We start from the raw sequence: 144179 nt of genomic DNA on the forward strand, positions 1-144179 counted from the left end.
CTGATGTGGTAATAAATATTATTATCCAAATGTGCAGATGAGCAAATTGCAGTGTAGAGTAAGCCACATACCCGAAGACATGCTACTAGTTAGTGGCAGAGCTAGCATTTGAATTCCATCAGTCTAACTTTTATGCTCCCTTCCTCCTTCTCTCTTTCATCCTTTTTTTTTTTTTCTTTTTTTATTGTGAGCACACTTAACATCCACTATCTTTGAATGCTGCATAAGACACCTCTATGACAAGGATAAACACAGACCCATGGGGGAGTGGCTGGTAGGAGGTCATTGGTGAAAGCAGGTGGGAATGGAGGCAGTACTTTGCAGTAATTTAGTGACTCAGTAGATGGCAAGGAAGTGGAGGCAGCAGGTGTTGGATGGAAGAGACAGGGTCATTATGGATAGTGACATCAAGATAATGTAGAATTTTTTTTTTTTTTTAAAAAGAGAGACTCAATTGGTTTAAAGCCTGAGAGGAAGGTGCCAGAAGAAAAGGACACAATGAAGACAAAAGTGTGAGTTGAATAAAATATAGAGCAAGGTCAAGGAGCAAGTTTGTAGGGTTGGAGTTATGAAATAGCCTGGGAAAGGAATACCCCATTTCATAGACAAATAACTGAAGATCAGAGAAGTAAATGGTGAACCCCAGGTTATAGAACCAATTAAACAGTAGCTCAGGGACCAGAGTCCGGGTTTTCTGATTGTCAAGACAGGTGCTTTCCACTAGTCCACCCAGCAACTCTTGCTGAATCATCCTCTACTGGTTACTTATCCCCAAGCCAAAGGAAGTTATTGTAGTTAATAAATAAGTACAGTGTAGCCAAAAACCAGTGTAAACACACAGCTCTATAAAAACACTAATGACACCTTGTCCTTCCAGTTTCCTTCACAACACCCTCCCCCCATAGCTCATTCACACTGAGTACTGACTTTTCTTGAGTATAAGCTTCCTTCAAGATACTGAAGGTTCCCAGTATTTATGCTAAGCAGGGACTCAGGTGGAGAGAACTAAGGTCACCCTCAGGGAATTTCTTGCTGAATTAGGTTCCACTAAGCCTTGAAATCAAAACGCTTCTGCTAGGTAAATGGGGTGCAGATGGGAAATCAAACCAGTGTGTGACTGGGCATGATTTAGAGCAACTGTTATTGATGTGACAGATCCTAGCAGGCAACCTCATGAGAGCCTGCATTTTCATTGCAATGCAAGCAGATAAAATGAATAATTACATTTTTGACTTTTGAATTTCCTGCACCTTGCCAGTGTTTATTTTAGCCATAATCTGGGTCATGTATATTCTAAGGAGGCTTTTGATTTAAGAACCTAGATTTTTTAAGAGGCATGCAATATTCAATGTATCTCTATGCATAAGATTTTATGTAGATATTTTGATGATGCAAAATTTCTGCATTATATGAAATATAAGTTTTTTTTAACTTTGGGGGAATAACAATGGTTTCTTTCTAACATACATTATCTTGGTCAAACATTGAAATTCTTGATTAATGTTTAACTACAAGTATACTCATTTCAAGTAAAGGATCAGTTTCAGGGTTCAGGCTGAAGTGTCTTGATGACAAGAATTCAGGTTCCAAGGAGAAGCCCATAAGGCTAAGGGTATTGGATATAACGGAAAGTGGAAGCTATACCTGACTTCCAGAGAATGTGGACTGGATATAAGATCTTAATCTTCTCTTATCTTACTACAGAAATCTGGATGGAGAAGCAGTATTTACCTCAAAGAGAAGTGGACCTAGAAGCTTATTTCACTAGGAATCACACCATTTTTCAAGGTACTCGATTCAAAAGAGCCATTTTCCAAGGGCAATACTGTAGAAATTTTGGCTGTTGTGAAGACAGAGATGATGGCTGTGTCACTGAGTTCTATGAGGCGAATGCGTTGTGCTACTGCGATAAATTCTGTGACAGAGAAAATTCTGATTGCTGTCCTGACTACAAGTCCTTTTGCCATGAAGAGAAAGAATGGCCTCCTCACACACAGCCTTGGTATCCAGAAGGTAGGCTTTGGGAATGTGTTTCGACATTATCCTCGTTCATAACAACAAGATCTGACAAACTTTCTCTCTTTTTTTTCCTTCTTTCAATTAAATAAAAATGATTATTGCAATTGAGAAAATACATTTATTTGGATTGTTAAAGTGCTTTGGTTTGGATGTGGGGTTCCTGTGTAATACAAGCACCTTCAGGAAAGTTCTGATCTGACAGTCCTGAGTGCTGATCGGAATCCTGACCAGTGAGTTTTGAACACTCACTCAACTTATATAAGGATTACTTAAAACTCTTCTCTCTCTCTCCTTTGTATTGACATCAGGTTTCTCAGGACTTTTTGTCTGTAACCTCTTAGATAGTCTCAAGAAAGTCACAAGATTTACTATCTTGTGATAGTAAGTAGAAAGTCACAAATCTACTATCCGTAGATTTTAGTTGTTATTTCAAGGGGCTAATGGATGCACAAGCATTAGAAACTGTGGTATTAGTAATGCTATTAAAACTAGGACAAAATAAAATAAAGTCAGTCACCCACTCTGCCTAAGTCATACCAAATATATTCTTCATGTGTATTTTTGTTTTGCTTCATTTGTTTTTCCAGTCTGGGACTTTTAAAATTATTAAAAAGAAAGGAGGAATTCATATAGAGTAGTTGAAAAAGTCTAAGGTTAAATGGATAAATACAACATAAGGAGGATGATGGTATTCATTATATTTATCTAATTGGAGGAGAATGACTATGGATTTTGAGCATTTGATACAATCAAGCTCTACAACAAAAACAAAACAAAATTCTATAACTACTCTTAGATGAGGCTTTATTTTTCTGTCTCTCATTGTATGAAATCTCCTCAGCAGAACTTCAGGGTTAATCAGACTTCTCCGTCACACTACTGTAAATGGGTGATGGTGACTAGAAATCCCAGTTAGAAGACATTTTAGGGTAAACTAGGGGCTTGGAATCCTTATTTCAAAACCCAGATGTCATTTAAAAAGTCAGAGCAAGCCTCTGTTTAAAAAAAAAAAAAACCCAGATGCCGTAGATTTCATTCTTAATAATGCCATCTTGCTTGTAAAATTGAGGAGATGTCTCTTTATGTGTTTACATATGTATTATTTTAAATTTTCCACATAATGATAATTTATCCTTAGTCTTTACATTTTACCTATAAACAGCGTTCCCTTCTTCCCTCCCTCCATCCTTCTCTCCCCTTCTTTTATCCTTCCTTTTTTTCTCTTTTGTGTGTGTGTGTGTGTGTGTGTGTGTGTGTGTGTGAGAGAGAGAGAGAGAGAGAGAGAGAGACAAACAGTCTTGCTCTGTCATCCCGACTGGAGTGCAGTGGCAGGATCATGTCTTACTGTAGCCTCGAACTCCTGAGCTCAAACAATCCTCCTCCCTCAGCCTCCTGAGTAGCTAGGACTACAGATGTGTGCCACTACATCCAGCTAATTTCTTTTCTTTTTTTTTGTAAAGATGGGCTCTTGCTATGTTTCCTAGGCTCGTCTTAAAACTCCTGGCCTCAAGCTATCCTCCCACCTTGACCTCCCAAAGTGCTAGGATTATAGGAATGAACCACTGTGCCCAGACTTTCCTTCCTTTCTTCCTTCCTCTCTCAGTTCCTCCTTCCTTTCCCTTTCCTTTCCTTTCCTCTTTTCTTTTCGTTCGTTCTTCTTTCTTTCTCTTTCCCTCCCTCCCTCCCTCCCTCCCTCCCTCCCTTTCTTTCTTTTTCTTTCTTTCTTTCTTTCTTTCTTTCTTTCTTTCTTTCTTTCTTTCTTTCTTTCTTTCTTTCTTTCTTTCTTTCTTTCTTTCTTTCCTTTCCTTTCCTTTCTTTTTTTCTCTCTCTTTCTCTTTCTTTCCTTTCTCCCCCTCTCCTTCTTCCTCTCCCTTTCCTTTCCTTTCCTTTCCTTTCCTTTCCTTTCCTTTCCTTTCCTTTCCTTTCCTTTCCTTTCCTTTCTTTCCTTTCCTTTAATTTTTATGAGCCATTCCCATCTTTCTCCAATGGTAACCTTCTTTAAAAAAAAGTTTGTGTACCCTTTTACAGCAGGTAGTCTTGTTTTGTGTGCTTGAATTATTAATTTTATAGACCATATTATGCTACAGACCTCATGCTTTTTCTTGATTTTCTCAGACAGCAGCATGTTTTAAGACTCTCTCCATGTCTGCACAGACTACTAGGACTAGTTTGTGGCTTCTGACTGATGCTTAATTTTCTGTGATGTCCCTTCATCTCATCTAACTCCCTGTTCCCTCCATGGTGGGTGGAGACCTAAGTTGTCGACAGCTCTTTGCTATCATAAAGAAGTCCATGATGGACAGCCTCATGCATGCCTTCTTATTGATTTGCATGATACAACAAGACTTGAATTGCTGGGTCCCAGGTATGCAGGTAATCTGCCAGATGGCTCTCAGAAGTAGCTGCATTAGTTTATGGTCCCCTAGTACTATATGGGGACACACCTCTAACAATTAATATTATGCAGAGAAGTAACCTTTAGTTATGTAATCAGTAACACATGATTTCTCATTGTCATTTTAATTTGCATTTCTCTAATTTCTAGTAGGTTTGAGCTTCTCTTCATATGCTCATTAATGTTTGTCTTTCTTCTATGACTTACTTTTTCCTATCCACAGCCTTGTAATACAACTTAATATCCGGTACAGCAAGTCAGCTTATTCACCACCCCGTTTTTTGAAAATGGCTTAGGTCACATAGACATTAATCTTCCATAAACAGTTTTTGAATAAGTTTTTCTAGTTCCTCAAAAACCTTCAGCTAGAATTTTGAATAGAATTGCATAAAATTTATAGACGTATCTGAAGATAGTTGAACTCTGTAATGTGATGACATCTCATCAAAGAGTGTAGGATATTTCTCCACTTACTCTGATTTTTAAAAATATCCTCAAATAGATTTAACACTTTACTCTATAGTGGTCTTATAATACTCTTTGTTTATTCCTGGATATTTTAAGATTTATTTTGTATTGCTTTTTTTTTTTTTTTTTTTTTTTTTTTGACAGGGTCTTGCTCTGTCACCCAGGCTGCAGTACAGTGGTGCCATCATGGCTCAATGCAGCCCTGACCTTCCCTGGGCTCAAGTGATTCTCCTGCTTTAGACTTCCAAGTAGCTGGGACTACAAGTGCCTACCACCTTGCCTGGCTATTTTTTTTTTTTTTACATTTTTAATAGAGATGGGGTTTCTCCATGTTTCCCAGGCTGTTTCAGACTCCAGAGCTCAAACATTGTATTGCATATTTTAAAAATATATTTTATAGTTGGTTGACTGTTGTGATGAATAAATGCTATTTATTCATGAGAGCTCATATCCTATGTGGCAATTTTTCTGAATTCAGTTATTAGAAACAAAAATGTATTTATTTATCGCAGTAAAGATGTCTACACCAAAACTCCAAAGTAAACATCATACATAATGGAGAAATGTAGGTATGTTCCCTTTAAGACTAGTAATAAAACATGGATTTCTACCTTTTTTGCTACATTTAACAGGGAGATATTTGTTATGCTTTAACAGAAAAAAGGAAGTAAAACAATCTGAAGAGAAAAAGTAAAACTTTTATTATTTGTAGATAATGTGGTAATCTATATAGAAAAAATAAAACCAACAGAAAATAGCATTAATATGAGTTAGAAATATTTAAAAACCAGAATTTTTTATTAAAAAATCCAGATGTTTAGCTACTCTTGAAAAATTGAGAAATCTGACAATTCTGCATCCAGGGTCTCGCACGAGGTTGTCATTGGTTAGAGAGATGAGTGGTGGATGCCACTTTTGGTAACATGTATTTTCTATTTCCCCACATACCTTACCCCTTGCTGTTTTCTCTCTGACTCACTTCTCTCATTTCTGCCAGGGGTCAATATGTCTGTAGTTTCTGTAAGTGGAACTTACCTCAGTTTTGCTCAATATACAACTTACACAACTGTACATGGACCCTTGGGCCATTACTATTGCAGGTATTTTGGGATTGAAAGAAGGTAATTTATTTGAAAATGGAAGGTATATTTTTATTGAAAAATAGAAAATACATGTATAAAAATAGAAAATACACTTTTAAAATGCTAATTTTAACTTCTCTATTTCGTCATGTTGGTATGATCCTTAAAATAATAGGTGAAGTTAATATATATTAGTAACATGATGAGAAAACATAAGGCATCATAAGGAGCCCTGTGCCCAGGATTAGTTAGGGATCATATTCCTGTTATTCAAATGTAGTTTCTAATAGTGACAAGATTGGGCAGTCAAGGGAAATTCACCCCTCATAGAACCTGCACTCACTACATATTTAATTAACAGACCCTTCCGTAACATACCCTGAGTAGCATGTTTTTTCTTGTCTTACTGAACATACTCTTCCTCCTCCTTACAAAGTAAGATTTATTGAATACTTACTATGGAGCCAACAACTGTTCTAAGCACCTTTCAGGTATTAACTCATTCATCATTTAATTCTACATTGTTTAATAGAATATTACTTTACTTTAATTATACAGCAACTTTTTGAGAGTAAACATGGTGATTTACTTATCACATACTAATTATGGTGCCATGAAGTGGGAGGCCTAGTAAATATTGGTTGAATTTGGATTAATTGGTATTTAGAGGATTTTAATTTTATTTCAAATTTTGTATTTGTTGAATTAAATAATTTCCTCATATGATTTAAAATAAAATATTTTCACAAGTATACTCTTTCATACATAAAGTAGTTTTAAAAGATTTAGAAAGTATCAAAGTATTATTGTTTATGGTTTAAATGTGCAATTTCTATATTATTTTGGATGTTGGAATATTAACAGGAGTAATTGATAGTATTTAAAACTTTTTATATATCCAAGATTGCAGTAAGCATTGAGGGTCATAAGAAAAGAGTATTATAAAGTCCCAGGCCTTGAGAAACTTAGGATCTACATGGGTAAGGAGACTTAGGTATATGAAACAATTACGAAGCATTGTGTGACTTGTATGCCACATGTAGACAAGAATATCACCCAGGAAAGTTGAGTATATTAAAATGGTTAACGTTTATGTGATAAAAACTGTGTACCATATAAGAATATGTCAGATTGGTGGCAACCCTAACTAAAGTACATATTTTTAACGCATAAGATATTTTGCCTGGATTCACTTTGTCATTAGTGATGAGGCTGCATGCAGCCTTCTGCTTCATCATTGCTGGAAAATGGCCCTTGTAGTCATGAGCTAGTTTGGCTCTTCATGCTCCAAAAGTAATATTTGAGTACCAATAAAAAATTGGAAAATAGAGTTATAGTTTCCACATTTTAAGAAGACATTCTAAAGCATAGACGAGCACCTCTGTTTTATCTCTTTGGCCAGAATATAGTCACATGCCATGCCAACCATCAAAGAGAGGTTTTGCTTAGCTGTGTGGTAACGTGTCTAACTATGAATGGGGTTCTGTTACAAAAAAAAAAAAAAAAAGGAGAGAATGATATTGGGAATAACCAACAATCTCTGACAAAAATTAAGAATGCAGAATCACCTAAAAACACAGCGACTATTTGGATGTCTGCCTTTCGATTGGTTATTATATCAATCTAAATTTTTTCAAGTCTCAGTTTAAAAGTATGAGTTGTAATGCTTTTAATGTGCTGAAATGTACTTGAGCTTTTTTATTTGAGACACACAGCTCATACAAAAAGTAGTTGCTACTTCTTCAATATCCATTTTTGCTTGAGAGGTAGAATTTTGCTAAGATTTTAATTTAGGGTCATAGTTAATGTAGAACTTATGTTCCGGGTATAGTTTTTACTCTATTCACTATGAAAGGAAGTAATTAATCATTTTATTTTGCAGCAAAAAGTTCATATTAGACTACAAGTGTTCTAATACAGATAATTTTTTTCTTTTATCTTGCTTTTGAAAGTAGCTACTTGAAAAGAAAATAGTACTACACAATATTGAAAAAATGTGCAAAATTAGTTAAGATAAAAATACAATGTATATTATTTATACTATTGTTTGCATGTATAAAACAACTTTCCTCTGAGATTCTGTGATCACTCACTGACCTATTAGATATTATTTTTCAGAGATTTAGTTACATGGGTATTGTTCAGTTCTTCTTATTGTGCCTGTTTTAAGAGCTCTTTAAATGTACATTATCTTCAGGATTAAAAACATAAATATATCCATTTTGTACAAATTGGAAGTAAAACATACCGGTAAATATCTTCTTCCTGTGTTTTCTTTGCCATATCTGATGGTAACTTCCAGTAAATGATTTCAAATGTCAGGCTGGGTGTGGCGGCTCACACCTGTAATCCCAGCACTTTGGAGGTCAAGGTGGGAGGATCTCTTGAGGTCAAGAGTTTAAGATCAGCCTGGCAGTACAATAAGACCTCATCTCTACCAACAAAAGAAAAAAAAAATTAGCCAGTCATGGTGGCATGCACTGTAGTCCCAGGTACATGGGAGGCTGAGGCGGGAGGATCCCTTAAGCCCAGGAGTTTGAGGCTGCTGTGAGCTATCATCCCACCAATGCACTCTAGCCTGGATGACAGAATAAGACCCTGTCAAAGTAAAAAAAAAAAAAAAAAAAAAAAAAAAAAGTAAAAAAATTCAAATGTCAGATGTGGAGAACCAATGATAGAGTTGAAAACAGAGCTCGAGTGGATTTTCCAGACATAACCTTTTGGTGTAGCGGATTTTAAGAAGAAAGTCTAGAAGACCATCTGTTGTGAACAGACCTAAGCTAATTTGATTATGCACAATATGTTCACGTTGGTAAAAAAATGTATGTGAGTCACTGACATGTTTGAATTTGGTGAAGTTTATTTACTTCTTCACAACCTCCTTAACTATATTACAATGAAGATAAATCACAGTCCATACTTTACCGCGTATACTGACAGTTACAAAAATATGACACAGACCAATTCATACAACCTCTATAAACTTCAGGAAGTCTTCAGTTCCGGTCCTTTTAGGTGTTCCCACATCTACGCTGCATGAAAACTTTATTAGAGGCACACGTGATAACATTACAGAGGTAGGATTCTGTTACCTGTACAGTGGCTATCAGAGAATGACAATTCTTCCTTTCTACTTGGCTGGACACAGTACACAGGACAAATATCAGTCTTAGAGCACCAAGTCTAAGAGTACAGGTGCTTTTGAGTTTAAGAGATACATATAAACTATGGGATACAAGGGTGGGATGTGACTTTGAAATATTTTAGGTTAGCCTCATAATTAAAAAAAAATAGAATTTAACCAATGGGAATTAATTATTTATCACAATTATGCTGATAAACAAGTCATGAATTTTAATAATAAAACCCATTTCTGACATTTATTATACTAATACTCTAGGGTTGATCAAAATATGGGTAATGGAAGAACTTGTAGCAGTTGCTCCAGTCTGGTCTTTCAGAATGAAAGCCACTGAAGGGGGATGGATTCCTGATTAGAGCAAGCAACTGCCTTTCCGACAGTTTAGACCAGCACAGATATTTATAATACACTGTGGTGAACTATTTTAAAATAAATTATAGACAACCTATCATTATCTTTTCACAATTCAAGAAGTGAAGTTTAGACCGGCACAGATACTTATAATACACTATGATGAACTATTTTAAAATAAATTATAGACAACATATTATTACCTTTTTGCAGTTCAAGAAGTGAAGTTGGCCAGGTGCGGTGGCTCACGCCTGTAATCCCAGCACTTTGGGAGGCTGAGGCAGGTGGATCACAAGGTCAGGAGATTGAGACCACGGTGAAACTCCGTCTCTACTAAAAATACAAAAAATTAGCTGGGCGCAGTGGTGGATGCCTGTAGTCCTAGCTACTCAGGAGGCTGAGGCAGAAGAATGGCGTGAACCCGGGAGGTGGAGCTTGCAGTGAACAGAAATTGCGCCACTGCACTCCAGCCTGGGCGACAGAACAAGATTCTGTCTCAAAAGAAAAAAAAAAAAAAAAAAAAGAAGTGAAGTTTAGACCAGCACAGATACTTATAATACACTATGATGAACTATTTTAAAATAAATTATAGACAATGTATTATCATCTTTTCTCAGTTCAATCAAGAAGATAAACTATTTCATTCTCCAAATATATGATTTGCCTAATATTGCTTTAAATGCTGTTAAAGTTGCAAAAACTGCCTTAATTTCAACAGTCATTAGTTTTGGCTTTGTTTTATTTTGTTCCGTTGGTCAAGATGCTGTGTGTGTAACCAATTAATTAACTCACTCTGAGGAGCTCTAGACATATTTTACTGAGAAAGTATAGCTACCAGACAGGAATTCTTTCATATCACCACAATCATAGTTTTCAACCTACAGTAATCTGGGTTACTGCTTACCTTGAATTGATTCTCCCTTTTGAGTTCTGAATCCCATCTTTTGTCTTTTCAATACCTCCATCTCTACCATTCTCTCTCGCTTTCTTGCTCTCTCTTTCTCCTCAAGCATCATTTTTTTTGTTTTCTTTTCTCCTGGTGATATGGTTTGGCTGTGTCACCACCCAAATCTCATCTTGGATTGTAGCTCCCATAATTCTCACCTGCCTTGGAAGGGACCCAGTGAGAGGTAATTGAATAATGGGGGCAGATTTTTCACATGATGTTCTTATGGTAGTGAATAAGTCTCATGAGATCTTATGGTTTTATAAATAGGAGTTGCCCTGTACAAGCTTTCTCTTGCCTGCCACTGTATAAAATGTCCCTTTGCTTTTCCTTCATCTGTTGCAATGATTGTGAGGCCTCCCCAGCCACGTGGTACCATGAGTCCATTAAACCTCTTTCCTTTACAAATTACTCAGTCTCAGGTATGTCTTTATTAGCAGTGTGAGAACAGGCTAATACATGTGGATTAACCATTAATTTCCAAAATGTGTTTTTGCCTTTCCCAACTTTAAAAAAGCTCTCCCTTAACTTCATGTCTTTAACCAGCTACCATCTCATTCCCTTCTTTCCTTTTATGACAAAATATCTGAAAGAAAAATTTACTTTCTTATTCTAAGTCTCTCATCAACCCATTCCTACAGGATGTCAACTCACTGCTACTTCACTGAAATTTCTCTTGGCAGGGTTATTGGCAGTTCCTACATTACTAAATGCAATATTCAGATGTCTGTTTTCTTGTTCTTGGCCTCTCGATAGTACTGTATGCAGCTGACCACCTAGAGCGTACGAAACACTTTCTTAACCCTGTTTTTCATGACACCACCCTCTCCTCAATTCTATTCTCCCTCACAGGTCACTCCTTCCCAGTTTCCTTTTCTGAATGTCTGTCAGATGCAGTGTTTTGAGCTCAGTCCTGGACCACTTTTTCTTCCCTACATACACTCTCTCCAAAAGACCCTTATGTAGTCTTGGGTTTGAAAAAGTAGATATGGATGTTTGTGTCTCCCAAATTCATGCTCCAGCCTTGGCTTAACTCTGGTCTTTTATAAACTGCTGTCTACTTGATATCTCTGTTAGGATGTCTAGCCTAGGTTTTATCTAAATCTAAAATATATACAGTAGCAGTCTTGATTTCTTGACACAAGCCTGTTTCTTATTTTAGTGGTAGCTGTACCGCTTCTTTATTACTCAAGCCAAAGTCCTAATGAGATATCTTTGATTCCTCTTTTCCCTCATTCACCAAACTCAATCCATGAGTGATTCCCTTTGAGTTACCTCCAAATTATATCCACCTACTTCTCTCTATCCTCACTACTATTATGCTAATCCTTCATCCCTCTGGGAACCTCCACCCCAGTCAGCTCAACAGGAGTGATAAGTGCAGAGATTAGGGTGGAGACATTTTGGATAAGGCCTTACAGGTTACAGTAAGAAGTTTGGTCTTATTCTCAATTTGATGGGAAATGACTTGAAGATTTTAAGTAGGAAATGACATGATGTATATTTTTTGAAGATCTCTGTAAATGCTGTATGGGAAATGAGGGATCCATTGGAGTTGGGAAGGATTGTAGCAAAGGAGTGAGTGGACTGCTTCTGGGTATTGTATATAGGCTCATGCTTTACTATGTCAGCACCTTGACGGGGTCCGAAGTAACCGATTATGCCTTTTGTTAAAGAGATTAATTCTCATGCAAGATTAAAGTGAATACAGTGTCTCATAGTTATCTCTTACATGACATTAAGGAAAGATGACCAAGAAATGGAGTTTTTGTTAACATTAAATTTAGTGTTGAATTTTGTTAACATTAAATTTAGTGATTTGGGGTGGCTTGGTGATGGCGTTCTCCTGACTTCAAAATTATTAGCTGAGTGTAAGTCAGAGAAGGGACAGTCTTTTTTCCTTAAGGATGCTTGAGACCTCTGTTCCATTCATCCATGGAATTCATATGTTGAACACTCAAGATTCATAGGGTATGATTATAAATCAGCTTTGTTTTTATTCTACACGCTCAGTTTTTATGAATGGTCAGGGAAGTACTTCTCTTGGCTTTGAATGAAAACTTTGATTGTTGCATGGATTTTCTGTTGTTTCTGGGTGATAAACAATTTTAGGATCTCTTTAAATTAGAAACATACTGTGGATTCAGTTATGAAAGGAGTCTAATCTTATGTAGCAATTAAAACCATGCATTTGATGTAAAGTTCAATCTTCCCACATCTTGGGTTTGCTGTATTAGGAAAACTGTGGTCAGGAGACAGGTGGTTTCCTTTTCTTACCCCCATGATTGTAAAGTATCAAAATTCCACATGAAAGGGATGCATAGATGCAAATACATAAATAATTAGATTCATTAAGTAGAATATTGGACTGCAAAACATCCAGGGGAGGGGCAGTTGTGAAATATTTTCTGTTAAAATATTAGCTTTGTAACGTTGTGGCTAGAAGTTAACAAGGTCCCTTGGAAATCTTTCTAAACCTATAGTTTGCCCTATGCTTTCATGAATAAAAGGTTAAAATTCATTTTGTTTAATTAGAGGCCATTGGCATAAAATTTCAATTACATGTTTCTATCGAAAACAATTTCACCAGACAATGTTGAGTCTCTTTTGCAAATTTAGTGTTAATTTTGAATTTAAGCAGATTATATATTCAAAAGGAATTTAAATTTTTAAGCAGAGTACTATTTTTACAATATGTTACTAATGGTTTTTATATGATAATGATTCACCAGTCATCTCTTTTGAGTAGTTCATATAATCTCATAAAGCAGTTAACAACCAGTTTCAGTTAATAGTTAAGAAACACTTGGATTTGGAAGGCAAATGGCTACAATCTTACTGATTTCATGAATTTTTTCTCTTATTCAGGTCCTAAAGAAAAAAAATAGAATTTGTCTTTGTAAGGTAAATTCAATGAAGTGACCTGGTATTTTGAGCAAGTATGGGCTACTTGCTCCAGTCATATCCAATTAATTATAAGCACTTATGAGACTTAATTAGTTGTTTTTTTAAATGAGAAATGCCATAAATCAATTCAAATAGTATTATATTGCTGACTTACTTAAAAGCATTAATTATTTTTTAAGCATAGTGATTAATTCCTTGGTAATCTTGTTTTCATGCTTTGCAAATCCTCCCTGTTGGAACATAATATGCAGTTTAAAGATAAAAGCGTTGAAACAAGCCCAGAAGATTTCGATATACAAACCTTAACACAAACCAGACACGGATTTCTATCAGCTTTTTTGGCACCAAGCATGTCTGCATATTTGAAAAGCTAACTACAATTTTTGATTACATTTTATGTTAATGCACTTTATTACTTAGTTTAGGATTTTCATTTCTTTACATGTTACTTTGACAGGTTGCTTCAAAGATGGTCAACATTATGAAGAGGGATCAGTAATTAAAGAAAACTGCAACTCCTGGTAATAAATTTAAGTGGCACAGAACTGAGTTCTACTGTGTGTGTATGTTTTCTTCAAATAAAAGAAATATTTGTGAAACAAAGCATATATTTATGTATGTATAGACAGAATCATATGTCATAAGACATCATATACCTGTAACTTTGTATAAGCATATTTAATTTTAAGGGATTTTGAAAATTTAATCATGAATATCTTTTAATGTTTGAGGTTGATGTCCTTGACAATGAGTCTTCATCATACAACAGGTCTGCATTAAATGTACCTCTTAATTATAATATTCTGATACCCTACTGACAAATTGTGTTTTTTGAGCACAATAACTATATAAAAACAGGCTGCTTTAAAAGGACTAGCCTGCAAAAAGTTTCCAAATACAAGTACATGGAATCTACCGTCCAATTTGGCTTATGTTCTCAAACTTCAGTGGATGTGTGATCATATCATTTGTTAATTGCCTGGAGTAGAGGATTACAGCATATTGAATGGTAGCTAACGTATGTTTTACAATTTATTTTTGCCAAGAATCAAATAACCATATGGCTAACATTAATCAAGACATTATGTTTTATGCCTTAACAATGTATAACCCTTTTTACTAATTGAAATATACTTCATAAAGACCAAGCCACTTTTGTAATCATCATATCTTTACAGCACATGCTCAGGACAGCAATGGAAATGTTCCCAGCATGTATGCCTTGTTCGTCCAGAATTAATTGAACAGGTCAATAAAGGAGACTATGGGTGAGAGAAATCTTGCTTTATATGCTTCTTGACACTGCCATTTACTATGCAGGTTTCAATGTATTGCTTGGTTTCTATAAATGGTCATTCATTATTTAAAAAGAAAGAGGGGGAGAGAAATAGAAAGGGAGATAGAAAGCATATAAAACTGGAATGCAAAGGTAAACATTAAGTAATTAAAATGATCAAATAAGAAATCTGGGGCATAGTTAAGAAAGAGCAGTGTCATGGTGTAGGTAAGGGAAGTGGAGTAAAGCTACTTTGGATAAGTATTTAGGCAAAATCAGAAGGTCAGCAAAATTCATTTATTCATACTAACCATCTCTTCCTCTGCTACTGCCCTCACCAAGTCAATCAAATGCTTAGCTATCATGGGTAGAATCTGACCTTACAAGGATGATATTCAAATAACAAGCCAATCTAAATAATTTCACTGAAATGATGGATATCTAGCCGATGTCACTTACAGTTGAATCAAAAGACAGATTGAGCTACTTTACTTTAATAGTACACTAAAGATAGGGATGATTGACACTGAAACATTGGAAATAACTGATGCTCTCATATAGATTGAAAAATTAGATGGCTTCTCCATTTACACAGAGGAAATTAAGATGTAGGCACTGGCCTGGCAAGGTGGCTTATGCCTGTAATCCCAGCACTTTGGGAGGCCGAGGCGGGTGGCTAGATCACTTGAGGCCAGGAGTTCAAGACCAGCCTGGACAACATAGTGAAACCCCATTTCTACTGAAAACACAGAAAAAATTAGCTGGGCATGGTAATGCATGCCAGTAATCCCAGTTACTCAGGAGGCTGAAGCATGAGAATCACTGAAGCCTGGGAGGCAGAGATTGCAGTGAGCCGAGAATGCGCCACTGCGCTCCAGCATGGGCATCGGGGGTGAAACCCTGTCAAAAAGAAAAAGAAAAAGATACAGGCACCAACACTGACTTTTATTATAGAATTAAAAGGAAGAGGAACAGGCCAGCTGGTATCTGCTTCAGGATTTCTCCACTGCCATTGATCAAATCTCGATATATCCTTGATAACATCTTCCACATTTCTGGAAAAGACTTCACATAAAAAGATCTATTATTGAGCAATTAGAAAAGTGAAATAATCTGGAGATGTATTTTTATAAAATGGAAGTATAATCTCCTTCCACATATAACATGTTGTTTCCCAGCATAATGGGGATACTAAATTTCAACGTATTCAAAGTTTTTTCTTGGAAGATACAAAACATATAGAAAGTAACATTTGTTGATATTAATATCCTTAAACCATTCTCAGTTCCTCTCTGTGTGTGTGAGTGTGTGTGTTTGTGTTAAATCAATATTTTAGAAGATAACTTGATGACATTTTAAGTATTTCTAGGGAAGACCAATTATAATTTTCTGTGGCAAATCATATTTAAATTATTCAAAGAACATGAGAGTATGTGCCATCTTGAAAAATTGAATCAGATTCCTAAAAGTGTTCAAATGCTAAATCTAATTAACATACACTTCCAAGAAACCAAAACAGAGGAGCCTAGCTTTCCACTATTAAAAGTACATGAGAAACCACAGTCTAAACCAATGTGGTACACTTAATAAAACACACTTAGGAGTACAGAGGTTGTTGGGAATGCTATTAGGTTGGTGCAAAAGTGTATGGTGGTTTTGGCCAAAACTACCGTTACTTTTGCACCAACCTAATATCTTCCTTGGAAGGAAGAACGTTCTTTCCATGATTTATTTATTTTGAGCATGCCCTAGGGCTACTTAAGAGGCATGGGCTTTGCATTTTAGTAGCAAATATTAGACATCACATAACTTTCAAAGAGTAGAAAATGAAGTATAATTGGAGCAAAAGGAAACATACAAAAACCAAAGGAAAAAAAGTTAAGTAAAAGGAACAAGGTATAAAGACAAGAAATAAAACTAAAATTATTTACCAGGGCAAAAAAGGGGGGAAGTCTTTAAATTTAAAAGAAAGTTCTAATTCTCAGCTATTCTCTTTTCATGATGCTCAAATTGTTTTTACATGTAAAAATATAATCATATTATATCATTCAGTATTTATTAAGTGCTTTTAAAAATAGCCTACACCAAATATGCAATCCTGGCTTTAAAATATTTCTTTCCCACATCTTGACAGTATTTTAGATCCAAGTCTTTATTTATTCTATGTAATGTACTTCAGTGCTTATTTATTCTCTGTATTATTTTTTAATGTAATCGGTTGATATTAATAAAACATATGTTCTACTGGTGGCATGGCTGAGGATACACATAAATAATTTCGGCCTGGGAAGTGGCTTATGCCTGTAATCCCAGCACTTTGGGAGGCCGAGGCGAGCAGATCACTTGATGTCAGGAGTTTGAGATCAGCCTGGCCAACATGGTGAAACCCCATCTCTACCATAAATACAAAAATTAGCCGGGTGTGATGGCATGGGCCTGTAGTCCCAGCTACTCGTTAGGTGGAGGCACTAGAATTGCTTGAACCCAGGCGGTGAAGGTTGCAGTGAGCTGAGATCATGCCATTGCACTACAGCCTGGGAAACAGAGTGAGATTCTGTCTCAAACAAAACAAAACAAAACAAAAAAATAATTTCTATGTTAAGGGAATTTACCATCTAGTTGAGGAGCCAACACTGCCATACCTTTATAAAGGATTTCTAATAATAGGGGAGAATATAAGTGCTACATTAGTGGCACAAGTAATAATCAGCAAGTTAGTGGAATAAAGGGAGATATGTAAGTGTTTCAATTACCTGCTGCTGTGTAACAAACCACTTCAAGATTCAACATTTTAAAACCATAAACTTTTCATCTTTTCACATCAGCAATTTGGAATGGGTTCAACTGAGGCTCTTTTGCTGCTCTCTTCTGGAATTACTCCTGTGTCAATAGAGCCTCAACTGAGGTTGAATTGTCTGTGATGGCCTTACACTATATCTTGTGGTTGGTGCTGGTTGTTGATTGGGCCACGTTTCTCCAGCAGGCTAGCTTTGGCTTCTTCTCATAATTACTATTCTGATGGGGCCTATGTGGAAGCTGCCCCAGTCCTCCCTTGAAGCTTATGCTTGAAAGTTTCACGATCTCAATTCTACTGCTTTCTAATGGGTAAGGCAAGTTACTAGGCCAGTCTACGTTCAAAGGCTAGAGAAATAGATTCTTTCTTATGAACTCAAAATTTGATTTACTGGATAAGTTGGCTCTCATTTTTCACTGTTTTCTCAAAACCCGCTCACCCCAAACTGCAGTGATTAACTTCTACCTATTCTTAATTACTGGCATCTTGCTCTATCTGGTCAACTTGAAAATTTGAAGTTAGTTTGATTTTTCCTTCCTTTTATTCTCAGTCAGTAGGTATTGCTAACTCCCGCACTAAAAGTTTCTCTTAGATATTTACTTCTTCCATTCTAGACTATATTCTAATGCATTTCTTTATTAAGCCTAGTTTGAAATTATCTGACTTGTCTCTGTTTCCAGAAATTCTCAATGGAACCCCATTGCTTGTGAAACATGTATTGCCCTTAGCATAAATAATATGTTGGCCCAAAAGCTTTTTTACTACCTTATCTTTTGTACCATTTTCAGCCCCTGTGTCCCTATCCTCTCTCCTAGTTTAAGCATTTAACTTATCTGTCATTCCCTACACATGCCACCCAACTTCAAACTTGCATGCTTTGCTCAAGAGTTACCTTTACTTTAAACAAATGCTCTCTTCTTTCATATGTGGTCACCAAACTCATTCTTATGCTTCCAGATAGAGAACTAAATTTGCTTTATGTAAAAATTTTGCCAACTCCTTTAGTTATGTTTGAATCTTTTGATCATCTTTTGATCTACTGCTGATAGATGACACACGCTGAAGTCATTTCTATCTTTGTATTTTTTCTTAAGGTATGAGCTTCTTAAATGTAGAAAAGTTTATTCATATCTATGTTCTCAGTGTTTATTAGAGACTATGACACATCAATTAAGAAAGTTCAATAAATGCTAAATTGGATTAAAATGAAAATTATGAGTCTAAGTCAAGAAGGATGTTATAGATTAGTCATACCTTTCACACTTTTGAGCATATCTCACAGCACATACATCTTACTTTGTGATCTAGTACACACACCCATGCACAAGCATCAACACACACACACACACACAGACACACACACAGAGTTTATTACCCTTAGTATTTGTAATAAACTCTATTTCCTATTATTTCTCCTATCTTTTATTTTATTTTCTTAAACTATCACCCTACTAACCCAATTGAGTGCTCAATTAAATAACCTATGAACATCTCTGACCTGATGTTGGAAAACTACTAACATACGGCAACGAAAACATACTTTACTGATGTCACAATTTTGCCCAATTTTGCCCTGTTAGCCTTTTGAATTATACTACAACATCTTTTATATTCAGAGGTTCTCTTATTGAGATTCCTTGGGTAATGAAGATTGCACTTTAAATTGTTGCTAAGTTTCTAAGGATTTTATGAACTAACAGATCTTATACGAAAGACAAACATTAACTTGTGAAGTATATTATTAAAAATTAAGTTGTGCTTTCAATGATTCATAGGAGCCTATCACATTATAAACGATTTTGGTGATAAACATAGCAGGACAGGGTTTAAATTTGACATAAGTACAGAAAATATATTGACCTCAAGTGGTAGATAATTCAGAATAAGCAATGATTAAATTACTTGCATCTTTCTAATTTTTTATCTACTATCATCTAGTAAAAAAATTTTGTTTGTCTTCAAATTTCAATATTGAATTTTGAAGAGAAAATTTCTTTTCTAATTAAGAGCACAAAATACGTCTCTATGAAAATACGCACTTTTGTTACCTAATTTCACATCAACTGATTTTTTAGTATTATTAATAACTAAGATGATTGAGCACTTAACACAAATGAACTCATTTAATACATAATAGAATATTTCAATATCTAAAAATTAGCACTGATGTCATTTTTTAAAATTATAACTATTTTGTCCTTCAGTATTCATGCATACATTTTTACTTTGTCCATTTCTTTTCAAATACAAATTTTAAAGAAAATGTATTAACCTATTTAATGTATCAGTACATTTCTGTATATTTAAGCTTCTTTCTAAGCTGTATTTAATGGCATTTAAAGGAAACTACATATATTGGCCTCATTAACACTTAATCTCTTTGTGGTATGTAAACATTTCATATTCTTAGCATTAACCTACATTAATATAGTCTTATGTTCCTCATATGAATCATTAAAATACTTGAAATGTACCTTATTTAGGAAGAGTATCTCATACCTTTGATTATTAAAATAATCAATAATGCATCATTTATATAAACAATAGCCTGCGATAATTCTTATATTGTGAGATTTGTTGCTGTTGAATTTTGGAAATATAAAGGAACATGTATTTGTAAAAATGATGTCATATAACCTGTGTATATTTTTCTTCTTCATTTGTAAGGCAGATGGACAGCACAGAACTACAGCCAATTTTGGGGAATGACTTTAGAAGATGGTTTCAAATTTCGCCTTGGCACTTTGCCACCTAGTCCCATGCTCCTGAGCATGAATGAAATGACAGTAAGTGTTCCTTCTGATTCATGTATGTGCACGTATTTGTAAAAGTGTGTTCATGTGTGCATTAAAAGCAATTACAAATCACTAAAATAATGAGTTTTGAGCTTTCAGAGTCATAATTTTGTCACAAAAATAAAAAATCCTTTCCCCAAATGGTTGTTAAACCCCTCAAAAGTTTCATGTGGGCTTTGCAAGTTTACTGTTACCAATTAGACATAGTCTCCTTTAGGAATGATTGAATGGCCTGGCAAGATGGTGGAATAAGAACAGCTGGTTGGCAGCTCCCAGCGAGACCAACGCAGAAGGTGGGTGATTTCTGCATTACCAACTGAGGTATCTGGTTCATCTCATTGGGATTGGTTAGACAGTGGGTGCAGCCCACGGAGGGCAAGCAGAAGCAGGATAGGGTGTCACCTCACCCAGGAAGAGCAAGGAGTCTGGGAACTCCCTCTCCCAGTCAAGGGAAGCCATGATGGACTGTGCTGTGAGGGATGGTGCATTCTGGCCCAGATACTATCCTTTTCCCATAGTCTTTGCAGTCCACAGACCAGGAGATTTCCTCAAGTGCCTACGCTACCAGGACCCTGGGTTTCAAGCACAAAACTGGTGTCCATTTGGGCAGACACTGAGCTAGCTGCAGGAGTTGGTTTTTTTGTTTTTTGTTTTTTGTTTTTTGTTTTTTTAATACCCCAGTAGAGCCTGGAATGCCAGTGAGACAGAACCATTCACTGTCCTGGAAAGGGGGCTGATGCCAGGGAACTGAGTGGTCTTGCTCAGCATATCCCATCCCCACAGAACCCAGCAAGCTAAGATTCACCAGCTTGAAATTCTCACTGCCAGCACAGCAGTCTGAAGTTGACCTGGGACACCGGAGCTTGGTGGGATAAGGGGTGTCGGCCATTACTGAGGCTTGAGTAGGCGGTTTTCCCCTTACAGTGTAAACAAAGCCACTTGGAAGTTCAGACAGGGTGGAGCTCACCACTGCACAGCAAAACCACTGTAGCCAGACTGTCTCTCTACATTCCTCCTCTCTGGGCAGGGCATCTTTGAAAGAAAGGCAGCAGCTCCAGTCAGTGGCTTATAGACAAAATTCCCATCTCCCTGAGACAGAGAACCTAGGGGAAGGGGCAGCCGTGGGAGCAGTTTCAGCAGACTTAAATATTCCTGCCTGCCAGATCTGAAGAGAGCAGTGGATATCCTAGCATGGTGCTCGAGCTCTTTTAAGGGACACACTGCCTCCTCAAGTGGGTTCCTGACTGGGAGACACCTCTCAGTGGGGGGTCAACAGACACCTCATACAGGAGAGTTCTGACTGGCATCTAGTGGGTGCTGCTCTGGGATGAAGCTTCCAGAGGAACTCTGTTAAGGGACGGACTTTCTCCCAGTGCCTCTTGACTGGTAGACATCTCCTAGCAGGGGTCAACAGACACCTCATACAGGAGAGCTCTGGCTGGCATCTGGTGGGTGCTGCTCTGGGACGAAGTTTCCAGAGGAAGGAACAGGCAGCAATCTTTGCTGTTCTGAAGCCCCGCTGGTGATACCCAGGCAAACAGGGTCTGGAGTAGACCTCCAGCAAACTCCAGCAGATCTGCAGAAGAGTAGCCTGACTGGTAGAAAGAAAACTAACAAACAGAAAACAATAGCATCAACATCAAAAAAAGGATGCCCATGCAAAAACCCCATCCAAAGGTCACCAACATCAAAGGCCAAAAGTAGATAAATCCACAAAGGTGAGGAAAAACCAGCACAAAAAAGTTGAAAATTCCAAAAGCCAGTATGCCTCTTCTCCTCCAAAGGATCACAACTCCTTGCAAGCAAGAGAACAAAATTGGAGGGAGAATGAGTTTGACTAATTGCTAGAAGTAGGCTTCAGAAGGTGGATAATAACAAACTCCTCCAAGCTAAGGGAGCATGTTCTAACTGAACGTAAGGAAGCTAAGAACCTTGATAAAAGATTACAGGAACTACTAACCAGAATAACAAGTTGAGAAAAGAACATAAATGACCTGATGGGGCTGAAAAATACAACACGAGAACTTCAGGAAGCATACACAAGTATCAATAGCTGATTCAATCAAGCAGAAGAAAGGATATCAGAGATTGAAGATCAACTTAATGAAATAAAGTATGATGACAAGATTAGAGAAAAACAAATGAAAAGGAACAAACAAAGCCTCCAAGAAATATGGGACTATGTGAGAAGACCAAACCTACATTTGATTGGTGTACCTGAAAGGCATGGGGCAAATAGAACCAAATTGGAAAAAACACTTCAGGATATTAGCCAGGAAAACTTCCCCAATCTACCAAGACAGGCCAACATTCAAATTCAGGAAATACAGAGAATACCACAAGATACTCCTCAAGAAGAGCAACCCCAAGGCACATAATTGTTAGATTCACCAAGGTTAAAATGAAGGAAAAAAGTGTTAAGGACAGACAGAGAGAAAGATCAAGTTACCCACAAAGGGAAGCCCATCAGATTAACAGCAGATCTCTCTGCAGAAACCCTAAAAGCTAGAAGAGAGTGGGGGCCAATATTCAACATTCTTAAAGAAAAGAATTTTCAGCTCAGTATTTCATATCCCGCCAAATTAACCTTCATAAGCAAAGGAGAAATAAAATCCTTTACAGACAAACAAATGCTCAGGGATTTAGTCACCACCAGGCTTGCCTTACAAGAGCTCCTGAAGAAAGCACTAAATATAGAAAGGAAAAACTGATACCAGCCACTGGAAAAACATACCAAAATTTAAAGACCATTGACACTATGAAGAAACTGCATCAATTAATGGGCAAAATAACCAACTAGCATCATAATGTCAGGATCAAATTCACACATAACAATATTAACTTTAAATGTAAATGGGTTAAATGCCCCAATTAAAAGACACAGACTGGCAAATTGAATAAAGTCAAGACCCATTGGTGTGCTGTATTCAGGAGACCCATCTCACATGCAAAGACACACATAGGCTCAAAATAAAGGGATGGAGGAATATTTACCAAGTAAATGGAAAGATAAAAAAAACCCAAAGGTTGCAATCCTGATCTCTGATAAAGCAGAATTTAAACAAAGAAAGATCAAAAAGACCAGGAAGGGCATTACATAATGATAAGGAGATCAAGGCAACAAGAAGAACTAACTAACATGAATATATATGCACCCAATACAGGAGCACCCAGATTCATGAATCGAGTTCTTAAAGACCTACAAAGAGACTTAGACTGTCACATAATAATAGTTGAAGATTTTAACACCTCACAGCCAATATTAAACAAACCAATGAGACAGAAAATTAACGAGGAGATTCAGGACTTGAACTCAGTTCTGGACCAGGCGGACTTAATAGACATCTACAGAATTTTTCACCCAAAATCAACAGAATATACATTCTTCTTGGCACCACATAGCATTTATTCTAAAATTGAACATGTAATTGGAAGTAAAACACTCCTCGGCATATGCAAAAGAACAGAAATCATAACAAACTGTCTATCAGATTAGAATTCAGGGATAAGAAACTCACTCAAAACTGCACAACTACATGTAAACTGAACAACCGATTCCTGAATGACTACTGGGTGAATAACAAAATTAAGGCAGAAATAAGTTCTTTGAAATGAATGAGAACAAAGACACAACGTACCAGAATCTCTGGGACACAGCTAAATCAGTGTCTAGAGGGAAATTTATAGCACTTAATGCCCACTGGAGAAAATGAGAAAGATGTAAAACTGACACCCTAATGTCACAATTAGAATTAGAGAAGCAAGAGCAAACAAATTCAAAAGCTAGCAGAAACAAGAAATAACTAAGATCAGAGCGGAACTGAAGGAGATAGAGACAGGAACCCTTCAAAAACATCGGTGAATCCAGGAGCTGGTTTTTTGAAAAGATTAACAAAATAGATAGACCACTAGCCAGACTAATAAAGAAGAAAAGAGAGAAGAACCAAATAGACACAATAAAAAATGGTGAAGGGATAACACCAATGATACCACAGAAATACAAACTACCATCAGAGAATACTATAATACCTCTATGCAAATAAACTAAAAAATCTAGAAGAAATGATGAATTCCTGGACACAGGCACCCTCCCAAGACTAAACCAGGAAGAAGTTGAATCCCTGAAAAGATCAATAACGAGTTCTGAAATTGAGGCAGTAATTAATGATTTACCAACCAAAAAAAGTCTAGGACCGGACAAATTCACAGCCAAATTCTTCCAGAGGTACAAAGAGGAGCTGGTACCATTTCTTCTGAAACTATTCCAAACAATAGAAAAAGAGTGACTCCTCCCTAACTCATTTTATGAGGCCAGCGTCATCCTGATACCAAAACCTGGCAGAGACACAACAAAAAACGAAAATTTCAGACCAATATCCCTGATGAACATTGATGTGAAAATCCTCAATAAAATACTGCCAAACCGAATCCAGCAGCACATTAAAAAGCGTATCCACCATGATGAAGTTGGCTTCATCCCTGAGATGCAAGTCTGGTTCAACATATCCAAACATCACATAAACAGAACCAATGACAAAAACCACATGATTATCTCAATAGATGCAGAAAAGACTTTTGATAAAACTCAACACCCCTTCATGCTAAAAACACTCAATAAACTAGGTATTGATGAAACATATCTCAAAACAATAAGAACTATTTATGACAAACCCACAGCCAATATCATACTGAATGGGCAAAAGCTGGAAGCATTCCCTTTGAAAACTGGCCCAAGACAAGGATGCCCTCTCTCACCATTACTATTCAACATACTATTGGAAGTTCTGGCCAGGACAATCAGGAAAGATAACAAAATAAAGTGTATTCATACAGGAAGAGAGGAAGTCAAATTGTCTGTTTGCAGATGACATGATTGTATGTTTAGAAAACCACATCGTTTCAGCCCAAAATCTCTTTAAGCTGATAAGCAACTTCAGCAAAATCTCAGGATACAAAATCAATGTGAAAAAATCACAGGCATTCCTATTCACCAATAACAGACAAACAGAGAGCCAAATCATCAGTGAACTCTCATTCACAATTGCTACAAAGAGAATAAGATATCTAGGAATACAACCTACAATGGATGTGAAGGATGTCTTCAAGGAGAACTACAAACCACTGCTCAAGGAAATAAGAGAAGAGACAAACAAATGCAAAAACATTCCTTGCTCATGGGTAGAAAGAATCAATATTGTGAAAATGACCATACTGCCCAACGTAATTTATAGATTCCATGCTATTCCCATCAAGCTACCATGGACTTTCTTCACAGAATTAGGAAATACTACTTTAAATCTTATATGGAATGAAAAGAGAGCCCATATAGCCAAGGCAATCCTAAGCAAAAAGAACAAAGATGGAGGCATCATGCTACCTGAGTTCAAACTATACTACAAGGCTACTGTAACTAAAATAGCATGGTACTTGTACCAAAACAGATATATAGACCAATGGAACAGAACAGAGGCCTCAGAAATAACACCACACATTTACAGCCATCTGATCTTTGACAAACCTGACAAAAACAAGCAATAGGGAAAGGATTCCCTATTTAATAAACGGTGCTGGGAAAACTGGCTAGCAACGGGCAGAAAACTGAAACTAGACCCCTTACTTATACAAAAATTAACTCAAGATGAGTTAAAGACTTGAACATAAGACCTAAAACCATAAAAACCCTAGAAGAAAACCTAGGCAATATCATTAAGGAAATAGGCATGGGCAAAGACTTCATAACTAAAACACCAAAAGCAATGGCAACAAAAGCCAAAATAGATAAATGGGATCTAATTAAACTAAAGAGCTTCTGCACAGCAAAAGAAACTATCATAAGACTGAACAGGCAACCTACAGAATGGGAGAAAATTTTTGCAATCTCTTCATCTGACAAAGGGCTAATACCCAGAATCTATAAGGAACTTAAACAAATTTTCAGGAAAAAAACAAACAACCCCATCAAAAAGTGAGAAAAGGATGTGAACAGAAACTTCTCAAAAGAAGACATTTATGCGGCCAAAAAACATATGAAGAAAAGCTCATGATCACTGGTCATTAGAGAAATGCAAATCAAAACCACAGTGAGATACCATCTCATGCCAGTTAATGGCAATCATTAAAAAGTCAGGAAACAGCAGATGCTGGAGCAGATGTGGAGAAATAGGAATGCTTTTTTATTGTTAGTGGGAGTGTAAATTAGCTCAACCATTGTGGGAGGCAGTGGGGCAGTTCCTCAAGGATCTAGAACTAGAAATACCATTTGACCCAGCAATCTTGTTACTGGGTATATACCCAAAGGATTACAAATCATTCTACTATAAAGACACATGCACACATATATTTATTGTAGCACTATTCACAATAGCAAAGACTTGGAACCAACCCAAATGCCCATCAATAATGGACTGGGTAAAGAACAGGTGGTATATATACACTGTTGAATACTATGCAGCCATAAAAAAAGATGAGTTCATGTCTTTTGCAGGGACATGGATGAAGCTGGGAACCATTATTCTCAGCAAACTAACCCAGCAACAGAAAACTAAACACTGCATGTTCTCACTCATAAGTGGGAGTTGAACAATGAGAACATATGGGCACAGGGAGGGGAATATCATGCACTGGAGCCTGTCAGTGGATTGGGGGCTAGGGGAGGGATAGCATTAGGAGAAATATCTAATGTAGATGATGGGTTGATGGGTGCAGCAAACCACCATGGCACATGTATAACTATGTAACAAACCTGCACATTCTACACATGTATCCCAGAACTTGAAGTATAATAATAAAATAAAATTGATAATCCAGAAAAAGAAGAATTGAATATTCATTTACGTTGCTAATGACTTCACACAAATACGAATTTCAGATTATTGGTTATTCAGTGTGCCAATGCTTCAGCAGGTCATTGTTCCAATTTTTCTTTTTTACCTAAACACAGTTATTTTGTCCTGTCTATAGGAATATCCATTATCATATTGGAATAAAATAAATGTTGGTATCTTTAGACATATATGCTTTGATGATTAGTAAAGGTTGATCCTCAAAAATCCTCAAGATTTCTGTTAAAAGAATATCTTCCAATTTTGCCTGATGACCTGGCAAACTTCCTTGTAAAATTACCTCAAGTTTTCTAACATTCTTATGCCTTGAACTATCTTATTGGGTTTTCCCTTTCATTTTTAAGAGGTGTTATCATCTGCTAATAGGTATCTTGTACAAAAAGTTACTACCTCTCTTGTTTTTACCAATCTCTTACTCACAAATCTGCAGTGTTACCACCCAATGTGTGGTGTTCTCCAGGCACATACACTTTCCAGTTGAGATGCTGATTGTATTTAAGGCCTGTTATGAATGCCCAGGGTAGAGTGGTGCTTCCAGGCTGCTGGAGTGTAGCCTCTCCACCCTCCAATGAAGACATCCAGTCTCAGCTGCCTGGAAGCTCTCAGCAGCTTTAGCAAGCAAGATTGTTGTTTGCTGTTGGATGAGTTGTAAATGCACAGGTTTCTCTTCAAATGTTTAATGTACTTTGCTTTTGAGTGTTGTAATCACCTGAGTTATTGTTACAATTCAGATTCCAGTAGCAGGGCCCTCTAAATTATAACTAGTATCAGAGAACATCATAACAGGTGTTTATTAAGAAGTTGTGTGTTAAAGCACTTACAGTTTCATACATGATCTCATTTAATTTCCCCAGCAGAATGATGTAGTGGATACTATCATTACTCACATTTTAAAGACAGGCAAATTGAGGTCGAGAAGTTAAGTCACGTCAAGATTGAGAGACGTTAAGAGCCACCACAGAATTATTTACAGTGCATAGACAGGACATCTAAAAAATCCGTTCCCCTAAAAGTTATTAGAGTTCCTGAATTGGCCAACACTAAATGGAACTACTAACTCTACTTACTCCAGTTAGTAGAGTTCCAATATAGCTTTGGCCAATTCAGGTTCAAAGTAGTAAAAAGACTTTTAATCTCTTAACCAAAGCTAACTTCTGAAATATTCAGCTTTGATATACTTCTGGGTCTCCCCTACAATCATAAGACTTAAATCTTTAGAGATGTGGCTCTGATTTATGATTTTGAGTGACCTAACTCTATGATGAACTGAAAAAGAGGTTTTTTTCTGTTTTATTTCTCATTTTTGTTCCTACCCAGTGAGAAAAAATAATAGGCAGCATTATTTAAGAAAAGAGGACAGACCTTTATAAGGTTTGCTCTTTCACTTGCTTTTATTGAGGGCCACGGTGGGCTACACACTCATTTATGTGTCTCTATATATTTCCTGAAAAGTATTTCTAACATATCCTTTATAAACTAATTTCTGCAGCTTGGAATATTATATGTTCTAGAGAAAATGAGTTACATTTCTTTCCCAAGTTTCCACTCACCATAGCAAAGAAAAGGAAATTTAATTCAAAATCATTTATTGGCTCCTGGGATTTGTTTGCATAAAAGTCACAGTGGTGATGTTTAAATTAAAACTCTTAATGATGAGTTGGGAAAAATTTAAATTACCTAGTGCTTTGAATTACAGCATAAGTTACAATGCCTGGAATTGTCGAGTAATTCCAGGAAAGCAATAAGAAAAATTCAGCGGAACCAGTAAGAGTTCTATTACACTTACGATGTAAGTCAAGGAAATGCATCTTATTTCTAGGGCATAGTAGTTAGGACTACATTTCTGAGTGTTAGAGATGTTTTAATATGAAGCCAGGTAGAATAGAATCAGAAATAATAGCAAGTGTTTCTAGAAAGAACATGAAGTAAGTATGAACTGAGTTGAACTGGAAGCTTTGGAAAGCTATAGCTACCAGTTAGTTTTATAACTAGTTCTTATTCTGTTGACTACATAGAAAAACCCAATATATGATATCAAACTACCTCTAATTACCGTGACAATGAATTTCTTTTTGTGGGAATTCTCGATTACTGGTGCATCCCCCTCACCCCCCCATACACTTTTCCCTAACTTTAAAAAAATCATTTTCAATGTATGATAGACTATACATACAGCTAGGGTGGGCAGTAGCCAACAGTGGTATGATTTCAAGCATACTGAAAATTTCCATGCACCTCCGTCCATAAACATCTCCTTGGCCATATTGCTTGGGTAAGAGTTTAGATTAGGGAAATTATTTTCCCTGGATGGGAAAAATAAACCATGAGTCATCCTGAATTCCTGGGAAAGCTCTTTCCTTCCCTGGCTGGTTTCCAGGCTTCATTCCTTAGCTTAAGTCATTATTCTCGTAACGTGTCTACTGGCTCCTTCACTTATTACCTCAGTCTCCTTCTGCACAAAATGGCAATGGTTGTAGTATCTAGCTCACAGGGCTGCATAAGTCCCATGAAATACTGGATGCGAAATGCTTCACACAGTACTTAGATATAGTAAAGTATTAAATAAATGTTATTATGTAGTATATAAAGATGTTCTTTCTCCCTTGTATTGACCTTGGGAGAATAGCAGTGTTCTGAGACAAGTTAATGTTGTAAGGACTAAGTTAGTAACACCTTCATTATTTGGAGCATTTTCTTTTATAAAGAAAGGTGTAGGCCTGGATTTATTGGCTCTGATAGAGTTTATATATTTCTGGTGAACTGAGAGTTCTATGATGCACTTATATCAAATCAAATCAACTCTGTACCTGATTGTTTTTCCAGACATAATGTTCAAGTGCTTGTGAATTGCGGGGTGGAGATAGCACCAAGAAGCTTCACTGTGTTCTATCCTATTATAAATATTAAAAATGTTGTGAAAAAGTACTATTTTCACATAGAAATACGAAAATTAAGACTTCATTTGTATGCTTGGCTCCATTAAAATTTTTTTCTTTAACAATTTTGAAATTATTTTTATTTACTTTCCAAGGAGACTAATTAGGTTACTAAAGCTATTACAGGTGAGTATTATGTGTAAGGTGGAACTATTTGGAAACAACTAAAATACTAAGAAGGCTAGTATGGCACTTAAAACCTGTTGGTGTACTATATTATATAATATCAAATTGCTGTAAGTAAAATATTCTAAAATTGTTTGAGTCAACCTCAGAGCTAACCAGAACAGCATCCTTTCTCAGTCATCCAATATATATGAATATGTTGGCATTAACTAACAAAGAAAAGAATTTTATACTTTCTATAGTTTGTTGGAAGTTAAAATAAAATAATACTTTTTTTATAATAAAAAGTCTTTTAAAGCCAATGATTTTTGAGGTGAGAAATGGAAAATTTTTTTAATCATCTGGATACTTTATTATTCTCTAGATAACACATAACAGTTGATAGCCTGGATTTTTTTCTCTAGTCATTAGTAATAATATAAGGATTTTTTTTTTTCCTTTCAGAAATATATTTCAATGACGGCCAAGTACTGTGGCATAAGAAATATCTTTGAAAATCTTAAAGTAATTTTCCAAGTTTAGTTTTTATTGTTCATGAGATTTGAATATATATATATTTGAATATATATGTGTGCATATATATATATATATATAATTTTTTTTTTTTGAGACAGAGTCTTGCTCTGCCCACTCTGGAGTGCAGTGCTGCTATCTCTGGTCCCTGCAACCTCTGCCTCCTGATTTCTGAGGCAATTCTCCCTGCCTCAGCCTTCTGAGTAGCTGGGATTACAGGCACCTGTCACCAAACCCAGCTAATCTTTGTATTTTTAGTAGAGACAGGATTTATGTCATGTTGGCCAGGCTGGTCTTGAACTCCTGCCCTCAGGTGATCCACCCTCTTCAGCTTCCCAAATGTTGGGATTACAGATGTGAGTCACTGTGCCCGGCTGGGATTTGAAATTTTTGATTTGACTAGGAATAACCCTGTCTGAACAAACATCTCCTACTTGATTGCAATACCATATGTCATATATAAACAGAAGCCTCTGTAGAAACCAAAACGTTGAGCATAAAAGGGAAAAACACAGTTATATAGTTATATACTTTATATAATATTGAGCAATAATGATCATTTTCTCCATAAAATTGATGTTTAGCTCCCACACACATGAATGTAAGGCAAATGGCATCAGCCTTCTGGAATACAGGCAGGGCTGATGGTGCAGTAGAAGAGAGGAAGAGGGGCAGGACCAGATGCTACGGTGGAGTCTGTGTTTGTACATGTTTCCTTCAGCTCATCTCAGAATTCTTTCACCCACGTAGGGAAAAGCTGAGGACACAGTAGGATGATAGTTGTTCTTGCTGTCACTGAATTAAGAATTTTAAAATTCAAACAGCGTCAAACTTGTGTTTCTTTCTTCTTACTACTTCTGTCCCTCTCAGAATGGAACCTCACACCCTTTGGTAAACTTCAGAAAATATACACCTGGCCTCACTCCTTATTCACCCGCACTTGTAGCAGAATGAATGTCTTATCGCTCAAATCAATTTTCACGTTTTCAATTTGATATTTCTGCACTAGTCACAGTCTGATGAATAACACTGTGGTAAAATTGAACATGGCTTGAACAGTACAGTGGAACCTAATTGATCACTGGAGGACAAATCTTCAAAAATAAATGTAAAAATGTATTATTTTCTTCTCTATGAATAGATATTTTAGGCTGTTAAAAAGTAGATTCCTAAAATCATTTTGTGTGTTCATAGTACAGGCACCTATTCTCTGGCCTCTCCATGTCTGGCTCTGTCTTGTCCTAAAGTATGTTCCATAAAACACTAGTTCGGCCGGGCGCAGTGGCTCACGCCTTTGGGAGGCCTAGGTGAGCGGATCGCAAGGTCGGGAGATTGAGACGATCCCAATTAACACGGTGAAACCCCGTCTCTACTAAAAGAAAAATTAGCAGGGCATGGTGGTGCGCACCTGTAGTCCCAGCTACTCGGGAGGCTGAGGCAGGAGAACCATTTGAACCCGGGAGGTGGAGGTTGCAGTGAGCCTAGATCCTGCCACTGCACTCCTGGGCGACAGAGCAAGACTGTCTCAAACAAACAAAAAAAGATTAGTTCATTGATCTGCTTCACAATAAAAATGATATGAAGTAAATAAAATAAAATATTTTGCATTGTACCAAATCCTGAACATTTAACATCATGAACATTATTACCATGTTTTAGAGCTCATATACATTTAGCAGTTTGTAAAAAATAATGCAGTGAAGATAAAAATCTAATTTTCAAAACCGGTGTTTCTCAGAACGATTTTATTCACTCCTTTTGTAATTACCTATTAAAATACCTCAGAACTAGTGTTTTAACGAACTCATTTAAGGAAATATCACAGTTCATCCATTTTCAGATGCATATTTTTTCACTCGTTAACACATCTGAAATTGAGATGCTTTCTTACATTTGAAGATGCCTTAGGTTCAATGAAATACGACGTTGCCCTAAAAACTTTAATGGCAATTATGCATGCTGTTTTAGTTATGATTAGGCTCAACTGAGAGTGACAAAAATTCAAAATGACAGTTGCTTAAAGGAGATAGAAACTGAATTCTCACCAGTAAATCTGGAAGTGGGTAGCCCTGTGCTGGAATTGTACTCTGTGGTGTTGGATACCCACACTTCATTCTTCTTGTTGCTCCATTGCCCAGCACTTTTATTTCCAAGGTCACGTAATGGTTCAACAGGACTGTTCTATGTCCATCTGTAATACCTACATTTCTGCCAGCAGAAAAATACAAAAGATCAAGACAAAGGAGCAAAAGTCAAGCGCCAGCTGTCTCTTAAGGAAAGATCTCAGAAGCTACCAAATGATGCTTCTCCTTACAGTCCACAGGGTAGAACTTAGTGATAGCAGCCTGGGTAGGGGGGTTGAGGGGGGTGCAGGGTGGGGTTGGGAAATAGGCAATTACTGTACATATTGATCTTTATAAGAAGTAGATTATTAAAATATTACTCTAATATATGTATAATATATAATAAAAAACTAGAGACTTATCAAAGAATATCTCTTTTAAAGGTAAGGCATAAAGACAAATATTGTTGAAGATGAGAAATTCATTTAGTCATTAGCAACTAGAAAATTAGCCCTTTCATCCCCAGTATCAAATAGTTCCGAAATTTCTTGGTATTCATGGCCACTGACCTTAGATTGTAAAGGTCATAACAGAATTTCATTCTCTGTTGCTTCATTTGGTTATCAGGTCACTGTGAGCATCCAAGTTTAAATGGGTGGGGGGAAATACAAATAGAGGGGCTGATGCATGCAGAGGATATTGTGTAGATATAGACTCAATTGTAAGAATGTTTAGAATTTATTCTGAGGTTCCTGAGAGAATTGATCAGTTTATCTCAAGCTACGCTATGATTACATTTCCACCACTCTTTTAGAGATTTTAATTTAATTAAATGCAAATGTTATACAATTCTCCAGTGTTTACTGCTGTATTTAATTCTCATATTTGCCCACAATGTCTTTAATTTCTCATTTTTAAATGGAAATACTGAAGCAGGGAGACTGTTCACATTGAATATCAAATTTGGCTAATACTGATTTGGAAATACAGTTAGATCCTGATTAAAATAGTTTTCAACATTACAATTAAAAGAATTAAGCATATCTATATGAAATCATGTAAGTCTTTCTCAAAAATGAATTTCTACCTACTTAAGCCAGTGTCATTTTGGAATTTCTGTCAGTATCAGCTGATCTTCTTGATTCTTTTGCTTTACTAAGCAAAATAAATTAAAAACAAATGTATCATTCATTAAAGCCAAACTTCTATTACCAATTCCTTACAGCTGTTATTCTGTGATGCTTACCTTTATTTACAAACTCTAAACAATTTACTTGACAGAGAAATACAGTAATTATGAAATAATGAAATAGAAAATTTTCTGTGGTTTTATAGTATCAGATTAGCTGATATCATGAGGCAAATAAAAAAAATACATACCTGCTGGGCCTCAAATCCTAGGAGCTCATTTTTAGTAAAAGCAGTAATAAATAAATGGTAAAAGTCTTGAAAATCCAACAGGTGATCTTCATAAATTGATCTGGCTTAGTGGATTGGTAAATAAGTTTTTAATAAAAATGTTATTTTGCTTGTTGTTTCACTATTGTCTTATTGAGAAGGATTCACCATTTATATTTTTTCATTTTTAAAGAATAAATCATAAAAGCAACAAATGCATGCTGGTATTATAATTTAACTTAATGTGCCTATGGAGGAAAACATGCTTTTACCTGATAGATATGTATTTCATTACTATTATTAAAAATTTATTGAGTATCTCCCATATGCAAAGAACTCTGGTAGGCTTTCAAATGTGGAGGTCAATTTCTAAATAACCGAACCCTGCTGAATTATGTTTAAAGTAATAGTTACATGTTTATTGTATCAGTAGAAGAAAAGGAAAATATCCTAGCTTTGTCATTAAATTGAAATTTTAAAGTGATAAAATAACAATTGACACTCCACCTATTTTTCTGAAAACATGAGGCAACTTAGTATTATAAATACTTAAAGGCACACTGACAAACAAATAATACAAAATTGGAGGGTATGAGTTTTAAGATATGTATATTTCTGCCCCAGCTAGGAAGGCACCTTTCAAAAGTGAGTCTGTATCTCTCAAATTATCTACCCAGAGCAATAAATGTATTCTGCCCCAACCCTAAGATTCTGCAATGCAGTCCATCTGATGACATCGAAACCCCCAAATCACTTAGCTGTCTATGATACCATACTTGAAGTTATCATGCAAGCACTTCACAATGATCTGCTTGGTGTTTTTTGGCACTTTGTTCCATCATCTAAACAGCAGTAATGGACCTCAGGATATAATAATTTTCTTATCAGGTGGTAATAGTTTTTGAAGTAAAAACTGAACTCCCCTAGTAAAATACAAATTTATAAATTATTTTGGATGAAAACATTTTCAAGCAGATGTGTAAATTCTAAACGCTCCTTGTTTTAGTCCTGGAAGCTATTATGTACTTATCAGAAGTAATTTTTTTTTTTTTTAATGCAAGATACCAACCAGATCAGTAATATGACTGGTTCAAGGCACAATCATAAAACTTTTAAATTGGTAAAGATTTTTAACATTTTACTTCTGCTGCAAATTAGCCATTTATTTCTGATAAAGCAGGGAAACAATAGAAATGATGCAAGTTAAGAATTTTGAAGCCTGAGTGTAGTCCTAGGAGCATTTCTCGTTTAACTAAGGGACTCAACATGCCTTTTAACTGTTAAAAGTTAGTTTTCTCATTCATAAAAAAGAGTTAATAATGTTTGTCCATGAGTATATCACACAGGAATATTGAGAAGACAAAATAAAATAATGAGTATTAAAACATTAAAACACTTTCAAAACTTTAAAGAACTCTCAGAAATGATTGGTGTGTGCGTGTGAACATATATAAACAACTGATGAAAAATTAATAAACAAATCGTTATTTGATTTAAGCCCGATTATTTTTGAAAGTGAAAGTCATCTCTTTAGAAAGTTTGGGATATAACAGGTTATTGGGCTCTAGATTTTTTTTAATGAAATGAACAGAACAAGTTTCATACAATTTAATTGGCTTCTTGGAAAGATGGCAGCCAAAACTGACTTTGCCAGGGCTTTAACCTGGACTCTTAAGACATCATACTTTTGCACAGTTGCTTTTACACACTTCCAGAAGTCCTTTTTTTCTTTCTTATTTATTTATTTATTTTTTTTTTTGAGATGGAGTCTCGCACTGTTGCCCAGGCTGGAGTGCAGTGGCGATATCTCGGCTCAGTGCAACCTCCTGCAACCTCTGCCTCCCAGGTTCAAGCAATTCTCCCGCCTCAGCCTCTTGACTAGCTGGGATTACAGGTGCCCGCCACTATGCCCAGCTAATTTTTTGTATTTTTAGTAGAGACAGGTTTTCACTATGTTGGTCAGGCTAGTCTCGAACTCCTGACCTTGTGATCCACCCGCTTCGGCCTCCCAAAGTGCCGGGATTACATGCGTGAGCCACCGTGCCCGGCCCTGAAGTCCTTTTTAGTCTTCAAGTATTTTATAAATATCAACCAATTCATCGCAGTTTTGTTTCCTAATAGCTGGTGTAAAATTGATGTGTTCCTTGGGGGACATACAATATATAATTATCATAAATAATTATGATAAATGCACCTTTTCAAAATTAATTTCATCTCAGAATCACATACACTCTTTAAAATAGAGACAGAGAAGTAAATGTTCTTTATGAGGACAAATTTGAATAACACCATGTGGTCTTCCTATGGATGAGCAAAACGCTGATTCAAGGTGATAGAAATATTGGCTGATATTACTGCACTGAGTAGTAACCCAGAAAAACCATTCTATGTGTTTTTCTCATGACTTTGTATTAGGTTATGAGTCCCCATATTGCATTGTTATTTTTAACCATATAGTGAAATATAAATCCCACGTAGCAATAGTTCATCTGGAAACTTGAATGTATAAAATAATTTAAAAAATAATTACAACTTTATAAAAGGGCATGACATTTTCCTATTGAGACATATTTGAGAAAATCTCATAAATGTACCTCTTCTTCCTCTTTAGGCTCCTTTACCTGCAACAACTGACCTTCCAGAGTTTTTTGTTGCTTCTTATAAATGGCCTGGATGGACTCATGGCCCATTGGATCAAAAAAATTGTGCTGCATCCTGGGCATTTTCCACTGCAAGTAATAAAGTCATTTAAATTCCTTTCTTATAAACTACTCCTTTTGGCTCTAGAGACTGAGAGAATAATTAAACGATTTTAACAATTAGAATATTTAAATATTAGCATATGATCAAATAAAATCTCACTGTGACTGAAGAATATAACCTAAAGATTATATAAAAAACCCATTTTTAGTCTAAAAGTTGTTTTTTATTTTTAGGGTGCAATTTTAAATAGAGAGTGAATCACAAGAGTGACAAAATAAAGTTGCTAAAATGTGTTTGTCTATTCGGAGTTAAGGCCAGATAATAAAAAAAGGATTAAGGTTCTTCTTTATTCATATATTATTTATAATTCTAATATACATGTAGACACACCCACATAATCCTCATATTCTTTACTCTTTATACGATTTGCAAACACAGTTGTTAATCTAATTCGATGTAAAGTAAGACTTTAAACCTAAATAATAATGGATCAAATGGATTTTTATTTCATTTTAAATAAATATAAGCAAATACATAGGTTCTGACTCAAAAGTAATGTAACTGATCTTTTAATAAGAATAGCATCCAAATTAAGTCTACTGTTACTCAAAAAGTATAAGCAATGACTCTTTTATAGTTACTTTCATATAAATTCACAAATCCAATAAATTAGTTACAGGCTAACCCTCAAATTACGTCTCCAAAATTATCCTCAAAGGAATGTTGAATGTATTTTAGCAATTAAATGAAACCTAACATGATGATGATTGGCTGTCATTCAATTATCTTCACAAAACCATGCTCTAGGGTTTGCAGTTAATTTCAACAGTGTTCAAAGACAGTTTAAAGCCATTGAAGGATTGTGAACAAGTACATAGGCTCTTCGAGAAGCCAACTATGAAAGGCAGCATAGCCTGGGACAGAGAAATGCTGACGTCTGTGTCTAAGTATCATTGCTCCAGGATATCAATCAGACAACTCCAGAAATGCCTTTGTTAGAATCATAATGGTAGCCAAGCTCACCCCAAGTGGCTACATTTGCTAATTCATTGCTGTCCACACTCCCTCTCTGGCTATCTTATGCTGTACTTGATGTGTCAGGGACCCACATGGAGACCTTTCTGCGCTAAAATTTGTTTGTCTATTGATTGCTAAGGCCAGATAATAAAAAGAAGATTAAGGTTCTTTCAAATGGGTGGAGAAAGGTTTAATGTAATAAACCGTTTGCCATTTTGTGTTCATGTGGTTAATGTGTTACACCTAGTGGGTGATCTATAAGAATTTTGCTTAAAATTTACATTATGCCAGTATTTCTGAAGATGTGTAAGGAAAAACATTCATGGTGAAATACTGAAAGCAACTCGCTAGAGTGGAGGATATATTTTGGTGTTCCCAGGTCTCAACCCCACAGATAGCCTCTGCACTGCGCCAAGTCAGGATTGTTCCCCTACCTAATACACGGAACACCAGAGACAGGTTTCCTTTTGTGATTCCAAAGGACATAGTTTTGTGTCCTGTGAATTTAGTATGATAAATTAGGGCAAATTTTTTTTTTTGTTAAATAAAGAAAAAAAATGAACTAAATTATTGTAAAGATCCAAGAAATTGTGTCGAGAAGTATTAGTTACTAAAAAAGATTCTCTCTCAGAGAAACTAAAAGCTATAAAATGGAATAAATAAGACTGTTAAAAATAGGCACTATATTTTTAAAAGTTGTTTTATCCAATCAAATTCAAGCTATTTTTCAGAAGCCGAAGAGATACAGGTGTTTGGAGCAGTGGGAGTGGTATGTTTCACATACATTTGAAGACGGAATAAAATAAGCAAGGGAAAGAATAGAGTGTGTCTCAGAGGTACCGTCCAGTGAGAGTTTTTAAGAAGAGAGTGGAAAACAATTGGTTGAACTGAGTCATTCTTAAATCTTCTGACCTTTTCTAAATATTTCAAGTGAATTTTGGCTAAACCATCATTGAGATTCAGAAATGTCGGTATAAAAGCAACATATTGAATAACATGATGATTTAAAACACTTATCTTTTATTTGAAATCTACAGATTCGTGAGGCTGGAAGAGATTTTAAAGGTCACCTTTTTCAAGCCTCTAGTATTATAATGGAGGCCCAAATAGGTAAAGTGGCTTATCTGAAGCCAAAAGATGAGAAATATCAGAAATAATCCTAGAGACCAGGCTTCTTACTTCTGGATTACTGTTTTCTCTACACTATAAAAGTATTTTCTGAATGAAAACACAGTTATACCATTTTTAAAAATTTCAATTTCATTCTAAACCCCTGTGCTGAATGTCAAAGCATTAAAGAATTTCTCCTTTCTTTAATGAAATAGGGAATTATTTTCTTGAGACTATCAGAAGTCGTATAATGCCATTTGCTCCTATGAAATATATCCTACTATTTGCAATAGTAGATTGGAATTTAGTAGGGAGTTGGAGGTTATAGATTTAACACATATTGAGCATCTAAAGAATGCCAGCAATTGCCCTACAGCATTGTAATATGCCGTAGTTACATTAAAACCATGTGTATACAAAGATAGATATGTAAATGAATTAAATGAATTATTTTAGAAAAATTTTTAATTAGCACCTTGAGGGATTTCAGGACACTGACAATTTTGATGAGAAAAAAAGCTAAAACTTTCACTAAGAAAAGTGAACGAATAGAAGAAAGGTTATTATTTTGTTGCCTTTAATTAAAAGTGAGTAAGAAACTCACTTAGAACAAGACTGAACAAGACTGTACCAGATATTCAACAAGACTGTACCAGATTTTCAACGAAAAAGTCTGTACTAAAATGGTACCACCCCAATTTTTTCATAATCTGATCACTCACATTAGTTTATTTTGGTACCATGATCAAAATGACGGCATCTGTAGGATTTTGCTACTGGTTGATTAGTTTTCCTGGTCTGTTATTCTAAGAGGGTAGAACTATGTCTCCCTTGTTTCTTGTTCATCATTGTAATTTCCAGTGCTACAGTGCCTGTCAGTTAGTAGGTGTTTAATAAATGTGTTGAGGAAAGGAATGAATCAATAACAATTACAATTCTAGGAAATCATATAACAAATGAATAGAAGTTTTAATAATAAAAAGTGTGTGTGTGTATATATATATATATATAACTAATGATATTAGTTAGTAATACAATAGTCATAGCTATATTATTAGTTGTATATAGCATTACATATCATCAGTTACATATATAGCTATTAGATTGTATATATATAATTACATATATAGCTATATATAATGAACTATATTATATGTAACTAATGGTATTAGTTAATAGTAGTTACAACAGTTAGTAATTATAACTGAATAAATATATTCATTTCATTTTATATATATGTATAATCAAGCTGAATTCCATGTCTGCTAAAACAAGATTAAGATAATAATTTTCATTTATATTATGAACACAAAAGTGTGCTATGTAGCCTTTAGATACTGTATAAGATTGATTCATGTTAGTCAGGATTAGCTTAAGTATGGCCTCCTGGGTAGTTAAACTAGATACCAGTTTAAAAACAAAGGATTCAGTTTTACTCCAATATATCAGATGACTGTGGATGAATTTCCAACGAATATTTCTATGGTTAGTTTTCTCAATTGCCCCAGTTTAGTTAAATTCATTAAGAAAATATGTATTTTCCCATGACTATATGCAAGATACTGTTTTAGGTACAGGAAATAGAAATATAAGGAACATATGGCTCTTGCCCTCCAAGAGTTTCACTTGACAGATTCCCTAATGAGGAGTGTTCAGGAATATATAGAACATCAAAGGAACAAGAAACTGGAAAAATCTTTGAAGTCAATAGGACAATTGAGTAATATCAAAATAGGACAAAAATTATGACTGAAAGTATGACACAGTTCAACTGGCTGGTATACATAAATATATTAATGCTCTTTGGCTTTAATTATAAATTACACACAGTTTTAAAGACTACGTTAGGGTTCAAATAAAAAGGTTATGTATCTTATTAGAAATACCGTGTACCATTTGAATATTAATTGATATTCTATTTGAAACAGGTGTGGCTGCTGACCGAATAGCAATTCAGTCTAAGGGTCGATACACGGCCAATCTATCCCCTCAGAATTTGATCTCTTGCTGTGCCAAGAACCGTCATGGGTGCAATAGTGGAAGCATCGATAGGGCTTGGTGGTACCTGAGAAAACGTGGGTAAATAGCTGCTCAACATGTGTTTCTAGGATTTTTACGAGTGGTTCATTGTGTTAGAACAAGGAAAACAATTAATCCCAAGATTTTTACAAAAAAGTACTTAAAAATATATATACTACAGCTACATGAATATAAATATTATGCTACATTTAAATATATACTGCATTTGTTATGTATTGAGATTAGAAGCTATTAGAAACACTTGAGAAATGTATACGTTTCTAGCTAAATTGATATGAATTTTAGTTTTGAAGACTCAAGTAAATATTTTTTTCTTGTTGCTCTGAGCCAAGTGAGTCCCCACAGACAGAATAAAGTAATCACGGTTGCTGATCTCTCTGCTGTACTTTTCAGTTACCAGATTGAGGAATAGATAATATCAGGTAAAATTAGGCTAAAAATAAGAATAATAATATAAGGAAATAATCTACAGTTGTTTTAACTCATCAGTATGGTTCATTGTCTCCACCCCATTTGATGAAAAATGGGAGGCTGCATTTCCTCACTTTCAGGTAGGCTGATACCCATATAACATCCTTATGTCTGCTGTAAGAGCTGATCTACTAAAAAGCTGAGTTATTCAGCTAAGGAAGCTGCAGCTGATAAACAGTAGTGTCTGTATGTACCGCTTACCTGCTCTTCATCATCCACTCAGTGCTCTGGGTCTGCTATAGGACCAGTTAGATGCTATAGAAAATAGTGGATGTCAGATTTTGATGGGTTGCAATAAATTGCTTTAAATTTTTTCATATGTTTTGCCTAAAATGTCGTACTTTGAATAGCCAACTTGGGCTGATACTTTCCTTGTGTACTAGTGCTGTATTATGATAAAAAAATAACAGCCCTTTAATAGCTTGAAAATGTAAATTATCGTGAAGACCCAACTAAATCTCATTGTATTGGACTGCTTGGGGTGCTGTAACAAAATTCCGTAGACTGAGTGGCTTCAACAGCAAACACTGATGTTTTGGAGGCTGCAAAATCCAGGACCAGGCTGATCTGGTTCTTGGTGAGGGCTCTCTTTCTGGCTTTCAGATGGACACCTTCTCACAGCGTCCTCACATGATGAAAGAGAGCTCTGGTTTCTTCCTTTTCTTATAAGGTCACTAATCACATCTATGATGGCCCTACCCTCATGACATCCTTTAAAGTTAATTATCTCCCAAAGGCCTACCTCCAAATATCATTACATTGGGTATAAGTGCTTCAACATACGAATTTTAAAGTGACACCATTCAGTCCACAGCACTCATCATTTAATACAAATGTAATGCATTTAATACAATATTTTTTAGGTTGTTTGAGTGTTTTCAATGGTTTTGCTTTTGTCATGTTCTTTCCTCAGATTCTCATATTGTGTTGGAAACTATTACATTTTCATGAACCAATCCTAGTGGATACTTCTATGGTCATTTCAGCATAGAGTATCTACAATGCCATTACCACGATTTTATTTCCCTTACAATTTACCTTTTTATTCAATATTATCATGTTTGAATTGGTGCCAAATAATTTGTGCTTTGCTATGTTTAGTTTCAAAATCAGAAATCAAAATCATTTTCTCTTTTAGATAATACATGTCTGATAGTTTTCTACTTTATTAACTTTTAATATTATATTAATATTATACTATTTTCCCCCAAAGTACCACAAGCTACAGATATATAATAGTTTGTATTATGTGAACATATTACAATTATAAAAATGCAAAAACAAAACAAAATAAAAGCTTTAACGCTACAGCTTACATAATTTTAATATTCCATCTGGGAGTAGTCAGATTCAATATCTTGTTTATATTAAATTTAGCTCTTCCAAATTATAATTATATATACAGGTTGAATGGGGTCCTTTCCCTATTAATATTACCACATACTTAATATTGACAACCACTTTTTATCTTCAGGAAATTCTATACTACAGATAGAATTATTTATTAAAAATTGATCAAACAAGATTTTTAAAATTATAATGAAGAAATAAGAGGAGGGTAGGGAAGAGTATAATGTCACTGAGCTTCTGTGTTGGAGCCAGTCAGTATTTTGAAAATTATGTATGTAAGTAACCAGAATAATTTATTAATGTTGAATTCAGTAAGATTAAATATAAACAGGATATTATAACATTCTCCTAAATATTACCTTTGCTTCTTTGCTTATTCCTCATAGACTGGTATCCCATGCATGCTATCCACTTTTCAAAGACCAAAATGCCAACAATGGATGTGCCATGGCAAGCAGGTCTGATGGGCGAGGAAAACGGCATGCCACAAAGCCATGTCCCAACAACATAGAAAAATCTAACAGGATCTACCAATGTTCTCCTCCATACAGAGTCTCTTCCAGTGTAAGTATAAATGTCAAGAATCAAGAATAGTTGACTTTCTCAAACGTATATACCTCTGCTGTAGCTAAAACAATTTAAAAACTACTTAAAACTATCATATTCTAAAATAAATGTTATATTTTCAAGTATAATTTTTAAAACTTTTAAGGACTTTCGATTTGGGTATGATGTCTTATCTTTGTAATATTAGCAGTGTAAAGAACTGGCTGAAATTAAAAAAAGTCTAAGGAAATAGGGTTTTAAAATTATGTTTCATAATATCTGTATATAAATATATTTGAACTTGACAATTAAAAGCTAAGTTAAACACTGCTTTACTGACTTTTTTGTGTTATTAGCTCGTTTTATCAATCCTTTGCCTCACTCAACAAAATAATTTAAGAGGACATGGGTCTGATATAAAAAAGACTCCCTTGGATTCCAGTTTGTCTGTTAAAAGCCTAGGCAAATTTACTTCATCATATCAGTGTTCCCCAAGCCTGCTCGTTTTCAGAATCTGTGAATCTCCAGTCCTCCTAATTATCTCCAGAGTACAATTCAGTGTTCTAACCATAGCACACTGGCCTTTCATGAGTTGGTTTTGACGTACTACTTTTATACACTCATGTCCTGCCAGCATCTGCCACTCTACCCAGCCATAATGCTCCTAATATATAAAACTAGTCTCTGTTCCCCAGGTACACCATGCTCTGTTATACTTTTCCACTTAGCTAGGTGATAATTCCTCTGATGCAAATGGTTATCAAGTCTTTCCATCTAGAATGCCAAACAAATGTCAGGTAAAAACTTCATATCTCTGAAATTTTCCTTAATTTCCATGCAGAATTAATTTCCCTTTTATGTTTGCAACAATAACGCTTTGTGCTTGTCTCTACAATGGATCTTATTATATAATAATGAAATTAGTAGTGTCATTCAACCAAAATGTAAATAATTTGAGTATAGGTTCAGGGTCAATATTTGTTCCTGTTATAGTTTCTGGCATGTACTTTGTGCTCAAAGGTACAGAAAAATGGATGAAATAGTGCCCTGCCTCCCTATAGAGGGCTGCATTATACATTAGGAGACATCATAGAAATATTTGCACTAAGGTTACTGAGACATCTAACTAAACAATCATTTGGGATAGCTCTTGTGAGAAAAAAATTAGAGGTACTATTAATCTCCACTAATTAAATACTGTTTTAACTTACCTTGTTTATTTTTTTCTTTATAATCATGAAAGGCTATTGTATTTTCTCTCCACTCCAAATTTACTGTTTAGTGATAAGTGTCATTAAAACAAATGGGTGCATCTCATCTTTAACAATTTCATTAATGTAGCGTAATATACGTGAGTTTGCCAAAGTACGATTGAGAGTAAATTGCAAACACTTAACATTGTACACCAGTCAATAGGTTTAGTATGCTCTGATAACAATGATATTGCTCATTCATGTTTTTCCATCCAGGAAACTGAGATAATGAAAGAAATTATGCAAAATGGACCAGTTCAAGGTGAGCTTGGATGAAATACGTTTTTTTCTTATTCATTCCTTTAATGAACAACATTACATTGAGCTCATGTAATAGGAGTTTAATAAAAGTAAGAAAACTTTTACTTAAAGAGTATCCAAAAGGCTTCAACAGTTCTAAAATGAGTGCAGTTATGAGAAGTATGCTTACCTATATCTTAATTAGCTGCCATTTTATTTTCAGAAGATAGACTTATTTATAAATTGAACTCTTAAATATTAGTGACGCATTTGATGAATGACTCCGAAGTTTTTCCAAAATGATCATGGACCAACAGAAAGTCCAACATGAAATGCCAACTGACTAATTTGTAATGAAGCTTACTTTAGTTATTCAGTCATATTTAAGAATCATACATACAGTTTTCTTATCTTCAGTTTAAGTGGATTAGGTAGTGGATTGAAAAAATTGAGGGTTAATATTTTCCTTCTATTAACTCAAAATAAATCGAGTAAACCAGTGTAATTTTGCATTTTACAAAAGGTTTTCAATTTTGATCAATTTTGTAAATGTTTTATTTAGAGTAACAGTAAATAATGAAGTCATATAGTTACTTGTACATTGCCTTTGATTTATCTCATCTCTTGTAATAATTTATTCTGCTTGCCTGTTGAATTTTATTTTGCATCAATGGCCTGAATACGGGTAAATTCACAGAGTGTATTCCCTGTGTAAACATTGGTTTGAAGTGCATGGAAGAATCAATCCAACGAAGCCTAAAATGAAAATTTAGGTTGTGAATACTGAAGGGCCTGGAATATATAATCAATGCAGTGGAATAAAAAATAGGCCAAAATTAAATGTAAAACATTTGGTACATACTTAAGGAACCATTGCCAATTTTAATTTTTCTGAACACTGATCTAGTTAGTATTGGTTAAATATATATAGGCAGGAATCATGGATTTTATAATTGTGTTGGATGAATTTTTATTGATCATTATTACCACTTAGCATTTATTGAAAAACCACAGCCTACATAAACATGTCCTGAATTTAATTTTTAAAAATTATGGAACATTACCCAAAACGTGAAACAAATGAACAGAAATTTTCTGTTCCCCCTTACAGCTGTGTAATTTGTTGGTCATTTGAGGAGCGAGGGAATTAATCTCTAATTTCAATGTATGCTCCATTAAGTGGTGCTTCTGTGACAAATTTAAAAGATCACAGGTATTTAGAGTCAAGGTTACGCTAAAATATCCCAAATTTGGCATTTGCTATTTAAATAACTTTGGACAATTTACTTAACCTTTCAGAATCTTCAAGTCATTGTATTATTATTTCAAGTGTTTTTTTTCCTTTTCCCCCCTCTCTCTCCCTCTTTTTTTAATCAGTCAAACAATTTTGAATTGTAATTATTTAAAATTGAGAAAATTTAAATACTTTAGGTTTATTTTATGGCTATTACTGAAATGCTCATAATTTTCACAGAATGAATCAAAAATAAAGGCGTAACATTTCAAAGCAATAAAACAAAAATGCAAGTTATTCAACATTCATTTAACAAAGGTTTCTTGAGAACCTGCTTCCCGCCAGCCTAAGCCAGGAGCAAGAGATGAGCAACAACCAAGCCTCTCATCCGTGTTATAATTCTGTATCATGAGTTTGCTGTAGTTTTCCAAAAGTAAAATTGCATGATCATAACTTACATTGTTATATATTCACGAATTTATCAAGCCCGTTTGGTATCAGAAACTTCAGAAAGAAGCCACCTTTCAGGTAATTAGGATGGCTTCTCATCATTTTTCTTCAGTTGGCAGTGTTTTTCAGGAATAATGAGTATATTTTATTCATGATACTTAGAGGAAAGTTGAATCATAAGACCCAAAAGAGTCAATGGTTCTACAGAAAAGAAAAGCTAGTAGCAATATCTTCACATTTTTATAAAGGGATAGAATGCTGGTTGACTCTTCTTGCTATAAATGTTACATGATTGCCTGCTTGTTATTGCCTGGTCTGGCATACAGCATTTCCCCTGTCTCAGTACGAAAGAGCGTAAAAGCCAACAGAACCCTGAATGAATAACTTTGTGTACATTCTTCTAAAATCTGTAGGATTAAAAGTAAGTATAGGTGATGGATAGAGAACAAAAGCAGAGATCTCCATAGAGTACAGTTACATAAATTCTTAAAACCCTATAGGAATGTGTTTTAGAGTAAAGACGTTTTAACTTCTTTTGCGACTATTTGTACAGCATCAGAGAAGGCATGGAACATTAAAAAACGAAACAAAAACAGGAACATTGAAAAGTTATATTTAACTTTGGAGTATAAGGTTTTTTAAAGGATCTGTCAAACACTAGTTACCTTCCTGTTTTATTTAAAATGCTTGTCAAATTAAGACAAGTATTGTACACAGTTGTCAAACTATACATATGTAATCCCAATTAAAACTTTTTAAATTCATATCTTCTACAAGAGAAGTTTAAAGTCTTCACCCTGAATTGCCAAAGTCCTTCAACAAAGCAGCACACAATAGAGAGATGAAGTAATCTAGGTGAGGGAATGAAGGAGAGCTTTCTAAAGTATAAGCTCTACTTTTTAAAGTGTACAACATTGCTCATCTCTCCAGAGCTGGGAAGATGAAATCCTGTCAAAGTTTTATTTTGCCAGGAGTTTGCTTTTTTATTCCAACTCACAAAAGAAATGTTTGTGTTTACTTATGAGGATTAACGACAATTGCTTTAAACCCAGTTTGCTAGGCTCTGCTAGCTTAATTGGGGTTTTAAGAGGCTTGTGGTAAAGCACAAGGTTAACGGAGAAATAGTAATCACTGACCAGGTATAGTGTACTTTTGTTGCAAGGGCTTAATTTTTGGTAGTAGTGTCTCTGTTGATTAAGACTAGATGGTGTTTTAAAAGCATAATGTGTACTTAATATTCTAAATAGCTAAAAGTTGTTTTTATAGGATGACAAAAAATATTGCAACTAATTAAATTAAGTAGGAAAGAAAATTAGGCTCAATTGCACAGCCCCTTCTTAGATTCAGCTCCTTGCAATTTACCCATTGGTTGTTCCGTGAAATTTTCTGGTGGTTCTTAAAGATGGTATTTTAATACTGTGCCATTTGTTCTGTTGGATTTTATTTTAGCCATAATGCAAGTCCGTGAGGATTTCTTCTATTATAAGACAGGGATATACAGGCATGTTACCAGCACAAACAAAGAGTCAGAAAAATATCGAAAGCTTCAGACACATGCAGTCAAACTTACTGGGTAAGGCAATTAAAAAAATTCATTGAATTCTTTTGGTAAATGAAACTGAAAACAAGAATATGCAGTGTTTTAAATGCTAGAATACCCTTTGTAGGAGAGATTGTGATACAAATGAAAAACGATCTAAACATTGCCACTGTTTAGTCATTATTTTAAAGTCCAGTAAAAGGCTAACTCAGCATTCTGGGAAAAAAATGATCATTTCCTGTCTCTCACTTCTTGTGACTATGTCCTTAAGAATCTGTTCTAAGGGCAAGGAAAATATATTATTGAAATAATTCTACATGTGGCATAATCAAGGGAAGAGAGCAAATCCAAGGCATATTATGGCTTGGGGAGATGGTTTTGAATAGAATTGCAAATAGCAAAGATTAAGCAGGAAGAGAAGTAAGGTCACCTATAATTCAATGTAAGGTTATTTTATATTTATGTGAGAATTGTAGAAATTAGATTGATCAATTTTTAAAGTAAAATATATTAATCTATGCAACGGCAAGAGAGAAGTTCAAAATTTGGTGGTGGCATTTCAAGAGTAATTTTATAAATAGGCTGTACTCTGAAAGACAGTGTGGTTATGAGACCACTTTCCGAGTGCCTTCTCAATTTTATTCTGACTAAAACATCTTGTAATGTCTCACTCTAATCCAAATGAAATGCTACAAAGTTTTCTTTTCCATCTAAAACTCTCAGTCTTCTCATATTGCATATTATGGTAAATAACTTTATTCCCATTGAACATGTGTTTTTAATGACTGAATTTTATTGAGCCTACACAAAGCAACCTCGCCTACAATCAAATTGTTATCTTCTCCTTACTGATCTTTCAAACACCTTTCAGTTCTAAGCTATGTAGACAAGCTATCCTGTGTGATGCCTCCTTAGTTGATGTTTCAATTACAAAAGTATCACATTTCTCTGAATCTAAGATAATACTAATTTTGTGACATGTTGATTTCATGAATGTGAAAATACATGTATCTTAGGATCGAAGAATGTGATGTTTCATGTTAATGTAGGATACTGAATCTACAAATTGGAAAAAATGTGATGTGTGTGCGTGTGTGCATGTGTGTGTGTGTGTGTGTGCGTGTGTGTATTTATAAATGTTTTCACTATTCCTGGATAATAACTTCTGTTGAAATCTTGGAGTATTTTTAATGAATCTCCTAGATATATAACTATTGAGAAACAAATAAAGAAAGAAAGAAGAAAGGAAAGTAGGAAGGAAGGAAGGAAGGAAGGAAGGAAGGAAGGAAGGAAGGAAGGAAGGAAGGAAGGAAGGAAGGAAGGGAAGGAAGGAAGGAAGGGAAGGAAGGAAGGAAGAAAAAAGATTTTACAGAAAAACAAGATAGTGCAGTACTTCAAATTTTTTGAAAAGGAAAATTTTGCTAATGTTTTTACTAGCAGTATACAAAAATGCCAGTTTCTCAACATTCTTTCAAACACTAGGTTTGAAAGAAACACTTTTCCATTATAATAGGGTTATAAAACTGAATAGTTTTAATTACTCAGCATCACTTGTCTTTAGAAGCCTATGGTAGCTTCCTATTACCCTACTTTTTAAGGTTATATGGAACAAGGTGCTTGCCTTAATTTTTAAAAAATGTGTCATTTTTAATAAAATGAAGACATACTCTACTAAAATTAACAACTTAAAAAGAAGATAGTAAAAAATTACCAAATCAGGCCAGGTGTGGTGGCTCATGCTTGTAATCTCATCACTTTGGGAGGCCAAGGTGAGTGGATTGCTTAGGGCCAGGCATTTAAGACAAGCCCGACCAACATGGTGAAATCCCCTTTCTATAAAAAAATACAAAAATTAGCTGGGCATGGTGGTAGATGACTGTAATCCCAGCTACTCAGGAGGCTGAGGCAAGAGAATTGCTTGAATCCTAGAAGTGGAGGTTGCAATGAGCTTAAATCTGCATTCTAGTCTGGGCAACAGAGTGAGACCCTGTTTCAAAAAAAATTTCCAAATTATGTCATATTAATGCTCAAAAATCATTATTATCATGTTTGGTAAAAAACATGTCAGGTAAGTCTTCTCTTTCTCTCTGTGTTAGTGAAAAGTTTGACAAACAAAAATAGAAAGACAATATAGGATATGACATTTAAAAACATTGCTATTCAGGCTAACTTTACTTGAATTTAATAAAATTTAATAAAATGAGATATTTTTGATTCTTCAACAAAGGATATGCTCTATTCTAAATCTCTCTTCATTTATTTTAGACTCCAGGCCCTCTTAGCTATTCAAGGACATGAAGAAGCAATTTTTCCTTTTTCTTCTCTATAATCATTTTTATTTCTACCACCATACAAATAGTGTTGTTATCTCTCAGATTAAAAAAAAAAAACAACAAAAAAACTCAACACTTTTTTGGACTCTGCTTCCCCCACACTCCATTTGTGTTCACTCTTTACAGCAAACTCCTTGCAAGATTTTCCTGGAATCACTTTCAGTTCTCTTTCCAATCTTTCTTAAACTGCACCAATCATGTTTTCATTACCCCCATCCTCTTCATAAACATATTTATTTCAAGGTTATCAAAGGCATCCACATTGCTAAATTCATTGGTCAGATCCCAGACCTACTCATCCTCTTCATCTGATTTTTTTCTAATTGGCCACAACTTTGCAGTGTACTTTGCTGTATTTTCCCCTGTACTTCTACACTTCTTAATGTTAACATGCCCCAGTCTCAGGTCTTGGTTATTCTCTTGCTTCTAGTCTCGCTCTGTCTCTGGTGAGCTCATCATTCTCTGAGTTCATCCTGGCTTTAAGTGCCATCTAAAAGCTGACATCAACTGAATTTATATCTCAGCTCAGACCTCTTTCCTCTCCAGACTAATATATTCTATGGGCTATTTGACATCCTCACCTGGATACCTTATTAGGGAGGTAAATGCTTCAAATTCAGCACTTCCAAAACCGAACTCCTGATCTTCTCCACTTATTCTTGCTAAACAGCATCAGTCTTTTCTGTCTTAATTAATGACAGCTCTGTTCTTCCATATTCTCTGCTGGAAGCCTTGGAGTCATCCTTTATTCCTTTACTTCACAACTTACTTTCAATATGTCACAACCTCTCTTGGCCCTTTCAACCTATATCCAGAACTCAACCACTGTTCACTATCTGAACTACCATCACCCTTGCCTAAGCCACCATTACCTATTATTTTGTACCTGGATTACTGAAGTAGCTTCTAACAGATTTTATTGCATTTATCCTTGCTCCTTGACAGTCTAGTCTTAACGTAGAAAACAGGGTTTTTCTTTTAGAACCTTAGATCTTGATATTCTTTGTTCAGAATCTACAATATATTCCCAATTCCATCAGATTAAAAGCCAAATTTCTCACAATGACTTATAAGGGCCAGCATTTTCTTAGGACTCACCTTCTCACCGACTCCCACTCCCATTAACTTTCTGATCTCAACTCCTACCCATCTGTACCTTGATTTCCTGCTCTAGTGATTATTTAATGTTTCAGCAACATGTACCCCAGTGCCTTTTCCTCTGCCTAAAATGCTCTTCTACTGTTTATCCAGTTCCTTAGTGTCTGTGTCTCCACCCAGTCTCTGCTCAGGTCTCACCTTCTTAATACGTCCTCCCTGGCTGCCCTATTTAATTTGTGACTTGCCCTCTGCTCCAGCAATCCTGAACCCCCTACCTGCTTTATTTTTAAAAATTTTATACAATTATCACTTTTTAACATAATGTATAATTTAATTAGTTTTTTCATGTTGATTGTGTATTGTCTGTCTTCTTTACTAGAATGAAATTCCACAAGAGCAGGTGTCTGTATTATTTACTGATGTAGCCAAACCACCTAATACGGCACTGATCTGCTGATCAGTAATGCACTGTTTTCTCTTTTCAATGAATCAATGAGTTTTTTCCTTATGTTGTGCACTAGTTTTCCTTTGCTGTTACTTATCTTTACATGGAGAAGTTATTTGTCAAAAAAAAGAAAAAATAGAGTAGGGAGAAATTAGAGGAGAGAGTTGAGGCACTCTTCAGCTTTGATTAAAGTTTGTAAATGTTGAACCTGTGCTCATCAAATCAAACTTTTCTGTTATCCTGGGAGTTCTGCCCTTAGTTCATAGCTCAGATAGTTTCATGGGACTTATAATAAATCCCTTACTACTACTCTTTGCCTTTTTTTTTTTTTTTTTACTTCACCCTGCTGCATCATTTAGCCATCAGCCATGAAGGGCTGGCCTGGACTTTGACAACTCAATTGACTTCTAGTACGGGATTTCCTTTTCAGCTGACCTCCAATGGGTAGTACGGGAAGGGATTGACATCTGATTGCTTTAGCTTGCAGATGGTCCTCATTACAAAAATCTTATGGGGTGTTTCTAGACTGTGTTATGTACTTCTAAGGGGAAGTTTTTCCTATTCAGGTCCAGTGGTGCAGGGGGATGGTTGTGGTGAGTGCCGTCTCAGCATCCGTTCTTAACTTTGGTACAGAACAAAAGTTTTTTTTCTTATTCTTCAAAGTTGTGTTTTGAAATTACGGCCATTTGTTTGAATTTATTAAAGATAGAAATCACTAAGGTCTTAATATTCACTCCATTTTATTGTGCCTTTCCATTCTTAATTGTTCAGGGACTTTTCAGGAAGGTAAATGGAATAAAATGTCTTAACAGTGTCACTGTAACTGAAAATTCAGCTCTACCTAAGTTCCATTTCCAATAAGTTCAAAAGTCTAATTCCTTCTAAACTTCTTCCTATATATGTTTCATTATCAATTTTTTGCCCAATCTAGGGGCATCCTTGATCTAGAAAAAATTTTCTACCACACACTAAGTGATTGATCTATACTTTTCTATTATTCATAGAACTAAAATTGCATTCACTGTTTGGAGTCTCCCTTGATTTATTAGAACTGATCATTTATAATTTCTACCACCTATTTAGTCATACTGGTCATGTTTTCTTTTCTCTAATATTATATTCACTCATGCTCAGTTTGAACAAAATGTAAATGTGTTTACATTTAATCCTCTATCATTGTATATTCACATTTGGTGTGTCAGTTGCAATAGTTAATTCACTTCTATAAACTCCTAGAAAATTGGGATCTTTATAAATTTACTTTACTCATGTAACAATTAAGGCTAAGTCTGCTAGTAGGAAAATTAGTTTTGGAAAATATATACTTTTTAAATTTTACAAATATCTTAGGTCACCTGCGCATTGGTAGGTGCCCTGGAGCAGTTAAATTTTAATTCATTTCTCCATCAGGATTTCCTGATTTGGTAATGACTACATTCAATAAACTAATGCATTAATGAATTAGAGAGTCATCAAATAGCTCAAGTGAGTAAATATTCCTTATCAGAGAACTTAACATACTCCTAAGAATTACCTAACTAATGTATCACAGCAAATTCTGTTTGCTGCACTTTCTGTAGAAGGTGAAACTATTAGATTTAACTTATTGAACAAATGAATTTGATCTTCTATCAAGTGCCAAGAACTAGGAAATACAAGGAGGATTGATTTACAGTCTTCCTCTTAAGGAGTTTAGCAGGTGAGGCAGATACATTCACAATTGATTCTAGCATAGGGCGATAAAGGCTGTATATTCCCATACATGTAACTCACAGGACTGTGGGAGGTAGATACAAACCTGTAACACATATATTTACTCCTAATAGTCTTATTTCCCTCCTCTCTCTTCTCAAAAACTCTGTCATCCTCATCTTTGATGCTGTGGCTATAAATGCATTTAATTGAGTAAATAACACCATTTATTTTGAAATATGGCCTTATTTTATATGCCAATAAAAATAGGAAAATATTCTTGTTTAAACTAAGAAACTCCATTGATTATGGTATGAATCCCAATTTTAGAGATGTTAAAATGTCAAAAAATTGTGTTTTACAATCAACAAAATATGGTATTTCAGATTTTTATCCCAGCCAGTATTCTCCATATTATAGTCCTATTCCATATCTCTATGCCCATTAGAATTTGCCCTGTGTCCCTGTCAACTGAAGGTTTAAGTTTTATTTAATCCCCAAGTCTCAAGTTGGTTGTAATGCATTAATGCCATTTACTTTTGCTTATAAATCGTAGGAATTAGTGCAATAAGTTAAATGAATAAATTCAACAGTAAAATTTTTAGAAAACTACAGGAAAGAATTAGTATAAACATTGACCTTTTTTCATCTTGTCATTCCTGTTTGTGGAGCAGAATTTTACTGAAGATACACAGTCCTACCTCATCTTACTGTGCTTTGGTTTCTTGTGCTTCACAGATACTATGTTTTTTTTGTTTGTTTGTTTTGTTTTTTTTTTACAAATTGAAAGTTTTTGACAACCCTACACAGAGAAAGTCTAAAGGGACCATTTTTTTTTTTCCAACAGCATATGCTTGCTTGAGTCTCTGTGTTACAATTTGTTAATTCTCACAATATTTCCCACTTTTTCATTATTACATGTGTTATGGTGGCCTGTGATTGGTGTTCTTTGGTGTTGTTATAGTAATTGTTTTGGGGTGCCACAAACCATACCCATATAAGATGGCAAACTTGATTGTTAAATATTGTGTATGTTCTAACTCTTCTACCAAAGGGGCGTTCTCCCATCTCTCTCCTTTCCTTAGGCCTTTATATTCCCTCAGACACAACAATATTAAAATTATGGTAATTAATACTCCTATAAAGGCCTCTAAGGGTTCAAGTGAAAGGAAGATGTATTAGTCCATTCTTATACTGCTATAAAGAACTACCTGAGAATGGGTAATTTATAAATAAAAGAGGTTTAATTGACTCACAGTTCCATAGACTGTACAGGAGGTATGACTGGAGAGGCTTCAGGAAACTTACAATCGTGGCCAAAGGGCAAAGGAGAAACCATATCTTAACATGGCGATAGGAGAAAGAGAGAGAGAAGAGGGAAGTGCTATACACTTTTTCAACAACTAAATCTCATGAGAACTCACTATTACAAGAACGGTAAAGGGGAGATCCACTCCTGATCCAGTCACCTCCCACTAGGTCCCTCCTCAAAACTGGGGATTGTAATTCAACATGAGATTTAGGTGGGGACACAGAGCCAAACCATATCAGAGTAGTCACACATCTCTCACTTTAAATCAAAAGCTAGAAATGATTAAGCTTAGTGAGGAAGGCATGTTGTTGGAGACTGGCCAAAAGTTAGCCCTCTTGTACTAAAAAGTTGGCCAAATTGTGAATACAAAGGAAAAACCCTTGAAGGAAATTAAAAGTGCTAATCCAAAAAATATACAAATATTAAGAAAGCAAAGCAGTCTTATTGTTGAAATGGAAAAAGTTTTAGTGGACTGGAAAGAAAATCAAATAAGCCACAACATGTCTTTAAGCCAAACCCTAATTCACAGCAAGGCCCTAACTCTCTTTAATTCAATGAAGTCTCACAAAGATGAGTAAGCCTCTGAAGAAAGTCTTGCAGTTAGCAGAGATTGGTTCATAAGGCTTAAGGAAGGAGGCCATCTTCATAATATAAAAGTACAAAGTGAAGCAGCAAGTACTGATGGAGAAACTGCAGCAAGTTATCCAGAATATCTAACTAAGATAATTGATGAAGGTGGCTACACTAAATAACACACTTTCAATGTGAGTGAAACAGTCTTCTGTTGGAAGAAGATTCCATCCAGGACTTCTATAGCTAAAGATGAGACATCAATGCTTGGCATAAAAGTTTCAAAGGACAGGCTGACTCTCTTTTTAGGGTCTAAGGCAGCTGGTGACTTAAAGTTGAAGCAAATGCTTATTTACCATTCCAAAAACCCTAGGGCCCTTAAGAGTTATGCTAAATCAACTCTGCGTGCATTCTAGAAGTGGAACAATAAAACCTGGATGACAGCAAATTTGTGTATAACGTGGTTCATTGAATATTGTAAGCCCACTGTTGAGATCTGCTACTCAAAAAGAAAAAGGAGAGCATAAAATAATGCGTTAGTATTGAATTTTAATGTATTTTACCATATTTTCCATGCAAATAAATTTTAAGAAATCCAAGATCTTTTAAAATATTACTTGTCATTGAAAATGCACCCAATCACCTAAGAGCCCTGATGGAGATGTACAAGGAGATTAATGTTGTCTTCATGTGTGCTAACACAATACCCATTCTGCAGCCCATGAAACAAGAAGTAATTTCTATTTTCAAGTGTTATTACTCAAAAATCCATTTCATAAGGCTATACCTGCCATAGATAATTATTTCTCTGATGGATCTTGGCAAAGTCAATTGAAAACTTCTGGAAGGTGTTCTGTATTCTAGATGCCATTAAGAAAACTTGTGATTCATGGAAGTTCAACATATCAACATTCACAGGAGTTTGGAAGAAGTTGATTCCAATCCTCAGGGATTACTGTGGGTGGATTCCAAGACTTCAGTGGAGAAAGAAACTGCAGATGTGGTGGAAATAGAGAAAGAAATAGAAATTGAAGTAGAGCCTGAAGTTGTGAGTGAATTTTTGCAATTTTATTTTATAAAGGCAGGGTAGAAAGTGGTAAGAGGACATATGATAGATTTGGCCCAACTTTGAAGATCTGAGAAATGTCACTGAGGAAGTAGTCTGCGCTGAGATTTATGGATTGTATAGAAACATGCAAAAGGGGCAACTTGTGTGAAGTCCCTTTGCATAGGAGACTACACAACACTGTGTGGACACAAGGACGACTGTATTTGCTGAATCACAAAAGGCAGGACTTGTAGACCATATCACAGATTTTTGTCAAGGATGTTAAGTATGTGGTTAAAGATACAAAGAGCAAAGGAAAGTAATTGAAGTTTTTTAAGTAGAAAAGTGGCACAATCCTTGCTTGCATTATTTAGATTGCTCTGAGTGTGTAAAGTGTGATATAGTGGTAGATTTCAGTATTGCAAGTAAAAGATAAGAGTTTGGGCTTGGGTAAGGTGGTTGAAGAGCTGGGAGACATGAATGGATAAAGACATATTTAGGGAGAAAAGCTTTAAGACATGATGTGAGTTTGTAATGGGGCATGGGGAGGGAGAAGTCAAGAGTGATCCACCTTTAGAATTATGACTTGATGGGGAATGGTGACATACAATGAGATGGATAAAAAGTCTACTGTAGGACTTCATAGTTTTGAGATGTTTTTGAAACATAAAAGTGTCAATGGATATCAGAGAAGATAAGCAGATTTGCTGATCTCACAGGAGAGAGAAAAGTTGAGCATGGATAGGGCTACCCAGAAAAAGAAGAAAGACAGACTGATTGAGACTAAGCCATGGGAAAATTCAGTATTTATTTACTGACTAGAAAAAAATATGAATTTACAGAGACAGAGTGGGAGAGGCCAGTGAGGTTTAAAAAGAAAAAAGTAGAAGAGAGTTGCTAGTGTAGGGTTTCTTAGAAAGCTAGAAGCCTGGAAGGGTTGGGATTTAAAGAGCATGCATAGAGGTTGGTCTTAGAGAGGGGACCAAGTGGTAACTCTATTATACGTGTAGAGAAAACAAGGTTAGTTGGATATATTTTGGTGTTTAGAGTAGTGGTGAGTTTAGAAAAATTTCTGTTGGATTGCCTCTTTCATCTTTAGGAACTAGAAGTTTAGGTTATCTGTAGAAAAAAATGTGGTGGGAGGAGAGGAATGTATATTTAGAAATGTGAGGAAAATTAGATGGTTTGCGGTGGTCATCTAGGTGTTTAGGAGGGGACGATGACCAGGGGAACCCAAAGAGATCATTAGGCATTAGTAATGGTACCATTCTGCTCTCTTGTGTGTGCTTTCTGCAGTTGTGGTCAACTGCTCAGCTGTATGCAAAGAGAAATGGGAAAATGAGTTCATCCAAGACTAATGATTTTCCAAATGGGTGCAATAAAGAGTCAGAAAAGAAAAAAGAGTTTAGGATATGCATAACACATCAACTCAAATATTGTTATGTTACCAAAATGACAGAAAGAGTGACAAATGATGTAAGACTGATAAAAGGAGAGAATTGAGGAATTTGGAGATTATAGAAAAATGATTGAACCAAAATAGATTCAAAATATTTAATAATTCAAATATATTAATAGAAGTTTATTTTTTGTTCACATAATCATTTGTCATGATAATTTTGATCTCAATCATTTTAGGATTCTTTAGTTTATTTTTTATTTATAAGATTTTAAAAATCATTATGAGAAAATAAAAAAGTAATTATGTAATAATAAGGAAATAATACTTTACAGGTTAAGAATATAGTTTTATGAAGTGATTAATAGCCATGATTTTCTACATTAGGTGCCTCAATACATTGCCATACTTTGTAGTCATAAACTATTGATATCTATCTATCTGTCTTTCTATCTCTCTATCTATCTATCTATCTACCTACCTACCTACCTGTCATCTGCCTATCTAGCTTCGGTTGAATATATTTGCCTTTTAGGAGAGCATAAAATAATGCATTAGTATTGAATTTTAATGTATTTTACCATATTTTCCATGCAAATAAATTTTAAGAGATCCAAGATCATAAATTATTATTTGGGGCAATTACAAATTATTTGACATAGTTTTATTGGGGCCACCACTTGTTTTTCCCCATTTATCTTTTCTTTTTACTCTGTCTTTTTGAATAACAAGTGAATGCTAAGTCTGAATTTTCATGCTATGTTATGTTTAACTCCTGGCAAATTGATCAATTCAGAGCAGATGTTTTAATTAGAGGTTCTTAATGCATGGGGAAGTCTAAGACAGTTGAATGAACATTTCTACTATGCTTATTTAGCAAATGCAAATAAATGTGCGATAATTAGTATAGACTTTGCAAAAACATTTAATTCAGGTGTTAGAAGGTCTTTTGATTGCAAAAGACTTCTCTCTTCCTTGCACTTTTCTTTTTTGATGGGGTGCACTGGTTTGAATAACAGCAGCCGCTACCATAAATAGACTCAAAATATTTGATAATTCAAACATATGAATAGAAGTTTATTTCTTGTTCACATAATAGTTTAAGATGGGTGATTTTAGTTGTTGGGTGACTCTTTGTTATATGGTTTCAGGGCTTTGACTCTTTCCATTTTCTTGATCTATCATCTGTGACAGTCACATGTTGTGATCTCATCCAGCATAGGGACAATGAAGAAGAGCATAAGGAAGGCTTCTTAAATGCAATTCTTAAAGCCTTAACTCAGAAAAAATCCACAATTCCATTCATATTCCCTTGGCTAGAACTCATTCAATGGCTCTGCCCAAATGCAAAGGTGACTGGAAAATGAAAAGATTTGATAGGAACATTTTAATAGAGTTGTATTTTGGAGTAGAATTCCAAATTTGCATAAATTTTAAAGGAAAAAACCATTAGAGATTCAAATTTTGAGTTTGTAGAGAGTTACCTTGGTCTATATCTCTCAGGGTCTCTGAGATTATATGTTCTGTCTTTAGAGAGTCTTCACTGAGAAATTTAGAGAATCCCTGCTTTATAAGCTTGAACAGCCAGGTGCAATGGTGTGTGTCTGTAGTACCAGCTACTTAGGAAGTTGAGGCAAAAATCTTGTTTGAGCCTAGGAGTTCAAGAGCAGACTGGGCAACATAGAGACCTTGTCTCAAAATTATGAATAAAGTAATGCATGCTTTTGATACCAACTATATCCATAATCACCATAGAACTATCACTAAACAAATGTAGTAGAACTGTCACGAAACACAACCCTCATACTTTTAAAACCCTTATGAGATGGGAATTATTTCATTTTGTCAGAAATAAAAGACTGAGAATGTTAAGACAACTCTTTAGGTTATCTGACTTCAAAATTAATGGTCTATGAATACTGTATTTATATGCATACATGTATGCGTACATGTGTGTGTATGTACAATCCAGTGTCAAGAGTCCTCAAAATCTGGTCACCTCTGAGGTTTTCTCAAGCAATTGCTGTATTCCCTCTTTTACTAGAAAATTATTTACAATAAAAACAAATGCAGCTTTTTTAATATCTAAAATTCTATTCTTACTTGCTTTGAGCTATGTGTTTAATATATAGATTAAAATATTTTTGCTTTTTTCTTCTTCAACAAGAAACTCTCTAAAAACACATAATATATGTCAAGTACCATGGTAGGCTTTAAGAATACAAACATCAATAGAATAGTGCCTCTGTCCTCAGTGTGGAGAGAGAGAGAGAAGAAGAGAGAGAGAGAGAGAGAGAGAGAGAGAGAGAGAGAGAGAGAGAGAGAGAGAGAGAGAAGCAAGTGCTAATGTCCAATGTCTTAAGTGTGTAGATGGAGATAGGATAGGAACATACATTGAGTAGTGAAGACGTGCATTATCTAAGAAGGCACATAATTCCAAATCTGGGGACCAGGAACGGTTGCCAGGAAAAAGTGACACCTACTGTGGAATATAGCAGGGCAAATAGAAAGTATAAATGATATATGAAAACAGAAGCCTGCTCCAGGAAATATGAGCCGGAAATGCCTAATCTCACAGTGAGATAGAATATGACATATGAAAGGAATCTGAAGGAACTTATGGGTAAGTGTAGAGCAAGGAGGAATCTAATAAAAAACGATACTAAGAGGTAGCCAAGACAGGGGTATATTCTTCTCCTTAATGATGACTACTTATTGATCTTGGAGCCTATCCTGGCTTTCTTCACTGTCTCTGAGTTTTCTTCACATTCTTCCATTATTTCTATATTAACTTACATGCCTTTGTAGCAACATTGTTTGGTTTACAGTGTAAATTCTAAGATGTGTTCATGTGACATCTCTTTTCCTCATATCCTGTGAAATGATGTTCCCGATAAACAGAACAATATTTCTTTCACATTTGCAAGCAGTTCAGTTCAGCATCCTAGTTCTGAGTCATTCTACTTTGAGATACATTTGAGTCCAGAAACTGTGACCAAAGAAAAGAAAGAGGATTTCAGTAAACCGTAAGACAAGTAGCGGAAGCTGAATAATATTTAAAAAGTAAAAGGAATATTTTCCTGATGCACTTTGGCAGAGATGAGCTCCAGGAAATACATACATAAATTTGCCTGACCTTGAAGTGCACATCATCTAATAGTGGAGACAGCTACATAGACATGTAATATTGTAAATTCATTGGTTTAGAAATGAATGGCATAAAGGTATATAGAAGCAAAGAGAAGAACTCTACCTGAGCATGTGCAGGTGCTGTAGAGATGGTACAAGTGAAAACTGGAGTAGAAAATGGCCCTAGAATTCAAGGTGAACATGTTAATTATTCATTTGAACATTCTCTACTGTGAACTCTTTATTGTTGTTCTTTGTTAATTTTTCTAGTAGAGTGCTAGTTTTAAAAACTTGTGTATGAACTCATTATGCATTGGAAGCTGTCTTAGTTCCTTCAGACTGCTGTAACAAAAATATCATACACTGTGTGACCTACACAACATTTGTTTCTCACAGTGTTGGAGGATGGAAAGTCTAAGATTGTCGTACCAGCATATTTGGTGTTTGATGAAGGGCCTGCTTTCTTGTTCATAGATGACTGTCCTGCTATGTCCTCACATGGCAAAAGGACCAGGGGAGCTCTCTGTGGTGTCCTTTTTAGGGGTTAATCCTATTCATGAGAATTCTACCTTCATCAAGTAATTACTCCCAAAGGTCCCACCTCCTAATACCATTGCATTGGGAGTTAAGATTTTAACATATGAATTTTAAGGTGACACATACATTGAGGCCACAGAGAACAAACATCCCTTTAGAATATTGACTAAACTCCATTATTGTTCAGTTTTGTAATTTTATTTCTGATGGTTTTGACCTGTATAATATTTTAACTTTTATTCTAGATTTTTAAAAGTTATATATTATACTAAATATTATGTCACATATGTGTTATACTAGATAACATATATTATAATGTATTATATATAACATATTATATAATTATAAGTTATATATTAATGTAATTATTAAGTAATAATAATCAAATAATCAAAATATTAAATATAGTTATTAAATTATTATATTATTATACATTATTAAATTATTATGTAATTATGTCAAAAGTGTGCCTGAAAGATACTTGGGCATATGATGTGTGGTGAAGCCCCAAATTTTTTCTTCAAACTCTGAATTAAAAGCTTCAATATGGCATAATTAATAATGTACCTCTTCCTCACTCTTTTAATGCATTTTATTGCTTATTAAATTCTTACATAAATTTATTAGGGTTTGATTCTGGGGTATCTTGTTCAAAATACTCACTATTATAATTCAACATCTTCCACTTAGTTTTACTATCAAGTATTGTATGCATTGCTTCGTTGCTCTCATTTTTTTCAAATTTATGTAGTGATTTTCTTGTTTATTTTTCCAAGTGAGATTAAAAAACAAAACAAAAACCTCAGAACAACTTAAATTGAATATGTATTTTTAATTTATAAAGAAGATAATATAAATCGTTTTACTTTTCAAAAACTAGTATTAAGTACCCTGCATTTTGTTTTCTTCAGAGAAATGCTAATTTTCAAGGATTCTTAAATAGAAATTTTGAAGGCTTGTACATTTTTTATTACACATTTGAAGTCTACATGTATATATATGATATACAATATATGAAATATATTCAGATATACTTTTAAATAATGTTTACTGTTTTCTGATCACAAAAGTAATAAAGTAGATATTTGACATTTTTGAATTGAACATTCCTGGTTCTTACGACTTACAAGATAGCCCCAGAATTCAAGAGCTATTTCAATATGTAATGTTTGTAAGACAAACTTGAAACATGAGCTGTAAGGCTGGTGTTTGAAAGTAAGTCACTTAATATGCTTGCTCCTCATGAGCTTACTCATCTTCCCATATGCAGTAACTCTCACGTAATTTTTAGAAAATCACCTTTTGCTTGCAAAAAGATGACATTCAGTGATAGAGAAATTTAGTAAAATTTAGAAAGGAAAAGAACTTTGGTCTATCGATATGGAAAGAAATACACTATTATACACATTAAAACAAGTCAAAAGAAATCCAGAAGCTTGTTTCATGCTCACTAAATTATCTGGAACTTTTAGAATGTAGGAACACACATATATATGATAATCTCTATATGTATACTATATAAATACATTTTAAAACTTAAAAACCTAATCCAGGATTTTTGAGCTAAAACATTAAAATCTTTCTATTAAAGTATACTTTAAAATTATAAATTTTATCTTTAGGAATATTTTTGGCTGTATTAGGATTAGGAGCATGGTGTTGAGTTAGTGTATGGAAAGCAGTCAGAACAGCGTTAAATAATTGAAGCACTATACACAGAGTTAGCAACAACTATTACTATATAAATATCATCATTACAATTATTGCCATCATGATATTATTAAAACCAACTCACCAATCCTTATGATCTAATTTTCTGGAAGCACATAAATTTAATCTGAGTTGAAAATTAGATTAAGTAAATGATTATAGGGTAAACCATTGAGGAAATAAAATAATACTACCCCATATAGCTTTAGGGCCAGATAGTTTAATCAGAATGTTTTCAATGACAATTACTTTATAATTACCTCCAGAAGTTTTTAAATTACTGAAGATTATCAGAAAATGGAAATGAAATGGCCAAACAGGGAAGAGGAAAAGAAGGAGAATTTGATGTCACACAGACCTAGGGGAAAGAAAGTCCTAAGAAGGAAGGAATGACCTGTAGTGTGGAATGTTGCTGAGATGTCAAATAAAACCAGGACTGAAAAAATGCCCATTGAAGTCTGAAGAAAAAGAAACAAATAAATGACAGTTGGTTCTTCTTGCTGAATCTTTGAATTCGTGTCTGCTGTTACAAATGCATGCACAAGTTTCATTACAATATTATTTTATGCCCACCTTAAGTCCTGACAAATATGATTTCTGTTATGTGGGTTTACTTGGCATTAATACATTTCTATATTGTGTGTGTACTAAAGGTGGTGAAAAGCAAAAATTATATGAAGGCTAAGAAAATCCTTTGGCTGTCATGTTGAATGACTTCCAAAAATATTTGAACCTTACTACAAAGTGAAAAAAAAATTCAACTAATGTAAATTATAAATTATGAAATGTGTAATATGAAATAGAAATTATTTCATTTATTTTTGTACTCTCAAATTTATTCTTAATTCAAACTTTCAACAAATTTTACTGAGTGATGGTTGTGTACCAGGCATCCTGTTAGTTCTGGAGCTATGGAGATGAATAACATGGAGAGCCTTGATAAATAAAATAAAGTAAATTATGACCCTCCGATTTGTTGCAGCCATCAATCAGTCACTCAAGGAAGCCACCGAGAGGTCCCACAGGACTGTTGGGATCTTTTGAGCTGAACTCACTGTCAGAAGAGCAGAGGTGCAGAGGGCCCTGGGGATGTTGAAACTGATAGATGGGCTTTATTTTTTTTCTGTTTTCAGTGCTGATTGAATCATGTTGCCTTGTCTGTCAGTACTGAATCAACTTGACAGAACAGTTTGTGCTCCATTTGTTTTGTCTTGTTTGACACTGGTCCTTCATTGATTCATCATCTCAAACACTGATCAGGTCTGTTCCACTCTGTAAGTGCTATTGCTATGAATTGACTTATTACAAAACAAAGCAAGACAAGGCGAAAAACAACAGTAAGAAGGAAGAGCTTTCCTTTTATTCAGGCAAATACATTGTAGGAGTGTTGTTTCTAAAAGAATTCTTAGAAAGCTATCTTTACATTCCAAAAAAATGTCACGTACAAAACCTGTGTGTGTGTGTGTGTGTGTGTGTTTGTGTGTGTGTGTGTATCAGAGAGAGAGAGAGAGACTCTTTTGACTTGAGGTCAAGTGTAGGACTAGTCTCGATTGTGAAGGAACACCTTATAGCATAAAGAACGAGGATACTGGGGTCAAGCTTAGGTTCCAGTGATAGTTCTGTCCTCGCTGGGTGATCTCAGGCAGGTTGTATGATGTCTCTGCATCACGGTTTTCTCATCTGTTGCACTGGGATAATAAGTTTCCCTCTGTCTTATTGTGAGGATTAAATGAAACAGTATGTCTGCCCCCTCATGCTCACTTTATACTTTCTTTAATTTTTAAAATTCAAACATTCTTTAACTTTTTTATTACTCTGAATGTATTTTCAGATTAAAAAATAGAATTTAGATTGATTCTAATTATGATATTAATGAGTACTTATCTATGATGTGACACAATTTTACATTTATTTTTAAAATGTATTATTTATTTATTTAATTTTTGACCTACCTTACCTTGATTTCACAGGTAGATGAATAAAGACAGTAAGGAAAAGAGAAATGTAATGACAGGAAGAAACAATTTCTTTGGTAAATGCAATAAAACTTTTTATGATCTTAGATAATGTGATTCTACTTGTTCTAAGAAAGCCACTTAAGTGGTAGGAATTGGGTCATTTACATTTAACTTCTACTGGATTGCATTAAATCACTGTGGTAGAAAATAAAACTTTTTTAGTGGGAAATATCAAAGACAGATGTGGTACATGAACAATTGTTCAATTAAGGAAGGGAATTACATGCAGTTCCTTAAATTTGTAGAGATCTGGGAGCAATGGATTATACAAAGTTTGAGATTATGCTTTAGCAGGTTTATAAAATGGCTTTCAACTGGTGTTTTTTTTGTTTTTGTTTTTGTTTGTTTGTTTATTGTTTGTTTGTTTTTTTGTTTTGAGACGGAGTTTTGTTCTTGTTGCCGAAATTGGAGTACAATGGCATGATCTGGGCTCACTGCAACCTCCGCCTCCTGGGTTAAAATGATTCTCCTGCCTCAGCCTCCTGAGTAGCTGGGATTACAGACACCTGCCACCATGTCTGGCTAATTTTTGTATTTTTAGTAGAGATGGGGTTTCACCGTGTTGGCCAGGCTGGTCTCGAACTCCTGACCTCAGGTGATCTGCCTACCTCAGCCTCCCAAAGTACTGGGATTACAGGCGTGAGCCACTGCGCCTGGCCTCAACTAGTTTTAATGTCTATAGACTTCAGGTTTGGGGATGCCTGTGAAATAAAATGTTATTAGGCCCTGGTACAGTGCTACCTTCCAAAGTTAGCTTAATAAATATTTTTTGGTTGATTTTATTTTATAATCTAATACTTCTGTCATAGGTGTTGCTCTCAAGTTATAAAATACAATAGAATTCACATAGCGATTCAGAAAGTGTATGTTTGTGAATTTCCAGAGATGTGGGGGTCGAGGGAGAGGACATCGGGGCTAAGAGTAAAGTGGCTCCTGACTTCTCTCTGTCAACGGAAATATGGATTGGTTGTCCCATGAAAAAGAGAGCACTTGCTGGAGTATATATATATATATATATATATATATATATATATATAGAGAGAGAGAGAGAGAGAGAGAGAATTCTGATGAATGAATGAACCAAGAGTTTTGTTAAAAGGCATATGTTGCTATGGTTTGCAATGTCTTCTCTGTACAGAAATATCTAGGATATTACTGATTACTTCAATAAGACCAAAGAGAAAGTCAGCCCAAGTCTGTGCTACAATAAAAAGGAAATGGTTGCAGAAAAAACAAATTTTGCACATGATTAATGAGTACTAACTGTGGCATTAAGTGACAACTTTGATTTATTTTGATCCTTAAGATAAATGCATTAAATATTACTCTTCTCCATTCCCATCAATGTAACAATTGTGTTCATTACATTTCTTGATACAAATGAAACTTGGATGTGATAAATGAAATCCTGGTTAGAATATTGCTATAATGACCCAAGTGTTTCTCCTACGTCCAATCCCACACTTTTCCATTTATTAATATGTCTCGTTCAGTATCACTAGTTTTATCTTCCTATGGCTGCCTAAAATCCGTCTTTCTTCCAAAACTTTCACGATTTCTCTGTGAATGCATGAAGGCCGGCTCCTTACATTATTTGATGCTCTTTTCTCTCAGATATACATTCATTTCCCCCGGCATCTCCTACAGATTACCGAAGGCCTATTACGCCTTTCCTCTTCACCACAGCTAGAAATGATTCTACTCTTTTCTGCCTTTTTCTAGTCCTAATTTTTATTGCTTGTGTTATTATCTGCTTCTAAGACGCTAGTGATAATTCAGCCACTTAAGCATATAATCTTGAAATGTTATTTAACCTTTTGAGCCTCAGTCCCTTTATCTATGAAATATATAAGTTGAATTAGAGTCTGACTGGTTTCGTGGGCCACGTGGTGTTGGCTACTCAACTCTACCATTAGCTGACATGGACAATATGCAAATAAATGATCATGGATATTCCATAAAATTTTATTAACAAAAACAGGCGTCCCAGGCTAGATTTTGCCTGTAAACCATAGCTGGCCAACCCTTAGAGTATGCTATAATTTCTGAGTCTCCGTCCAGTACTAAGATTCTATGAGAAGGTAAAAAGCCATTTCTATTTCTAACATCAAAGGGATAAAGTTTTCCCTTAAAGTTTCTCTTCATAAGATATTACCCTAGTCGCGCGGTGGCTCAAGCCTGTAATCCCAGCACTTTGGGAGGCCGAGACGGGCGGATCACGAGGTCGGGAGATCGAGACCATCCTGGCTAACCCGGTGAAACCCTGTCTCTACTAAAAAAAAATACAAAAAACTAGCCGGGCGACGTGGCGGGCGCCTGTAGTCCCAGCTACTCGGGAGGCTGAGGCAGGAGAATGGCCTAAGCCCGGGAGGCGGAGCTTGCAGTGAGCTGAGATCCGGCCACTGCACTCCAGCCTGGGCGACAGAGCCAGACTCCGTCTCAAAAAAAAAAAAAAAGAGATATTACCCTAGTCAATTATCGTTGATCATGATACATGATTTTGGTCTTTGTTCTCTCTTTGCTCAGCACATGTAACATTGTTGTAGATGTGTAGATGTTTTAATGCATATTCTGTCAGCATAATAAATGCAGAAGGACAGTTCTCTCAGTTCTACAGCAGGTCATTCTGACCAGAGTATGAACTGGGCATACACATTTATCAATTTTCTCCATACTTCTTTTCATAGGTCAAATTACATGTGATACTACACTTGTAATCTTCTTGCTTCCTGATACATCAGGATATAGGGAATATGGTAGGCATGGTATAGTGTTGTTTAAATAATTAACATTAGGTACACAGGATCATGTGTGATATTAATATTTTCATGCAAAAAATGATATTTCATGAACCATCATCTGCTCCTCAATCTGTGATAAAATTTGTAGCTTCCTGGCAGAACATATTGATAAAAGTACCTAATCTTAGATATATTGAACCCTAGCTTGATTAACATTTGGCTCAAGTAGAAAATTAAGGGGTGGTAGGGAATGCCCACATTTCATTTTGCTTTCCCATGGAGTCTATTTTTATCCATCTTTGATGTAGCATTAATTAGCACTTTCTCATATTCAATACCACTTCATTTACTAGGCATGAGCTTTCTTAAAAATGAAGTTCCTAAGCATCTCAGGTAGAACATTTATAAGAAAATAGAAGCCTGCCTATCTTTGCCTTATTCTTCCTGCAGTTATCTTTCAAATCTCTGTGTAATGGGAACTAAGACTCTATCTGCAGTCTTACCTCTAAAAGCAAAATCCTATATCCAGTGTAGTCATATCATTGTTATTGACTTGAAACCCATCGAGTGGTTTCTTTATCCTGGTAGCCTATCTGACTTTCATTTCCTTAATAAGAAGGGTTGGAGTTCCATATCAGGTTATATGATATATTTGCTCCTTGTTTTGCTCCAAAATTTCCTGTCCAAGTATGGTGTCCTGCATAAAATGTCTTTACATGTCCACTGTTTTAAAACTGTTTTTTTTTTTTTTTTTTTTTTTTTTAATCTGTCTGGATCTATATTCACTACTGCAGAGTTTGTCTGCTCAGAAAACATGAATTTGAATCCCTGATATTAGTCTATTGGGTACATGCAGAGATCCCAGAAATAGCAAATCTTCCAAAATATTGCAACATTTTGGTCTGGGTCATTCTGCTACAGTGTAATATACCTACCATCATAATAAAATAAAACTATTTTTCTTTTTCTTCTAACTCCAGATTCTTACATGGTTGTGAGGCTGGCTTTAAGGAATCCAATCCCTAAGCAAATGTGTTCTTCCCATGTGAGTTAGGAAATCATTATTCTCATCACAGACGAATTCCTGTAGTGAAAGATTGTTTCAGAATTTCTTTTGGAAATTAGTTTTTCTTCGTTCTTAGGCTTATGGTTTGTCAGAAACACAGAAAACCCATTAATTTAAAGGTTTATGTGTAGAACCATATCAGCAGAGAAAATCCAAAAGAAGGTGAAGCAATTCTGTAACCACTGTCTCAGGCAATGATAAACCAACCTGATAATCAGAAACACATCTCTGTACAATATGAAGTATTATACAAATGTGTAATTGTACAAGTACATTGCTACTTGAGGTGTACAAATGTGTACCTCAAGTAGTGCACATTTGATGTACCTATTCATTCAACTTTGAAATGCTGTTGCTAACCTCGACTCTTTCTCATCCCTTCCTTTCCATATAAATTGGCCAGCAAATCATCACTTTTACCTTCTAAGTAGCTCTCAAACTTGTTCCATCTTATTCATTCCCTCTGCCAAGGTACTTCAATTCACTGGCTCAACAAATATCTATTTAGGGTCAACTATGTGAAAGTCATTGTCCTAGATGTTGAGGATACAACTGTTAAAAGAACAAACAACATTACTTTATGGGTCTCACATTCTTATTCAGAATTTCATTATTTCTTGCTTGAACTGCAAAATTAATCTTTTGCTTAGAGCCTGCTCTCCCTGGAGACTATATCCTACGCTAACACCAGAGCTGGATCATGTCACATTCCATATTCAAATGGCTCTTTATCACCAACTTTGTAAATGCCAAGTCTGGTAACCATGAATACTCTTGGAGGCCTGAGTCACACCTGCCTAACTTCATTCCCCACCACTCTCATCCCTTTCCTTCAGTTACACTGGACCAAGTGCTGCTCTTGGAATAGGTAGAGGTGAAGTTTTCATGGTTCTATGACTGCACCTGCTGATTTTGCTGTAAATTCTACACTCCTGTGTCAAGAAGAAATTTCTACTCTACTCTGAAGAAAGTCATCTTTGCCTCTGGCACAGAGTTAATGTTTTCATCTGTTAACTTGTAGAAATTTTCAAAACATGCTTCTTTTTTAAAGTGACACTTGTATAATTCTATTTATTTATATTCTTGTTTTTCATTCCTCAATATCACTCCCATTAGATTGACAGTTTCTTGAAAACAAAATATGTGTCTTTTTGGGGCTAACCAGTAATTTGTTGGAAAAAAGTAGAAATTAACAACTGTAGTATACAGGAGAGATTCTGTGCTTACCTTAAAAGGGTTACTTATGGGAATATAAATATTGCTTTAATAAAGTTATATTTTCAACCCTCTCTTATTTACGACGTCTAATCTGACTTCACTGGGTGTATGGGCCTCATTGACAAAATCTTCCAAAACCAAGGAAAAGAAAAAAAAAAAAATCATTTAAAGTCATATGCAAATTATTCTGTTACAATAATTTTACTATCTAGGCATAACTTAAAATAGGGTTTAGAGAAGTTTAGTGTTTAATACACTTATCTAAAAAGAACAATATCCCTTTTAAAAGGAACATGTGTGGAAATATTAATAACTGTAGAAGTACAAGATCTTAAATCACTGTTTTATGGGTTTTAATACCTTACTCCGCAGGAACTTTATGGTCTTTCCATAAAGACTTTTCATATTATATATAAAAAAGTAGTGTTTCTGGAACTCATGAAAAGTGGGCATATAAAATCTGTCCTGGAGGAAGAGCTTAAATAATTATGTGCATTGAGTGAGAGATGGAAACCCAGTCTCAATGCAGAGAGACAGAAAGGCTCAGGCAGCACTCATGCATCCTTAGGGAACGTGATAGATGGGCTAAGAGCTGCCCAGATTTTTTTCAAAGCCAGCGTATTCCCAGATATTACTACATTTTGAGGGAAAATGGTATTAATGGGTCTTAACAAATAATTGAAACAATTTAATGGGAAAATGGTATTAATGGGTCTTAACAAATAATTGAAACAATTTAATGAAGTAAAAACAATTCCAAAGAACCGTATTAAGTGGATTTCCTTGAGGAAAAACAAAAACAAACAAAAAAACAAATAGCCAGTATTAAGATCTCTCAAACTTGTGAACCTAAGATACTCACAAAGGTATAGAAATAACCTCAGTAGGCCGGGCGCAGTGGCTCACACCTGTAATCCCAGCACTTTGGGAGGCCAAGGCGGGAGGATCACTTGAGATCAGGAGTTCAAGACCAGCCTGGCCAACATGGTGAAACTCCGTCTCTACTAAAAATACCAAAATTAGCTGAGCGCAGTGGCAATTGCCTGTAATCCCAGCAACTTGGGAAGCTGAGGTAGGAGAATCACTTGAACCTGGGAGGCAGAGGTTGCCGTGAGCCGATACCATGCCACTGCACTCCAGCCTGGGCAACAGAGTGAGACTGTGTCTCAAAAATAAATAAAATAAATAAATAAATAAATAAATAACCTCAGTAAAATAAAGTTCTGGTCGGTCTAAACAAATGTTTGTAAATAATCTTCAAATTAAGAGGTAAATGTAAAAGGAAATAGAGTACGCACAGTTATATTTAGAGCAAATATGAATATAATGAAGATCTTCATATCCTCAGAGACAGCCACTGACTTATAAGAGAACATTTGTGAAAATATGTGCATATTTCTAGAATTTTCAACCTGTTGGTATAATAGCAAGCAAAGGAATAGTACCACAATTTAGGAACATACATATATTAGGAAAAAATGCCCTCGAGAAGATGGGAACTCTTTCCTGTAAGTGAATAAAATAAGTAGCCTTCTTGTTTTGCACTAGTTAACCTTTATTTTAGTTTAAATAAAGGTTTTAAGCATAGGAATTTGCTATGATACCATTGGGGAACAACCCACAAATCTTTTTTTTTTTTTTTACAAGATCCCATTATTACAACTCTATGAAATATGTGGTTACCATCTTAGAAACTTTCTAGAGAAGATAGAGGAGAGAAGAGATAGCTGAAGGTTGCAGTGCAAATGTTAAATCCTGTGATGAATGGACTTTGCTCATCATTTGACACAGAGGCTGTAACATAAGTGAACTAACTGCACAGTAGCTTCTGTGGTGGTATTTTCCATGTGTAATATTTTCTTTTCATTTGAATTTCTCGTAAAGGTTAACACCTTTTGTTAATCTTTTTATACCAGCACCTTAGTCTCTGAAACTATTAGACTCAGTTGCCTTGCTTTCCTTTTACTCTGTCACCTCTAGTCAATGACATGGATAATTGGTTTGGCTGCCCATTTTGAGAAAGCATATAACAATCTGAACGCTGTTATTCTCTCTGGGTTTAGAATGACTGGTGTTTTAAATGAGCATCTTAAAATTATATATAATAAACACGTTTCTTGAAAAGAAACTTAGAGCAACTCTAAAGAGCTGAAATATTTGCAGGATTGTTGTTGTCTTTTACATCATTGAAATTATTGTTTGGAAAATTGTAACAAAATATACAGAAACATAATGAAAAATAATGGCAGTTGAACAAAAGTAAAAATAATAGTTCGTACTTCTTGAAAGTTTCCATATTAAGGGATTTTATTTCACTTTTCATTTATTCAGTAATACTAAAATAATAAAAAGTATACACTACATTCGGAAGTTCCTCTTCTCCTTTGTATGACTTTTCTATTTCTTCTTCTTCCCGTGCACCATCCTCAATGCACTGAGCTCAAGAAGTCTGAAAGATCTTATAAAGTAGGAAGGAAACCTTTATCACTTTGCTTTATCCTCTTTTTAAGTACTTTTAAAGTGTTTTATAGAATACACAAACTTTTTATAAAATAGCTTTTTGAGGTTTTAATGACAAGCCTGACTTGCCCCTTTCCCATCTCCGACCTCAGCTGAGTCCAGTGTAGTAGTTGAACTTGGACAGACCCAAGGGAGCGAGAACAAATTATACTCAATTGCTACTTGTCTGTTTTGTTCAAGGCTTCATTACTGAGTCCAGCTTGTCATGCCTGAACCCTTCCTTCTTGATAGGGAATTCTTTTGTAGGAGGCTCCACGGTGGCTTAAGCAGGACTGTCTCTACCTTCTCACCATACCTGGTGGGATCTCAGATATTGGATCCCTCCTGTGCCTCTAATCTTAGAGTTAAATGATCCCTTAGATTCTTCTGATTTAGTCTTGGATTTCGTATTTTGCATGAATAGCTAACATAAATGATAACCAGACCACCCTCAAGGAAGTTTGATTGAGTGGTAAAGTCTTTCTGAAATTGTTATGACAGCTTTTATAAATGGGTAGAAAATGAGTGCTTGAAGATATCAGATGTGATCTACTACTTGAAGAAGGTAATGGACTTTGAATATTTTGGGGCACTTAGTATTGGTAAAGTTTTTTCAGTGGTGATGGCTGTTTAAAGAAAAGTTACAAGAACATAAATGCAATTATAAAACTGGAAAATGTCTTTGGAAATTGAACCAGTTTCAACTTACATAGTTAACCACCCAGAACATTTGGAGCACTGTACCCTTGTATGCAGCAGAGAAAAAAATGAGACGGCAGTCAGTGCAAATACCACTCCTAGTCTCTATCGGGAACAGGAGAAAGCAAAATTATTCTTTAGTGTTTTTGCACACCCCAAATCACTTTTTCTTCCCTCCCCCTCATGCCAAAGGATCCAAATACATTATATGATTATATTATATGATGTGTGTGTGTGTGTGTGTGTGTGTGTGTGTGTCACAAGAGCCCTACCATAAACTTGTCATCTTTAGGCAATACCTCCATGCTGTGATGCCATCATTCTATTCGGTACCCTATTAAAAATAGCCTTCTGCAAGCTGACCATGTTGGAAATTTGTATCTCTCCTAGGTATGTTTGTTTTGTAATGGCAGACCATAGTTTAGCTTAAAGGAACCCTGCTGTTTGAATATTAGGTTTAGGTTAATGGGGTAATATGTAGGCAGAATTAATTATGTGCTCATAATTCACCAAATTACATGAAAGTAAGTACACACTGCAAATGGGGCCCATATGTCTGTAAAAGAAAATCAATATAATGTATTAAGAAGAATGTGAGACTTGGAGTCTTGGCTCAACAATTCCCAGTGTATGATATTGGACAAGTCTCCATTATCTCGGTAAATAAAACAGGTTAATAATACCTACTTCTCTGGATTTAATCATGAAGAAAAATGAAATCATGTAGGTTTAGGTCTTTTATGAGCTGTTAAGTGCTATATTCAGAATGGACCAGTAGTGGGAATATAAGCTTCTGTATTCACACACACATGTGTTTACAAAAATTCTACGTTAGGCACAAAGCCACTTTATAAAATAATATGTATATACAAATATTTTTACATAAACTCCATCTTCTACAAAATTGTCTGTGTTTCCATTATGGTTTATAACAGTAGTCCTAGAAATGTTTAGTTTATGTCATTTAAGGTAGAGTGGTAGATTTGTTTGGTAGAGTTTCAAGGGACTAGACATAAAGAGGACAAGTATTTTTATCACTTTATGACTTTTAATTTCTTCTGTAATATGGTTGTACCTTCTTTTTTATTTTTTAAATTTAATCTTATTTTTTCTTTTTTTATTATTATACTTTAAGTACTGGGGTACATGTGCGGAACGTGCAGGTTTGTTACATAGGTATACACATGCCACGGTGGTTTGCTGCACCCATCAACCAGTTATCTACATTAGGTATTTCTCCTAATGATATCCCTCCCCTAGCCCCCAACCCTGAACAGACCCTGATGCGTGATGTCCATGTGTCCTTCCCTGTGTCCATGTGTTCTCGTTGTTCAATTCTCACTTATGAGTGAGAACATGTAGTGTTTGGTTTTCTGTTCCTGTGTTAGTTTGCTGAGAATGATGGTTTCCAGCTTCATCCATGTCCCTGCAAAGGACATGAACTCATCTTTTTTTTATGGCTGCATAGTATTCTATTGTGCATATGTGTCACATTTTCTTTATCCAGTCTATCATTGATGGGCATTTGAGTTAATTCCAAGTCTTTGAGGATAAGTATTTTTTAAGTTATTTTAAATATTTTGTACCCCAGTTGCCTTAGTCTTTCTCTCCTGTGATCAATGAGTTTGATTTCAACGCATTTATATATAGATGAGTCTGTTCTGTGCACATAAATAATGTTATGGTAAAGAAGAAAACTATACGAGCACATTTCTGTAGGGCAATAGTGATATTTCCATTGTGAAACAGGATGGGACAGAGAGAAAACACAAAAGTTGTAGGAATGACAATAATCTGCATTCTCTCAAGAAGCAAACCAAACATTTTAACCATACCAATCTTTATTATTGTTATTAATTGCAGATGGGGCACACTGAGAGGAGCACAAGGGCAGAAAGAAAAATTTTGGGTATGTATCTCTTTCCAGTTGAATTCCTGCTCTGAAGTGAATATGTTTGAATCTTCTGTTCCTCTGCCTGCTTTGTATTATTTAGTCACATCCTCAGTTGTGTAATATTGTTGATAACATCAGTGTTTTCACCAGCACAAAACTCATTATAAACATTTATATTGTATTTATAGTTTTCCTCAACTCCTAGTATTTCAAATTGTAAAAGAAAAATCAGTGTTTATTTTTCTCCAAGTTGAGAATCAACAGGGTAACTTTTTGTTCTATTATCTTCTATCTTAAACTTAAAGTATTGATTAAACTTCCCTCATATATATTTATATGGCAATGAACTTGATGCTTTTGTTATGTTAGTATATATATCCTATAGGTTAAGGCTTTTTTTTTTTCTTTTTGCCAATTATAACATGCACATGTGTCTTTACTCAGAAAGAACCAATATCCAGTCTCAAAATAACAGAAAGTTTCAGGCAAGAAACTATTTGAAGAAGATTGGAACATATTATATCAAATATTCGGTTTATTACAACAAGTTGGTCAATTGTCCAAAGTCCTAATATTATATACCTTTTTATACAGATAGAATAAAGTCTAGATGGTAATACTTACCATGGAATTTAAATTTAAATGTACACACTAGAGGGCATATTTTGGCTTACAAAACACTAGGTGCTAGAACTTGTACTCATCAGAATGACTCTTGGTATATTTTTTCATAAGGCACTCACAGAATTCAATCACCCAATTGTGTGTTCATACCTTATATTTGTGTTGTTGATATATGGAGGTATTAAGCTTTTAAGTAGAAGGGTTCTTCTTTATAGTTAAACTGAACTTTTAAAAATTAATTTTTCTCATTAAAATAAAATAATGAGTAGCCAACAATCAACATTAATGTCCAATAATTAAAATAAATAAGTTATATACTCGGATATGTTATTTGAATGCCTATTATTAAGTTGCTGCATAGGATTTTTATTAAATAAATTTGCACAGTTATTTAATCTCATAACAATGTAATATTTAGAGACAAAACCAAGTTCTTTGATTAATGTATTTAACTCACAACAGTTCTTAGCATATAGCACTTGATGGCCATTTGCTGAGTGAATATGAACGAATGTGCAGAGGAAAACATTTTATGACCCTTTCATCCTCAACCTGATCATTCCCACCCTAGAGCCATACCTCTAGGTAGTGTACATGTGTACACACACACACAGTCACTAAGTATGATTATGTACTCACTCATTTTCATATATTTAACACATACATGCACACTATCCCTTTTAAGTACATTGTTGTACTTACTGTCAATTCTGAATTTACTACTTATCAAACATCTTCAAAGAAAATTTTATTTCATGGGGCTAGGGGTAAGATTTCTTTCTGCTATGATTTGTTTGATAAACTATTGAATGTGAGCAGTAGAAATACAATAATCAGACTAAAATTTATAATATTTTGCACATTAATTGAGGCTTTTTCTCTACTAAACTATGTTCTCCTCATGAGTCAGGATCATATTTGACTTATTTACCAATGTATGTCAAGGGTAAAGTATTGTGACTGGTACATAGTGAGAATATAAACAATACTCATTGAAGGAGCAAATGAATAACTTTATGCATTCAGGAAAAACTAATCAAGTAATTAAAATAATTTTATTTTTTATAAAACATACTAGTGGTTTAATTAAAATATGAAATATTTAAGTACTGTTGTACCGTTTTGTAAAGAATTGTGAAAGGTCTGAGATATTATCCCACAGATATAGACTATATAGATATAGTTATAGATATAGACGTAGCTAGAGATATAACACCTGGGTCAGAAGTAAAGAGTTCTTAACAGATACTCATAACTAGATCGACAACCAGAGTAATATAGCAGCATGCATCCCCCACACCTTAGTCCTACAGTGATGTGATAAGAGTCAATAAAATTTGTCTACACAGGTAGCAGTTTATAGCTCATAAATGAGGGACAAGGAACAATAGATTTTCTCCATTTGTTTACAGGAGAGAGACAAGCAGATTCCTCCTTTCCCAACAGGAAGGAAAAATTTTTCATTCCATTATGATGAGTTGAAGAGGATCCTGTGTTCTCACTATAAACTTTAGAAACATAAACATATCTTTCCAAGGGCCAGATAAACAGCAGATAAAGTCTCCAGATGATGGGCTGCATATCTTTTGAGATGTAAATACCGAAGGAGATAACATCCCCATACTTCTGACACCTTAGAACTTACTTTAGGACCTTGTCTCTGCTCTCTTTGAACCTCTAGAAGAGATAAGAGAAGTTTTGTTATCCCTTCAGATCAGATCATTAAACTAAATGAACGGCTACATATCTAATTCTCAAGGTATGAGAAGAGTAGAATATTTTTAGGAGAAGTGAAAGAAAACATTCCCTATCTTTATATTATATACAATGCTTTGTGGGTCAGGGAAGCAGAAACTTTATTCAAGAGCACTGAGAAATCTAGGAAAGTTTTATTTCTTCACAATTATATATGGATGTTTCAAAGTATTTACAAATAGTCCTATGACATAAATCTATTTTTATAATAAAAATATTGGATGTCTTTCACTACTAAGTAAAATATAATACATAGCAGCAAGCCACAGATTCTACTACATAAGTAGAAAATATCAAGATTTTTCCAAAATTTTGTTTTTAAAAAAATGAGAGTGCTAAATCTGGAGAAAATTTTTTGGCCTAGGAGTGTTTGGTAGGTTTGGGCATAAAGTGAGGACTGGGTTTGTAATAGGCATGCTATGATTTGTTTGAGTTAAATGAGACAAGTGAAGCACAAAGATGTAACCAGCAACCAAGGGAAAAATATTATCAATAGAAGCAATAGATGATACTTTAGATGCAGGCTTTAAAATAACCGTTATTTTAAAAAATTAAGAAAAATCCAGATGGAGAATTTCAATCTATAATTAGTTCAACCATTGTGAAAGAGTGTGGCAATTCCTCAAGAATCTAGAACTAGAAATAACATTTGACCCAGCAATCTCATTACTGGGTATACACCCAAAGGATTATAAATCATTTCACTATAAAGACACATGCACACACAGGTTTATTGCAGCACGGTCCACAATAGCGAAGACTTGGAACCAATCCATATGCTCATCAATGATAGACTGGATAAAGAAAATGTGGCACATATGTACTATAGAATACTATGCAACCATAAAAAAAAATGAGTTTATGTACTTGGCAGGGACATGAATGAAGCTGGAAACCATCATTCTCAGCAAACTAACACAGGAACAGAAAAACAAACACTGCATGTTCTCACTCATAAGTGAGAGTTGAACAATGAGAACACATGGACACAGGGAGGGGAACATCACACACTGAGGCCTGTTCAGGGGTGGGGGACTAAGAGAGGGATAGCATTAGGAGAAATACCTAATGTAGATGACTGGTTGATGGGTGCAGCCAACCACCGTGGCACGTGTATACCTATGTAACAAACTTGTACGTTCTGCACATGTATCCCAGAACTGAAATTATAATAAAAAATGAGTTCCTGAATTCATGAATGCAAACATGGCAAGAAAATCACACTCAAACATTTCATGATCAAATAGCTGAAGATAAAAAAAAACATAAATTTAAAAACAGGCACTATTTAAAATGACACATTACTCTCAAAAAAAGCAGCACTGACTGACAGCTGGCATTTCAACAATAACAATATAAAAGGAAAGTAGAAGACCACAAAATGACATTGTTAAAGTGCTGGATAAAATAATAATATTGATAATGATGATGAAGATAACGTGCCAACATAGAATTTTATGCATGGTGACATTTTTCTTCAAAATAAATACAAATTAAGACATTTTTAGACAAACAGAAGCTCAAATAACACAGTTCCAAAAAAACATACACCAAAAGTTACAGAAAAAAAGTAGGCAAATATTTAAACATGTCTCAGTATCTCATAGAAATAGCAGCTAAAAATAAGTAAAGGTATGAAAGATTGAAAAAAACTATTAGCCAGCTTTATGTCATTGAAATTCATAGATTATTACATATAAATATTGATGAATATACATTCTCTTTAAGTACACGTGAAATTATTTGCCAATATTGACCACATACTGGTCCATAGCGCACATTCAATAAATTTAAATAATTGAAATTGTACAGAATATACTATGATGAAACTTTTGTTATTAGGTAAAGCAGTACTAAATGTAATAGTAAATGCATGCATTGAAAAAGAAGAAAGGTTGAAATTGATGCACATATTTTTTTAAATGTTGAAAAGAATAATTCAATAAGCTGAAAAATTTAAACCAAAGATAAAATGAAAGAAATAATAAACAGAAGAGCAAAAAAGAAAAAGTAAAAGAAAACAGACATATTATAATATATGAAAATCAACAAAACAAAGAGTTGATTCTTTGCAAAGAAAGATTAAATGTCTAGGAAGACCGAAAAAGAAACGAAGAGAGACAAATTACCATAGAAATGAAAAAAGAGAACGTTGCTGCAGATTCGATAGATATTAAGTAGGTAATAAGAGGATATTATTAAAAAGTTATACCAATATAATTGAAAATATAGATGAAATTGATAAATTTATCAGAAAACAAAACTTATCAAAAACCCACACAGTATGAAAATATCCTAAACAGTTATGGAACAATTTGAAAAATAATTGAACCTATTTAAATTATTCTCACAGTGGAACTCAGGCTCAAAATGCTTCACTGGTGAATTTTTCCAAACATTTAAGGAATAAATGAAACGAATTTTACAACAAATCCTTTCAGGGAATAGGAAATAAGGAACAGTTACTTCCAAACTCACTTTATGAAGCGGTAACACCAATACCAAAACTTGTTTAAGACGAGGCAAAAAAGAAAAATTATAGGCTAATATCTCTCATGAGCATAAAATTCCAAACAAAATATTACAAAGGGATAACACTCCATAAGTGAAACTTACATTAGGAATGCAAGGTTGGTTTCAAGTACTAAAATCAACCAATATAGTTCATCAAATTATGAGAGTTAAGGAGAAAAAAAACACATGAATACCTTTTTTTTTTTTTTTTTTTTTTTTTTAAGACGGAGTTCCCTCTGTTGCCCAGGCTGGAGTGCAGTGGCGTGATCTCGGCTCACTGCATCCTCTGCCTCCCGGGTTCAAGCAGTTCTCCCTACCTCAGCCTCCCGAGCGGCTGGGAATCCAGACACCTGCCACCACACCTGGCTAATTTTTGTATTTTTCTTAGAGACTGGTTTCACCATGTTGTCCAGGCTGGTCTTAAACTCCTGACTTCCCGTGATCCACCCACCTCAGCCTCCCAAAGTGCTGGGGGATTACAGACGTGAGCCACCGAACCCGGCTTGAATATCTTAATTGGTGCAGAAAATGCATTGATAAAATTCAGCACTTAACTGTTCTATTAATGTGTAGCAAACTATCACAGATTTAGCAGATTGAAACAACATACATTTATTATCGCAGTGTTTCTGTGGGTCAGAAATCTAGCGAACCCAGCTGGATCCTCTGCTCATGATCTCACAAGGATGCCATCAAAGTGTTGTCTGAGTTGTGTTCCTTTCTGGAGCTTACGACCCTCTTCTAGGCTCACGTGGTTGTTGGTAGACTTGTGTTTTTGGTTGTAGGTCCAAGTCCCCGTTTTCTTGCTGACTGAGGATATTCTCAGATCTTAGACGATGCCTGAAATTCCATCCATGTGGCTCCCTCACACAGAGTTTTACAGATCCTCTCTCAACAGAGTACCTTACATCTTCAAGACCATTAGGGAAAACAAAATTTCTGACTTCTAAATCTGCTTTTAAGGGGCTCTGTGAGCCATATTTGGTTCTCGAGCCATGGTTTACCAATGCATAGGTCACAGAAACTTTATATACATAAAAAAAAAAAACCCTAGATCCCTTTGTTACTAAATACAGACAAAAACAATTTGAGATGGAGCAGAGACCTAAATGTCATTGCAAAATAATACAGTTTCTCAAAGAAAACATAGACAAATACGTTTTGTGATATCTATTAGAAAACACTTTATTAAATTGGGCACAAAGTCAACTTTTTAAGAATAAATTATCAGACTACATTAAAATAAGAACAACTATTTAAAAGACAGTGATATCTATTAGAAAACTCTTTCTTAAATCGGGCACAAAATCAACTTTTAAAGAATGAATTATCAGACTACATTAAAATAAGAACAACTATTTAAAAGACAGTATTATAAGAAAAAGAAAAATGTATCTATAACTATGTATCTGGAAAGGTATCTGACAAGTCCTCACATATATAATACATAGACATTCTTACAAATATATAGGAAGACCAAGATAACTCAATAAAACAAAACTCTTAAACAGAAACTTCAGAAAAAGGGGATATCCAAATGGCCTGAACAGCCATGTGAAAAGGTGGTCAATGTTACTAATTATCAAGGAAATGCAAATTAAGACCACAATGAAATATCACTTCATATACACTAAGTGAGCTAAAATTAAAAGGACTGATAATATCCAGCATAGATGAGGATTTGGAATAAATAGAATCTTACACTACTGATACATGTGTAAATGGAGCAGCTACTTATGTTCATCATGTTTATCACCAGGAGAGTGAATAATCTGTGGTATAATCACACAATGAAAATAAACAGTGATAAGATGAATTAATTTCTTACATATGCCAAACATAGATGAATCCCAGAAACATTATTTTGAGCTAAAAAAAGTCAACCTCAATATATTTTGCATTATTCCACTGTTGTAAAGATCAATTATAGGAAAAGCTGATGGGGAGGGGAGGGTGGATGGATGTTGACAGGAAGGCAACATGGTGGACCTTCTGGGGTGCTATAAATGGTTAATATCTTAATCTAAGTGGAGACTACATGAACATAAACTTCATCAACACATGTGTAAATGTACTAAATTGTATACTTAAGATTAATACACTTTACACATGTGACTGTATCATGTATGTCAATAAAAAAGATAAAAAGTTTATCTTTAGAAATTTTCTCCCCTGCATTGCAATCATTTCCTTTATAATGAAATACAAACAAATGTAGGCATTTGGAAGAAACAAACAAAATAAATGCTGAAATAGAAGAAATGAGAGTAGGAAGATGCAAACCTATGGTTGGCTCTCATTAGCACATAAATTCATATTTGCTTATACAATCTTTATATACCTTTCCCGTATTTACCAAGAATGTAATTATGAAATTTGGGATAGTAATAATCTTCAGACATTCCAATGAGAATGGGTACGGTGTTATACATCATATTTGCAAGAATTTGCAAATATTACTATTCCTAGCCATTTGTTAGGTTGTGACTAATTTTATTTGTTATATAGATATAGATATATGAACTGACTAAAAAATATGAAAATTGGCATTTAGTGTATTTCACTGGTGCTAGAACTCTCACGCACATTGATGCTGTTTCCGTCTCAGCTATTCAAAGTCCATTTCATCTTTGAAATAATAAATTGAATTTATAATTTTAGACATAGTTTTGAGAGTGCTCCTTTAAACTGTCAGGGTTGATTAAGGAGGCAAAGAGCCAAATCTTAAAAAGAAATGCTGATAAAAATTGACTATTTCTTAAGGTTGATGTCATGACAATTTCTGATGCTGAGTCAATCTGCCCCTCTCTTACATTGTAGAAAACAGTGAAAGCTCAATTTGACACCTTATGCCTTGAGAATATTTTCTTAGTCCCAGTGTAAGGTAAATGGGAAGTGAATGTGAGAGCTGTTGAGATGAAGCTGCTAATTTACTGGGCTTTTCTGCTGCATTTAGCTGTGGAACTAACTCCCTTCTGTGTCTCCTTTGGCCTTCATGATATTTTCCATGTACTCCATTGATATTTTAGCTCCATCACACACTTATTCATTCAAGCTTTTAAACCAGGAGTCATTTTGGACTTACTCCAACCATCCAACCATTTTGCATTTTAGAAAGAGGAATTTAAAAACAAATCTAATTCCTGTTGATTTTACTTTCTGAAGATTTCTCAAGTATTTTATTTTCCCTTATCCAGTTGAATTATTACAGGAGTCTACTAGCTAGTCACTCTGCCTCTTGTCTCTACCCTCCTAAATCTATCCACTTCATATCATATAGGATAATCTAATCACAGCATGAATTTGCCCACCTTTCTTTCCTGCTGGAATCAACTCAATGGCTTGTCATCATCTTTCCTATTATTGTCTCATTATGGATGGTTCTTTCCTCCCCTTCCAGCCTCATAACTTACCATTCTGCTTCTGTCTCATGATCTAATTATAACCATTTTATTGCTTCGTTTCACTACTTCATGCTATTTCATGCTTTGGTGTTTATGATTTTACTGTTTCCCTTTACTTGAATCTCCCTTCCTCCTTTTATATCTGGTGAATTTATTTTCAGGCTTTAATATGCATCCCATGTGACACTGCTTCAACGATGTCTTCCCTGAACCATCCAAGTAAATGAGATGCCCTTTGTCTGACCTCAAAAATACCCTGTACCTATTTCCACCTTAGCACTTGCCTTATGTTGGTCATTCTTCATTAGATTAGAAACTTTCTGAACATAAGCTAATGTGTTATTCATCTTTGATCTTCCAGCACCTAGCACAGGCTGTTGTTCACATAGTAGACACTCTATAACTGCAGCTTGCATGACATCTTCTGATGTGGCATTTCAAAAGCTCATGCATATGTTACCTTAGTACTCTGGGAAACTCAGAAGAGTCATATCAATTCTGGCTATTGCCAACATGCCTGCATATTAGTGTAACTGATACATAATACAACCATTATTTAAAAATAGGTAGGTTCTTGATAATTATAGTCTATGATAAATCAAAGACATTTAAAGTTACAAATGAGTGTCCCATAGCTTTTTGTTTTAATACCTAAGTATGTTTCTCAACTTTTTTTGTTTGCTTTTCTGCAGATTGCTGCCAATTCCTGGGGAAAGTTATGGGGAGAGAATGGCTATTTCAGAATTCTTCGAGGAGTAAATGAGTCTGACATTGAAAAGTTGATTATCGCAGCTTGGGGCCAACTGACAAGTTCCGACGAACCATAACGTATCATTAAATTTCCATAAGGCCATGCCTTTAAGTAACCCCCTAAATTGAAGTTTAGCAATATGACATTCTTAGTGACAATGGAATCTTTGTCTCTTCACCGTGTTAACATAATCTATCTATTTTCTTATTCCCCCCCACCCCCCGGTCTATGCTTCTGCTTCCTTCATATTACTGAGCATACAAAACACCAATAAAGGACAGCAGAGTGCCTAAGTGCCTTTAAAGTTCCCAGGTTGCCTCATTTTTCTGTCATGATGGTGTCCCTTTTGCCTTTAATTGTTCACAAACAGTGTGATGGCATCTGTCTCAACAGTTTTTAGCACTCATTTGTAGAAATGGTGTGGTTTCTCTCTTTGATCAATGAGGATCTCAGACAACAAAAAGCAAATTAGAATTTCAGCAATTTGCCATCTTTATAACTTTCTTTTCATCCAAATAACACTTTCTTAGTTCAAGCCTTGCTTATGTTTTGCTTAAGTAGTGGAAATAGATAAGTTGTTTATCTCAATAACTTAACATTTTGTTTCCTCTCATTTGCCTAAACCTACCTTGTAATGTATTCACAAAATGAAAAGCAACTCTCCACAGGAAATAACTACTCTCTGCTGTACTCTGCAATGGCCTGTGAGGTGGAGATGTTAAGCAATGGAAAAGCTTGGAGGCTAACAATAGAAGTACAGTTCTGACATACACACAGTCCTGTTTTTGGAAGCTGGTATATTTTATGTAAAGTCTATTAAAATCAGCTGCAAAACAGTATTTGGAAAGATAACAAAAGATTTACCACCCCAAAACAGCAACATGATGCCATGATTCAGAAAGAATGTATATACACTTTTATCATAAATATACTTTTATCACAGTTCACTGCTTGAAATTCTAAAAAGTAAGCTAAATTGGCACTCATTTGCATGTAATTTTTAGTTCTGTATAGTCAGAGAAATAAAAATAGCATCATAGCAATGGCTGAGAAAGGAGATAATCTTTTAATAACTCACTGACATCTTAAATGGAAAACTAATAAACACAGAAGCAAAGCTATCAGTAAGTGAACACAATTGATTATAATTACAATGGTGGGCTCTCCATGGCCTGAATTTCTGGTCACTATCATCTTAATTTTGATCATTGGGATATTTGTTCTGTTATTGTGTCCAAAGATACCCTGATTAGAGAAGCTAGACATGATGAAAATGTGAGGGAACGGAGCACAGAAAGGTGAAGTGTTGTTGCAATTGTTGACTTCTTCATTAATCACTGTAGCTTTATCAGAAGCAGCATTTAGTCACTTGGTTCTCCCCTAGAATATATGCATGAGGGTGAGTCACCTTGTTGGGATTGGCTGACATTTCCCCAGAGTTGAGAAATAATTTATTTTTTTCTCTGTTTGGGGTCCTCTAGAAGCAGCCCATAAGACAAAGTTTTGAGCACGAACAATTTGTTTAGGCCATGAAGAGAACACTGAGAATGCAGTGAGGAATGATATGGGCTAGCGATGGTGGACAGTAAAGGGTATATTGACCTAGTTCTTATCCCACTGAGGACTCTTTCTACCTTCTTCAGATCCATAACACCTGAGGAAAGAAGTGTTCTTTGGTTGAGGACTGTTCCTGGGGTCCATGGATTCCTTGTTCTTTCAAGTCTGGCAAAAGAGGGGGAATAACAGGTTCCAGTGTCAGAAAAAACTCACAAGCAAAGAAAGGCAGGTTCTGATAGTTTGATGTCCGCTGAAATGGTACAGGTGAGATAATGTGGGCAGGGCACCAACAGTGTCTATAGTGGATGTTAAAATACTTTTAAAACGCTTTTAATGCTGAAGACTGCTGAAGTAATAAATTCTAATGCACTAAAATGCCAGATGACTAACATGCCTATAAAAAACATGGGATTATGTTGATGCCCTTTTACCTTTGTTGTGCAAATGGATGATAGATATTGGAATTAATGTTTCACTTTGTGGTTTGTGAGCTTAGGTTCTGCTGTTTCAAAAAGTCCTGACTTTCTAATGACACCAAATGGTGAGGAAATTAAATCCAAAGGGAAAGAGAAAAGAAAAAGAAAATACCACATTAGTAGGACCCATAGGAAAGCACACAGTGTGTTCATCTAGCAACTACAGACCTAAAGAAGATATAGAAACTAGTTGGGACAGAAGTGTATCAATGGAATAGGGAAAATATTATTATTGAGGTTTGTTGAATCAGTGTCTTCCCTTGAATAGTGTTATCATTTTTACAACTTTAAAGAGCTTGTTTAGTTTTACTTATTATTCAAGGGCTCTGAGTCAACTTTCAGAAACTAATGATTAGTATATTCCTTGCCCCACCCTAGGGACTGAGTAAACATTTGCAGAATTAATTTAACTGATGCCTCGATGGTTTCCTCCCACAAACTGAAGTATGAAAAACCTTGAAGATAAGGGTGTATGGCCTCCTCTATTTCATGACGTTTGTATGATCTCATTTTATTCTAAATAACAAATAAACTTCCCCAGTTTTTTTTAAATGAATAATCAAAAATTATCTTAAAAATACATAAAATGGAATGAAGTTTATTAGTCGGGGTTCAATCATGAAAAAGGAAACCTCTGTAAGTGTTTTGAACAGAGGGAACGTAGTGAAAGAAATTGCTTACCTAGGCAGTGGGGAATCTGGGGGGCAATGGGGAATGGTGAGCCAACCCAGAGCTGAACAACAGTAGAAAGCTGCCATCACCTCTAGACTGAGGGACAAAACAAATTCAAAGGTCTGTAACTGGAATCTAGGGGCTGGTGTTATCCCACCAGTAGCTGTAAGCATGACTGATTCAAACTGGAGCCATGAAAAGACATGGCGCTGCCAAATTTGCCAGCTGAAGCAGGGAGGAAGTTGTGGCCTCCCCCTCTCTCATGCCGTCCAAATGCTCATCAATACTTCTCACTGGCTGACTCAGCTGAAAGACAACTGGTATCAGAGGTTCTAAAATTGAGCTGTCAGGGTCAACCCCAACCCTTTACCAGATACACGGGAGAATAGGATAAGGGTGAGGTATAAAGTAAAGGGTAAATGTAGAAAATGAATTTTTGACTCATCTCATGTAGATATTGGAAATTAAAGATTACAAAAAAGAATATTCTATCAAAAGTTGCTTTATAAATAATAGTTTATGGACTTGGCCCCTTAGTTAATGCATATGTCTTAAGTACTATAATGCTTGCTATTATGCATCTCGTTTGGTTAATCTCTCTTGACTTACAGAAAATATATCAATCTATGCAAGAAAAGGTATTTTTCCACTTTCTTCACAATAGTTCATAGAGATCTGTCTGAAGTTTACTATCATTGTGAAGTGGCTACCTTGTCTGGGGTAAATACCTGGGGTTTGTTGTCTCGCACCAAGAAAACTTGGGACATAGACACACATATGAGAAGTTTAAAAGCAGAGGTTTACCAGGCAGAAAAAAGAGAAAGGAGAACAGCGCTCTCTCTGGTGAGAGACGGTGGCTTCCAAAAGGGAAAAGGTCAGCAGGTGGTAGTTTTTCACCAGATTTTAGAGTCAGGCTTGAGGAGGCGGTGTCTGAATTACATAGGGCCCACATATTGGTTTGATCAGGTGTAATGTTTACATAGCATGTGGGGAAGACTGGCCACCCCATCCTTTTTTTTTTTTTTTTTTTTTTTTTCAGACAGAGTCCTGCTCTGTCTCCCAGGCTGGAGTGCAATGGTACAATCTTGGCTCACTGCAACCTCCCCCTCCTGGGTTCAAGTGATTCTCCTGCCTCAGTCTCCTGAGTAGCTGGGATTACAGGTGCATACACATGGCTGATAAGAGGGAAAGATGGAGCTGCCATTTTGAACATGATTGGCACAACATCTATGTCTGCAGCTCGATTTTATAGGCTGCTCTTTGTTAGAAAGGAATATGATTTGGGGCTGCTTTTCATTTAAAGGAAAACCTTACTGAGGACTTCCGTATCTTCACTATGTGCCTAAGTAATTTCTTCTTAACTCCTACATCAATTGCCTATCAAAACAATTATGATAATCTCATCTCAGGACATTTATTTTTCTTTGGGTGGAAGTTCATTTAATTTCAAAGGGAAAAAAGGGAAGGAAAAGAGAGCAGTATCTCACAAACGACCATTTTATGAAATGTGTCAAGAGAGAAGAGCATTAATACCTCAGGTGTCACCATGTCAGAAAGGAGACTTCTAAACAACACACAGACATTTCTTTCCCAGAGACATCAATGAGAAAGGAAAAAAGTATCAGCCCAACACTGTCAAGAATGGAAGATTGAATGAAGGGAAAAGGCTTCTCCATTTCTAGCCAAGAATACTATTGTGATTATTTTGATATTATATGTGATAGAAATGTTTAAAAAGTAATTGATAGGTAAATCAATAGAGTGAGATTTCTCCTCAAAGACATCACCAGTAAGAGCCCCAGTAGTTAGAAAAAAATGGCAAAAACTCTCACCTCTCTATACATCTCCTCTGTATAACCTCCACCCTCTGGCAAGCAGTTTAGCTCCATGCTTCCCAAGTTATTCCGTGAAAGACTTGTTGATATGATTAGGCTCTGTGTCCCCACCCAAGTTGCATCTTGAATTTTAATCCCCATAACTCCCATGTGTCAAGGGTGAGACCAGGTGGAGGTAGCTGAATCATGGAGGTGGTTTCCCCCATGCTGTTTTATCGTGAGTTCTCAGGAGATCTGATGGTTTTATAGGGAGCTCTCCCCACTTTGCTTGGCACCTCTCCCTCTTGCCATCTTGTGAGGAAGGTGCCTTGCTTTCCCTTCACCTTCTGCCATGATTTCAAGTTTCCTGAGGCCTCTCCAGCCATATGGAACTATGAGTCAATTAAACCTCTTTCCTTTATAAATTACCCAGTCCCTGGCAGTTCTTTATGAGCAGTATGAAAACAGACTAATACACTTGTCTTCGGAGATCATAAGGGGGAAAATGTCTAGTTATATTGAATTTGAGCTATACATGTTGTATTGTATTCTCTATTTGAAAGATGCACAGTTCACAGGTAGGCTGTTGGGGAATTTGGCAAGTCTAGCACGGCTGGATTTCAGTCCTCACTCACATCAACCATGCATCCTTTGTGGTGGTCACCATGTTCAATTATACACAATGGCTCCACATATGACTGCAGACTCTTTTCTCCTAAAAATTCCCATAACATCACACACTATCTAGTCAATATTATTATATGCCTGCAGGGTGTTAGTTACTGTGCTAGGTATTTGAAATATAACAGGAGACCCCCAAGGCAGACAATCTCTGCCCTCTCTTAACTCACAAACTACTCTTTTGTAAAACGCATTTTGGGAGATACTGGCCTAGATATAGTTTTAAATAGAAAGTTACATAATGAGCTTTTAGAGAGAAGCTAGAGTACTCTGAGTTTTAATATAGCAGTGTGCATTTATCCTTATCTGTAAATCACCTTTGGTGCCACTATCAGAATGTAACCTTAGGCTGGCTATAACTTAGATCTGAGCCCGTTTGAAATTTCTTGTGACAGTGCACTGGTTTATAAAGTCAAATGCTGTGCCATGTTAATGCCATGAAAGTATGTGAGAGAACATTTTCCACTTTGTCCCAGGACTCATTTATGTAAATAAGTTACCCCAAGGTTTCAGTCTTTGTTCAACACAGGCTATTGTGAGTAATGATTCCTGACTTGCCAGCTTTTGTTGAGCCATAGGTAAGCCAGCTACAGTTCCATGGATAATCATTTCCATTGTGTCCAATGTCCCTGCCCACTAAATAAGAGGGCAGGAGAAAATTTTGGAGGTTATGGGTGAGTTTATGGTGATGATTTTAGGGGTATATACTTATCTCCAAACTTACCAAGTTGCATACATTATATATGTACAGCTTTGTGTATGTCAATCATACTTCAACAAAGTGGTTTAAAAGGAAAATTCACTTTATCTATAAAAGCTTGTCTTATTATATTAGTGACTGATTGAGAGAGCCTCATACTGGCCAATATTTAGTATTTCATAGTATCTTCTGTAGCAATCTTCTAAAATGATTTTATTCTATTATATATAATAGAATATTTTTAACAAATGCATGCCTAATGAAGCATAATAATAAAAGGAACACTTGGCAAATAAAAGATAAAACACTATAGATATAGTTTTACCTACTTGGGTACTCTTTACCTATTCCATTGCTTTGCTTCAGTTACAGAGAGAAACACTGTCCAAAATTTTCGTTTATCATTTTAAGTAGATTTATTATATATTTACAACACCTAAACAATCTATTGTTTAATTTTACTTGGTTTTAGTTCTTCAAAATTGCAGTCATTCTGCATATAATATTCTTTAACTGTCCAAGATTTACCCTTGTCATTGCATATAACTATGGTTTATTTGTTATGGTATTCCATGTCAGGGAACATTTAGCTTGCTGCTAGATTTATTTTCTATTATGAACAAAGCTGTTACGAACATTCGTGTGTATCTCTTGGCAAATGAATATATTTCTTGAGTGTGGTGATTCTACAAGTGTCCTTCTGGGATCAGAAGAATTGATGCCAAGCACCCATGAGCTGTCAGAAATCAAATCCATGGGTCCCAACCTGAACTAATAAATAAAAATCTCTGGGAAGGGGTACAGAAAACTTTAATAAGCCCTCTGAGTGATTTTGATGCATGATAACATTTAGCAATCATTACTGCATGACATATATACATATATATTAATATGTATAATATATATGCATATAATAAAATTGTTGTGTTATACCATATCTAGATGTTGAATTTTGTAAAATAATGACAATTGCTAACCAATTTGTATGGGTACCAGTAATATATTTGTTCTCATTAATTCTCATTCTAACAATGGATATTTTCCAATCTCTCAATGTTTTCCCTTCTCTTAGGTATAAAATTATATTTTATTATGCTTTTAGTGGGGAGACACAGAATGAGACAGAAAGAGACAGAGACAAGAAATCAAGCACTATTTTGGAAGATCTTATTGCACATTTTTGAAATCTGTTATTTTTTACTTAATAATCCCTATCTTATATCAATAATCTTCAATCTTATACTTACTTCATATTTAAATCTCCCTGTCTTCTTTATTCTTTAATTTTTAACTACTCCTTTTTTGTTGGTATATAATATTTGTACATACAGAATACACGTGATATTTTCTTACATACATAGAACGTGTAATGATCAGGTCAGGGTATTTAGAGTATCAACTTCCTTGAACATTTATCATTTCTATGTACGGAGAACATTTCAAGCTCTCCTAGTTGCTTTATCCAAACTCAGATCAAAACCAGAATGATACATTTTACTTATAGTTATATCACTTTAGGCCACCTTTTTAAAACGACATTAATTGTTAAGAGACAAGACCAGTCATCCCATGGCTAGGGACTTTTTTCTTCTTCTTTTTAAAAATAATTAATGGGGGCCAGGCGCGGTGGTTCACGCCTGTAATCCCAGCACTTTCGGAGGCCAAGGCAGACGGATCACGAAGCCAGGAGATCCTGGCTAACACGGTGAAACCCCGTCTCTCCTAAAACTACAAAAAAATTAGCCAGGCGTGGTGTCGGGCGGCTGCAGTCCCAGCTACTCAGGAGGCTGAGGCAGGAGAATGGCGTGAACCCAGGAGGCGGAGCGTGCAGTGAGCCGAGATCGCTCAACTGCACCCCAGCCTGGGCGACAGAGCGAGACTTCGTCTGAAAAAAAAAAAAAAAAAAAAAAAATTAATGGGTGTTCAATTTTGGCAGGTGAGTTTTTCTTGAGTCAAATAGTTACGCTACACGTTGTTCCTAAAGATTTTTTTTCTTTATCCTTTCCTTGCCAGATTTTGATAGTAAGATTATTTGAAGGAGCTGGGGGAATTTTATCTCTTTTGTTTAATTATTTCGGAGAGATTATGTAAGGTCATAATAATTTGTTTATTGATAGCATACTCAATAAGCCCATTAAACCACCAAGACATGGTGTTTCCTGAAAGTAAAAATCTTAAATTCCTTATTGAATATCTTTACATAAGTCTTGCCAAGCTATCTTTTCTTCTTTAGTGAGAAGGCATATATATATACACACACATATATGTATATACACACATATATACACAGATATTTACACACACGTAAATATGTATATTATATATATATATATAAATTTGCCCATTTCATGTAAGTTTTCATATTATTAGAATATATTAAGATCATATATTGTGCATAATTATACCATAGTATTATTAATATTGTTTTAATCTTGCTGGATCTAAATTTGTTTCTCGCCATTACTTCTAATGTTGTTTATTCTTTAATTTGGGAATTCTCCTCCTTTTTCTTAATTTCTGAACAAGCTCATTGGAGATTTGTCCATTCATTTTTCTTTTCAATGAAATAGGTTTTAGTTTTATTGATACTCTCTATTGTATCTTTGTTTTCAGTTTAATTAATGACTTATTTTTATCATCTTTCAAATTCCTTAGAATATATTCTGATAATTTTTTCAAGCTTCATATGTTGGACTCTTGGCTCATTAATCCTTAGCTTTTCTTATTTTCTAGTCTAGATATTTATGTAGGTTGCTCTCTAAATGATCCCCTCAGTATAATCATTGCTTCCTGTAGCTCTTTATAATTGTCATTACTCAATTTTTAATAAAAGAAAGCACATTTTCTGAATAGCTAACCCTGGAGAAAAGTTGTGTCAGTTCTAGTTATATTTGATTTCTCATGTACTCTCTCAGATCATCTTTGCTCAGTAAGTTTCCAAATACAATGTAGAAATAATTTAATAGTATAAATGCAAACTATGTGATTTGATTACCTAACTACACTGATGTACTTTGTGTTGCAAGAAACATATTTTATTTATTTAGGTCTCTGATATCTATTTGAAACTGGAAAATTCACAGTAGGCTACTTCAGGGGCTAGTTTACTCATACAAGGGATGTTTTAAATGACGAGTCACTCACTGTGTCCAGACTGCTAAGTGGTAGTTCATTAATTTTAGGTAAAAACATTCTTTTTTTCAAGAACTGCAAGATATAGATTTTTTTTCTTAGCAAACCAGGTTCCCACAGAGACAAAGGAAGTAGAGTAGCAAAATGCTACCCAAGATGTAAATGACTTTCCCATTTAAAATTCTGTTTCAAATTTTGTAGCATATTATATTTCTCTTTAAGGATTTTTAGTATTTTGGTATGTTAATGAACAAGTATGTTACTAGTGAAGAGATATTTGCCTAAAATGTAAGGTTTATTCATATCATTGTAATAATGTAGGTAATTGCCATTTATAATCTTTTTAGCATTTAACCAACTCAGTCTAATTTATGCTTTTGGTTTATGATTTAATATGGCGTGAGGTATCTTTCTTAGGATATAAATATTAGTTTAGATTTGAAATAGTTCCACGGGTAGACAAGATCTCATTTTTATTATTTGATAGAATATTTTATATGTTGACATACATACAAACAATGCTTAAAAAGATTATATGCTTAAAATGATTAATGCTTAAGATGATGACATAGTTGAAGTAATAAGAACATTTTTCCTACTTTAATGCAGTGGTGAAAGACACTTGTGAAACACATAAAACTGGGCTACAATCTTCTTTATGAATATTAAATTACCAGGTACAGTAGCTTTGAAACCTTATGGAAGTTGCTAAACCTCTATGCCTTTATTTATTCATATGCAGTTAAATTATTATATTAATCTTACATTTACTGAACTTTTGCTGTACACTGACTGGTATGTTAAGAGCTGTTCATACAGTCTCTCACTTAATTTAGGAGGCATTCATGGAGCTGAATAAAGTATAATTTAAACAGTAAAGGAGTAAATAGCTCCTTTACTAACCTTGGACTTTTCTCCTCATCCTAGCATGATGGTAAATGCAGTGAAGGCAGAAGGAAGAGAACAAGATGTTTCAAATAAGTCTTAGAATCTGTTCTCTCACTCCCTACAATCACATCCTTCAGGTGACAGTTCGTCCTCCAAGTCATCCTGTGTGAAGCCAGCGTCCACATTTTCTAAACCAACCATCAGGATGCCTGGTTGGATATGTACAAACGTACTTAGGGAGACACGAAGTTGTTCTAGTTGACATTACGACTGCTCTGGAAGATCTAGGACCGATGAATACTCTGTCCATAGAGGTCTCTAAAGAGAGAGAGATCTACTTTCCTCTGGTTTTTAAATAATTCACTAAGGAATGCCAGTGGCAGGGAGGTGGGGTGGAGAATGAGGGTTCCCAATTGCCAGACAAAGTCTGGAAGTAATTATTTATGATCTTATTTTAGGAGATGGCAATGGGAGTGTCTGTCTTCCAGGATTCTCAGGCTTGCTGCAGTGAGCAGGAGGGACTGAGCTTTAATTTGCTGCCAATGGTTTTAATAATTCAGTATCTTTTATGGTGAGAACACACATATGTGTGCCCATGCTCACACACAGTCTTTTTTGGAATTTTGGAAGTAGAAATCTTTTTCATGTGTACGTCTGGAATTTTACTGAAGTTGGAATTTATCAAGGGCCTGCTCTGTGTTACATTCTCTGCTAGGTACTGGGAATATTTTGGACGAAAAGTCAGAATTCAGCCCTACTCTTACGTAGCTTTTGTTCTGGCATGAGAAAATAGATATTAAACAAATAATTATAATAAATTTTAGGGATGTTATGATGGAAGAAGTTCACGGGACTCTACGTAGCTGTAGCAGGAGGAATTGGTATGGTTCAGAGGGTTGGTGAAGGCCCTTTCAGGAAGAATGCTTAGATTGATACATGAAAGGAAAGTAGGAGTAGGCCAGAGAAAGCAAGGCATAGAGAGCAAGTAGTAACGTTTTCAGGAGGTCTGGCTGAAGGAGTTATCTGAAAGAAATCAAACAGAGATTCATTCATAAGTGAGTGAGAGAGAGTGGCAGGGAGGGGGCTAGAAATGTGGGCAGTGGGCCGATTGTAGAGGGTTGTATCGACTGTGTTAAGGAGTTTTGCCTTTATCCTAAAAGAAATGAGCGACTACGAAGGAGCACAATGGGGTGACGTAGGGTGTCATGGGGTGGGAGGAGGAAAGGACTAAGGTAAGTTTAGAGAAGTGGCAGAGGACAGGTCCATGCCAACCATAAAGGCCATGGTGAGGAACTCAGCTTTTATTCTCAGGCAATGGGAAGCCATTGAACAACTATTATCTTAGCGACTGCTATGTGGAAAATAGGTTCTAGGGGACTAAAGAGAAGGCAAAAACCAGTATGCAAGCTATTTTATTAGTCTAAATAAGAGGTAATGGACTCAGATCAGGGCAGTAACTAAGGAAGGAGCAATAAAGAAACTAGGAAGAACGGGGACATAATTAAGAAAGATTTTAGGTTTTTCCTTGATGAAATAGCCTGATGATGCTGTCATTTATGGAGATGGAGAAGAATGAGGAAAAGCAGGTAATAAGGATGAAATTAAGAGATCACATTTGGACATGCTAAGTTGATATGATTTCAAGTTTTCCACAGTCCTAAAATGACATAAGAGATTGAAAGGCCATAATGGTTGAACTAGTTTACAATCCCAATAGTGTAAATGTGTTCCTATTTCTCCACATCCTCTCCAGCACCTGTTGTTTCCTAACTTTTTAAAGATTACCATTCTAACTAGTGTGAGATGGTATCTCATTGTGGTTTTGATTTGCATTTCTCTGATGGCCAGTGATGATGAGCATTTTTTCATGTGTCTGTTGGCTGTATCAATGTCTTCTTTGGAGAACTGTCTGTTCATATCGTTTGCCCACTTTTTGATGGGGTTATTTGTTTTTTTCTTATAAATTTGTTTGAGTTCCTTGTAGGTTCTGGATATTAGCCCTTTGTCTGATGAGTAGATTGCAAAAATTTTCTCCCATTCTGTAAGTTGCCTGTTCACTCTGATGGTACTTTCTTTTGCTGTGCAGAAGCTCTTTAGTTTAATTAGATCCCATTTGTCAATTTTGGTTTTTGTTGCCATTGCTTTTGGTGTTTTAGACATGAAGTCCTTGCCCATGCCTATGTCCTGAATGGTATTACCTAGGGTTTCTTCTAGGATTTTTATGTTATTAGGTCTAACATTTAAGTCTCTAATCCATCTTGAATTAATTTTCATATAAGGAGTAAGGAAAGGATCCAGTTTCAGCTTTCTACTTATGGCTAGCCAATTTTCCCAGCACCATTTATTAAATAGGGAATCCTTTCCCCATTTCTTGTTTTTCTCAGGTTTATCAAAGATCATATGGCTGTAGATGTGTGGTATTATTTCTGAGGACTCTGTTCTGTTCCATTGGTCTACATCTCTGTTTTGGTACCAGTACCACGAACAGTATGGGGATTCCTCAAGGATCTAGAGCTAGAAGTACCATATGACCCAGCCATCCCATTATTGGGTATATACCCAAAGGATTATAAATCATGCTGCTATAAAGACACAGGGACACGTATGTTTATTGCGGCACTATTCACAATAGCAAAGACTTGAAAGCAACCCAAATGTCCATCAGTGACAGACTGGATTAAGAAAATGTGGCACATATACACCATGGAGTACTATGCAGCCATAAAAAAGGATGAGTTTGTGTCCTTTGTAGGGACATGGATGCAGCTGGAAACCATCATTCTCAGCAAACTATCGCAAGAACAGAAAACCAAACACCGCATGTTCTCACTCATCGGTGGGAACTGAACAGTGAGATCACCTGGACTTGGGAAGGGGAACATCACACACCAGGGCCTATCACAGGGAGGGGGGAGGGGGAGGGATTGCATTGGGAGTTATACCTGATGTAAATGACAAGTTAATGGGTGCTGACGAGTTGATGGGTGCAGCACAGCAACATGGCACAAGTATACATATGTAACAAACCTGCACATTATGCACATGTACCCTAGAACTTAAAGTATAATAATAAAAAAATTTAAAAAAAAAAAAAAAGATTGAAAGTCTGCTATTTACCAAACACAGACAAATAAACGGTAAGAGAGGCCTCTAAGCTTGAATGAATTTGACAAAGTAAAATAGACTAGAGATTGACAATCGCAATGGATTAAGGATGGTTCTGCCCTAAACCAGACAGGAGAAGTAGCATCATGTTCGCAGATGCCAGTATGAGTGGGTATAGATAATGAGCTCCCCCTGCCCTGCTAGGATCCAGTGAATGCTAAATAAGTCCAAAGAATTAGCTGCCTCCTAGAATGCAATTAGGGAAGAAATAAAACTTCAGTTAACTCATTTTGAAATAGAAATGGCAATGTTTAACCAAGAATTATCTAATATCGTATTTTTTTGCTTATAATACTGAATGAACAATTAAAATAGAAATTAAGTCTTATTATAAAAATACGAAAACATACATTATATGTATGTATTTGTGTGCATATGTGTATGTAGATATGGACATGTGTATGTCTATACACGCATACATACACAAATACGTGTGTGTGTATATTAGCATTGTTGATTGAAATCTTCTGGAGAGAGGATACTTGCATCCTCAATAATGCTTACTTGAGTGATTGTTCTCAACAGATATTTAATATATGCTTGCTGATAAATAACCAGTATTTTTAATCACAGACAAGGTAAATGAGCTGCTGCAAGGTTTTGGTGAGCTTCCAGTGTTTGGTCAAGTTTAATATCAGTAATGTCTGTAGAATGAAGTAATTATAATTAATAAAAATACCAAGAAAACAAAAACATTGGGTTTTAATACACCAGGAATTTAAGCCTAATATGATGCAAATAAATACACAGACAATTCTTACTAAAATGTAGATGGCCCATTCCTTGGCTACATATATAAATATTATAAATATTTCAGGTTGATGAAACTATGTGTTCTTTTGAAATTTGTGCAAGAATAAAACGTCTAATGACATAAATAATCAAAACTGACCACTTCTGCTATTTTTGGTCTAAAAAGTGCTAAATCAACTATAAAAGGTTGATTTTAAAAAAAGAAAAGAAAAAGAAATCAAACTTCTGAAACGCCATGCTTCTTCGTTCATATAAACACTAAGTAAAATAGCAGAACAGCATGAGCTCTGCCTTTTGACTTTGTAATGCCCTGTATGAAACCTAATTTAGACTTGGGAAAGATTATATCATCACCAGAACTAGCTTTGTACTTAAAGCATTAATGAGAAATGGAGGACTTTTCAGTGAAGTGTAAAGAAAAGATCCTTAGAAATGGGAGCAAAATAAAAGATGAAAAGACTGATTTTGGCTCTGTGGGGGAATTGAGAGCTCATGCAAAGAAGGCATTACTTACTGTGTTAATTACCTAGCAGGATCATCAGAATTCTTCTCCTGCACCTTCTCAGCATTACTCTATGTCTTCCTACTTCATTTTCTGGAAACAAATTTAAACCTGTGAATAGCTTCTCTTGTTGGAGTCACTCAATAGTTAGTAAAATAAATAGTACAAACACAGAAATGACAGTTTCTCCCCAGTACGGGTATTGCCCAAGCAAGAGTGCTGGAAGTATGTTTATAAGTAAGTGAGATATTATGCTGCCCCTATATTATTATAATTTGAACTCCTTGATGAGCTATTTCAAAACCCAATTGAGAGAGATGTGCATAGAAAAAGCTGTGCTGCAATTAAATACCATCTTTAATGATAATTCAAAATAAGTATGTGTTATCTATTTCTTAGGAAACCAATCATCAGTGAACTGATACTCTGTACTATCTCATATATTCTAGAGTGTGACACATGAAAATGATGAACCTATTTGAAAAATGACAAATGACTTTGGTACAAAATATTGTGTATATATATAAAATATTGTTTTATACAAATATAAAATACTGTCATAACAATATATATTGTTTTATATATAAAACAGTATTTTATATTTACATTAAATAATATTTTAGATAGATAGATAGATAGGGATAGATAGATAGATAGATAGATAGATAGATAGATAGATAGGGATAGATAGATAGATAGATAGATATGCCTGAACATCATCTTCCTGAAGAATCAAACAGGCCAAATGCGATGCATTTTTCTGGGACCTTTCTTGAATGAAATTTGTATCATTTAATGATACTGTTATTAAATTAAATTTTCCTTTATTTTTTGAAAACTGGGTAAAAGTAAATTTTTTTGCTCTCAAAAAACAGAAAGCTATCTCAAATTAGGGTAAGCTAGCTAGGACAGTTATTGATTCATGAAACTGGGATAAATAGAGGTGGAGACAGGCCTGTGCCTGGGTCAATTGAATGCAGAACCTAAGTGCTGACATTGTCATACACTCTCTCACTCACCTCTTTATTGCTGTCTTTCTCTGCAACTCTTTGAGCTTTGGCTTCATTACAGACAACAAATAATAATGATGATGAAAATAATAATAAGCAGGCTTTATACATATTGCAGGGGAATTAGTCACTCGTGGCTTCAGGCTTTCAGCCTTCTAACTTAGTGATCACAGAGGAATAATTCTTAAAAGTGTGGTCCTTGGACTAGTGGCAACAGCAACCTAGAAACTTATTAGAAACGTAAATCCCAGGATCACATCAGACCTGCTCTGAAACTCTGGATCTGGGGCACCTCACCCAAGTCTGTGTCTTAACATATATTCCAGGTGATTATGAAGGATTCTAAAATTTGAGAAACATTGCCCTAGAGAAAAGAATGAGTGTCTCTTCTTTCAGCATGCAGCAGTCTCAGAGTGGGATTCTTATTGGTGTGGCTTCGATCATGTTCGAAGCCACTTTTGAGTGAATGACTAGATGCAGAAAAGTAGAAAATGGTAGCAATGTTGGCCCAGAGCATATGTTCACAACTGTGGACAGGAGAATGACATGCTGTGTTTAGAAACCCCTTCTGAATCACATGGGTAAAGCAAGAGTAGAAACTATTCTCAAAGTCAGGCAGTGTTGTTACGTAATAAAGGGGGAAAGTGTGCAGGATTGATCAAAACACAGTAGACCTTCTCCAACTCAAAAATGACCACAGTTTAATATTTATCCCATAACATTTCTTGCAAGAAACACAGAACAGGTACAGATGCTACTAATTATATATTACTAACATTCTTGGGAAACAAGAGTCATGTATTATTAATGTTACCTTTTACCACTGTGGAAAATTACAACATATAAAGGTTAAATGACTTGTTCAAGGTTATTCACTAATTATAAAGGCAAAACTAGACTAAATTGTACAAATGGGCAAGCTGGGAAATGTACTCTGTTGCTCAATATTTTGCTAGTATATATTTTTGTAATTTTAGCGAAACAAAGTTTTGCTAGTAGTTTTGCTAGTGTGATCCTATGGTTGATAACACCTGGATGATAACATTCTCCCCTTTACCTGGTTATTTAACTTTATGTAACTCAAACAAAATATGAAGAAAAGAGAATAGATTACAGGTTAAATTAATTAGCCAAGGCAAAAGAGTATGTCTTTATTGATGAAGAATATCTCCTAAAACTTGAAGCTATTGAAGCCACCTGGCAATAACATCCTTTGAAAAAGTTGTACCACAAAAACCCCAAAAGCTAGAAAGCCTAAATTAAAAGAAAACAAATAGTGTTTATAATCGTACCTTAAGTCTAATGAAAGTTCAACTCTGAAAGCACAGAGAGCAGCAGCCTTCATTAATCATGTCACTGTCAAACAGATGTATTTCAACTAATTCCAATGATACTTTAACTCTTTGAAGAACATAATTTCAGAAATCTACTTTTATTACCTTTCCAAACAACTGTAACTAAGATATATGAACACTTTTAACTTTACAGTTAAAAAATAAAGCTTGCCTGAGAACTTCTTTACAGGAAATTGCCTAAAAATCAATAAGCTATGGGACATCTCCATGCAAAATCTTAGAGGATGGTTAGGATTTATTTTTCTCTCCTGACTTGCTCTATAGATTTTTACAAATAAGAGTGATATTTTTGCAAAGGTGTAGTAATCATCTATCATTCAGAGATGTCCAAAATCTTTGGAAAATTCACTTCATGTTTTAAGAGGTCTCTCTATATAAATATACCGGATTGAATGCTGCATTCATTCAATAAAGGTAAAATTAATAAAACTGTATTCCCCAATTTCCCTTCCCAGACAAATGCTTTAGGTTCCTTCAGTGAGATGCAACTTCCTTGAACTTTGATTTGTAATTCAGCTATATGAAGAAACAGGCTCAACATGGAAAATGTACTTTGCTGGTCTGAGTAGAATCAGAAACTCCTGTTTGCATGGTTGAGAGCAGTGACAAATTCCTAATCAAATCAGTTCAGCATGGTATTTCTGGGGCTGGTAGTAGGTAATGTGACAGTTTCTTGAATTACAAATCTCAACTGTGGCAGAATCAAAGTTGTTCTGGTGCCATTAGGGTCAGGAGAATCCTCCTCAGCCCAGTTCTGTGGTAAGAAGTGCTCCTGGCAATGGAGTTTGAAGCTGAATGATTTTGTGAGCATCCAGTATGGCTTAATCATTTCTTTTCTACTTAAACTAGCTAAGGGTCCAGAAACTAAGGACCCTGAACAATCTAAAAAAGTAAGGCATTCTAAAAGATAGTTGCAGATGTAACTGTATTGGAATTAATTTTTACCTTCTCCAGTACTCTGTAAGTGCATATGTTGAGATTAATTGGATTGAACATTAGCAAGGATACTAAGGTGACTCATGTTTTTCAATGTGTCCTACTAGAAGAAACTTACCTCTACTCTACCAAGAAGAAATATATTGTGTTATTTTTCTTTCCTCTTCTATTGGACTGGTGTAATATTTCTTAATGCTTATTTTTTCACAGGTAAGGATAAAAGGGAACTATGTTAGAAGGGAAAAAACAAAGTATTTAAGGTTTAAAAAGAAATGAGATATCATAAAATGTTTGTTTAGGAATTACAAAGTTCCATATCGCATTCCCTACTACATGATTTTGGTGGGGTCACTTTATTATCTGGGAGTTAGTGTGCTCTTCTATAAAATAAGGAAAATAATTCATTTTTCTATCATATTGGAACATTGTGATAAAAAGTGGCTTTCAAAATATTTGGCATTGAAAAGAAATATGACTTATCCTTGTGTCTGAGCAATGTGTCCTCCATAAAACAAAAGTCTCTTTCTCAAAAACAAGCAAATGGATGGTTCAAAAAGAAAACTATAGGTCAATACCCCATATCGTCTTTTGAAATGTAAATAATTGTTATAAAGAAGGAGAATACAATCTATTTCCAATGGAAAAAAGTAAAAATTATTTTGAAATGTATTTGAATGTAAGAACTGAATAGAGCCAAATCATTTAGTCTACAAGAAAAAAAAAACCTAGAGTTTTTTGAATGCTTTTATTTGATTTCAATTTTGAAATCTTGAGCTAATATAAAAATGCAAATCAACAGTCTTCCATTTACTTATTTATTCTTCTTCCCTAAGGACTAAAATCTTCAGACTTATACGCATGGCTCAAGGTAATTTATGTTTAGGGATACAATTCATCTACAAGGAATGATAATTACTCAGGATTAACTGAGAGTATATGTAGATCCAAATTGGTGTGGTGGCTCATGCCTGTAAAACCAGCATTTTGAGAAGCTGAGGTGAGCAGATGGCTTGAGTTCAGCAGTTCCAGACCAGCCTGGACAACATGGTGAAACACCATCTCTACTAAAAACACAAAAATTAACCAGGCATGGTGGCATGCACCCGTGGTTCAAGCTACTCGGGAGGCTGAGCAGGAGGATCACTTGAACCTGGGAGGTGGAGGGGGGTTGCAGTGGGCCAAGATCATGCTGCACTCCAGCCTGGGTAACACAGCAAGTGAGAGACTGTCTCAAAAAAAAAAAACAAAAACAAAAAAAATATATATATACATAGATTCTGATGGCCACTTACGAATAAATAGAAAAAAATTAGCTACACTTAATGTAAAACTAAAATAACCTGAGTTACACATTACTGTAAGTCTTGGGATTATGAGGTTGATCAGGAAAAGTGAGAATAGAGAAAAAATATTAAACATTCATTTTCTATATTCCTTAAAAATTTAAGAAAGAGAAAACTCTGGTATAAAAGCCAAATATTGAAGGTTAAGTTATATTAACACTAAATTTGAAACTTATTTCTAAGATATCATAAAAAATGAAAAACTCTAACAAAAAGCAGAATAAAACAGAGAAAAAAATGACAGGTGGTAAGGATGAAAAAAGAAGAAAGGAATAAGAGTGAAGAAAGGGAGCTGAGTGAGAGTGGAATGGAAAATAAATATGGTGATAGGGAATAACTCAAATTTTCTGCTGCTCAGCTGTAAGTCCTTCCACTGATTTTTATCCAGCCTATTCAGTAAACATTGATTCAGTAAGAACTCTAAATATTGGGTGTACAAAGACTTCGTGAAAGTGAAGATGGGAAAATAATAACTCAAATAAGTGTTCAGAACAAAATTATTTGGCTCCACAAAGGAAAAAAATGATTATCATTTAGGGCGGAATGAGGTTCATTAAGGACAGTCTCACTGTGGAGAAGACATGCAAACTAGGCATTGATTTAAAAAGTTGGAGTCCTACAGATTGAGAAATGGAATGGAGGAGGACCTGCAAATGAAGAATGTGGCAGAAAGAAAAAATAAAAGAACAATCAACAAACTATTTGACTCTTTTCACCTCTACCTAATCCACCTGATTTCTGTGTCTATGTTGCATTCTACTACATTTTGCCAAGTCAAATAGACATACCTAAGGAGACTACAGATTAAATATTTGAAATTGAGCCTTTTTCAAAAAACTCTGAGTTGATCCTCAAAATGCATTAATTTTCATCACTCCTTAGCCCCTAAGGACCTCATTTTGGTATTTAAATACATTATTGTTAGGCCATGTAGGGATGTGTGGATAGGAACTCTTTCAACAACCAATGCAGATTTGATTTTAGAAAATATTCATGGCACAGGTGAAATTAACATGGGTTGTTCTTATAAAAATATTTCTATTTAGTGATATACCATGGTATCATTATGTATTTCTTCATAAATACGTTACGTATTATCAAATGTAACTCTATTGGTTACTAAGATTACCCATGTTAATGTTCAGGCCATACACAGTGTCATCTGTTCCCACTTGCCATTTCCTGTTTGTTCACACTAAGGTGAATATTTAATAGAAGAGCATGTGAACAGATATGTAAACTCACATTACTTCTCATTTTTTAATGTTATTATCTGTTCTTGTGTTTTGACTAATAACCAATATCTTCTATTTTAGGGGATAGGCAAATTTCTTCCCACATTCTCTATCGTCCATCTCTCAAATCCTGTTCTGGATCTCTCTACTTTTTCTCTTCAAACAGGTATTTATTGGATGTATGGATGCTTATTGGACTAGAAAAAAATGTTTCAACCTTGTTTCTGTAGGGGAAATAATGTAGATGTCTTCCCCTTCAGATATACTGTGAACAAGGAGCAGTTGCTGGCTGCCTGCAGAGCTTTTCATTTACCATCCAATGTAGTTTCTTTCCTATGTTTGATATATTCTACACTTCAACTATGATACAGAGATTTCCTGGGGACTTGACACTTTTAAATTGTATTTATTTAGGCATATAGGCTTTTTATGTGTTCCTGATATGAAAAAGATTTTATTTATTGACAATTACAAATTTTTTCAATTTCTATGTTTAAAGATTGCCTTTCCAACTTTCAGAAACCAGAAACAGTTCAATAAATGTTACTAATATACTTACAAAATATTCTTCATTTTATGCAACTAGGTGGACACCATGCATTAGAAAACGCAACTAAATGGACATTGATTACCTGTAAACATGAGGAGAGAGAACGGCATGGGTTCCTGTTTGCCCTTTGATGAAGTTCTATTTCTCACAGGGTTCAGGATTTATATGGAGCTAAATGGTCCACACAGTTGTTGATATGGCCTTCAGCACAAAAGAACAAAGTGGACACAGTTAGCGCCCTGTAGACCAAAGAAATCTCAATCAGGACCACAAATACTCATCACTATGGGTTTGGCATTCACTAACTCTGAGACAGAAAAGACAGCTGAGTCCCAGTTAAAATTTACACAGCAGTGTCGAAAGTCATATCACAGTTTTGGCCAGTACCTTATCAAAGCACAGTCCACTCAATGAATTCAATAATTTTTCATTTAACAGTCTTGAAAAAGTTTCAATATTTTTCTGATATAATTTTAAGTTAAGACATGTGATTTATTGAAATGATTTATGCATTTTCCCGAGGTAGGCACAAAAAAGTTATACTGAACTGTACAATCAGCTCCTTTTCACAATTTAGAATAAAATCTGTATAAATGTGCCATGGATTGGATTACATTAGGATTAATTAGAATTTTTTTTTTTTTTTTTTTTTTTTTTTTTTTTTTTTTTTTTGCTAATAACATGATGGACTTTTTTCCTTTCGATGTCATTGAAATATAGATGTTTCAGATGGCTTAGTTTGTACCTCCTGAACACAACTGAGAAGAACTGGGATGAGAGTCAGTTACAAAATTTCATTTGACTTCAAAGATTATCAGGAGACTTAACAAGTTCTCCAAGTTAAAGCTGAAGAAAATCTTAGATTAGTGCCAGCACATTTCTTATCTTCAAGTAACTTAGTTGTTATTATTCAGATTTAATAACAATTGCCATGGCAAATATTATAAGAAGTTTATTATTATATGTTTTGGTAATGTAGCCAGCACTATGTTAAGTAAGGTAAAGGACTTGATACATCTCTATTAATTCTCACAACACCTCTTCCTTAATGATAACTATTTTACTGATGAGAAACATGGGGCTAAGTGATTTAACACATTTGACATGACTTGTATGTGACAGGTCACGATTTGCACCTGGGTTTCCTTTGTTTTAAATCCCATGTGCCTAATCACTTTGATATACTAGGAATTTTGTATTATGAGGGCTTGGTATGATTATACATCTTTGTTATTTCTCCTAATAGTTCTCTATACGTATTTACCATTTAAGTATATTAACTTAGGAGGTGTTTACACTGAAGAGCTCATCCAAACCTCATTACTGGCCTGTGATTCACTTGGACCTTGACCATCTCACAAACTAGCGCTGACACAGACCACATGTATCAAACATATATGCACAAAACATGCAATACTACAAAATCTTCTCTCATTATTTATCCATTCGCCCATTCCTTCATTTTCCTCTCAAGAAATATTATGCGCAAAGTACCTTTCTATGCAGAGAGGAACTTATGTGTTGCAAAGTCCCTGACTGTCCTCAAAGAGCTAGGACTGTATTGACAGAGATCGTCCACCAAGCAACTGTCATGCAAGCACAATAGAGGAACGCTTCACTGAAAATCAAAACTTACCCTACTGCTTTCTGCCTTCTGAGATGAGTAGCAGGATTTATGACAGTGAAAAACCACATGTACCTGTTGCTCTTTTTTCTTAGGCAGAAGCTGATGAAGAAAGGGATAAAGAAATGTATCTGCCAGTTATTCTTTGCTGATAAAGGAAAAAGTGGGTCCTTTGCTAGAGAAGCCATTAATGAGTCTTTGTCTCTACAAAAGTGAACCCAGCACTCATTAGTTGATGAAGAATTAAATTCCTCACCTATAACATAGAAAGAATTTTCTAGCAGAGCCCAAGGGTGTTGAGGCATGGAAAAACAGAGATATGAGGAGAAGATTGATAAGAAGAGGGAGTTATGCAACACGTAGCTATGGAACTCCTTTATTGCCCTAAAGCATCAGCCAATGTACCTATAAAATGCTCTGCATGCAGTTGGTATCCCTTTTTGAGAAGGGTAGACAAAAGAACAGGATGACAAAAAAGTGAGCAAATTCCTCACTGAAGTCAGCAGTGAAAGGAAGGAAAGTGGATGGGAAGCATATGAAGCTAAAACTTCATCTAAAACACAGACTGGGCAGAAGTAGCCATGAGAGATTAAACCCTAGGTAAACACACAGGAGTTTCTGTGATGGGGTTATTAGACTACACACTGAACGTGGAATGACAAACATATCAACTTTCTTTACATTGTAAAGGACAAGCTGACTTCAAATGACATATACAAGTTACAGATGGTAAGTGCCAGAGGAGAAATATAAATAAGGTACTATATCGGGGGAGCACAAAAGTAATTAATGTTCTTTAGACCATAGCTTAGACAGTTCTAAATGTAAGTGTGGTCTACATCAGGCAGTACAAGGAGATTCTGGAAGTCCTGGTGAACTCCTAGTCCCAGGCGTCAGCTTCACCAGGAGAAACTGTCACTAGGTGACAAAGTGACAAGCTCTTTATATTCTTGCAAGATAGTTATGATTGTTTGTACTTCACAGGAAGGTGGGCTGAAAATTTAAGCAACTTTTTCAGAGTTTAGGACAAGGTAACTTTTATATCCCGGATTAAAGGCAGATTATAAAATTCCTGTTTTTAAAAGGACATTTTGCTGATTCCCAGCAGTTGTGATGCATAAATTTCTAATTTTTATGTCACGCAAACATGCTAAAAAGGGCTTTTACCTGGGTGCATAGAGATAATTAATGGAGTCCAGGAACTTAGATAAGGGAAAAAAAATTGCATCCTCATTTTCACTAACACCTACCTCAAATTTAGCCACTTCATTAATTTTGAATATAAACAACAAACTTGTTTAAAATTAAGCAATGCTTGTGACTTTGTCACCCAAAGAAGTGTGGGTATCCTGATAGCTCATTAAAGTTATTGTAGTGCTTAAAAATATCATTTATGTTCATCGCTACTTTGAAAATATGGCCTTATTAGATCTCTCACTAGATATGCCATTTAATATGTTAATGAAGAAATACATATACAATTATATTATACTTTTATTTCAATAATACAATTTCAATATAACTAGCTTCCTCATCATACACAGAATTATATTACGTACATTTAAAAACCTCATCCTGAGAAGAGGTCCATGGTCTTCACTAGAATACCAAAGGCGTCCATTGCACAAAAAGTTGAACTCATGGGCAAAGGCATTTATTTTATTCAATTTTCTGATTTTATTTTATTTTTATTTTTTTATTTTTTTAGAGACAGACTCTCGCTCTGTTGCCCAGGCTGGTGTGCAGTGGCGTGATCTTGGCGCACTGCAAGCTCCGCCTCCCGGGTTCACGCAGTTCTCCTGCTTCAGCCTCCTGCGTAGCTGGGACTACAGGCGTCCGCCGCCACGCCCAGCTAATTTGTTTGTAGTTTTAGTAGAGACGGGTGTTTCACCATGTTAGCCAGGATCTGATTTTTTTTTTGAGATGGGGTGAATAACTTAGGAGAGTGAAGGCTGTGTAACAATTCTCATTAACCATTTTCTCCTAGTAGGGAAAAAGAGAAAGTGTAGGGAAGGGGGAATGTCGAGTCTTGAGCTAGGACCCTAGATTCATAAACCTGATTTTAAAAAAAGAAAGAAAAGGAGGGACCTGGAGCCAGGGCAGGTCTGCATGGGACCAGTGCTGCATCCCAGCGCTGGGTGGGGAGAGGCACCCTCCAGCATTAGGAGGTACTAAGAGAATCGTGGAGAGATTTCAGTACTAAACTAGCCCATGTTCCACATTAGGACTAGAAATTGTGCCTGATACTTTTTAAATTTCCTTTAATGTCAAAATGTATATTAATATTTATTTCCCTATACAAATAGGCTACAACAGTTGATTCTCAATAATCAAGATAAATATTTGATTTACGTCGCTTTAAGACCCAATGTGTCGTGATTCGTCTTAATTTGTTACTGATAAAATTTCTGCTTTTATTGAAATACTTCTCCTTTGACCACATTTATAAGGAATTGAAAGCTTTCACAGTTTTAAATACTTTATGTGTCTGTTAGAAATGTGACTAGTAGAAAGACAGTGATCTGACACATCGGATTGCATATTCATAAAGCATCAATACTGATCCATATTGTATTTTAGTAAAACTTTACAATTAAAATTATAATTGCATTTTTCAAACACATTTTTAATTTCCCTGCTAGCAAAATTTGGGTCGGGATGTTTAAATTAGTAAAACTTACCACAAAATCATTATTTTTTAAGGTGAATCATACATTTTAATAAATCATTACATGTGAACACACCCAGAAGGCTAACAACAATTTTATCATCACATATGTTAGGAACATTTATTACCTCCTTAAGAACTGTCCAAGCAATATTATACTGATCATTCTTCAAAAACGCCTATGTTCTCCCAAATACTTAAGATCATCTTTTAAAAATGCTATTCCCCAATTCACTTACTTTTACTAGTAAAATCTGATTATCTTACAAGACTCAACTTATATGTCATTTCCCTCAGCAGTACCTCCCTGATGACTGTGGTGCAAGATTGACTTCTAATATGGTCTTGGTCAAGTCTCTGCTTTTTTTCTTGAAGGAAATAGATACTTAGCTCACAAAGCAAGGTGTCAAATAACATAATATGCATAGAAACACATTATGAATTGCGTTTATTTTACAAAGATAAGGTTTTTTTCCACATCCTCATTATTCATGTGTGTAGGTGATGTGTGGTAAGATTCATGTTGCTAGATTGAGGGCATGGGATAAGTGTCACACTTCAGATAATCTTTACTTTTTGATTGAAATTTTGACTCATTAAAATTTCAGAATCAATAGTAATAAAAAAAACCACCACTGTAAATGTCATAGCCAGATTGCCTGAGGAATTATTGAATGGAATAGATGAGCTAATTGCTCTTGAAATTTTTCTCCAACTCTAGTGTCTATTATTCTTGCCAAGTATTGGTTAAGAGTTTGGAGAAAGAGACAAAGTTTTACTCTTAAAAATGTTGTAATCCTTTAATTTCTTTAAAGACTTATAGCCAAAATAAGAGATGCTAGTATTTATAGCTGTAATAAAATATATGTTTATGGTAAAATTTCTGACTTTTTAAGAAATTCCTATCACTTATATACCCAGTCAAAACAATTATCCTGTGAAGTATATCAAGATGCTAGATAGTTTTAGAAATGGTAATTTTATAGGGTATCACATTTGGAATCTGATAGGAATTAGAAATCATACCTGCTAGAATATGGGCAGCTGCTTAGTGGCTGAAGAGTTGAATTAATAACATGGACTGTTTGAGTTTTAGCCCCAAATTTGCCAGTGACCAGCTGTGTGACCTTGGGCAAATTACTCTAAGCCATAGTTTCCTTTATTAGGAAAAAAGGGCGTAATAACAATAAGGAGTATTAATAAGATCTGTGATATCTTGTAGTGATTTTGTGTGGTTTTGATATTAGGGTAATACTGGACTCACAAAATAAATTGAGAAGTATTCCTTCCTTCTCTATTTTCTGAGAGTTTGTTAGTTGTTGTAGCTTTTTTGATTAATTCTATCAAAAAAGCTGAGATTTTTGATAGAATTAATAGCGAGACCATCTGGGCCTCGTTTTCTTTTTGAGAAGAAGCTAGATTATAATTCAGTTTCTTTGATGATATAGGGTGATTCAGATGTTCTATTTCTTTTTATGTCAGTTTTGGAAATTTGTGTCTTTGAAAGGATTTATTTATTTCAACTAAATTATTGTATCAATTTTATTGGTTCAAAGTTGTTAGTGACATTTCCCTTTATTATTTTAATATTTTTAGTTTCTACATCCAAGTTGCTTTGCTTCATTTATTTTTTTTTACTGTGATATGAACATATAGCATGAAATCTACTTTCTCAATACAATTTTAAGTGTATAATACATTATTGTTAACTGTAGGTACAATGTTGTAGAGCAGATCTCTAGAGCTTATTCAACTAGCTTGACTGAAATATTAATTTCTGCTTTAATCTTTATATTTCCTTCCTTCTGCTAACTTTGAGCTTAGTTTGCTTTTTTCTTCTAGTTCTATAAGATTTAGAATTTCGTTCTATATTTGAGATCTTTCTTATTTTTTTAATATAGGCGTGTACCACTATAAATTTCCCTCTTAGTACAACTATTGCTGCATCCCATAAGTTTTGGTTGTTGTATTTTAATTTTTGTTTATCTCAAGATATTTTCTGATTTTTCTTTTTAATTTCTTCTTTGACTCATTGGTCCTTCAAGAGCATTGTTTATGAATTTCCATATGTTTGTGAATTTTTTATTTTTCAAAATTCTGTATATGTTTGTTGGTTTATAGGTCTATAGTGTTATTTACACTGTCTTTTTCCTTATTGATTTTTTTGTCTTGATGTTCTGTCAATTTTTAAAAGTGGGACATTGAAATTTCCTACTATTATTTTGTTGATTTCTGTTTCTCTCTTCAGTTTTGTCAGCATTTGCTTTACATATTTAGATGCTCTGCTGTCGGATACATATCTATTTATAATTTATAGAACTTCCTGGCGGATTGACCTTTTTATCATTGTAAAACATCGTTTCTTATCTCTTATGACAGTTTTTGGCATAAAGTCTATTTTATTTGATTTAAGTATAGCCACCCTACCTCTATTTTGGTTACAATTTAAATAAAATGTATTTTCTCACCCATTCCCTTTTAGCATACTTAAGTCCTTAAGGCTAAAGTAATTTTTCTTGTAAGCAGCACACAGTTGAGTCTTTTTTTAATCCATTCATCCACTCTATGACTTTTTATTGGGAATTTATTTCATTTACCTTTAAAGTAACTATTGATAGGAAAAAAAGTAACTATTGCCATTTCGTGAGGTGTTTTCTGTTAGTCTTGTTGTCCTTTTGTTTCTCTTTTTCTCTTTCTATCTCTTTGTATTTTGTTGATTTTATGTATCTCAAATGCTTTGATTTCTGTGTGTGTGTATGTGTGTGTGTCTGTGTGTCTGTGTATGTATGTACCTTCTATAGGTTTTTTTTTTTTATGGTTACCTTGGCACTTAAGTAAAATATTTTATAATAGTTCATATGAAGCAAATAACAGCTTATGTTCAATTATATCCAGTAACTCTAACTTATTTTCTCCCTATACTTTATATTAATGTTGGCACTATTTTCATTTATTCATATTGTGTATCTTTTACCATATTTTTATTTATAGTTATTTTAACAACTTTTGTCTTTTAATGTTTACATTTGAATTAAAAGTGAGTTACCTCCCATCATTACAGTAATATAATATTCAGTATTTGTCTATATATTTATATTTACCAATGAGTTTCATACTTTTCTGTGCTATCATGTTGCTGTCTAGCATTTTTCTGTTTCAAGTGAAAAATTCCTTATAACATTTTTAAAGGCAGAGTCAGAGATGATGAACTTCTCAGGTTTTGTTTGATTGGAAAAGTCTTCATCTCTCATTCATTTTTGAAGGACAGTTTGCCTAATACAGTGTTATTATAGTATTATTGATTGGCAGCTTTTTCTATCAGCTCTTTTGATATATCATCTTACACACTTTGCTTATGCATTGTTCTTTTAACCTTGGTGAACATATTTATGAGTTATTTTTAATTATATTTCAAGTAAACAATATAACTTCCTTTCATTAAGACCTGTTTTTGGAGGTCATTTTGTTCTTTTCTTTGGAACATTTCTCTCTAATTTTTCATTTTTCCTGACTCTTTTTTTTTTCTTTACTAGTTTCTGTGCATTACCAAAACAGGTCCCTCTCCAAGTCTTTATGAACTGGCTTTGTATAGAAGTAACCCCTATCAATATGTCTTGTCAGAGATTCTGGGGGACTCTACCATCTGTTTCCCTCCCTAGGAAGAAGCACGTGGCTATGGTTTTTGTCCACTCACTCTGCTGAGCCAGAAGGGGAGCTATAGCATGTACCAGCCCAAACATCTATCTCCAGTCTTCCCGGGGAAGCTAGACTGTAGTGGCTCATCTGAGCTTCAAGACTGGTGAGATAGATGCTAGTTCATGGATACCCTCAGATAAATTGGCATACTCTATGTACTGATAAACTCTTTCCTACCCAAGAGAAGACTGAGAGCTGAGATTTTTTTATCCACTTTCTCAGTGCTGAGCAGTAGCAAAGATGAAGATTATCTACTATCTCAAGCCATTATCTACATTCTGCCTGGCTAGCTACATTGTGCTGGACCCATCAGAGCTCCAGGACTGGTGAGACAGTTACTAATTATTTGGACAGTCCTTGAGAAACTTGAGGTGCTAGACAAAGGGTTTAACTTTTTCCTCCTCAAAGGGAAGCTGAGAACTGGAATTTCTCATCTCCCTCCTCTGTGCTGAGCAGAAGGGAGGATCAACCATGTTTATCAACTCAAGTTGCTATCTCTACCCTCCCCTGAGTGACTAGACTATGCCACACCTATCAGAGCTCCAAGGCTGGCAAGACAAAAGCCAATCCTCTGGGGAGGCCCCTTAGGAAATATGGGGAACCAGACACACATACCAACATGTTCATTCTTCTGGGTGAAGCTGGGCACTAGGAGGTCTCTTCCTGATTGTATGGTGCTATGCAGGTAGTAGGGATTCTAGAAGAAGATGTCATAAATCTCCCTACTAGCTACACTGAGTCTGGTTTCACATTCTCCTGGGGTACAAGAGCCTTTAAATTGGTTTGTTTTCTCATAACAAGACTATATCTGTGAATTGCTGTGGAACCAGTATGTTTGTTGGGGAAGGAGAGAGTTCAAGGCTTCCTTCTCCACAATCTTAGCGACATCACTTGATTCATTCATTCTTAATATTGGTATCATTCATAACTTGGCATTGTGCCTTCTTTTTATAATAAATCTTATTTAGAGTTTAATAAATTTTACAGATCTTTATAAACAAGTTTATGTTTCACTGATTTTTTTCTTTAATATTGTCATTTTTCTATATAATTTACTTTCATTCATTTTTGTTTCCTTACACTTATTTTTGGTTAAATTTGTACTACTTCTTAGTTTCCTAGGGTAGAAGCATGATCGATAATTATAAAACTTTGTTTTTATAAAATAAGCACTTACAGTTATAACTTGTCTTTAAAAAGTATTTTAGTTTCATTTTACAAATATTGCTCTGTAGATTTGGTTTGAAATAATTTCTAACGGTTTTTAACTTAATCCCAGCCAACTCCTGGTCAATCTGCAAGTTGACTGGGAGAGCAAGTACAAGTTTTTTAAAGCTATTAAGCTATGGCCTGCATTTCCTCAATTTCCAGTTATCGAAATCAATCAGTCAATGATTAATCCTTTCATCATTTTTTGCTGTTAGGTTTCTATTAAAATTAATGAGATATGTCTCCTTTCTTCTAAGTTTTATCTATCCATTTGTAAACTAGATCTTATTTTCTTTAACCTTCTCAGGCACTTTGTTCTAGCTGTTATAATAATTTCTTGTGCATCTTCAATCTCTCCATTTCTGTGGTGAATTAATATTAGCATATCAACATGCTCGAGTATGCTTTGTTCTAAAAAAAAAGTTCCACATCCCCTTCCATCTACTTCTCTTTATTCTTATATTTTCTTCATAATCAAATTTCTTGAAAGACTTATCTATATTCATGGGTTCCACTCTATCAAACTATTCAGTCTTCAGTTTACTGCAGTCTGGCTTCCACTCTGACAAGTCCACAATTAGCCAGAGATTTAAATCCTTGCATATGAAGTCTTGATGTAAAAAATATGTGTACAAACCCCCACAATGTTCCATAAAAGCTTCCAAAACAGACAGAAAAAGAAAAAATAAAAACTACCTACAATTTCCTATGCCTATATCGATAGGTTTTTAAAACAAACTTTTGAAATACTTATAAAATTTAAAGACTTTTTAGAGAAAATTTAATCAAGACAATATGGTCTAAGTTCTCTTTACAGGAAAAGAATCAACATTCCATAGGGGTAAAAAATTGCGTAGTTATACAGTGAAAAAAATCAGGGCCATAATTTTTATTTCTAGAAATCTGGATAAAATGTGTTCTTACTTTCAATCCAGACATGTTCATTAGAAATATTCATAAAATATGAAACAATCATTGACAACTTAACAGATTTATAACATACACTATACTTACATAGACTGTAAGGCAGATAAATCTATTATAAAAAAAGAATTTAACTAGTATGCAATGAGAACACTTCAGAAGATGTTTAAGTGAAAATATCTGCCTTTTGCCCTCACTATCCTCACACACCAGTGTAAAGATACACAAAAGAAATTAACTCATAATGGCAATGAGAAAATGATAAGTTGAAAATCATCAGTGAATAAGAGATTACCAGAATATTAAATTAAAATGATCAGAATATTAAGTGAGAATAATACAATGACCAATGAAACAAGCAGAGCAAACAGCTACTGAGAATATGCCGTAAGAAACTATAAAAGAGATGAGAGCTAAGCATGAGTGAAACTCTGGCATTTTGGGAGGTAAGAATCAACACACAGTTAGAGATGTGAGGCTAAAAAGAGGTGATTAATGTAAGTTTGTTTATGCAATAAATGAATATTGGAGTCCCAAGAGAAAATGTGCAAACATCTGGGGGAACTTGGTTTCAAATGTAACTCCTTGGCCATTGTAGTATTTTGGAAACTCATAGCATGATAACCAACTTCCTATCTTGTTATTCTACAGTAATGCCTGATTGTTGACATGCCTTACCATATTGAGTTTCATGACTCCTTAAAGATGTAAACAGGTCATTGAACAGAAATGATGGTCTGAGCAAGAGGAAGTGATGGTGGAATCACTTTGACTCTTGGTGTTTAGCATGCCAAGGACTTGAGATTCTTCAGATACTTACTTGAGGACGGTAAATATAGGAAAATAGGTGAACGTGGATTCACTTGTGTGTACTTAATCTCAGGCAAGCGCTTATCTAGCAGAAGAGCCCAGCATCAAGAAGCTGTCTAATTCTAGCACAGAAGGAAACTGGTATGAACCTACCTCCTAATCCAGAACAAATAAAGCATTACACGAAATATACAAAATAATTGTTTTCAGACATTGAGACCACAGATGGTATAAGAATATTTCCCTTGAAAAGAAAAACAAAATTAATTCAATTATCTCTTTAACTTTCTGTCTAAAGGCAATTTCTTGGAGAGAGAGAGAGAGAGAGTGTGTGTGTGTGTGTGTATGTGTGTGTGTGTGTGTGTGTGTGTGTGTTGGGGAAAGTCCAAGCAGAGCATGAGGCTCTTGCTGAAGTGAGGAGACAGAGAGTAAAGTTAAAGAAGCTGGACCAGCTAGAGTTTACAAGGCAGAGACACAGAAATGAGGGAGTTATACATACTAAGACCTCCAGAAATCTACATGCCAGTCTTCTTGAATCTTTGGTTGAACACTAATCTGTGCATACCTAGGGTAAAACTTCAGGAGACTTGGCAAGAACAAATGTCGGGAAGTTATAAGATGATCGGTTTCTCAAGTTTATACAGAATTAGGAGATACTTAAATTTAATCCAATCAAAATAGAAAAAGCTCATTGAAAAATTAGGCAATCAGTAGAGTTCATAGAAGTGTCCTGTTTTAGTAGGTATAAATTTTCCCTAGAATAAAGACTACTCAGACTACAGTACTTAAAAAACAAGTCTTTTTAAAAAATACTCATTTTAAGTTCAGGGGTACATGTGCAGGTTTTTTATGTAGGTAAATTATGTGTCATGGGGGTTTAGTGTATGGATTATTTTGTCACCTAGGTATCAAGCTTAGTATCCATTAGTTATTTTTCTGATCCTCTCCCTCCTCCCATCATTCACCCTCCAATAGGTCCCAGTGTGTGTTGTTCCCCTCTATGTGTGCATGTGGTCTCATCATTTAGCTCCCATCTACAAGTGAGAACATTTGATTTTCTGCTCCTGCATTAGTTTGCTACAAATAATGACTTGCAGCTCTATCATGTTCCTGCAAAGGTTATGATCTCATTCTTATTGATGGCTGTGTAGTATTCCATGGTGTATATATGTATCACATTTTAAAAATGCGGTCTACCATTGATGGTTTTTTTAGGTTGATTCTAAGCCTTTGCTATTGTGAATACTGCTGCAATTAACATATGTGTGCACATGCTTCTATGATAGAATGATTTATATTCCTTTGGATATATAACCAGTAATGGGATAGCTGGTTTGAATGGTAGTTCTATTTTTAGGTCTTTGAGGAATCTCCATACTATTTTGCACAATGGTTGAATTAATTTGCACTCCCACCAACAGTGCACAGCATTCCTTTTTCTCCACAACCTTGCCAGTACCCATTCTTTTTTGACTTTTTAATAACATATATTCTGACTAGTGTGAGATGGTATTTCATTGTGGGTTTGATTTGCATTTCTCTAATGAATAGTGATGTTAAGCTTTTTTCATATGCAGTTTGGCCACATGTATGTCTTCTTTTGAGAAGTGTCTGTTCGTGTCCTTTATCCACGTTTTATTGGGACTGAAAACACGAGACTCTTAAGGATTAATCTTATCTACAAATAACTTTCTGCCAAAACAAACTTCTATACTCTTTAAAGAAACATAAATATATGTAAACACTCAGCAAGGTGGTATTTGCTATGTTTGATATTCAATAAATACATTCTAAATATATTAAGAGGTAGTAAACTGCGATTCAAAACTGAGAAAAAATTTAGTTAATATAAACAGACCTAGAAATGACAAAGAGGGTGGAATTAATAGACGTGGCCTTTAACATAGTTATTATTAATGCCATCCATAAATTAAAGCATTGAAAGAAAAATATAAACATAATGAAGAAAGAAATGTATGATAATAAAAACAACCAAATGGAATTTCTGGAGATGAAAGTCAAAATATATAAAGAAAAAAAAGCACTGGATGGCATTAACTGCAAACTAGACTCTACAGAATAAAAGGTCAGTGGACATGAGAAGAATCTATTCAAGATTAGGTAGATAAATGAGAATAAAAAAATAGTGCCTCACTGACTTGATATTAAGTGGGCTAATATCTATGGGATTCAAAGTACAAAAAGAGAGGAGAAAAAGGTAGAAGCCAAAAACGCTGAAGAAATACTGGCTGGAAATTTTCTAAATTTTATGAACAATGTAAATGCATCATGCTCAGAAGACTGACAAACCCCAAGCAAAATAAACACAAAGAAAATCGCATAATAGCATATAATAATAAAATTGCTGAAGACCCACGATGCCCCACTCAGGTATCTGTACTCAACCAGCAGGTCATCTGTGGCTTAGCTTGCTCATCTTGGCTGTGTTCTCTCAGACACCTGCAGCTTGGCTAGCATGAATTCACTACTCAGATCCATGTGGTTGTTTGTGCTTCAGCAGGCTAGCTCAGGATTCTTCACATGGTAGTTTTTGGGGTCCAAGAAAAAAAGTAGAGATGGACAATGTCACATGAGGCTTAAGCTCATAGTTGGAACATTAGCTCTTTGTTTCCTATTGACCAAATCATGTAGGAAAAAATACGGATTTTTATATGTATGTGCATACGTATATATACACACACGTATACATATATATGTATATACACAGGTATAACATATTTTTAGAAAACAATTGTTTAGAAAAAAAAATGTCTCAACTGGTGGAAGAGTACGGAAAATACTTGGATGTTTGAAACAAAGAGAAAACTTAAACCCAGAGAGGTAAATTAATGCCAAGAGCATATAGAGATCCAGTGATGTGCCTGCTGGGTTGGAGACAGGTGACAAACTCCAGGCAGTCAAACAGGAAACATCTCTGCACATTGTATCATACCTGACCCACAGTAGATGACAACTGCAGTGGCTTAAAAAGCTGCCTTTCAGAGGGCAATGATGAGACTGCCCATTTGTCCTTGTTTTTGAATAGGAGAATAAACATTTTTTTTTAATGAGGATCTCGTTAGAACTCTTTTTTCCTTAAAACTTTTATTTTAAGTTCAAGGGTACAAGTGCAGGTTTGTTATATAGGTAAACTTGTATCATGGAGGTTTGTTGTACAGATTATTTCATTACCCAGGTATTAAGCCTACTACCCATTAATTATTTTTCTTGATTCTCTCTCTCCTCCCAACCTCCACTCTCCAAGAAGCCCCAGTGTGTGTTGTTCCCTTCTATGTGCCCATGTATTCTCATCATTTAGCTCCCACTTATAAGTGAGAAAATGCAGTATTTGGTTTTTCTGTTCCTATGTTAGTTTGCTAAGGATAATGGTCACCATCTCTCTCTATGTCCCTGCAAAGAACATGACCTCATTCTTTTTCATGGTTGCACAGCATTCCGTGCTTTTTATTTACACAAGCCACACAAATCCAAATGAATGAGACATCAAAAACATCAAACAAAAGAATCAAACCCTAACCTTAGAAGTCTAAAAATCTAAAATAAAAGAAATAGATTATAATAAGATAATATTAAGATAATTATCAGAAGAAATAAGATAGCCCCAAATAAAGATTAATATTGAACATATGATACAAGTATGAAGTTATCAAAATTACCCTGATAATTTTGAAAAATAGTTAAAATATTAAATGTACAATTATGATACAATAGAGAATAGTGAATAAGTTAAATAGCAAGTTAGACACAACTGAAGGTATTAATAAATTGGATAAAATATCTTTTTTTTTTTTTTTTTGAGACAGAGTCTCACTCTGTTGCCCAGGCTGGAGTGCAATGGTGCAGTCTAGGCTCACTGCAACCTCCACCTCCCTAGTTCAAGCGATTCTCCTCCCTCAGCCTCCTGAGTAGTTGGGATTACAGGAATGTGCCACGATACCTGGCTAATTTTTGTATTTTTAGTACAGATGGGGTTTCACCATGTTGATCAGGCTGTTCTCGAACTGCTGACCTTGTGATCACCCTCCTCAGCCTCCCAAAGTGCTAGGATTACAGGCATGAGCCACCGTACCCAGGCTAAATTGGATAAAATATCTGAAAAGAAATCCAGAAAAGATAGAAAAAGAGATGGGAAATATCCAAAAGGGGTAAATCACATAGATACTAGAATGACAAATTTTGGTGACTATTTAATCTAAATTCCAGAATAAACAAGTAGAGATGTGGAGGAAATAATATCTGGCTGCAGAGAGAAAAAGCAGGCTATCTACAAAGGAAAAGCAATTAGACTGATGGAGGAGTTATCTTTTTAAAAGATACCTCTTTAAAGTACTACAAGCCCCCAAAAATGAAGTTATGAAATAACTTCAAACCTTGAGCAAAAAACACTTATAATCTAGAAATGCTAGAGTTCTATAACAAATTAAACTATAGTTAAAAATAGAAGTAGAATAAAGATATTTCCAGACAAATAAAAATGACTTTGTCACCTGCATATGCACATAAAGGAAATGCTAAAGGGTGTACCTCAGGAAGAATAAAAATAGTGCCAGAAGGAAGGCCTAAAATGCAAGAAAAAATGGTTAGCAAAAACTGAAATCTTTGTGGGTAAATGTAAATAATTATTGACTGTATAAATTAGTAATTGTTCCTAATTTCTGGAGTTAAGACTAAAAATGTTAAATCTAAACTATTAGCTGTTAGGATATAATGGAGAATGGATGACAAGAGTTAAAGCATTCTACTGTCCATGTATTGTTTGCACTGTTAGTAAGAATGTTGACTAACTGTATATTTTGTTAAGTTAAATGTATGTTTAAAATTTTAGATAACACTGAAATATAGTAATGTATTTTATAATTTGTAAACCTGTAAAAGGAAAAATAACAATAAATATCAATATAGAAAAAGAAAAATAGGAATAAAAAAGCATAGTAAAAATAGAAAGTGCACCATAACACAACATAACAAAACTAAATATATTTGTTATCCTAATAAATGTAAATGGCCTAAACTCTTTAATTAGGAAGACAAATTTGACAGGCTAATCTTTTATTGAGCACCTACAATGTGCAAGGGAATACTGAATATAAAGCAAGCCTGGTTGGGATAGATATATAAGATACAATCCCTACATGCAGCATGAAAATATTCTATTCATAATTAACCATCTCTTTATATGAGTAAGGTCTATACTGACTCTTATGCACATTAGCTAGAAAAAGTTTTAAAGCATTACAATGAGTTATTCCTGCAGGTTCATGGACCGTAACAATTCATACAATGTATCATTTGTAAAATAGAGTAAAGCTAACATCCAGAGGTTTCTTTGAAGTAGAAAGAAAATTTCTATGCAGCAGCCTAAAAGATGAACATGGTTGTTGCTTCAACCATATCCTATGGAACTATATAGCTGTTTACTGCCTCTTTTTCTCCTCTGTCTTCCATGGCACAAAATGAATATAGATGGAAGATAAAGAGAAGCTTTTGGAGCAGGAGAATTGAAGCTGGAAAATGTGACCATATTTCATATTTATTGAGGCCTCTATAAAATATAGTGTCTTAAACTTCTTGAAAAAAAGGCTTATATCTAAAATAGGAGCTCAATGATTGAAGTATAGCTCTACATGGAATTTTGCCTGCAGCTGAAAGCACGGCAAGCATGACAACTTGTTTTGGAAGTTTTTAGTTTCGTCTGATGCAACAAATATTTGACTCATGCTGGAATCAGCATTGCACATGTAATAGAGCAATGATCTAATCCAGCATGACAAATCCTATTTTCCTCTGTGGAGGTGATTTGAACAGAAAATGTGGGTCATGCTGGGTAAAAATATAGATAGGTGATTTTTAATAAGACTTCTGCTTTTTATCTTCCTTCTATCATTTTAAAGCGCACAGAGTGTATCTTCCTGTAATAACTTACTCACTAGAGCTTTCAATCATATCCAGTGAATACTTACCAATATAATAAAGTCTGCTTTAAAAAACACATTCTCAACTTTCATTATAACATAGCACAAATGTATCCTATAAATTACTTTCATTTTCTTTTAATTTTATTACTCTCACTTATGTACTCTGTTTTTTCTAAACCTTTTCTTGACCAAAATGTTTCTGGTTCAAACCAAATGCTGGTACAAAGTTTAAAATTTAATCAGGTCTGAGTTAAAGTTTACTTCCTAAGAGATGCCTTCCTCAATAACTTTATTCATAGAGCCCTTTACTCTCAGGTCTACTTCCTGTCTATATTGCTATCCATTTTTTATATACTTCTTAAACCTTATCACAATCCAAAAATTTTAAAATTTATTTTATTGAATTTTTCTCCCACAAGAATGTCAGTTTTTTGAGATCAAAAACATTTTCTAGGTCATTCTGTACCCTCAGAACCATAAACAATGACTTATACAAACTAGGTTTTCTGTAACTATTTATGAAATTAACGAAATTATTAAATCAATTTTATTTATTGCATATATATGTTATTATTGTTTAACAACTTTTTAATAATTTTTTTAGCTAAAACCTCCTAAGACCCTCAGGTAATATATCTCAATTAGATCAGTTGAATTTATTAAAATATAAATTCTTAGCATTTATAGAAATACAGCTTGCTGATTCAGGTGTCAGTATTAGATATTTGAGTGGTCTAGTTTAATAGTCCTACTTTAGATTTTCACCAGAATAGGCCTTGATGTGAAGTGTTAATGGTCCACCTTATAGGAGCACATCATCTAGCTGGTGGTTGAGATTTTAAAATTCTCAGCCTCTGTCGTTTGGGTTCTCAGAATGGATTTAAAAAACTAAAACAGCTGTTATGCAGCTCTTAAAGTTTAAATAACTTCAAGTATGAAGTTAGTTGAAGATTTTGCCTAAATATTTTGACTTAGAATCCTACATTAAATAGTTGATTTATCTGAAGGAAGTGAGAGGTGAATTCAGACAAGAAGGCACTAATGCAAGAGGGGAACATAGGAAATATTCATCAATGTCTGATAATTTTGAAGAAAAAGAGAAATATCAAAGAAAAATTAAGAGCTTGTATATCCAAAAGTCTAGCACAAAGGTTGGAGGTGTTTGGGGTGGGGTTGATGCTGTTTTTTGTTTAATAGGATACTAAAGTAGAAAACAAGTGCAGAGGTGTTTCTAAATTCTAAAGTCTTGACCTCGTTATCCTAACGATGTTCAGCTACATCCTAGGAATACATTTTACTATAGATAAATTCACAGAAACTTACAACCTACCAAGGCTGAAGCATGATGTAATATAAAATCTGAAAGGATTAATAACTAGTAACGAAATTAGATCAGCAATTGAAAATCTTCCATCAAAGCAAAGCCCAGATTGGATGGCTTTATGAGTAAATTCCATCAAAAGTTTAAAGAAGAATTAAGGTCAATCCCTCCCAAATTTTTTCAAAAAATTGTTGAAGAGGAAGCACTTCCAAATTAATTTTAAGAGTATGGGATTACCCTGACACCAAAGCCAGGCAATGATACAATAATAATAATAATAATAATAATAATAATAATAGTGCAGGCCAATATGCCTGAAAAATTGAAACTTTTCCTCTAAGATCAGGAAAAAGACAAGGATGGCCACTTTCGCCACTTCTATTCAACATTGTACTGGAAATCCTAGCCAGAGCAATTAGGCATAAGAAATAAATTAATCGAGGCATCCAAATAGAAAATAAAGAAGTAAATTTGTCTCTGTTTGAAGATGACATCATCTTAAATTTAGATCATAGACTACATATATAGAAAATTCTAAAGATTCCACCAAAAAACTGTTAGAACTAATACACAAGTTGCAGGATGCAAAATTAACATATAAAAATCAATTGTTTTTCTGTACTCTCACTAGGAACTATTTGAAAAAGAAACTAAGAAAATAATCCCATTTACAATAGCATCTAAAAGAATAAAATACTTAAGAATAAACTTAACCAAGGAGATAAAATTTACATACACTGAAACAATGGAATGTTGATGAATGATACTGAAAAAGACTCCAATAAGTGAAAAAGTATCCTATGTTCATGGATCAGAAGAATTAATATTGTCAAAATGTGCATACCACCCCAAATGATTTACAGATTTAAAGTAATTGCTATCAAAGTTCTATTGTCATTTTACATGGAAATAAAAAAATAATTCTAAGATATATATAGAACTACATAAGACCCCAAATAGCTAAAGGAAGAAGAACAAAGTTGTAGATATTACATCACCTAACTTTAAAATATACTACAAAGCTTAGTACACAAAACACTATGGTCCTGGCATAAAAACAGATACATAGGCTGATGGTCAGAATAGAAAGCCCAGAAATAAACCCACATGCACATGGTCAACTAATCTTTGACAGAGTTACCTAGAATACACAATAGGGAAAGAATAGTATCATTAGTAAACGGAGTTGAGGAAACTGGATAATTGCATGCAAAAAAAAAAAAAAGAAAAAAGAAAAGAAAAGAAAAGAAAAAACCCACAAATAAACAAAACAAAACAAAACAAAAAACCAAAAACACAAGAATGTTTATTTTACATCATACATAAAATCAACTCAAAATGTATTGAAGACTTAAATGTAAGATCTAAAGCCATAAAACTGCTGGACAAAAACATAGGGGAAAAGTTTCATGACATTGGTCTTGGCAATGATTTTTTGGATATGACACGAAAAACATAGGCAATAAAAGCAAAAATAAATACATTGTACTACATCAAACTAAAAAGTTTCTGCACAGCAAATAAATTAATCAACATAGTTAAAAGGCAACTCATGGAATGTCAGAAAATATTTGCAAACCATATATTTAATTAGTAGTTAATATCCACAATACGTAAGGAACTCATGCAACTCAATAGCAAACAAAAACTAAAAAACCTGATTTAAAAATGGGCAAAGAACCTGAACTGACATTTCTCAAAAGAAGATGCACAAATAACCAACAGATATTGTATATGAAAAAATCCTCAACATCACTAATCATCAGGAAAATGCAGATTAAAACCACAATGAGATATCAGCTCATAACCATTAGCAGTACTATTATCAAAAAGTCAAAAGATAAATATTGGCAAGGATATTGAGAAAAGGGAAACTTTATACATTGTTGATAGGAGTGTAAACTGGTACAGTCATTATAAAAAGGAATATGATAGTTCCTCAAAAAATTAAAAACAGAACTATCATATTATCCAACAATCCCACTTCGGGGTATATATTCAAAGAAAATTAAATCAGTATATAGAAGATATATCTGCAATCCCATTTCTTGCAGCATTATTCACAATAGACAAGATACAAAATCAACCTATGTGTCTCTGAGCAGAAGAATGGATAAAGGAAATGTGGTATGCAATGGAATACTATTTAGCCTTAATAAAAGAAAGAAATCTTTCCTTTGCAACCACATGGATGTATCTGGAGGATATTATGCTAAGTGAAATAAACCAGACACAGAAAGACAAATACTGCATGATTTCACATGCTTACATGTGGAATCTAAAAAAGTTGAAGTCATAGAAGCAGAAAGAAGAAAGATGGTTTCCAGGAGTCAAGTGATGGAGGAAATGGGGAGATGTTAGTCAAAGTGTGTAAACTTGCAGTTTCAAGATGAATAAGTTCTGGAGATACCATGAACAGCTTTGTGACTATAGTTAATACACTGTATACTTAAACTTGAAATTTGCTAAAAGAATACATCTTAAACATTCTTACCATACAAAAAAGGTAACTATGTGAGATAATGGATATGTTAATTAACTTGATTATAATGATCATTTCACAATGTATACATATATCAAAACACCACATTGTACACATTGAATATATACAATTTTTGTCAACTATACCTCAATAAATCTGAAAAACAAACAAAAATTCCTCACAAAACCCTAAACAAGCAAAAGAATAGATTTTACTGCTTCAAGGTTAATTCAAGGAAATAGTATTTTACTAAGACTCTTAGACATGATCTCCGTTCTATATAAATATTTCTCCGTGTTCTCTACCATTACCACAAATGATAACATTCCAAAATTTGAATAGATTTATTGGGACAAAAAGTCAGAAAGTCAGCTTCTAATGTTGTCATTTGGAGGCCCTGCCTCCTTTTTGACATTTCAGAACTATAGCATAAAAAGGAAATCATGTGGATTACAGATGTCTCCCAATAGTTCAAGCTTCCTTTACTTTATATTTTAATTTTATGTACATCTTCCCCAACAACCAGTAGCCATTCATCAAAATTACTAGAGGAAAATTAGGTTCCTTCTCCAGAGAGCAGTAAACATTGTGAATAAGAAGAAATGTAGAATGTGGTGGAACCAAAGAAGGTCATTATGCAAATGATGAGTCACCCTTGTCTATTCCATTTCTTGTAGATTCCTAAGACACAGAAATCAGAAAATTATTTTAGGGGGAGAAGGTGTATGTTGCCTATCAACATAAACAGTTTCAAATATCTTTAAGTATCAGGACTCCAGGTGATAATATTATGCTGCTATAATATTAATAATTTTTACAGTGATGACCTAAGTCATTAAAAAAAGATTTCCATTTATTTTAATAGCCTCTATTTAATTGGGCTGTACTACATCAGTATAAAGCTCTTGATTTAATAAGAGGCAGCACTGAATTTTTAAGATATACCAGTTATTGCTCCACAAAACACAGCCTCTATGCCAGGGAGGCTAGTGTGCTAACATCATCTCTCCTCCTGTACACTCTGGCCCTTAGGTTGAGCGCCAGACTTACTGCCATTCAAGTGCATCATTGGTGTTCTTCTGTATCAGTAGACTTAGCTGGGAGCCATGAGGGCAGGGGCATTGTTTCCTGCTGTGTTCCTAGCACCTAGATTTTGTTTGGTCCTTAATGGATAGATGGATGAATGAATGAATGAATGAATTCACACAGTGATATGGGATCTCATGAAGCATGACTGGAAGTCTTGGACCTTTTCTCTTCCAAAATTATTTAAGCAAATTGTTCTAGCCCTTCCTCCAAGATTAGCTCTACATACCAAAGTGATTATAGTATTTCAGGCTGTAAAAGTTAACATTACATTCTTCCTATTGGACAAAAATGCTCCTTACTCTCATTAAATAGGCATTATTTATTAATGAGACCACACAATGTATTCTTCTTAAGAAAGAGAAATTCTGCTTTAAAATGATGGCTTGTTCTTGTTTTTATGGGGAGACAGCTAGCAGTTTATCTCACCTTCATAGGGCAGGCTATTTCTTTGCTGACTTAGCAGACATTTCAAAGTCATAGGTATGACTGTTACATTCATAAAGAGTGCCACTAAAATTATTTAGTGTTATTATCAATAAGGACATTTTTATTTATCTGGAAATGTAATATATGAGTAATATTTTACATTTCATGATGCTGGGTGAATACTGAACTAAAATATAGTTTCAGGAAAGAGAATGCTAGTTTCAATGTATTTATTAGTGCTTTTAAAATACCAGCAACCCTTGGGTAGTCACATATATACCCCAAAGTTATGGCCATTTATGGATGAATTGCATGAAAATAAAATGAATCATAGGAATAAACAATTTGCAAACAGAATATTTCTTTTAATTCTATGTATCATCTTATAGGACAGTCAGCTTATGATCAAACTGTAAGAGGTGCCTAAAATGGGTATATCGTTGACAAGATGATATGACAAGGCATTTTTATCAAATTAAAACAAAATTTTCTGATGATTTGTATTACTAAAAAGAGGTCACACTGCCTCTTCTGACTATGTTCAAGCAGAGGCTTTGGGATCACTTACCATGGAGGCTGGAAAAGGAGTCTCTGCGTTAGTGTAAAGATTTGAATCCATGTCCATTAATATCCTTCACAAAACAAAAGTCTATGATGACTGTTGTGGCTTTCAGTGTAGTTAGTATTGTTTCTAATTTAAATCTCTAATATGTTTCCAACATATACTGCTACTTAGAATTAAAAATAAACAAAAATGTTTAACACATGCCCGTCTGAATCTTTATACAATGCAGATAGTTACGTATGTATCAACCACACTGCCAAATATTTTTGTGGTGGTTGTCAGTAACATTTGTTTTTCATGAAAATAAAATATACCCAAGAAGAAACTTAATTTTAGTTTTTTTTTTACCTCTTCTTTGAAGAATCTTTCTTCCTTTATTATGACTCTATTAATCTTTATTTCTTCTTCTTGCTTTTTCATTTGTAAACCTTTTTAACTTTTTTTTTTTTTTTTTTTCCTTGAGGGCATTTGCTATGATCACAAGAAGTTTCACTCTTTTTCAACCTGAATCATTTTTTTCTATGAGTGCGTTTTGGTGTATTTTAAATCTGAAAGGCAGAAACAGGTATAACATTTCAATAAACAATATGTAGCATAATGAGCTATCTTAAGTATTTTGGATGAATCAAAATTTACCTTTTGAAGATATTTTGAACCTATTATCTATTGTTTTGTTGTGTTCCTGACATAGTGAGGTGGTGCTCTTATAGGTACTTTATATTATTAGTTCTTCTCTAGGTGTGTAGAACATAGGTTAGTGAGACCAAGTTTTAATATATCAATGAAATTCTATGCAGTAGTCCAATTTTATAAAATTTGTATCAATACCGTATTTACTTACTTGCCTATTTTTACCTGTCTTGATACAAGGGACTGTCATGTAGACAGGTTGGTGTTACAGAAAGTCACAAGATTTATGAAGCCAAAAATAACTGAAGACTTACTTCATCATGTTTTGGTTTGGGGCTACTACTGTTCTCTCTCCTGGGGTCATTATGTGCTCAGAAAGTGGTTATGCTTGAGTTGTTAGAGGGAAGGCTTCAGTGACTCCTGCTGAGGGAGCCTGGGAAAAGGCAGTAGGTGGCAAACTTTAGTGTAACTCAGAATCATCTGAGGGCCTTGTTAAACCAGAGTGCTGAGCCCCCTCCCTGGAATTTCTAAGTTGGTAGTTCTGCCTGATAAATTCCCGGTAATATTGATGTTGCTGGTCCAAGTATGCACTATAAGAATGATTTTGCTAAGCACCTTCATCTCACAATTGTGTCTGAGTCTAATTTTGACCTGTAGCTGTAGCTCTTTATACAGCTTCAAGGTTCTTTCTATGTAGCAATATCTTCTGAGTATTCACCTTTTTCCTTAATCTCATGCACATTTACAGTAAATTTAGTTCATGTCTTCATTTTTCACTGTGAACCAGTCAATGCCAAACACATTTACGTTAGGGTGGGAGGGGATACATGGGAGAGAAGCAGAGAAATACAACTTTCATCTTGTACTTTGATGGCTTTCAGTGATTCAGTTGCAGGTCATAGAGAATTACCATGCCATTAACAGGGAATGTTTTTCCACAGGAAGATATTTCTCCTTTCAAAGTCATGTTGCCTTAGGGATTTGAAGGTCTACTGAATTCTGAATATTTTACTTGGCCTGGATACATAACTGAATATTTTATTTTGTCATGTATATTCTTGTCCATTCACTGCCTTCACCAACTCCCTCTCCACCTATGCTGACTCCAAAGGTTACCTATAAAAAGCACTTCAGCTAATCCCCAAGTCCCTGGGCACCTTTTTCAAGTCTGGTCCTTTTAATACAAGTTTTAAACCTTCTCGTACTGGTTTAGGGGTCTGTTTGGTTTTTGCCTCTTGTTTATTTTCTGACTTACTGTGCTCTATAATTTGATGCTTATTGGACTTCCTGGTTAGCTTGAAAATTTCAGTTTTCCTCTTTTCTCTGTTCCATGAAGCCCATATCAATCCCATTTCACTTCTTCCTGTTCACTTCCCAGTACTCCACCATAAGTCTAGGTCTCTAAGTTCTTATTTCTCTCTGTATTTTGATAAATCTTAGAATATTTTTTTCCATTCGCTAGATTAAAAGACAGGTTGTAATATTAACAGGAAAACATCTAATATCTAGTGTTATGTGTTATTTAATTTATCATTCACATTCAAGATTATTTAAACTCAATATATATCCATTACCATATTTTCAGTTTCAAGTGACAGAAAACCTAGCCCAGTGTAGCTTCAAGAATATATATTTTATGAGTCACACAAAGTGAGATGCTGAGAAGAAGACTACCTTTACGTGTAACTCAAAGCAAAGTTTCAAATGATAACACCAAGGTCTGATATCTCTCTTTCAGTTTTTCAGTTCCACTTTCTGGGTTTTTTGGGTTTTTTTTGTTTTTGTTTTTGTTTTTTTTTTTTTTTTTTGTAAAGAGGCTTTGCCTTAGTGCAGCGACTCTAATTAATTTGCATCTTCGTGTTCAGTGAAAGCAAAGGCACACTTTCTCTCAGCTGCCCATAATTCCTGAGGTCTGTTTTGATTGGCCTGGCTGGAGTCATGTGACCTCCTCTGAACCAATCACTGTGGCCAGTAGATTGCTAAGGCTAACAAATTTAGACCTGTGCTTTATGATCCGTCCCAGGAACTGAGCTCTAACAATTTCGGTCAGAGCATCTGATGAACTGATTGTTGAAGGGCAGAGCCACACACAAAAGATAGAGGTGCTCCTCCCATGTCTACTGAAGCTTTTATAAAGTATCTCTTCTTTATCTATTGATCTGTTATTCTTTCCTTTTCAGATCACAAGTCAGCGATATTTCTGATGCTTTTTTCAGAGTTGAATACAAAGAAAAATGCTTCGTTGCATTTTGCATTTTAAGAGACATCTAGTATTTAGAGGGAATGTATTAATACAACAGAATTTTGTGAGTTTTTTTCCTGTTAACTTATTTAAAATTCGATCAGGTCTAGAGTTCAAACACAAGCATTTTGGGAGAATAAAAAATAATTACATCAATGACAGTTTAGAAAAAAACCAAGATACTTTACCTTATTGTTGGCATCAACAGAACATCATGTAAGCTTTATGATCCCTCATGCCAAAAACATGCAAAAGGGAAGATCCACAAAATTAATTAACTAATTAATCATGATAACTAGCAAATAATAGCATTGTTTTACAAGAATGTTCTCACATCTTAGGAGATCTTTCACATCTCTGCACAGAGGTATCAGAGTGGTGCCTTTTGAAAGAAAGTCAGATTCTATTACTTACCTGTTGAAACTCCACTGTCATACTTTCCATTTCACTTAGAATGAATCCCAAATTCTTACTGTGTCTACACAGCCCTGAATGCTCTGGCCCTGTTACATCCCTAGGTGAGATGTCTGCCTCCTCCTGCTCACTCACTCTGCTAGAGCTACACCAGGTGACTCTCAATAACTACCAGCATCATATGCACCAAAGGTGTTTTGGGTGCTACAAAGCTTTCACACGGCCTACTCTCTCCATCCCTTCACAATATCTGTTTGACTGGACTCCTGGCTTCCTCTTTCATTTCACAAGTCTCTGCTCCAGTGTCATCTCTGAGACACCTTCTCTTTCCCCCTTATCTAATGTGACACCCCCAGCTTATGCCTCCTCATTCTTGAAGCCTGCTTTATTGTTTTCTCCATTTACTGTTAGCTCTAGAAAGCAAAGGCTTGGTCAGTATCATTAGTGCTGTACACTCAGCCAGAGCAGTTCTTAGCTGGTAGTTGGCTCTCCATAATTAATTGTTTAATAAATTAATGCATTCGCTTTAAATTTTACCTTGTTTTTTAGTAGCTTATAAAGGTTTTCAAAGTAATATTTTACTGCAGGTGAAAATTTGTGAGCTGTATAGAAAAATCTTCAGCAGTTAAAGAGTGATGACAATTCTGGCTCACGTAGGTTTCCTAGGAGACTGATATTTTCTTCTGCGACGAGGTTTAGTCACAGTTTGAGACTTTGCTGTTATTTTGACATCTGGACCTCAGAAACACTTATTTTCTCCTTTTGAAGGGTTTGGTTGTTTTGTAAGGGCAAGAACTTTTGTAAGACCAGTCTTGAAAAGAAGAATGGTGAAAGACTACCTTCCAGAAATTCATTGGTAAATTGAGTTGCTTCAAAGTTGGAATGCTTTTCCCCATATAGACAAGGTATCTGTACTAGTCAGGGTTCCCCAGAGGGACAGAACTGATAATGCACACACACACACACACACACACACACACACACACACACCCCTATAAAGGCGAGTTTATTAAGTATTAACTGGCATGATCACAAGGTCCCACAATAGGCCATCTGCAAGCTTGAAGAGCAAGGAGAGCCAGCTCAAGTCTCAAAATTGAAGAACTTGGGGTCCTGTGTTTGAGGGCAGGAAGTATCCAGCATGGGAGAAAAATGTAGTCTGGGAAGCTAGGGCAGTCTTGCCTTTTCACATTTTTCTGCCTACATCATATTCGCTGGCAGTTGATTAGTTGGTGCCCTCCATATTAAGGGTGGGTCTGCCTTCCCCAGCCCACTGACTCAAATGTTAATCTCCTTTGGCAACACCCTCACATACACACCCAGGATCAATACTTTGCATCCTTCGATCCAACCAAGTTGATGCTCAGTATTAACCATCATAGTATCCATGCTGGTTAGGCTTATAGTCCAGTTTCCAGAGGCTACTCACCCCTTAAGCATTATTGAAGTATTATTACTATGACTAAGTCTATACTATGACTAAGTCTATACTTGACTCTCCTTCATTATATCTTTTTTTTGTGGAATATTTCATTGCTAATTATGGATTTCAGCATCAAGCCCCTCAGCTTCTCTCTTTTTGTGTTGCAGGGGACTGGGATTAGAAACCCTTGCACATAATATTTAAGTGTTCATATCTCTTATAACTGTGTAAAGGACCCTAAATGTTCTGAAGTGATTAAAAAACCAGCTGCACTTTTCTTTCCAGTTGGAAGATTGAGTGAGGGATGGCTGAGAGCTTCTTTCACAGAAAGCTCTAGGATTGAACCTACATAGGTAAGGATCATTTTGTAGAATATTTGATAATTTGCCTGTACATATAAAATAAGAACTGAAAAATTGTCAAAGATTCAAAAGAAATACGTCTGGCCAGTTCAAACTGTAATCATATCATAAAAGTTAAACAGAAGCATAGGATTGACATGAGACATTGTGTCGGAGTCAAAGGGACTAAACTTGTTTTAAGTGCCAAGCTGAGGAATTAAATGGCTGCTTTTTAGGTTTTCCAAACTTTTAGGAGGTATGCATTATTAGATAGTGGCTCAAACCTTGCAGCCGACCCCAATTTTTAGAAAACATAGAGCTCAGAAGATCAGTCATTTGTTTGGAGTTTGAATCTTTGCAAACACTAATTCATAGCAGATTAGAAAACAAGCTTTGGGCAATCATATGGCAAAAACTTCCTTTCATTGTCATCCTACAAGTCTATGAGGACGGGGATTTTGGTTTATTTTGTTCACTACTGTATCACAGTGCTTAGAACTGGTGCACAGTGTATATTCAATAAGTACTTGTTGAATAATTTAGTGGGACACAGTGTGCTCCTTTCACTAAGGAAGTGAAAGAGGGATAGTCATCTCTATTTCCATACCAGACATCAAAGACACAAATATGTGGCCTAGGCATAGCCATAACACACACCTGTCAGGGCATTTGGACCTGGAGGGAAAGATGCAAGCCTGTTTAGATAATATTCACAGAGCAATATTGGCATCAGCCCCCTGGAGCAGGGGTTCCAAGTCTCTGCGTCAGTGGCTGCAGTGTTCTGAAGCATCATGGCAGCAGGACAGAAGCTGGTTTCTAATCAACGCTTTGTTGGCTCTGCGGTGTGGTTCTCATTGCATGGCCTCCGTTGGGGTCCGACCCTTTCCTAAGTCTGATTTTCTGGCTTTCCTACTTAGTCTTTATGGTACCTATAATTATTATGTTACTGAATACCATATGTTAGCTCAAGTTGGCTTCTGTTGCTTACATGCAAGAATCTTAACTGATACTGGTCAGGAGATAACAAGAGATCCATAAAAATGAGTAGTTAGGATTAGGAGATTGTCTTAGTCCATTTCAGCTTCTATAAGAAAACATCCTAGACTTCTGAACAACAAAATTTTATTTTTCACAGTTCTAGAGGCTGGAAAGCCCAAGACCGAGTCACTGGCAGATTTGTTGTTGGGTGAAACCCATTTCCTGATTCACAGATAGTAGTTTTTCACTGTGTCTTCACATGATGAAAGTGGCAAACAAGCTCTCTCAGGCTTCTTTATAAGGGCAATAATCCCACTCCTGAGGGCAGATCCCTCTGATCACCTCCCAAAGACCCACCTCTTAATACTCTCACCTTAATACTATCACTATATTTTTGTTGTTTAACCCTATCACCTAAGAGGTTAGGGATTCAACATGAAGTTGGAGGACACACAAACAGACCACAGCAGAGATTAATAGGTAGCATATTTTCAATGAACTGTGAAGATTAGAAGAAGCACTTTATCTTCGAAATTGGAGGAAAGTCTAATGGGTACTTAGTAACAAGATCAGTTGGGTAAAATCTAGTTACTGAATCCAGGTACTAGGTCAAGAGAGGACTAGAGGAAAATTTTACATTAAGACTGATTCATTACTTTATAAGCCTCTATTTGAATCTGTAAGGTAAAGTGCTGGTTCCTGAGACACTTCAAATCAACATATGAACAACATTATCTTTTGCTATTATTTTCTATGGTAATTAATGCCATTATCATCCTGCAGTTAACCAAGATAGAAATCCCAACATCATCTTAGACAGCCTCCCACCTCCACCTTCTTTGACCTATTATCCATTTAATCATCTCTCAATTCCCACTCGAACAGTCTTAGATCAAGTGATTATCATCTCTCCTGTAACTATTACATTCACTACTTAGCAAGAATTGCCGCACCCTCCAAAAACAATTCTCAAATGTACAATGTATATTCATTAGTTCCAGAATTATTATTCTAAAACAATAATAAGATCTTTTTCCCACTTGCTGAAATATTTTCACGGTTCTTATTTTTTTTTTAATAAGTCAATAGGAACACTTAAAGCTCTCATTAATTTTTGGTGGGAGTTGGGGAGTATGAGAACTATCATGGACACTTTTCAGCTTTTGATATTGCCAGAGAAATATATGGTCAAATGTATTTAAATATTTTTAGTATTCATAATACATTTCTAAGAAAGAATCAGGCTGTTGAAAATTATGAAGTGGCAAAACTTCTAAAAAATGTACTAACTTGAAGAATAGAGGTGACCTTACTAATATTAACATTGAATTCAATGTACGATGATTTAAAAAGGACAAGAAGAATATATAATATAATGAAAAAGCCAAGGTACAACAAACCATGAAAAAATGACAGATAAAACTTTATACAACCAAGAAAATAGGATCAAAGCAGTCAAGGCAAAACTGTTAGCTACACAAAGAGAAGCTAGCTACGTGAAAATCCTAGTGGAAATTTTTAACATGACTCTCAGAATTTACAATTCATGCAGAAAATAAAGAATACCTTGTTCAGTTTTCTTTAAGCTTCTGATGTTGCTGAGAAATTGTGTTATTCTGTTGTAAAGTATTTTAAATGTGAACTCACTTTTTTCTCCCTCTCTCTGTGGAAGTGTTCCAGTTTTATTTATGTTTAATCTCATTAATTTTAGTGATGATGTCTATTAATGTGGGTCTTTTTTCACTGCTGGTCACTCAGTGGGCCCTATTCATTTTGGAAACATATCCCTCAGTTCTGAAAAACTGTCTTAAACTATTTCTTTGATAATTTCTGGCAATACTAATGCATGTTGAGTGTTCTAATCTTGTAATATTACTTTTTTCTGTTATTTTCATTCCCCTATTTCTGTTATTGTTTATTTGTTCTACTTCTGCTATTGAACTTGTTCTCTCACATTTTTATTTTCCAGAACCTAGTTCTTGTGATTTGGATACCTCCCTTTGAAAAATTAACATCCCGTTTGTGTTTCATAGATAAAACATCTTTTCTTACTTTCCCTGTATAGTAATTATTGGTATTTTAAAATTTTTCATCACTGTCTGTTTTAAAAATTTTTTTAAAGTTTTAATTTGTGTGGGTACATAGTAGGTATATATAATTATGGAGTGCATGAGATGTTTTGATACAGGCATGCAATGTGACATAAGCACAGCATGGAGAATGGATTATCCATCCCCTCTAGCATTTATCCTTTGTGTTACAAACAATCCAATTACATTACTTTAGCTATTTTATGTATGATTAAGCTCTTATTGACTAAAGTCACCCTGTTGTGCTATCAAATAGCAGGTCTTATTATTCTGTGTTTTCACACCGATTAACAATTCCTGCCTCCCAGCCAACCCCAACTACTCTCCCCAACTCTGGTTACCATTCTTCTCTCTACATCCATGAGTTAAATTGTTTTGATTTTCAGATCCCACAAATAAGTGAGAACATGTGATGTTTGTCTTTCTGTGCCTGGCTTATTTCACTTAACATAATGATCTCCAGTTTCATCTATGTTGTTGAAAATGACTGGATCTCATTTCTTTTTCTGATTTAATAGTACTCCATTGTCTGTATGTACTACATCTTCTTTACCCATTCATCTGTTGATGGACACTTAAGTCACTTCCCAATCATAGCTATTGTGAACAGTGCTTCAATGTGGGAGTGCAGGTATCTCTTCAATATATTGATTTCCTTGCTTTGGGGGTATATACCCAGTAGTAAGATTGTTGGTTCATGTGGTAGCTCTTTTTGAGTCTTTTAAGGTACCTTCAAACCATTCTCCATAGTGTTTGTACTAATTTACATTCTCACCAACAATATACAAATGTTTTCTTTCTCTACATCCTTGCCAGCATTTGTTATTGCTTGTCTTTTGGACATAAGCCATTTTAACTGGGGTGAGATGATATCTCATTATAGTTCTGATTTGCATTCCTCTGTTGGGCACCTTTTCATATGCCTGTTTGTCATTTGTATGTCTTCCTTTGAGAAATGGTTATTCAAATCTTTTGCCCATTTTTGATCAGATTTTTATGCTTTTTCTTACTGAGTTGTTTGAGTACCTTATATATCCTGGTTATTAATCCCTTGCTATTTGGGTAGTTTGCAAGTATTTTCTCCCATTCTGTGGGTTGTCTCTTCATTCTGTTGATTGTATCCTGTTCTGCGCACATGCTTTTTTTTTTTTTTTTTTTTGAGACGGAGTCTTTGCTCTGTCGCCCAGGCTCGAGTGCAGTGGCACGAACTCAGCTCACTGCAAACTCAGCCTCCCGGGTTTACGCCATTCTCCTGCCTCAGCCTCCCGAGTAGCTGGGACTACAGGCGCCCGCCACCTCGCCCGGCTAGTTTTTTGTATTTTTTAGTAGAGACGGGGTTTCACCGGGTTAGCCAGGATGGTCTTGATCTCCTGACCTCGTGATCCGCCCGTCTCGGCCTCCCAAAGTGCTGGGATTACAGGCTTGAGCCACCGCGCCCGGCCGCACATGCTTTTTAACTTGATGAGATCCTATGTGTATATTTTTGCTCTGGCTGCCTGTGCGTATGGGGTCTTGCTTAATATATTTTTTGCCCAGACAAATGTCCTGGAGAATTTTTCCAATGTTTTGTTATAGTAGCTTCAGAGTTTGAGGTCTTTAGTCATTAATCCATTTCAATTGGATTTTCGTATATAAAGAGATAAGGTTCTAGTTTCATTCTTCTGCATATGGATATCCAGTTTTCCCAGTACCATTTACTGAAGAGACTATCTTTTCCCCAGTGCATGCTCTTGGCACCATTGTCAAAAATAAGTTCACTATAGGTGTGTGGATTTGTTTCTGGGTTCTCCGTTCTGTTTCATTGGTTTATATGTCTGTTTTCATGTCAGTACTATGTTGTTTGGGTTACTATAGTTGTATAGTATAATTTGATGTCAGGTAATGTGAATTTTTTTTTTTTTTCTGTCTTGTTCTTTTTGCTTAGGATAGTTTTGGATTTTCTGGGTCTTTTGTGCTTTCATGTAAATTTTATGATTCTTTTTTCTATTTCTATGAAGAATGTCATTGGTGTTTCAATAAGGATCGTATTGAATCTTACTTTGGGTAGTATGGACATTTTAATAATAATGATTCTTCCAATCCATGAACATAAAATATTTTTCCATTTCTTGGTATCTTCTTCAATTTCTTTGATTGGTATTTTATAGTTTTTATTGTAGAAATGTTTTACTTCTTTGATTAATTTCTAGGTATTTAGTTTCATGTGTGACTATTGTAAATGAGATTATTTTTTAAATTTATTTTTTCACATTATTCACTGTTGGCTTATAGAAATGCTGTTGATTTTTTGTGTTGATTTTGTATCCTGCAACTTTATGAATTTGCTTAACAGTTCTAATTGTTTTTTGGTGGAGTCTAGGTTTTTCCAATATAAGATCATATTATCTTCAAACGAGGATAATTTGGCTTCTTCCATTCCAATCTGGATGTCTTTTATTTTTTTCCCTCTTGTTTGATTGCTCTAGCTAGGACTTCCAGTTCTATACTGAACAGTGGTGAAAGTGGGCATCCTTACTGTGTTCCAGATTTTAGAGAAAAGGATTTCATCTTTTCCCCATTCGGGATGATAGCAGCTGTGGGTTTGTCATATTTAGCTTTCATTATGTTGAGATATATTCCTTGTATAATCAGTTTTTTGAGGGCTTTTATTTATTTATTTATTTTTTGTTATGAAGCAATGTTGAATTTTATCAAATGGTTTTCAGCATCAATTGAAATGGTCTTACAGTTTTTATCCTTCATTCTCTTCATATGATGTATCATATTGATTGATTTCTGTATATTGAACCATGCTTGCATCCCTGGGATAAATCCCACTTGGCCATGATGAATGATCTTTTTAATGTATGGTGGAATTTAGTTTGCTGGTATTGTTTGAGGATTTTTGTGTCAATATTCATCAGAGATGTTGGCCTGTAGTTTTCTTTCTTTGATGTGTCTTTGGTTTTGGTATCAGGGTAATACTGGCCTCGCAGAATGAGTTTGGAAATCTTCCTTCCTCCTCTATTTTCCAGGATAGTTTGAACAAGATTGGTATTAGTTCTTTGTTAAATGTTTGATAGAATTCAGCAGTGAAGCCATCAGGTCCTGGGATTTTCTTTCCTGGGATAATGTTTAATACAGCTTTTATCTCATTACTTGATATTGGTCAGTTCAGGTTTTGGATTTTTTCTGGTTCAACTTTGGAAGAGTTTATGTGTCTAGGAATTAGTTTATTTATTCTAGATTTTCCAATTTATTGGCATGTAGTTGCTCTAGCCACAAAAGATCCTTTGAATTTAGGCAGTATCTGTTGTAATGTCTGCTTTTTCATCTCTGATTTTATTCATTTGGATATTTTCTCTTTTTTCTTAGTTTGGCTAAGTTTTGCCAATTTTCTTTAACCTTTTAAAGAACGAACTTTTTCTTTCACTGGTCTTTTTGTATTTGCTTCACTTCAATTTCATGTATTTCTGCTCTGATCTGTATTATTTCTTTTTTTCTACTAATTTTGGATTTGGTTTGCTCTTGCTTTTCTAGTTCTTTAAGGTGCATTTTTAGATTGTTTACTTGGAGTTTTTCTCTTTTTTTGGTGCAAGCACATTATTGCTATAAACTTTCCTCTTAGTACTGCTTTTGCTGTATCCCAATAGGTTTTGGTATGTTATGTTTCCATTATTATTTGTTTCAAAAAATTTTCAATGTCCTTTTAAATTTTTTCATTGACTTATTGATCATTGAGGAGCATATTTTTAATTTCCATGTGTTTGTATAATTTCCAGAATTCCTCTTGTTATTAACTTCTAGCTTTATTCTATTATGGCCAGAGAATATGCTTGATATTATTTCAATTTTCTGCATTTTTAAGACTTTTTTGAGACCTAACGTATGGTCTATCCTTGAGAATAATCCATATGCTGAGGAAAAGCATGTGTATTCTGCAGCTCTTAGATAAAATGTTCTGTAAATATTTATTAGGTCCTTTTGTTCTGTAGTGCGGATTAAGCCTGATGTTTCTTTGTTGTTTTTCTGTCTGAAAGATATGTCCAATGCTGAAAGTGGGGTGTTGAAATCTCCAGCTATTATTGTATTGAAGCCTGTCTCTCTCTTTAGCTCTAGTAATATTTGCTTTCTTTATCTGAGTGCTCCATGTTGGGTACATATATATTTAGAATCGTTATGTCCTCTTGCTAAATTGGCCCATTTACTATTATGTAGTGACCTTCTTTGTCTCTTCTTACAGTTTAAGTCTTGAAATAACATATAATATATATTTTCATATTATTATGATATATAATATGTTTATATATAATGTACATTTTAATATATTTTGTCTGATATAAGTATAGCTACTCTTGCTCTTTTTGTGGTTTCTATTGGCCTGGAATATGATTATCCATCCCTTTATTTTTAGTCTATGTGTGCAATTTTAGGTGCAAGATATTTCTTGTAGGCAATAGAACAATGGATTTTGTTTTTCATCCATTTTGCCGCTCTATGTCTTTTTTGTTTGTTTTGTTTTGTTTTGTTTTGTTTTTGTTTTACTCCCGACCTCAGGTGATCCACCCACCTTGGCCTTCCAAAGTGCTGGGATTACAGGCATGAGCCATCGCGCCAGGCCCTATGTCTTTTGATTGGAGAGTTTAGTCCGTTTACATTCAATGTTATTATTGATAAGTATGGACTTACTCCTGCCATTTTGTTATTTGTTTTCTCATTGTTTTGTGGCCTTCTCTTCCTTCTTTCCTTTTTGTCTTCCTTTAGTGAAGATTATTTTCTCTGGTAATATGATTCAGTTTCTTGCTTTTTATTTTTTGCATATCCATTGTATTTTGGTTTCAGGTTACCACAATGTCTGCAAATGCTATCTTATAGCCCATTATTTTAACCTGATAACTACTTAATGCTGTTTGAATAAACAAACAAGCAAAAAGAAGCCTAATAAAAATTCGATGCCTTAATATTGTCCCTGCTTTATAACTTTTTGTTGTTTCCATTTATATGTTATTATACTACCCATCTTGAAAAATCATTGTAGTTATTATTTTGGATCAGATCATTTAGTCTTTCTACTTAGGATGAGTAGTTTTTACACTACAGTTACAATGTTATAATGTTTCTGTGTTTTCCTGTAAACTTACTATTACTAGTAAGTTTTGTACCTTCAGGTGATTACCTATTGCTAATTAACATTCTTTTCTTTCCGACTGAAGTACTGTCTTTAGCATTTCTTGTAGGACAGGTCTGGTGTTAATGAAATATCTCAGCTTTTGTTTGTGTGGGAAAGTCTTTATTTCTCTTCCATGTTTGAAGGATATTTTTGTTGGATATACTATTCTAAAGTATTTTTTTCTTTCCGCACTTTAAATATGACATATTATTTCTCCTGGACTGTAATATTTCCACTGAAAAGTCTCCTGTCAGAGATATGGAACTCCATTGTATGTTATTTGTTTTTCTTCTCTTGTTGCTTTTAGGATTCTTTCCTTATGCTTGATTTTGGGAGTTTGATTATTAAGTGCCTTGAGGTAATCTTCTTTGGGTTAAGTCAGCTTGGTGTTCTATAACCTTCTTGTATTTGGATATTGATATCTTTCTCTAGGTTTGGGAAGTCACTCTTGACATTCAGCTGCCCATGTGTTCCTCCGCTGATACACTCCTCTCGGTGTCCAGTTGCCTGTGTGTGTGCCTGCCAGGGTCTCAGGGTTTTTATAGGCACATGATGGGAGCATGGCAGGCCAGGTGGCCTTGGGAAATGCAACATTTGGGCACCAAGGCAGGAGTGCCCGTCTTCACCTCGGTCCATGGGCACAGGCCCGGGGGTGGAGCCCTGGCCAGAGACTATCCCTTCTCCTCCCAGCACCTCCCTGCCCTGCTTCTGCATCAGTACCTAACGTGCAAAACAAAGTCCCCTTTACTTTGCACTCTACTTTTCTCAAGCAGAAGGAGTTTTGCCCCATAGCCACCACAGCTAGAAATGTGCTGAGTCTTACCTGAAGCCGGCAAGTCTCAAAGGCTCACCCAAAGCCCTCAACTTAGTACCTGGTTATTATTGCTGATTATTTAGGGCCCAAAGTCTCTTTAGCTAGTAGATGATGCCAGTACTGGGCCTTTTCATCCAAGGCAATGGCCCAGGGTGTGTCTAGAAATGTCATCCAGGAGCTGGATCCTGGATTGTGGGCCTCATAACTCTGACTGGTGCCCTCTCCTGCTGTGGCTGAGGTAGTATCTAAGATGTAAGACTAGTTCTTCCCACTCTTTCATCTCCTCTCCTCAAACAGAAGGAATGGTTCTCTTTTGTAGCCATGAGTTGTACAGACTAGGGTTATGGGAGGGGTGATGCCAGCACTCACTTAGCCATCCTAGGTGGTATCTTAGTAGGTAATATGCCCCCCAAATCCACTGTCTCTGAGTCCAGTTTAGTACTAGGACTTTACTATGAGTTACAGTTCTTATGGCCTAGCCTGCCTTTCCAGTTTATTTAGAGCACAAAGCACTTAGCCCACGGTAATAAAGTTTTCAGAAACTCAAGTTTGGTTCTCTGGGATCAGCGATCCCCTCCGGCTAGGGCTGGTTTAAATGCCTTCTCCATGGGCAGGCATCAACAGAGTATGGTCCACTTTTCCTTTTTGCTCTAACAGGACAGCAGCACTGAGTCCAATGCCTCACCATTACTGTGACCTCTCCCAGTACCCAGAGATGCTCTGCATACCACACTGCCACTGCCGATGGAGTAGGGGAGTGGTGGTGTTGATGATTTGAAACTGTTTTTTCTATCTCTTCAGTGCCTCTTTCAGTGATACAGAGTTAAAACCAGGCACTCACCTGACTTTTGGTGATGCATGCTCATCTATTTTTTGATTCTTACGAAAGTGCTTTTCTCTTTGTAGATAGTTGTTAACTTGGTGTCCTTGTGGGATGGAAAACAATCAGTGAGACTTCTATTCCCCATCTTGCTCCCTCAATCTCTTTGATTACTTCCTTTTTGTTTGCTTGTTTTTGTGTTAGAATATTTCCTTAATGTCTAATGTTTCTTGGATATCTGCTAATATTTACGAGTGAGAAACTTAAAAGTTGTTTGAAGCTTTGGTTGTGTAGGTATTGTTTATTGACTATTGGGTAGAACACTATAGAGTGATTTAACAGAGAACCTGTTGTTATTTTCTGTGTGACCTTCAACAAGTGACCTAATCTTTTCTCTTTTCATTTGTAAAAAGTGGCAGATAATGGAGCTCAGTTCCAAGATTGATATGGAAATTAGATAGAATAATACATTTACAATGCCTCAAGTGCCTCCCACAGTCAATGTATGATGATGTGCCGAACCCCTATTAACCTCAATAAGGAAGGCGTCAGGTTCAGAACACTCAAGAAGAGACCCAAAGTGAGCTAACAAGACATGGGGTTTTATTAGGATATTATATACAGGGAAGATAGTCCAGTAGCAGAGAGCAGGATAGGAGAACCGTCTTACATAAAGAAACAGTCCAGTGGTAGCAGACTGGACAAGATATCCACCTTATATACAGTCCACTGTGGTGGAACTTATGTATCTGCCTTCCTGCAGTCCAGTGGTAATGGGCTGTACAAGATAATGGCACAGCCAAGTAGCAGTGGGCTGGGCAGGAAAATGACAACCACTTACAAACAGCATGTGGTTTGTGTAGCATTTTCACTTAATATCTTCCCTTTAATGACCTCCAACTGACAGCCTTCATTTAACCCAAAACTCAGGGCCCTAATCCTCTGTATAGCCTGTGTTCCACAGGATGGATTGAAGGCTCAGATGCTCCTCATGGACAAGGAACAAATCTCCAGGTTGGCCACTCCTGATTCCTTAGCTCAGAACACATATTCAGGTGCATCTACCATACAAGGTTATTTTAAGGGTATGCTTAAGTTATTGTTATCAGATATGTTTACTCTCCAAATATATTTGTTTTGTCTGCAATATAAGCAACTGTTTAGATAGCTTACTGCAGGATCAGGCAGAAATTGAGTTTTCTACAGTCCTTTGTTCCTTTCCCCAATTTGTAGGGTGTCTACTGAACATAGAGTTTAAAATATGAAGTGTAGATTTGGATAGATTTGTTTTTTGAC

General features: G+C 35.0%; 1 protein-coding gene across 1 annotated transcript; it reads left to right on the forward strand.

The window, feature by feature from the left end:
• Positions 1-1548: 1548 nt before the first annotated feature.
• TINAG (tubulointerstitial nephritis antigen) lies at positions 1549-84759 on the forward strand. Its single transcript, XM_008013677.3, has 11 exons — positions 1549-2013; positions 13768-13831; positions 14489-14578; positions 20052-20166; positions 36665-36788; positions 40812-40962; positions 43131-43308; positions 44760-44805; positions 47917-48040; positions 75385-75430; positions 84405-84759. Exons 1-11 carry the CDS (start codon positions 1659-1661, stop codon positions 84537-84539), a joined length of 1428 nt encoding a protein of 475 aa, XP_008011868.3. The 5' UTR covers positions 1549-1658; the 3' UTR covers positions 84540-84759.
• Positions 84760-144179: the final 59420 nt, after the last annotated feature.

Source organism: Chlorocebus sabaeus, chromosome 17 (assembly GCF_047675955.1).
Source record: "Chlorocebus sabaeus isolate Y175 chromosome 17, mChlSab1.0.hap1, whole genome shotgun sequence".
In the NCBI taxonomy this organism is placed as follows: domain Eukaryota; kingdom Metazoa; phylum Chordata; class Mammalia; order Primates; family Cercopithecidae; genus Chlorocebus; species Chlorocebus sabaeus.

What these genes read in the sequence shown, in the direction of transcription:
- TINAG (XM_008013677.3), top strand. Translation starts at nt 1,659, where the DNA reads ATGTGGACTGGATATAAGATCTTAATCTTCTCTTATCTTACTACAGAA. An exon ending in TGAGCATGAATGAAATGACA is followed by an intron (nt 20,167 to 36,664) that starts GTAAGTGTTCCT and finishes CTTCCTCTTTAG; the next exon opens with GCTCCTTTACCTGCAACAAC. An exon ending in TGGTACCTGAGAAAACGTGG is followed by an intron (nt 40,963 to 43,130) that starts GTAAATAGCTGC and finishes TATTCCTCATAG; the next exon opens with ACTGGTATCCCATGCATGCT.